Here is a 112,505-nt window from a genome sequence, read left to right as displayed (position 1 = left end):
GCAGTGAGAAAACAGAAAAGCTGAATTTCTGCAGGCTCAGGGGAGCAGAGAGGCAGAGTCGGTTATTAAATCTCTTTTGATACGAAACTTTAATCTGGCGATGATGAACAGACATTGTGACGACTGTTTATAGGGAAAATGGAGTTTAGAAGAACTAACCCTAAATTAACTATAAAGTTTACTTTCAATGTTCCTGGGTTAGGAAAGCAGGAGGAAATTATTGACTCGAAACATTTCCTATGTTAATTAAAAAAAAATAAATAAATAAACTGTTAGCTTCATCCAAGACTGCCCCCTTTTGACTGACCTGTGATATGGCAGCATGTTTCTGTCTTAAAAGCTGTGGAAACTCCAAAATAGAATGTTTATTTCGTATATTGAGAAAAATAAACTCTCTCAAAATAGCAGGACTATATGGAGCTAAATTGGGCCCAAAAAGTTTCTTCAAGAGAGTTTGAAGCTGTACAAAACAAAAAGATTTGAAACTGAAGAAAAACTGAAAGAAAAATCTCTTCAGACTTGAGGATTATTTTTTCTTCTTTTGAACAAACTTTATGGCTCCAATTTAGCTCCATAGATGTAAAGTATACATGAAGAAAATGTTTTTTTTCTTCCCTATTCCATCAGTTGACAAGTGAATCTTATGTAGAATTGTTGGATTTTCATTTCTTTGTTTTTTTAGAGTTCCTTGATATTTTTAGGGATCCAAGGTCTTATTTTAAATATATTACTAAAAAGTTTAGTCGAGAAGAGTAGGGAGATATTTCTAGTATTGTCCGGCTTTAAAAAAATATAAGGTCTGCAAATATTTGGAAGGACACATCAAGAAAAAGAATTGGTACATAATGAAAAGAAAACTGCTGGATGAATTAATGGGATGGATGTATAACGAACAAATTGATAAAAGAATAAATGGATAAATGAGAGAAAAAGGCAATCGACACGTGTAAATTAACATAAAAGTGGACGAGTAAAAAAAACAGACAAATTGATGACTCAAACCCATATTTGTAATATGTTGCACCACTCAAGTTTTGCCAGTTTGTTTTGTTGTAACACGTTTTATTCAAAGTTTTATCAAAATGGGAAGGAATGGCTGGAACGTAACTGGACACAGAAAGATCCAGAGAAAACAACGTTTCAAAACAACGTGAACCAGAGTTAAGTTGTACAATACCAGACAAGTGGAAGCAGCACCGTTCGGAAAGATGGCGAACTGATCTCGAAGCAGGTGTTTCTACCGAAACCGTTGCATGCTGCTGTGCGGGTCTACAAAGCTAAACTGACTAGAAAGAGAGGTAGAAAAACGACATCAGGTATATTCTATCGCAGACAGACGCTGGGTAAAACCGGAACTAGCAAAGCTAATCACATGTATGCAAATTAGCATAGACAAAAACATCAAAGTACCAAAAAAAACCCCAACTAAACACACGACCCCGGATAGATATATTGTTTAGCTCCAGTGGATATTCATGGCTTTTGATAACGTAAGAACTAAGGTAGTTATGGAAACCATTTCTACCCTCGTGGAATCAAGCTAGCAGTCCCGCTAACGTAAAGTTTTGAACGTCAGTGTTCTTTGTTTGGCAAAAAAAAAAAGAAAAGAAGAAATTTTTGGTCTCTCTATTCGGCTTCAGATCAGTTCACCGCTTCAATAATTCGTACCCATATTTTACCACCACTAACAAACTACAGTAGAATCCTAAACGAGAACAGAAAAGGAGCAAGTATCATTTAAGACGTATAGTTCTGTGACTGAATGTAGATTTACACAGCAGAATTTCTTTCTTGGTTGAAGTAGGAATCTTCTTTCTGCCAGCTGACCCTGCAGTGCGCAGCAACAACTTGGAAATGAGCAGCGCTGTGTTATTCTACCCACCTTATCTTTAATATGACTGGATATTGGCTACCAAACTATGTGGTGGAACACACAAAGGACTTCAGTTCATCTGCTGCGTAAAGGAGTACAAAAGGGTTTCAGTCAGGGATCCGACAAATGGTTGCTAAGAAACATCACATGGCTTCATTTTGTGCCTGAAAACACCTAAAAACAAAACAAAAAAAGGACGATATGGTGAATGTGAGAAATAACCAGCAGTTATCAAATTTACAGCTCAAGTTAGCAGAGTTTCCTTCGACAGTATTCCTATTTGTTTTCTACTTCAAAACTCCAAACTTCTCAAGTCTCAAATGAATATTGGAGTACAAAATATTTCCCAATATTTGAGTTGTATTTTCGGTACCATTGTGACACTATACAACGCTGAAGTTGGTGTCTGATTTGGCAGGGATATTTCATGCTTTTGCTGACATCTGGATACATTTAGATTAGCTATATCTCAGAATCTTATCAAATTTGGACTGGATTATCGTATTCTAAATACAGATTGTCTAAGGCGTTGTTTTTGATCTATGATACATTCACTGCTTTTTAAGATTCTGAAATCTTAAATACTGTTTAGGAAACTTGCTTAATGGGCTTCACTTCTGCCACTTACAGTAAAGGAAAGAAGGGAATGCACAAATTTCACTATAAAAAAGCAGCCAGAAAAAGCTTCTCTAGATGGAACATATTCTCCCAGACTACAGCAACAATATTTTCACGATAGTCTCTGTTGACGTCAGTCAGCTTTTCTTGAAATGAGGCTCAGAAATGTGGCCGTACAATTTTTGATCGAACTGATTGATTTTTATTGAGTTTCTAATGCCCGATACTGGTAACCATTTGCTGGTTTTTCTGGTTCCAGATGCCTCCTCACCACATGAACCTCTGCGTGGCCAGGCTCAGCGGCCAGGAGAAGCTCTTGGCGATGAACAGGTAAATGGTGGCGACGTTCACGACCGTGTACAGCAGGAACTCGCCGACGAGCCGTGAAAAAGTTGGGAGTGGCATGTGGAGACGGTACATCAGGTACGGGACGATGAAGTACCTGAACTCCAGGAGCTCCTGGGGAATCGTGGCTAAGACGAGACACGTCAGGTAGGCCAGGCTCATAAAGAAAGAGCGGGACTTTAAGGTCTCTAGGAAGTTCCACCCGGTGAAAATGTAAGCCGGGACGAGCAGGAAGCGGATCAGCTTGTGCCTCTGGTAGATGTTTTTCCAGATGTAGAAGGGGAAATGGCGGTTATCAGCCAGGAGGTACTTGTGGACGTAAGTGAACTTCCAAACCAGAAGCAAGGAGACGATGGTGATGACAGAGAAGAACAAAGGATGCCTCTTCAGGGAGTTGCTGAAGCGGAGGGTTCGGTGGAGGCACAGCGACACCGGGAGGGAGAAGAAGTAGGTGAAGGAGAAAAAGTAGAAGACCTGAGGGAAGTTGAAGCAGACTTGGTGGCTCATCCTGTCACCCACCACTATCCCCTCGTTCAACAACACGAACAGCAGGAAACCTGCTGCCACCACGGCATAAGGCCAGGTCACCTGCATCACCGCCTTCACGGTTTCAGGCGAGGTGAAGAAGTCCAAGGAGAACGTAATCACTTTCTTCACTCCTTGAGACGACAGAGGCACCCGGACGGCGGGGGGCTTCTCGTCCCTCTTCTTCGTGTACTCCATCCTCCAGACGTCGTCCATCTTGGCGGCCACCACTGTGCCGGCGCAAAACGCCACCCAGACGATGTTGGTCTGGCGGAAGAGCACGGCGCAGACGCCGAGCAGCGCCGAGGCCTTGTGGCAGCCGTACAGCGTCATGAGGTACGCGAAGAGGATGAAGAAGGTGGATCCGGCGTCCGTGTAGTAGAGGAAGGTGAAGAAGTAAAGCACGGGGAAGGTGGACAGACACACCGCGGAGAGGATTCGCCGTAACATCAGCCGTGTCTGAAGAAGAGGTAAAATGGCATTAGAGAAAAAATGGCAACCTTTCCTCCCTCTTCCCCTCCCTCGTGGTGAGGCAGCCTTACCTTGTCCCTATGATGCAGCTTGCTTATGAGCAGGTACAGCACGTAGAAGTTCCCGCAGTTAAAGAGCAGGTTGGTGAAGCGCAGCATGGCGGTGGAACACACCACGCTACCCGTCAGTTTGGCGAGCCACGTCATCGGCTTAATGATGCCCACCGAGACGAGGTAGAGGCCAGGGAGGGTGGTGATCATGGGGTCCCACTGACGACACCGGAGACGAACATCATCAGCATCATAGATCTCTCACTTCAAGGAGCTTTCTTTTAAATCATCATCTGGATCTGGTTGTCCTAAACTTATGTCGCCTCCTTGAGGGAGCCCCATGCAGTTAACGGCAAAATTATTTAACCAACCGCTTTGAAGCAGTTGGCTATGACTTATGAGTTTTAGGGCCGGAATAAGACAAAAAAAAAATTTATATCACGAGACAAAGTCTTACGAGATTTAAGTCATAATATTACTCGAATAAAGTTGTACGAGAGTAAGTTAAAAATAATATTACAAAGTAGAAACAATACTAGAATAAACTCTACCAGAATAAAGTCATAATAATGCGGGAATAGCGGTATGACAGTCACTATAAATCGTGATAATACAAGAATAAGCTCATATTACCAGAACAGTCAAAATAATATTATGAGAATAAAGTTGCAATAACACAAGAAAAACATCATATGACAATAAGGTGGAAATAATACAAGAATAAACTGATATTACCAGAATAGTGTCACAAAATTCGAAGCCTGAAGTCATTTTATGACGGCTCCTAAACAAAAAATGAATTGTTCTTGTGTAGTTTTACTTTAGTATTGGTTTTAAATGCTGTTAATCTTTTAATAAATCAGCATCAATTTAGTATCAGTAGTAATACTTTGAAACAATTGTACAACGACTGAGTCTACTTGAAGATAAAGAAACAAATCACAGACTAGACGAGCTGGTCACGGCAGAAATGGATAACTATTGACGCTTTACCCAAAACAACTTTTTTCTACAAGATTTCTGACTTTTCTTCTGGTAAAATAGTGTCTTTATTATGTTAATATTATGACTTTTTTGGAATTACTTTATATAGGAAAAAAAGTCTTAGTTTGGCCCTACTGCTCCATTGTAGTTGCCAGTCCTATCTGCTCTTCCATATTAGAATTCATTTTATTAGTAATATTTGCTGCTTTCATCGATTTTAAGCTTTGATACTTTCTACAATTATTAGAATGCATTAAAATAAAAATATCGTAACTAAAATTTGCTCGATTTTATGTCATTTTTATCGCTATGTTGTGCTTTTGTACACATTACCAGTATTTTCACCGGAAATACTAATATAAGCCATCAAAAGATCTCATATGTTCAGATCTCATATATAATTAAACTATATATTCTAACTTTATGCTACTCCCAATACGTGGTTCTCATCCATCCATCCATCCATCCACCCACCCACCCACTAACACCCTTGTCCCTAGTGGGGTCGGGACTGTTTGGACCAGCTGACTCTGAAGTATGAGAACATTTCAGAAAAAAAAAAAAAGTACATGAAACACAATCTGAGCTGCTTTGGTGCTTCAAGACCTGGATAGTTGGCAGTAATTGACCCAACCGTGAATTCCAGTATTTAGCGGGACAATTATCTAAAGCAAGGACATCAGCAGGTCCACTTCTGAATGGTCTAGAAGTAATAATAGACATTTTGGAACATCTTCGTTGAAGGCTGGACTCGAATCCAATTTGAATGCTGTAGTGTGACCTTTAACAGGCTGGCAATGCCTAAAAACACTACAGTGTGGTTGAATGAAAACAATTCTGCAAATAAGAAAGGTCAAACCCTGATTGCCAGATACTGGAAGTGCTTCAAGGCAGTTTTTGCGACCAACCAGTTATTATGCGTAAGGGGCAATGACTTGATGATGATGATTTAAAGATGAAAAAATTTACTTGTGTGTGTGTGAAGGGGTGGGGGGAGGGGGGTTTGCAGCACAGATGCAAACGATGTTAAAAGCTATATAGCTAAGCAAACACCACAACACACCGTGTAGCTTAGAAGCCCTTAACTGTCACGATGACACGGTGTTCTCATGGACTTCCTGAAGTGTTCAGGGGGCGACGGTTTTAAGCCGTTAAAGCGCATTTCACGCTGCTCCATCCCGCCCCCTGGTGGTCATCTTAGGAAACAAAGTCTTGCATCCTGCTCTGCCCTGGGAAATCCTCCTTTAAAATATCCAGTGGGGGGCGTGGCAGCCAGATGTTTATTAAAACACGTTTTTCTTTTCGCATGCATCGCGAAAAATCTGAACTTACTCGAGAGCTCATGATATGAGGTTTTAAAAAGATTTAGCACATGTGAGCTCAGCTCACAGCCTCTGCTAATGCATTTATATGTGACTGCTATTGAGATTAAAGCCTCCACAAGCTGTCATGTCATTCTGGTCAAATACCAAAAACCCTGCTGTTGGTTCTAACCCTAATCCGTTACACAGTGATGGACCCATCCACAAACGGACGGTTACCTCTTTGAATTTCCCCTTGCAGTATCTCTGAGCCTGCGGGACGTGGAAGATCTCGTCCATGTAGGGATCCCGCTGCTCCCGCGTCACTTTGGAGAACAGCAGGCAGGACACCAAGAAGTTGATGCTGCACAGAGCTGAGAATAGGTAGCCTTCGACTTTCTCCATGTTTTAATTCGCTGTTTTACAACGACACGCGACGAAACAGTCAATTTGGCCAAACTCTAACTGTTAGACTTGTGTATACCGCGCATAGCGACCACAACCCGTGGATTAAAGCTGGTACGTTCCCCAAATTCAGAGAGAAAATGGCTGAAAATGACAAAAAAACAAAGAAAAACCGAGGAGTTTGGATTTCCAACAGCTGGATATCCGCCCTAGAATCGAGCTCGGATGGAAACACTTTTACAACCAGTGGTTCCGACTGCTTTGCTCTTCGCTCAACGTCGACGCCACATTGTGAGTGGATGCAGCGTGACTTTACGTAAAATAAGAGTAGCATTGCTTCAGTATAAACTGACGTAAAAAGTAATTATTCAAAGACTGACTAAAGTAAAAGTAAGATATCACTTGGCAAAAAGGCTATATCATCTGGATAATTTGTTAAAAAAAAAAAAAAACAAAAAAAAAACAACTACTATCGCACAGATACAAAAATAAATCTGAAAATTCTGCTATTTAAAAAAATAAAATGTATAACATAAAAACAAAATCACACGTTGAGACAAAGAAAAACGTTTCAAATCAAATTTTTGTTCTCATATAATAAAACTTTGTAAACCACTGCAGTATCTCTATTTGAACAATGTAAAGTAATAGTGATATTTATATCCAGTATGGTGGATTTGGATAAAAAAATATATTTTTCTTGTAAACATTTTAGATACAATTAGGTAACATGCTGTTTAAATACTATAAGTAGCAAAATGGAATGCAGTGGCAATGGTTTGGGATGCATTTTAAGCACACTGAATTTGTGTTGCTGTGATATTCATTTGAAAACTGCAAATTTTTATCAAAATGATTAAAAATAATCTGTACTAAAGTAATCGAATTTTCCTTTTCTTTTTTTTCTTTTTTTTTTTATTCCGGCGAATACTTAAGCCGAAATAAAGAAACCCGTTGTGTTTCTTTTATTCATGTCGCCACTCACAATATGGCGGACGAGCTCACGAGTCGTTACTACATGGCATTAAGCAAGTGCGGCCTCTACTACACGTTTGTGGCACCAAACACTTAAATTACCCAGCTATATAAAAATATTAATACGTACTTTATGTTGTATAATTTATTGTATGAGTTTACTAAATATGTATCTGTAGTATATGTAATACGCGTCTTCTGCTCACGACATTTTGTTCCGAGCTGTGTTACTGTATTATGGTTCCCCCTTCATGTGTCTAACGTGAAGAAGCGCAGTGCCTATTCGGTAGCAGATAAAAATTGTTCAGTTCGTGCATACATATGAATTTTCAGCATGAAACTTACGCAAACGCTGGAGCTTTACCCCGACACCAGGGTGACGCAAGTGCTTTTTAAAAGCGTGGAAAACGCAGCAGAACTGAGACAGAAAGCGGTGGAGGGAAAAATAAACGGTGCCCTCATCAACCCGACAATGGTGAGCCACTTTTATATTATTGCTGCTTTCAGTTCTGTCGACATATTCAACTTATGCCATTTGAAAAATGATAACTGTCTCGTCTTTGTTCATATTTATGGGTTTGATAGTGTCTGGGATGTAAAATCCAACTTTGTGTGCATTTACAGCTGGTGGATCCTTTCCAAGTGCTGGTGGCTGCAAATAGAGCTTTTCATTTGCACTCCATTGGAAAGATGAAGACCAGAAGTCTCAACTCGGAAATCATTTTCAGCTTGTCGCCGACTAACAATGTGCGTACGTTTGAACTAAAATGTCCAACCACGGTACTTGAACTTGTTCAAATTTTGTCACGTCTCAACCCCATATATCAGCACAGTTCAATGGAAGTTTATGGACCAACACGTGTTGCACGTTGTTGTAAAAGTGGCCTGTAAACCATTGGTCAACTACACTGTTTACTTGTAATGCAACAAAAATCGGTTAGAAGGCAAAGCGGCTGCGTTTTCCCAGCCTTTGTTTAACGTCTTCATCGATGCAGATCTCAGAGGCCTTCAAAAGATTTGGGCTCTCCGACAGAGACGTCTCGGTCCTGGTGGTGGTGGTCCACGGCAAAGACGAGCTGCAGGCCGTGGCGGATGTCACGGCCATGGTGGACGGACAGCAGCTTCCAGTGGACCAGGTTTCCTCACTGTCAGACTTGGAGAAGATCAGAAAGGTAATGATCTAAAATGTATGGAATCTCTGCGTATTTTAGCAACCAGAGGCTCACCAACTGGATTCAAAGCACAAGGTGGAACATCTCTGTCATATTAAACAAGCTTACAGCTATCAATGCTTTACATATACACTCTAAAGGTGCGTAAGTAATATTTTGGGTCTTTTAATGATGCATTAGAAACCACAAATTGGACGCACAAGCTTGGATCTTATCCAGTCGAGATTTTCAGAGCAGCTCTTGCTTATTATTTCAGCCGGAAAATGCTGCCGTGTGTCCTGAACGCATTTGCTCCTTTGTGTCTCCGTTACAGCTGTACAAAGTCACGCCTCAGGAGGAGACATGCGGCAGTCTGCTAGACGCCGTCGTGTGTAGAATGGCCATAAAAGACGTCATGTAAGCACCTACAGACACAACAGTGCCACGGGAATGAAAATCTGCTCTTTTCATCACAGAAATGTCTTTAGGATTATTTTTTATATTTTCGATACTGTTTATGACTGCGTACTCTCCCGGGTCCAGTAGATTATGTCACAGTTCACTCGTTTTTATTCAGTTCTGTTTTCTGGAACCAGTTTGTGGGGGGGAATTTAAATATGAAATCATTAAAAATGATCCTGTTTCCAGTCTTTCTTTGCTTCTTTTTGAACTGTTTTGAGATTCGAGTCCTGTGTTAAATTCGGTTGAAACCTTCTGACGTCGCTTAAGGATGTTTTTTTGTCCTTTCATGTTTATGTGAAAAGATGAAAAGTACATTTTGATGTTCGTCACCATGTCTGGCTCAACGCGACTTGCATTAGATATACGAAAAGAAAAATGAATCTATCTTTAATTACTTCCGTCTGTCTATTTTAATTTTTTTTCCCACGGGTTCCATATTTAAAGGTTATAGCTGCTGAATCACGTACGCCAATGGAGCCGGCTCTCTTACATTTCCCAAAGCCAAACAAAGTAAAGAATATGTAACGGTTTTTGGTTTTTTTCAGAAATCGTAGATTTATTTTGAATCTTGCGTTTATTGGCTTTGAAATCAGAAAAAGAATTACTCCACAAAAGCTAAAAACTACTCTGCGAATTTTGAACTGGCTTGAAGCCCAAATGTCTAGAAAAATCTCTTAATATTTTCCAGATTCAGTGTCTTTGTCTTTGACTAGTGATTTGTGCTGGTACTCAGTAAAAAAAAGTCACTTCATAAACAATGTAATCAATTTAACCAAGCTAATTTTGTCAACAACTACATCTGCTCTAAATTTATGGTGCTGGTTTTCAGTGTTAGTTCCAAGATTTGTGTTAAAAGACTAAAAACAAATAAAAAAAGAAAAGAAAAACATTTCCCTTTTGAATTGAGGAAAAAATGTGAAGGAACGGCTTTCAGATTTATCCAAAAATCAAGTCGGAGCGTCTTAGTCCGGAAAGTTGGCCAGCTCGTCTTTTCCGACGTTCCCTCCGCTGAGGACGCACACGGCGGTCTTCCCCTCCAGGTCGGGTATCTTGTCGCTGACGAGCGCAGCGAAGGCGGCGGAACCCGACGGCTCGACCACCAGCCCGGCTCGGTAGAGGGCGGAAACGGCCGCCCTGATCTCGTCGTCGCTCACCAGGACGATCTGCTCCACGTAGAGCCGACACAGCTCAAAGGGCAGCCGGCCTGCGGAGCAGAGCAGAGCAGCGCCGCGGTTACGACGCCATATCGAACGCATTCGCCTGGCGACTGGCTCGAGGTTTCTACCTAGTCTGGAGTCGGTTTTTAGTATTTTCCTGGTCTGGTTAGACATGGAAGGAGAAAATAGGAAGATGGAAAAATGTTTGCATTTCCAGCTTTGATCTTTGTCCAGTCGTCTAAATGTTGTCTTTCTTTCTGCCCTTCCTGATTTGTTTTTCCTTTCCTCCTTTTGCCCTTTTCTACTTCGCTCTGTCCGTCCATCTGTCCACCATTGTATCACTTTTCATTCATTCTTCAGTTTTTCTTTCTTTCTTAACTTCCTTTTATCTCTTTATTCCTTCCTTCTGTCTTTTTTTACTTCCTCATGTGCCAGTTCATTCTTTGTTTTTCTTTTTTAATTTTCACGCTTGTGTCCTTCCTTTTCTCCTCTAGTTCTATTTGGGTACTTCCTCATTTGCTTCCAGTCTTTCCTCCCTTTTTATTTATCCACACAGAAGATAATGAGGCTAAACAATTAAAAAATCTGGAACAGTCTAGAGTTTTACATGAGAAATATGTACAACTCTACTGGTTGGACCAAATTTTATTTAGACGCAATGAACTAAAGTGGGACTGAATATATAAATGCGTGCTCCGCTGATAAGTGGATTAAAAAAAACATGGATTTTATTTCAAGGTATCAAGTTAAATGGGGTTCAGTAAGAAAGCAAGCACTACTTTAGGTTGACTAGAAAATTAAAATCTCTTTAAAATGCCAGAAGGTTTTGGGTGTAAAATGACTAAACTTGATGAGTCCATGTGATGTGAATACCTTTGGAAAGGGAAACGTTTTCACAATCAGTTCCTACATGCTAGCATAGAGGAGGACTAACCTGCAGAAGGAGGTGCAAGGCCAGAGGCGATGCTGTGTGTATCCATCCACACCGGCTTCTTCTCAATAAAGCTTTGGTACATCGTACAGGCTGGTGGAAAACACACACACAGACACGCGGTATAAACAAGCTCTACGCCGATGATCTGTTTCCGCACTTAGGCGGCCGTTTTTAAGTTTCACTTCACCTCCGTCTGGTTCCACGCCGTAGATCCTGGTCGTGTCGCACCCGGAGAGCTTGACGGCAGCAGCAACCCCGGCGAGCAGGCCGCCCCCACCGCAGCAGACCACCACCACGTCCGGGTCCGGCACCGCCTCCAGCACCTCCAGGCCCAGGCTGCGCACGCACAGATTCTCGTTTTAGAAATGAGAGCCAGTTGAAAACCACGTGTCCCGTTTCCTTCCACCTCGCCTGTTTTTGCTACTCGGTGAAATTTTCTTGCTAAATTGAAATAAATGTAGAGGGTAAGGGGGAAAAGAAAAAAAGTCAAGGTTTTGTTTAAGTTGGGAGAACCTGGCGTGTCCGGCTATTAGATCCAGGTCGTCGTAGGAGTGCAGGAAGGTCATGTTGTCCTCCTGAACGCACCGGTTCACCGCACTCATCAGAGAGGCCCCGGGAACTTGCTCTACTTCCACCCCAAAAGTCTGAGGAATAAATTCAGAAATAGATCCCTTTACAACCTTTATATCAGGTATGATGGAACGTTTCATTTATGGTTTTCCAGTCCGACCTGGATAAGGGTGGCCCTGGACTCCGGGGCCGTTTCTGGCATGACCACCTTCCCCTTGGAGCCGTAGTGTTTCGAGGCGTAGGCGAAGGACTTCCCATAGTTCCCCGCTGACATGGTCACAAAATGGCCACCACTTGGTCTTCTGGAGAATTGATTGGCCACTCCTCTGATTTTAAAGGACCCTGTCAATCAGAAACGAGGAATATCAAGTGGGGGGGGAGGAAGGGTCAGACGTGGGATCGAGAGAGTGCAGCTCCCCCACTGACCGGTTTTCTGCATGTTTTCCAGCTTGATGTGGATGTTGCAGCTGACGCTCAATGGCAGCGTGGTCTGGCACCAGGGGATCATGGGGGTGTTGAGGACACCCAGGGGGCTGTTCCTCACCGTCTCCCTGGCTTCTCTCAGCAGTTCCAGGGTGACGGCGTCCGTAGACACGTCACTCATCTGCAGAACCAACAAAAACATGTGCAACGTACTTTAAAAAATTCGACCCGGTATTATTTAACCTTTCCCATTTATTTTTCCTTTAACAGACAAAGTAGAAATAATTTGAATGAATGGAAAATATATGAAATCTACTGAATGTGTCTTGGAAAAAGCATTCAATGTATTAATTGCATTGCTGCTCTCCCATAAAGGCTTTCAGCAAATCGTATGTTTTTATCTGTGTCATTGTGCTGCATTTTAAATTATCTTACATTTTATGGCAGATATTTTGATGTTTTCAGTATTTTCATTTCTGTGTTAGTAATTTGTTACGTATTATATTTTGTTTTTCCATTTATTTTTTTATTTCCTCACTAATTTATCCTCAGTGAATTATTTTATTTGTTTATTTTCATTTTATTTACTTTGACCATTTCCAGCGTGGGACGTACTTAGTGTCATGCTTGTTTGCATGGCAAGTGCAAATAAACCCTGGTTGACTGATATATTATAAACTTATGGCTTGTTATTAGTTGCAAAAAAAATGTTGCAAATATATAAAAAAAACTTCTTGTTCTGGATACTTTCAAACGATGAATCCAAGACACAAATTGATTTACAGATCTCACTTTGAAAAACACCTAAAATAAGCAAACACTTAGCGCAGTAAGTTCGGCATACTTTACACTTACCTTATTGCTAATATTAGTGGCTATTTCGTTCTGCAAACGATATGTCTCGATGTACGGACGTTGGACCGTGTTTTTTTCTTCTTTTTATTTTTCTCCCCCGGCCCATGTTGTCCCTGTTCTGACCGGAACTAAGACGTCGGACGTCATTTCGCGACGGACCTGAACATGTTGAAAGGCGTTAGCTCACGTTTTTGTAGTTACGCAAGTTTTAAATGAATAAAGTTGTATATATTTGTTGGAAACAATATGGGGCTTGTAAGACACGTCGTGTGCGCCATGTCGGGTGGAGTTGACAGCTCTGTGGCAGCTCTGCTATTAAAGAGAAGAGGTGAGACATTCTTGGGGAAACTAAACAGTTTAAAACACCACTTCAGTTACCCCAAAGTAGCCGTGTGTTTGTTTCCTTGCTGCAAACTCAGCAGACGTTTGTCTGTTGTTCCTAAATGTGCTTCTTAAAGTGCTGACAGTTGTTGTGGGTGTCTGCCACTCGAAGGCTACAACGTGACAGGGGTGTTCATGAAGAACTGGGACTCTCTGGACGAGAGTGGAGTCTGCAGCACAGAGAGGGATTGTGACGACGCCTACAGAGTGTGCCAGACTCTGGACATCCCTTTCCACCAGGTGTCCTATGTCAAAGAATACTGGCACGACGTATTTAGGTACCCTACTTGTCCTTAAAAGAAGCCATTTGCAGCTAATGTCACCTATGTTCCTGAGTTACAGTTGTCCCCAATGTATTTGCAGCAACCTGCTGAAGGAATACGAAAAGGGCAGGACGCCAAACCCCGATATACTCTGCAACAAACACATCAAATTCAACCATTTCCACAAGTACGCCATCCACACTTTAGGTACGTATGCTTTTAGAATAGCATATTTTGAATCTTTATGGCTTCTAACATGTGCCTGCTGTCAAATAAGTGAGCAACATATCAAAACCGGCATTAAAAACCTGCTAATTACTAGAATATAGGCATGCAGTTACAAAATGCCTATATTCTATTAAAAATGTCCAGTTTTTTTATATGAATAATCAACTGGGGAGCTAATAACGTGTATTATTTCTAAACCACTGCCTTCACTTGCTCGTACTTACACAATAACAAACAAAATTAAGATGTTAGCCCAGTTTTTTATTATTTGAAAGCCCAGTTTATTATTTATTTGTTGGTTTGAGGTTTCTTTTGTTCTATTTAATTTATATTTTCAGTGCAGTGGCAGTGTAAATGCTTAATAATAACTAAAAGGATAGGTGTTATTTTGTTTGTATTAAGTCAATGCAATTTTTGGCAATGTTGGATCACTTTTATGCCATTTATGGAGTTCTAATATCCTGCTGAAATACCCAATGAGGATCGATTTTCTCCTTCCTGCTAGATGATCCAGTAGGTTTTCACAAAGACCTTGTTCTGATTGGCTGACAACCTGCATTACTTGTTTTGCGCGTAAACTGGTGCGCTTTGCTTCTGCTTCAGGTGCCGACGCCATGGCAACCGGTCATTACGCTAGGACATCCCAGGAAGATGAGGAAGTTTTTCAGCAGTCGCACACGACCCGACCCACCACACTGTTCAGGGATCGATTCGAGATCAGAAACCGTAAGCGTTTGGCTCCGTTTTCAGTCAAACCTATCTCTCTTTCCAGCACATTTGTTCTAGTCCAACGCGCTGTAACTCTCCTGTGCTTTTTTGGGGGGGTTTTCTTCTTTCGGATTTCTTCCCTTCAGCCGCGAAGCTGTGCAAAGGAGCCGACCTGGCCAAAGACCAGACTTTCTTCCTCAGCCAGATCTCGCAGGACGCTTTACGGCAAACCCTCTTCCCACTCGCCGGACTCACCAAGGAGTTTGTGAAAAAGATGGCTGCTGAAGCAGGGTTTCACCACGTGTTAAAAAAGAAAGAGGTATAAGGAAAAAAAGACGTGTCCAATTAGTCATTGATCTCTACTTGTTCTACTCAGTCTGAACCTTAAGACCTCTATTCTTACAGAGCATGGGCATTTGCTTCATTGGAGAGAGACATTTTGAAAACTTCATTTTAGAGGTGAGATGCAAGCCTTTTTTTTCCCCTTTGTTTTGTTCTATGTCTAGGATTTCTAACATCTGTTTGGTGAAAAAGTCATAATCTGCCACAGTTTTGTTTTACCTGTCAGTATCTGGAGCCTAAACCTGGGAACTTTGTGTCTATTGAGGACGGGACGGTGAAAGGAACGCATAAAGGTCTGATTATCATAGTTATTATGCAAAGCCTTTTCGTTAAAAATGTCTTAGTGTCCTTGTCTCCTGCTTGTGGTTCTTCTACAGGTTGGTTTACGCTGACCCTGGGCCAGCGGGCGAGGATAGGTGGCCAGAAGGATGCCTGGTTTGTGGTCGATAAAGATATTGTCACGGGCGATGTGTTTGTGGTGAGAACATTTTTTTTTTTTTTTTTTTCACCTCAGTTTTATGGAATTGTACTCAGATTTTATGTGACAACCCTACAGCTGGATGATATGGCTGAAAAAATGTATCACAATACAAGTGTTTTGTTGCTAGGTGACCCAAATGGTGAATAAGTTAGTTGACGCCACCGGCGTTTCTTCGCTAGACGTGAGAGGTTGAGAAGATAAAATCTTTCCTCTGACTACATCCCCCAGAATGCTGTGCGTTTCTGTATCAGAATTCAGTGAAATCATTGAATATTCTATTAGAATTGTATTACCTATGATTCTGATCAATCGCGATGTAGATAGTTATTGATCTATTATCCAGCCCTAGTTAGACCAAAACAAAACATTGCAAAATCATTGTAAACTTTTATACATCTAGAGATATGGTATGTAGTTTGGCATACATACTATTGCAACAAGATATTAGTTTCACTAATGAAAGCAGTTGATTAGTGTCTCCAAAGCTCAAATAATGCTTAAACTACGACCCCAAATCGACCCCAAATCCCAGATTAGTTTGTTTTCTAACCATACAGCCATTCAGAGATTTAAAGAGGAATGGCAAAAGCAAATGAGGTGGATTAGCAGTCCTTGCTAACAACTGTTGGTGACATCCAGGACATGTTACTGTGGAATATTGTCTCTATTGCCTGGATATCGAGCAGTTAGTGTGTCATGAGACAGTCATACACCAGCAGTCTTCAGTCAGAGGCGTCTCGATATTTGTCGCAAGACTGACTGCTATCATAGAGCCTTATGAGTTACGACAACATCTACTTTCCTTTGGAATAAATAAATAATTTTTTAATTTAATATAAATATGTATGAACACCTTTGGGAGCCTCTGTATGCTACATTACCCCGCCCAGCATACCAAAAATGTAGGGCTTCACAATATATTATCACTAGCATCGGTATAGGCCAATATTAGTCATTTTTTAACATGTCGGTATCTGTACAGACAGATATCGGTATTTATCAGACAGATAAATACTGATAATCTATCTGTCTGATGAATACCAGTATTGGAGCTCTACAACTCTTGTTGTATTTTCTTGAAATACAACAGGAAATACAACAATTTCCATACTGTTGTCATTTGTTTCTGGTGGGGAACGCGAAGAGGTTGGTCATGTGTTTTGGGGGGGTTTTTTGGTCATGTGACCATGATAGTGACGCAGCCAAGAATTATGGGGAGTTTAACTAAAGCAGTGGTGGTCGAAATAAATATAACATCTGTAAATATTGGTTATCGGTCACAACGGCAATGTTAATATCTGCCAAAATGTTCATATTGGTGCAACGCCACAAAAACGTATATTAAACGCCTCCTGTTTCAGGCTCCAACCACCAATCACCCAGCTCTCTTCCGTGACACGGCGCGGACCGACCGCTTCCACTGGATCGCCTCGGACCCGCCCGCGGAGCTGGTCAGGACCCAGATGATGGAGTGCCACTTCCGTTTCATCCACCAGATGGTGCTCAGTGAGTCTGGCCGCCTCAGAGCCACTTAAGGTGATGGCAAAGCGACGCAGACTCACTCTGAACGTTCTCCCCCTGCAGTTCCCTGCACCGTGACTCTGAACATGGATGGTTCGTTGTGGATTTCTCTCTCTCAGCCGGTCAGAGCGCTGACGCCCGGACAGGTATCGAGTCAAGCACCGCTCCAAGACTTTCCCTCCCATGTTGATTTCATGAGGGTAGGTTTTTAACTCCAGTCGCTGGCTCTGTCCCTGCCTCAGTTTGCAGTTCTCTACAAAGGCGACGAATGCCTGGGCAGCGGCAAGATCATCCAGCTGGGGCCCAGCGAATTCACGCTGCAGAAGGGACGCGAAAGGCTAGTGGCGAACCGGCAGCAGAACAACGAGCCAATCCCCGATCCAGCTGGCTGAGATCAGAGATCAGTGCTCCGAGTGCGACCGTCTTGGATCTGCCTGTCTGGTACATTAGGTAGCACGAGGAGATGTTTATAGTGATTTTACTCAATCTTTCGGTCTCAGTGGTGTTTATTATACAAGGATAAAACAGTAGGAGGAAAGAGTTATGTTTTGCTGCTAGGTGCTTCGATAAATCATCTGTATCCTTACATCAAAATGGAGACTTTATAGTAATAAGATGGTTTACTGAGAAAAAATAATACATTTCTAGACCATACACTACTACTGACTTCTAAAAGGACACAGACGAAATATAAAGTGAACAGACGGTCCACTTTATATTTATTCTAAAACTGTATAATCTTGTGTAAGTGTATTAAAAATGTGTAAAGTTATTTTTTATAAAATAATCATGAAGGAACTACGACTCGAAACAGTGAAGTTCTGCAAATTATTTGCCGATGGAAAAAGTCCAGCATTTTCGCATGGAGACCAGCCGTGTCGAAGGGTACACCGTGCCTGCAGCAAAGCACGGCGGTGGCTTAGTGATGCTGGTGGGCTGAGGCGCCTCCTCCGGATCTGGAGACCTGCAGCGCGCGGAGGGCACGACGGATCCCATCCTGGGAGGAAACGTCACGTCGTCCGAGTTAGAGATGGTAGGTTGCAGTCGTTTTGTTTGATGGAAGCACTGCACCACTAATAAAGCACGGTGATGGTGGATTGGCGATATACATATAGATATGCTTTTAATTCACAGGACTTTGGTGCCTTTCGGTCACTGAATTGCTTATGAACTCCTCTATATGCTGTTGTATAATGTGAAGTTATGTGTCTTGAAATAGGTCGTAAAGCAAAGCAACTATCTGAAACCAATCCAGAACAAATATCCATAAACCTAAAAAAAAAAAACTTAAACCAAGATGTAATGAGAAAGGGAGGATTGGACATAAAATTATCGCTGCAACGTATTATCTGTGAAAGTGTTTTAAAGCAATCAAACCTTGGGGTGTACTTAGTTTTTCCACCACTAGATTCTCCTTTTTTGTCCTCATCTCTCTTTGGTACCAAGTGAAACGGTTTCATTTTAATTGTAGATTTAAAGTGAGATACAGATCAGGATGTTTGTATGAAATGTTCTGATAAATCTGAACTGTAAATTTCTGTGCTTTCTGGCTCTAAAATAACTTTTTGGCGTTTTAGAAAAACGTCCAGTCAATTGGCATATAATCTGCTCACTTTCATGGTAGTGTTTCTTTCTGCGATGTCACAGATGTAACAAACGGAGCTCATAAAAATGACTCAATAAAACTGAATGTTTACGGGGTAACCCGGTTCCTGTTCCGAAGACGCAAGTTATCCTGCTTGGAAACAAACTGTCTTTTTTTTTTTCTGTCTTTTTTTCCCTTTCTACTTTTTGTATGCATTAGTCTATCAAACCACAAGGGGGGGCTGTGACACAAGATTCCCAACTGAAACTTTAGTTTGGCAAGAGCGCGTTCTATTTTTAATGCAGTTTTAGAGATTTTTTTTTCTATTATTAATCCGTCACTAAAAAAAACACAAAGACTCTTTGCAAAACTGCAGAAATCGAATAAAGCAAAGTATAATTAAGTTACCCTAAGTCTTCATTATTTTACAAATCTTTGAGCCAAATATGTGATCCTGGTTTTATTTCAGAGCAGAGCCAGGAGGGAGTTGTGTAAAAGTATAAACATTAATGATTAAACCAGCGGTGCTAGTCCTTTTCCCTTTTAATATAATATACATTTTTATCAGTGGATAAAAATGTATATTATGCATATAATCCAGTCTAGCCTGGGGCGTCGTTGACCTCTTCCACCCCATGGTGGCGCCACTGATCCTCTGTTCTTGTCACGGAAAGTTGTCAAGTTTTATTCTAGGATTTATTTGTAACACCAGTGTGGATGAAATGTGTCCCCAACGCAGCAACAGACAATACATTCAAATAAAAATGTTAAATTGTGAGTTTCAACATAATGTGCGTACCTTGGTCATCTCTTTCGTGTTCGAAATGATTATCAAACCTATATTTGTTCTAACATGAGAATCAGTTATTTTGAAGTAATTAAAATTTACGGAAATGTTCATGTTTTGATACATTTCTAAGTGTGATTACAAGAATATTGTAAATTTTAAGACAAAGCGGAACTTTTTAGAAATAAAATTTTCCGTAATTTAAACTTCCATCTAAAGTGTCAGAGCAAATTAAACAGCATTCCAATTATTGACAAACTTAGCATAATCACAACTATGTAGGTCAGTGATATAGCTACCACTGTAGGTTTATGTTGTATAAAATCTTTAATAAGAATTCTGAAGTGTGTCAAACTTATACATTTAGAAACTAGCACAGCAAATTAAAGAAATAGTCAAGTTTCTTTAAAAACTTGACTATTATTACTACTATTATATTTCTCAGTTCTTATGAACACCTAAAAGTTTAAAGTATATTAAATTAAATGAAACTAGCCACACGTGATGTCGAAGCAGAATCATTCTTAATGAACCTCATTAGCAGTATGATTACAAATATTGTATTTATCAATTCCCTGAAATCTTTAACGATGTAAAAATAATTTTCAAATTTGAAATCTAGAGACTGAGTTGATTTAAAGTTACTGACCAGCTGATCTGCTCCAATCTTGCGCCTGTTGTAATGTGATTTATCCGATTATTCAGGAAGCAGACATTTGTGTTTCTTCAGTTTGGTTTGCAAATGTTGGATTGTAAACTCCCGCAGCCTCCACACTACATTCTATGTTTATTGTCAATGAACATTTGTTAGTGAAGACTATCTACACCACCGGCAAGACTCTTTAAGCCTAAACTGACTCTTGATAAACTTCTGAGAAATACATTCAGTGAGAATTTAAGTGCTGCTTGGTTCGCTTGTGTCTCGGGCCGGCTCTGTGGCTCAGAAGACAGATACAGTCCTGAAGCGCACTCTGAAAACTTCTCAGTAATGATACTTTTTCACTTTTATAGCTGCATAAAACTTCTGCAAAAGACGCGGCGCACAGGATTTTATTTTATTTATTTTTTTAAACAATGCTCTTGTGCTCATTGGTCATCCTGCCAGCGGCAAATCTCCATCAGAAAAAGAAATGCCCCCACCCGGGGGAACGCAGCAGGTTTATGGAAATAAGTTGAGGAGGAAGAGGGGAGGAGGTAGTGGAGGAGGAGATCCACGGAGCCATTTTGTACTCATTTTAAACTCAGTTGGCTTCACGCAGCCGCCGCGCGCTCTGGATACGCTGACACCATGGATACCGAGCGCCTTTTCCTGCGTTAAAACTCCACAATGAGGGATAAAAGCAAATTGCGGTGTTGGGAGAGGGAGAGTTAATCCATTACTGGAGCCCTTTCGGTGAACCTGACTGGGATCCGGCAGGTATCCGGGCATGGAGCCGGCGATGTGTCGGATTTGGATCTGTGTCCTGCTCGCGGTGCCGCTTGCGGGATGTTTGGAGATGCACCTTTCGGAGACTTTACAGCCCGGGAGCATTTTGGCAAACCTGTCTCTGGGACCTGGTTGGACGTATAACATCGACAGAACTTTATCTCCCAACTTCATCCAGACGCTTTTCCAAGTTGGGAAGCGCAGCGGGGTGATCCGCCTGTCCCGCAGGATTCAGTGCGCGCACACGCCGAGGAACCCAGCGCCTGTTTATTTCAGAGCAGGTTCCTCAACGTCCGGGGACGCGACCCTGACGCATTTTAACGTGTTTGTCCACGGACAGAACTGTTTTATTAAGTACAAGAGAAAGACTGAGCCGGACATTCACATTGAACACGTTTTGAAAGTGAGGTCAGCTTCCTGTTTACTCGCAGGTAAATTGTTATTGAATGTAAAGAAACTTTTGCCAGCATCCACGCAAAGTATAACCCTTTTAAATTCTAAATGTGTTGGAAATGACTTTGTTGCGGCGTTCGTGCATGGAGATTTGTTCCTGGTCAACGACTTGTGCCTTGAACACAAAGAAAAGGTGGATTTGCACTGCACCCTGCATGGCTCTCCAGGCAGCAGGCTGTCTGTGCAGCTGAGTTTGACTCTGTCACAACATGAAAGTACCCACAGAAAGTCTGGCAAACTGATCCACAGGGGGAAGCGTCAGGTTAACTCAGGTCCGCGGTTCCAGATCTCCACCTATCAGGTGTCTGTCCCTGAGAATGAGCCCCCATACACACATGTCATCAACCTAAAAGCAGTTGATCCGGATGATGGCGAGGCAGGGAGGCTGGAGTACAGCATGAAGTCTCCTCAAGACAAGAGGTCTGATAATTACTTTCGAATAGATGCAAAGACGGGGAGCGTATCGACCATTCAGCAGCTTGATAGAGAACTAATGGACACACATGTTTTCTTAGTTTTTGCAACTGACAATGGCACCCCAAAAAGATCGACCAGTTCTATCCTGACCATCACAGTTAGTGACAAAAATGACCACAGGCCCGTGTTTGAGCAAAAGAATTACAAAATAAACATCAGGGAGAATGTGGAGGTTGGCTTTGAGGTGATGACCATACGTGCCACTGATGGTGATGCCCCCTCCAACGCCAATATGGTTTATAAAATTGTCAATGAAGACGGTATCAACTCTGTGTTTGAGATCGACTCCCGGAACGGCTTGGTGAGGATCAGGGAGCGGCCTGACAGGGAGACCCGAGCCCAGTACAAGCTGATTGTTGAGGCTGATGACCAGGGCAAAGACCCTCATCCTCTGACTGCCACTGCCACAGTTCAGATCACTGTGGAGGATGAAAATGACAACTATCCCCAGTTTAGCGAGAAGCGGTACGAGGTACAGGTCCCAGAGAACGTTGCTGTCAACACTAAAGTTATACAAGTGGAAGCGACTGACAAAGACGAGGGGAATAACGCCAAAGTTCAGTACAGCATCATCAGCGGCAACATTAAAGGCCAATTCTACATAAACTCCGAAAAGGGTGAGATTAATGTCATCAACCCTCTGGACTATGAGATGATTCGGGAGTATAATCTAAGGATCAAAGCTTACGATGGTGGCAGGCCCCCATTGATGAATAACACTGGAATGGTAGTGGTGCGTGTGGTGGACATCAACGACAATGCTCCTATGTTTGTCAGCACTCCTTTCCAGGCCACTGTGTTGGAAAATGTTCCCCTCGGTTATTCTGTTATTCACATTCAAGCAATAGATGGCGATTCAGGAGAAAACGCTCGTCTGGAATACCGGCTCACTGACACAACACCTGGTTTCCCGTTCACCATCAACAACAGCACCGGCTGGATTACAGTTGGTGAAGAACTGGACAGGGAGACTACTGACTTCTACACCTTTGGCGTTGTGGCAAGAGATCATGGGAGGCCTGCTATGTCTTCATCAGCCATCGTAAGCATCATGGTGCTGGACGTGAATGACAACGTCCCGGCATTTACTGAAAAGACATACTCTTTAAAGATCAATGAAGATGCCGTTGTGGGGACCAGTGTGCTGACCGTGACAGCTGTGGACAGGGACATTAACAGTGTGGTGACTTATCAGATCTTCAGTGGAAACACCAGAAACCGCTTTTCCATCACCAGCCAGAGTGGTGGGGGCCTCATCACCCTGGCCCTTCCCCTGGACTACAAGCAAGAGCGGCAGTACGTCCTGACGGTCATGGCGAGCGATGGGACACTCTACGACACGGCTCAGATTTTCATCAATGTGTCGGACGCAAATACACACCGGCCTGTTTTTCAGACCAGTGGCAACCTGCAGGTGCTTCTTGGTGAGGAAAAGCCTATAGGCTCTTTTGTGACTATGATCACTGCAACGGATGATGACACGGGGGAGAACGCTCGCATCACGTATGTCATGGAAGATAATGTTCCACAATTTAAGATAGACCCCGATACTGGTGTAATCACAACACAGATGGAGATCGACTATGAACACCAAGCATCCTACACTTTAGCCATCATTGCCAGAGACAATGGCATCCCTCAGAAATCTGATACCACTTATGTGGAGATTAGAATTGAGGATGCTAATGACAATGCTCCCATCTTTAACAAAGATATATACAAGGGGAGTGTACTTGAAGATGCACCTATCCAAACCAGTGTTCTCCAGATTGTTGCGTCAGACAGAGATTCTGACTCCAATGGAAGGGTGAGTTACACCTTTCAGGGTGGAGAAGACGGAGAGGGCGATTTCACCATTGAAACATATTCTGGAATAATTCGAACTGCTCGCAAACTGGACCGCGAGAACGTTGCTTTTTACAACCTGAAGGCGTTAGCTGTGGATAGAGGGCTTCCTCCTCTGAAGGCAGTTGTTTCTGTTAATATTTCAGTCCTAGACATAAACGACAATGCTCCGGTGTTTGAGAAGGATGAGCTTTTTATTTATGTGGAGGAAAACAGCCAAGTGGGGTCCGTTGTTGCCCAAATCACTGCCACCGACCCAGACGAGGGCACCAATGCTCAGATTATGTACCAGATTGTAGAAGGAAATATTCCAGAAGTTTTTCAGCTTGACATTTTTAACGGCGACCTCATCGCGCTCACAGACCTGGACTACGAGACCAAAACAGAATACATCATTGTGGTCCAGGCCACCTCAGCCCCATTGGTGAGCCGGGCTACTGTACACATCCGGCTAGTGGACATGAATGACAACGTACCTGTACTGCAGAACTTTGAGATCATCTTCAACAACTATGTCACCAACAAGTCCAACAGTTTTCCAACTGGAATTATTGGAAAAGTACCAGCCCATGATCCAGATGTGTCGGATAAGCTGCGTTACAAGTTTGAATCTGGAAATGACCTCAATTTGCTACTGTTGAATGAAGACACTGGGGATCTGAGACTGAGCAGGGATCTGGATAATGACAGGGCTCTGGAAGCCCCCATGACCATTTCTGTCTCAGGTGAGTAAATGCCTTATTGTTTCAGTTCTACTTCTTGCTAAGATCACTGCTTATAAAGTTGGGTTTATGTTGGGTCAGTATTTCCAAACAATAATGGAAATGTTGCGTGAAAAACTCTGCAGGGCTCAAACATCATTTTCTGTTGAACAGGAGAAGTGGCAAGTTTCAGGTGTAGCATTGAGTGCAGGATCAGTTAAAGTGTTGGCTGCAGGCTCTGTGCTGGATCCGGTTGTGCTGCTTTCTGGGTGATGAATCCATTGTGTGCAAGTGGTTGGTTTGGGTAATAAAAAAAGGTGCTATTATCTGGGGCTACTCTTGTAGCTGAGCTGCTTTGTTGTTGCACTCATGTGGTTTGGTGTCGAAAGAAGGAGCTCAAGTATGCCAAGGATTTATTTCCCTCATTTTTTGGTCTCCTGCAGAAGCACTGCAGGGGGGGAGTTTAATGGACATCTTGTGGCAAGTTGTTCGCAGATGCAACAAAGGACTTGCTTTGCATACTTTGTTGCACTGGATTTTTGAGCTAAAGTTGAAAGAAGTGTCTGGAACATGGGTTTTGATCTTTGGGCATTCTTCCTGCAAGGTCATGTAGAAAGAATTTACTCTAAGTATTTTTTTTCTAAGACAGAAGCAGACTTTGTTCTTTAAAGTTAAAGATTAGTGAGATGCAGGTACTTGGACATTCTCACTTTAACCAGCTGCACTCACTATGACAGAAAATCTCTAACATTAATAAGGCAGATACATAGAGTAGCTAACCTGTCACCCACTGGCAGCTGATTGCTTTAACATCCCCCTTTTTTCTTTTCTTCTATTTTCTCACTCTCCTTCTTTCACCTTGACTTGCTCTCACACAGCACAGAAATAGGCAAACAATTCAACACAACTAAAGCTGTTCATTCATCTTTCTCTCACTGTGTCACCCTGTCATGTTTCTAAGGACAGGAATGCCAGTATATTAAATGCGCGTAATAAACTGAGAAACTGTTCCAGTCCAGGGTGCGTTAGGGAAACCTACATTTCCAGTTGCATTTTCTAAAGCTAGAAATGTGCTGGCGGATATTTTCTCCTGGTTTTCCATGTCTAGGTTTGGGACAAAACCATTGGCATAATAATGAACTGACCCCGTAGACCTTTTTGTGACTTTCACTCGAGGTCCACTCTTTTTGTCTAACAGTAATTTTTTCTGATTGACCCACACTTTGTTTTTGTCTTAGGAAAAAAGGTAGATTGGCTCTCTTTCTGAGTGCTTTATGGCAGTTGACCCTCAGAGCATCCTAGGCAAGCTACTCACCAGGTTATAAGCCTTATAGCCCTCATTCGGGGCCTCCTGATTCATGCTTGTCAATAACCAGCCGACGAGCTTTGGTGTATCCTTGACAACAGGGGCCTCTTGATTGTCCCGGGGGGGGGGCTTGAACCCCTTTGCTGTATCACCTCTTTAGAAGTAAGCATGTGTTTCTGCACAATTTAACAGATGTGCATGAGACACTAAGGAGACATCCTAAGTTAACTTTTTTAGGGTTCACTCTGATGTCAAGTGCTTAGTAATTATTACTTGATGCTTTGACCTCTTGACCCAGGTGTCCAGGGAGAGGAAAGCCCAAGGGGACTTTTATGCAATCAGGATTTTAACAAGCTCTAAGAGACTAGACACCAAATGTGTTCTGAAATCTTTTGAATTGAGTTCCCTCTAGCTGCCTTGGTCAAGAATTACGTTTTTGTTTCCTCCTGGTTATTGTTTTGATCTTTTCTTGGTCACTGCTTTAGAGACCTTTAGTCATCCTCCATGCTTAAAGTCTGCCTAAATACAGTGAAATGTTTTGGTTTTTACGCCTGCAATTGGGAGAAGGGAGCATTGATTTTTTTTTTTTTCTGTTTCAAGAAGACTATCAGTAATTTAGCAGGGCTACCCTTAAATGCATGCAAAAAATACTTTGCAGAGACTTTTATCATTGTGAGTACTAGGCCTGAGAACATTTTTCTAGCCTTTCCCTGAAACACAAGACAGCCCTGATAACTCTAAGATTCACTTGTTTAACACACTTTGATAGCCACAACACTGCTCCATCTGTCCCCTTTCTTCATCAACGTGATGTGTGTGTGTGTGTGTATGGAAGATGGTAGCTCAGCGGTTTAGTGGATAAAGGCTGTGTGTAGGAACACACCCTGCTTACCCTGCTTGTCATATTTCACTTAAAACCTCTGGTGTTTTCTCTGTTCACTGATAGATGGGTGTGAGACATTTTCAGAGCATTTTCTGCTTGCTTTGCCGATGCACTAACTGAAACTGTGATTTTAAGTTTAAGTGTCAAAAAAATTTTAGTCATCAAAATGACCTCTTGACCTCACCTACACTAGTAATTTGCTCCCAAGGTGGGCCTTACTTTAGTTAAACAAAAGACAGTATGTAGAAGTTAAGGGCAGATTTTGATCTCCCTCTGTTTATTTAATCCCTCTTTCACTCAGTAATCAGGTCTGATGAGGTATTGATCTCGTATTGGAACCCTTCATACTAACGTGCTTCTCTTTAGGAAGCATCCTGGATTGACAGGAATGATGAGGGCTACTATGCAAGCATGTGCAAACAGGCTTTAGGTGGAGTTTTATAAGAAATGCTGCATCGGGAGATTGTTACTTAAACGATTAAGAATGACTGATGCTATGTAGTCTTTTTCCACCCGCTCTGATCTCTCCTTTTGCCTCACCTTCAGTAGACGACACGGCATGATGCTACACGCACTCATACACCCCACCGCTCCGCTCCCCAGGCCTCCCCTCTCTTTTCCCTATAGGGCTTTTTTTATTGAAAAAAAAGCCCTATAGGGATTTGAGTTTGCTTCTTAATCCCATTGGAGGAGCTGCATAGCTCAGCTTTTTTGAACTTCTTTTCACCACCCGAACCCAAGCAGCACTTTCTCTGCTGCCTCCCAATCCCTCTTTTCTCAAAATGCATAATTAGATTTTCACAGAGACAAGGAACTTTAAGCTTATGTCAAATTCAAGCCAAGAAAAACACTGTTTTCCGTGAGCACACCCAGTTTTCACAAACTCCGGGAAGGATCAGAGCTTTTTACACCAACAGACGAGTCTCTCTTTGCTCTTTGGTCTCGACTATGTTTTGTACCTTGAGTTAATTTTGTGTTTTTATTCAAACTTTAGACCTGCTAAATCAACTCACTCACTGTTTACAGTGACTCGAAAAAATATTGATACCCCTTAAATCTTTTCACACTTTGTCACATTTCACCCAGAAGGGGAAATATGTGTTTCAAAGGGTTCAGGAAAAAGAAAATCTAAAAGTTATGTAAATTTGCATTCGACCTCCTTACACACTGCTTTGTAGAACCGCCTTTTATGTCAATTAAGGCTATTAGTGACTTTACGCACATATCAATTTCCACGTAGATTTTAACCTGTCTCACCAGAATACTTTCTTTGACATGCTTGCTGAGTCCCCAGCACCTTTTTCTTCCTCTTGTTGGTGTGTCTGACACACACCATGCCCCCTGATTTGTGACCCTTCATGTTGAGGTAGCAACGGGGTGAGCGTGCATCAGTGAACTGTCAGAAGGCTTCTCTTAATTAATTTACTGTAAGTTGAACTGCAGATTTATGGCTACGATCAGGGAGTTATGAAACAGTTGAGTTATTGGCCTTCGCAGGAAAAGACAAGTTAATCCCCGCATGAGTCAAAGAACAGAGATTAGCTTCCAGGGCTTCCCTTTTACTGATGGGTGAAAGGGGTTCACAGACAGCGGGAACCTCTTACTTTTGATGGCTTAACATGTGTAGTAACAGGTATTACTGTAGGTGATCACGTTCATCCCGTAGCTATTCCCGTCTCCTCCCCTTACTCTTTCTGGCTTTAGTTTTTTTTAAAATTTTTCCTACAGTACCTCTCACGTCATTCTCAACATTTTTCTGTCTTTGTCCATGGAAACTTCCCACTCGGTCATCATGCATCACCTGGAGCTTGTTGTTCCCCTCCCATGTGTGGCTGCCAAGGCCGAACATGTGCTTAAGGTGATACGAGCTAATTTGATTACAGCTCACATTAGTTTATTATAAGGCCGCCTGATGTTGGCGCTTTGTCTGTGAGTCCCTTCAATCCTTCATTTTCTGAAGCAGCTTTATCCTGTTATGGATCACGAGGGGCTGGAGCCTCTCCCAGCTGTCGCTGGGCGAGAAGTGGGGTCGACCCTGGACAGGTCGCCAACTGATTACTGAGCCCGGCTGGGTGAATTGTTTTAAAAACTCTACTTCTGCCTCAGAATGTATCCTGATCTTTTTTGGGGGGGGCGAATGATGCTTTCAGGTCAAAGATTCAGTGGGGTGATTGCCTTCTGGTTGGCTCTACTAAGAGTCAGACACGTTCAACTGATGTTTTTTTGTTGGCCACCAACGTGACCAGTAAGAACAAACTCCTCTAAAAGAACAGTGTTTGTTGTCCTGCAGTATGTAGTTGTGTCTCTGTGCCAAGATGACTGATTTAAGTAGTCAAATTACTTCCTCAGGTTTTCATTGAGGTATTTAGAAGTCTGGCGGCAAACAATAAGATCAGTTGTGTTGAATCAAACACTTATCTAAAATCATGCTGGAACAAATAGGCCTTACTGATATTTGTCTACATTTTTCTCTGCAAAATAGCTTAATTTTACTGTGGTTGGATGGAAAGTGTCTGTGAACATCAATTTCGATGTTTTATGACAGATTCTTTGCTGGATTAAGGTTTGGGCTTTGATTAAGCCTTTTTTTTTTAGCCTTGGCTTTATCATTTAGGTTGTTCTGCTGGTGAAAGCTGAACCTTCGCCCCAGCTTGAAGTCTTTTGAAGTTTCTAACATGTTGGCCAATATTTAGCTTTATCCTCCTTCTGTTCTGCTTGCTGAGTTTTGGGCAAAATTGGTTGTTTAAGAAGAAAAGGAACAGAGAATGTCAATTGAAAAAATAGTCTGAAAGTATATTAAACAAATTTTTAAGTGACCATTGGTATCATTTGACATTGTTTCCTTCCAAAAGATATTCAAATCATTTACACCAAAAGCCTCTCGTAAAACATCCTCTAAATTCTTCAAAGACGAGTCACTTTGAATACAACTATCAGTTAAATTTGTGTAATTTAATAGACAGTCACACCTAAAAGCTGTGTCACATGTAGCCTCAGCTTCTCACAGCAGCTGATCCCATTAAAGCTGAAAAGACGCTGTCTGGAGAGGTAAACGAAACAGGAAAGAGACACAATAGCTCATTCTATCTCGGCTTAAAAAATGTGCTAATTCCCTTTTTTTTCCTCTTAAGGATCTTTGCTATTTGAAAGATAAAGCAAGCCAGATTTTTTACTGTTCTTTGTCGCTTATCTCTGTTTCCTTGTTCAATAAGATAAATTCACTCATAACTAGTGCTTTATTTACATTTACTGCTCATGTCTGTCCGTGGGAAGAGTTTATGTTTTGCTTTGGGGGCTTTGGAGTTTCCTGGTTGTAGATTGGAGTTGGAAGTGTTAATACTAGAGGATCGGTAGTGGTCACTGCTTCCCTCCATAGTTGTTTGAATTCTTGATTACCGGTCAGAGAGTCCTGAGGTGTTTAAGGATCTAAGGATATTTGCTCCTTGGGCTTTGAGAAGTATTGTGGACACACTGAGCAGTATGTGGTATCTTTTTTGTGTTCAATATAAAGACAAGACTATGCCTCATGACTTCTGTGCTGAAATGTGAAAATCTGACCACTTTTGTTGTTGTTGCTTGAGCCATTTTTCTGCCACCGTTTCGCTCTTAATCCGCGAGCTCCTTTCTCAATATCAGTGTTTTGTTTGGAGCCCGGATGTCCGCTTCTTGTTCTGGCTGGAAAGTGAGCCGCAAAGCGCACCGTCTTCCCTTCATCTGCCGTGTTTGCTGCCGGGATTTCAGAGTCGGCTTGTTTGTCTGCCAACACCTCCACCTGCGGCTCGGGTTAAACGGAGTTAAAGATGGGGAAACACGTGACGGGCTTTGTTTTTCTGAGATTCATTTTATGATACAGTTTTCTTGTTAGCTGAATATTTGAGCTTCTTTTTTCCCCAAGTGGAATGATAACTTCAATTTGATTTTAAAAACAAAACTTGAGAGCATAAAGTTGGATTTAGTAGGGTTTTTTTTCTCCAACTAAGAACATAAAATACACTTTCAGACTATAAATATGCATACATCTACAGTAATAATCTTATTAATTCATATAATCTTTTTAACACAATCCATATTAACACAATAAATATTTAGTATAGCTGAGGTCAAGAGTTTCTACAAGCATAACTAGCCAAATTTTGTAATCTCAAAACAAATTTGAAACGAGTTTGAGGTTGGAGCGCATCTACTCTTGATCTGATTTAAAGTTTAAAAATGCAAAGGCATACCTAGATTTTAGTGACACTGGTAAAAAAAACCAGACTCACAACACAATGCTGCCACAGTCTTTGACAAGCGGTGCAATGTTTTTAAGTTTGAAAGCCTCTCCAGACATACACCTTTACCACTTTCGTTGCGTAGATCAATTTTTGTCTTGTCTGGACATAAAGCTATTCTCCAAAAGTTGGTTTGTACATGTGGGCGGCCGCAAGTTTCAGCCGAGTTTGAAGTTTTGGGGGACGAGTTTCTGAGTTTATGACAAAGTATAACCGCCTTTGCATCAGACATTAGAATTGGTAGCTCCTTTACTAGTCCTAATTATGCTAATTAATTTCCTTCAATGGGTCACATTTTGGGTCAGATGGTTGAAACGCCAGCTTCGTGGATGTGCCAGCTGTCATAAACACACATTTAGCGATCAGTAATGTATGCCAACGCTACACTTTGGGAAAGCCTTGACCTCAACAGTGATGAAAACTTGTGGGCGATGTCCAGGTCAACAAACCAATCAGTTTAAATGATCTCTACCAATTCTACAGATAAAATCTCTCCAATATCTAGCAAGAATCTTGAATAGTCGTCTCTACTTGGTTTGTATGCATTAGTTCCAAACTTGATATACATATTTTTGATTCCCACGATGAGTGTTTTAACCTCGGCATGCTGTGAGACTCTGATTTAACCAACTCCAGGAAGTTTTGGGGTGACGTTGGTGGGTTGGGGGAGGTCGTCTGTGATTGTAACCAGACACACCTCTTTCTCTCCTCCTCTGTCATTCTCCCACTCAGACAGCACAGTACTCATTATTGTCCCTCTCAGCGGGGGGTCAAGAGGAGCTTTGCAGCCCGCCAACGGCTCACGAGTGTGACATTACATGCGTCACGAAGTGCAGTGACCAGCTGCTGGAATGTTAAGTGGCGGCGATGTACACGTTTCGGATCCTACTATTAGTGCAATCAAGAGATAATGAGTGGCGAGTTTCTTCTTGTGAGCTTTGGAGTGCTTCTAAAAGAAAATCAAGGAACAGAAACTGAGTTCTACTTCTGTCTCAAAAGGAAGATGCTATTGTTTAATGTCCAGAATTTAAGTATATCCCAGAATTGCTTGGAGTTTTCAAAGCAGCTTAGCTTGCAACAGTCGGCGTTATTCCTCTTAAGACACACAACTTCGGCTTCTTGATGCTGCAAGTTTTAGTTTGTAGATCTGGAAATAGCATACACCTTTTCTGTTTGGAATGAGAAGAAAAGTCTGCAGTCCACTGCCTAACACATTATGCTTGAGACTTGGAAAGTGTAGTTTTAACGCCATCGTCTCCCTACTAGTACGGAGACTAGTAGGGAGACTAGTCTCCCTACTAGACTAGACTAGTAATACAGGTACTGATAATACAGTATCTGTATTATCAGTGCATTAGCACGTATTCTGCACGGATAATACAGGTACTAGGATGAAATGTCAAACGGCTTACAGACAGACCATTATCTGTTCCATGCTTAATCCAGAGCTTAAACTACAACATGACTCTTGACCAAAATTCAATCCAGAGGGATATTACAGGACTGATAGAAGCAATTATTATTTAAGGCATTCCAACATCATGGAACTTTACTGAAAATCCTTTGTGTTGTAGTTGGCTGAGAACACTCCTTTCATCCGCACCTCACCGTAATTGTGTACGTGTGAAAGCAAATCCTTAATTGGTGCTTCAACACTGATCCCTTAAGAGTTGATATTGGAGTCCACAGCTGGACTTGGTGCCAGATTGTGCTTTGAGACGTCTCAGTTTTAGTCCTTTCCGCCTGGTGACAAGTGTGATCTTGACAGTTAATAGCGTGTGTGTGAGGGTGTGTGTGTGTGAACTTGTTAATGAAAGCTTCGTACCTAAACTGTTGACACTTTTTATGTAGCGAACAGGGTAAAGGCTGGGAATTTTGTTTTATTTTTTATTTTTATTTGTATTTTTTTGTGTGGTCGTCCATACTCTTGATAAAATTGGACTGCAGTCAGACTTGAGTGTGAATGGATTAACATGCCTAATGCATCTTAAAAATGTTAGCATTTTTAGCATGTTCATAAAATGGCCTGTTTATTTGCATGAGAATTGATATCAATACTCTTTTTGACCTAAAAATTAACTTTTGACTTTTTTGATAAGGCAGGTAGTTAGTGAAGTGAAGTGAGTGCAACTTTATTGTATTCGCGTTCCCAAAACTCACTGTCAGTTTTACTGAATTTTTGCGTTTTTAAATTTTTTAATTTTAGAATTAAACATTAAACCCTCTTTTCACCGCATATGTTTCTGATCCCTGAAAATCTCAAATTTACGGAGTCTGGAGTAGGACCTTTGATCAAATCAGAATAACTCAGAGAGTAGATCATATTTAGTTAGATAAAAAAGAAAAAATCAGTTCCTCGTAGAAGAAATAAACAATTTCAGAAAATTATTTGAAATGATCAACGACTAAATCAGGTATGAAATGTCCCCCTGTTGGATAATAATTGCTGCTTGGTGAAACGAAATCTTCATGAGCTGGGATACATGGTGATCCCGGGTCCAAACACGATCTTTAGGTTTTTAACTAGCTTTTAACATTGACATAAAACGTGCAGTGGCAACTCAAATTGCCACTGCTCTTGCTCAGGGGCACATCTCCGGCCTGTATGTTGGCTGTCACAGAAGGATTTGAACCCCGACGTAAGCCTTGCTCCGCTGCTGTCAGCGTGGGTATCGCCTTTCAGGCCCCCCGACAACCTTTGACCTCCCAACTTTACAAGTTGAAGTGCAGCGATACAGGCGCACACTTGCACACACGTACACTGCGCATATGCGAGCAGATCCAAGAACTGACTCTGGCCAATGGACCAATTAGTCCAGCACTAGAACTTCACACCGCACACTCAGAGTATCGCAGTGGTTAGAAGGCAACGCAGCTTACTCCACACCCTGGGTCACACTTGGCTCCTACAGGCGGATTGGCTTAGGCCTTTAAGCATTTCAAAGGAACAGACTAAGACGTGCGGATTGAAGCTTTGTGTGTTTCCTCCAGCAGCCCCGGGTCATGTCTTTTGACAGAGAGCGAGTGAGGGAGAGATGAAGACAGAGGGAGCTCCGAGGTGTACCGAGTTTGGCTAGGCCTTTTGATGACATGTCAAGATTCTCCCTTGAACCAAGACGTCATCTTGTTACATTTTGGATAGGGTGACTAACTCGCGTACTCAATACCACCCAGCAGACTGCTCAGACGCATTTGCACTTACACAATACACTGGTACCTGTCTTCATGCACCTCTAGATCCAGATCACAAAGCTGCTAGCTGTGGGCCTTACAGCCGTCGACCTTTTCCCCTGGAGTGTTAAGGGCAAGTTTCACACAAAGATCGCTTCCACCTTTTATTTGGGGCACAGAAACTGCCTTGCCCTTCCAAACTGTCTCTAGTTACTAGTATAAGGTGCTTCATCCTTCAGGAGCTTTTATTTTTTATTTTTTTACAAAGCAAATGGCAGCGCCTCAAAAACAAACAAAAAAAGCCAAAGGTTTCAGAGATTTTCTTGTTGGGATCAAATCAAATTGTTTCTTTTTTGCTCTATAAGAGCAAGTTTTTAGTATTTTATTCTTCCTTACAACTGTGTTAACACTGCTGACTAGATTGGTTCTCAGGCATGGGGACTTTGGGTAAGAAAATTATCCCACCAAAAGCATGTAACCTGTTCTCCTATTCTTAGCATAAAAGCAACAGAAAACTTTTTAAGATAAGATAGATAAGATAAGATAAGATTTATTTGTCATTGTCATCAGCAGATTACAACGAGATTGAGATTTGCTCGACTCGAGTTAAGATGCAGGTTATGTGTATATACATAACATACAAAGATAAAGAAATAAATAATACAAAATGAGAAATAAATAGACATCAGAAGATGGTTGCAGCGCCTGGAGGTGTCGCAACAGAATTTACAGTGCATAGCTGGTTGTTTTTGGCTGACTTTGTGTAGCTCCATTTAGAAACACAGTTCATTTAATGTTCCCAGGTGGTGCTTATAAATAATGTTGGAGATTAGACGCATGGCTGCCGTTTAAATGACTATTTGATCATTCAGATGAGGGGTTGGAGGTGTTGTGAAGAGCATGCACAATCACAGGCTGATGCCATCATATGGAAAGATAAACTGAATCCCCGCTGTATGACTTTAGACTGAAAAAGAAGCAAGACCAAAAACCTACTGAGATATTTTTAGCTCTTTGGGAAACCCAACCAGTTCTTTACTGTAAGTTTGTAGACTCTCTTAACAGAAACAACCCTAGCATCAGCCTTGCTCTTATCAGCCAGTCGTGTTGGAAAAACCCTGTCAGAAATGTGTATTAGATTTGCAGTAGCATTCCTGACGCCCCTTTGACAATGTAGAACAAGGAGCCACAAAGCACGCCTCTGTCTTTGTCTCATGTGATGTTTGAAAATAAGGTACTTGCTGCCGTCTACCTTTGACAGCGCCGTTATCAAATTACATCTTGGATAACAGAGAGGAGTTGGCTTTTTGAACAGAGTTTTTCTTTGCTTTAATTTGATGCGCAGGATCTGTTCATGTTGCTGGCAACATCTAAATAACAGGCGAGAGACTTTCTCTTTTTATTCAATCACTGATTATTCTGCTCTAAGTCCTGACACAATCAGGATTCTGTTTTCGAGGTCGAAAAATATAGACTAAAACTGAGTTCAATGATATTTATGTGTTGCTTCTAAAGTGCATGTATCCATCATGTTTTGTCTCTTTTCTTTGTCTGCGTTTTGTCAGACTGCACATCCCAGGTTCTTGACCTCAGGTTATGATCATTTAACATGTAAAGCAGAGGTTATCATTGCTACAGCTCCATGTCTCCAAATAGAGGTCTTCTCTGAGTACTTCATCTTTCTGCAATGTCATCCGAACTGTCTGCGCCTTGCACACAATGAAGATTGAACATGTCCCTACTTTGCAATGCCTTGCTGAGGTCTTTATATTTCTTGAACCTGTTTACAGCTTGTCACAACCACAAAATTTCAATGTGTCTTTCGTGGGTTTTTATGTGATGACAAACAGGAATTACTGTCATTTGTATTCAGTAACCTATAATCTTATAACCCTATAAAACCAAATAAAGCTAATTAGTTTCAGTAGACACTTGATTGAAGTGTAGTTTGATCTCAGTATAAATTCAGCTGTTCTGTGAAGGTCTGAGGTTCTTTTTTTAAGAGAACATTAGTAGACAAACAGCATTGTGAAGACCAAGGAACATGTCGGAGGAAGTTATCGATGTGTTTGAAGCGGCGATCCAACATTTGAATGTTGGTCTCAGTTGCTTCCATAACAAATTAACTCAGGGGGTGGGCTGAATACAAATCCACATACTCCCTTTTCAGATTTTTATCTGTTAAATTGTTGCAGTCATGACTTTATTAATTTCCAACTCTTTCAAATGTTTTTTTTAAATGTTTCTTCATCTTCTGACTATTGGTTATGACATATTTTCTTAATGGGTGAGACATTTAAATCAGAGCCTCAGCAAACTGGTTAACGGTTAGCCCAAAATCATTTGCACATAGCAGTAATCATTTACATCCTTGCGTCTCTTGTATGAGGAAACGCAGACTGCGTTGTGTGTGCCGGGTACAGAGAGAGGTGTTGAAGCCAAGACTGGTAGAGAATTCACACTCAAGTCTCATGGACCACACCCAGAGCTTCATAGGAAACAAAAGAGCCCGGTTCTCACATCCAGGAGCCTGAGCTTCATTTGCGTTATATGCCCCCCCTTTGCGATCAGTCACTGTATGCGGGAAGACCGCTGCTTGATGTGGCAACATGAGTGTGTTTGCCTTTTACTGCTGATTGACCATATTCTGAGCCCCTACAGAGCACTCTATAGCGCTTTATAGTCGTACAGAGGATGTTGGTATGTGCTAAGAGTCACACTGGTTAGCATGGAAGCATGAAAAACATTTAATTCTAGATTTCTCAGTGGAAATGAGAAACCTCTTTATGGTTTTGATTGTTTTGTACCCTATTTTTGGGAGCAAGAAATGGAGCCTTGTGCCACAAGACGTATCATACCAATAACGTTGTACGTTTGGTTTGGTTCCTGTTTTTAACTTTTAAAGTAATTTTCTTGATCATACAGTTAAGAAAATGTGGCTCGGTGATTTCAGTGATTAGTATCCGTCGACCAGTAGAAGGTTGCTTGGACTCCAGAGTCAATCATCCCAAACAGGAATTAGAAACAAAATAAACAGAAGCCGTAATGCAAAGTTCTTAGGAAAGACTCTACAATTACCTAAATGATTCTGATGATGTGGGCATTTTAAGCAAGAAAATACTCAACTATAATTCAAAACGAAGAGCTATCCCATAGTTTCTGTGTATGTATGCAAAATAGTTTGTCTACTGGTGTAAAAAGGACAAAGTCGCAGCATGAGGTATGGGGGAATGGGGAATATTCAAACTGCTTCAGAGCCAAATTAAACACATCAGTGGTGTGTGATTCCCTCTTGGTTTAATTCTGTTTTAAGCATCGCTGCTACTGAATAACTAATCATAGCTGAAATCCAGTGATGTGTTTTGTCTTGATGGACTTCATTTAAGGTTGTCCAGTATGTGTCAAGATGGTGGTGTGTTCTTGCTTGAGATCTGTGGACCGGTTGGTCACATGGACAGTTTGTCATCACTACATTACATCTTTGAGTTACCAAGGTGGCTAACCTTAAAAGGGAACACACATCAGGAGCTCTAAGGTGCATCTTATCAAGTGCCAAGACAGTTTTATTTGAAGCAGCCATGCTATTGAATAGAACAGGTTCAAATACTATTATTGGGTCTTACAATTTGGAGCAATGACTGCCCAGATTCCACTAGTGTGTGTCATGGCTTCTTGTTTACTACTGCCAGGCATAATAAATGTCAATATCTGATGAAATTACACATAACCTGGTTGATTTGCTCTAAGATTCATACACACGTAATTGGCATTTTCTTATTTTCTTCCTTTTTTGCGACATTTTAAAGATTTGTTCAAAATTCACATAACAAATCGGTGGAAACATAGCTAAAGCACCTAGGCTGGTAGTTGGTATTAGTACTTTCTCTTTTAAACTTTCTAGGTACTCTCTTACATAATTCAATGTGTTGTCAATTGATTTCAGAAGATATTTATTTCTTCTTAGCTCTTCTTTTGTTGTAGAATTATCATAGCTCCTGATTTAAGCAGCTAAGGTAACATTGTGATTTAAGCTCTTGCTGTTATTGGTTTGCAGCCCCTTTTGCTCCGTTTTTGAAGGTTGGTGTTTCAGTGATCTTGGTTCTCAACAGTACATCTGATTTTGAATGTGTGTTATGGACTACACTTATGTACAGCTGAGATACCCAGAGGCTCAGGCAGAATACTTTCTAAGCTCAGTCATGAGAAAGATGTTAGGAATGAGTCGGTTCAGCTCCACATTTCAGTGCTTAGAGATTTGCTGCTGATCCCGGGTGGACAGCTGCCGCTCATATCTGACATACTCCCAGCTGCCCTGAAACACAACCACCACCAAGCCTTTATGCTCATATTTAAGTAGAGAGTTAGCAGTCCAGGGCTTCCACTTGTTACGGAAGCTAGGAGGACAAATTCTGCAATATGTAAAATGTTCTCCAGAAACACAGTGGTTCTTCTGTTAGTTTTTCATTAATGCAAATACTGAAAGGAAGACACGTGGACACACGTCTCTCGCAAGTCAGGACTGTGCCAATGATGCCATTGGTTGTTTCAACCCATTTTATGCATTCATATAACAATTTACTAACACGGGTTGCACTCTTTAGTGAAAAACACATATCAAGGACTGCAACTAAGCAGTTAATTGCTAAAAGCTAATACTGCATTTTGAACTGGTTGGGAGCCATATTGGATTGAAGGTCAGAGTTGTCAGCCTCCATGTACAAATGAAAGTTGGAGATCTGCTTGTTTAAAGGGTACTTCTTGGCTAGAAAAGTCCAAAAATTAGTGATTTAAGGTCTTAATGTGACAAATGTTTTATTGTGGAGACATTATAAATGTTTTAGCTGTGGGATCAAGATCTTAGATTTTTGTATCTAGGTATTAAAGGAAAGTGAATAATTTGGTAATGTGAAATTATTTTTTCCTTTTTCTTTTCATTTTTAAATGATAGAGATTGTAGAACAAAAGTCATGTCTCATCTTATCTCTGGGGAAATATTGGCTGAAGGGAGACTGTTTAGGGTTAATGGTTAAACATACTATTTTGGTGATGGAAGTAGCTTTAAGTATCATACAAAACAATACATGATTGGTCAAGCTGCCACATTCCCTACACGCTGCGTATTCTGAGAACATGCTACCATGAATCAAGCCCTCCGAGACAGACTTTATAAGACGAGAGCGGAGCGATGTGGTTAGTGGTTGCGGTTTTGCTCCAGGGGCGCCGCTGGTTTGCACCTGCGCTGATCGTCATTTGCCACACACATCCACGTGTAACACGCTGACTGGAGCTGCCACCCATCCATACATGCTTCTTAGTGAGGAGAGGACGGAACGCTTCGGGGCTGATAACGTGGAAATGCCCTGTTATTACGAAAGCGATGACAGCCGCTTTGGGCTTGTATCACACACCGACATACCTCCGGATGTGCGTAAGCCGAGGTGTCTCGTGTTGTACTGTATTACAGCGAGCTTTCAAAATGTTCGACACTTTTTAATTTGCACATTGTGAACCACATAATCTATGCTTTGTCATGCACCAGCCTGCAAAACTTGCTGGAAATTGAGGAAACATTTCCATTAAAAAAAAAAAAAAACTTCAAACTATTCCATAGGAAGGCATGTAAAAGTGATGTGCCACGTATTTCGCCTGCCTTATTGAATTTCAAAAACTACCTTTATTGGTACTGTCATTTTTTGTTCCTCAGTAAAATGTTGTAATTGTTTGTTGCTTTCATAAAATTTACCAGATGCTAGATGCTAACCAGTTCCTTGGGAGGTGTACCAAAAACAAACAAAAAAAAAAAACAACAAAATGTCTTTTCTCATTTAAATATGATGGCATTGAACTGATATTTACATGTGTGAATTTTAACTTTTTGTCTTGTACAGTACCTTGATATAACATTTCTTGTGAATTACTATATAAATAAAGTGAACAGATTAAGCTGGAGAACTATACCGAACCATTTACAGTACAAATGTTGGATTAGACCCTTCTTCCTCTTTGGAAAAGATGTAACAGACCACCTAGATGTAGAAGCCAATTTGAGTGTGTGGCTGCTGAAAAATGGTCCACAACAACAGATTGATGACCCTTGTTTGTGCCTCATTTTGAGTTCACATTTTCTACAAACCAGGTATCAAATGTCGGTATTCCAGTCGGGACCGCAGGAATGATTTCACCTCCGAGCGGGATCGAGAAACATTCTCATAATTAGTACGTATTTCGCTGCTTGTCAGAATGCGTGCATGTGCAGTCTTGCACACAAACATGCTTATCTAAGTGTGTGTTTTGCTTTGGATGACACAGCTTAACTTGCATACTCACACTTACGCAGTCATTCTCAAAATAGGGCAAAGATTACTTTCCAATTCTTTTATATTGTTATATCAGTGGCTTTTAGATCCACGTCCAACAACCAGGAGAGCCTTGGGTCGACTGTTCTCCGCAATCCACTCATTCTTCTCTGCTGCTGAGATCCTCAAAACATGTCGCAGCACAACCAAAAAAAAAAAACCCTCAATGACCCTAATTTCTTCAAAGGTGTCGACGTTCTGCACTGACTGAGGGAGGGGTTCTGAAACCATAATTCATGAAACTATTAGAATTAGTCTATTTGAGGCTAGACAAAATATCTGTGTGATGCTGGGAGACGTCCCCCCGAGGTGAAGCCGAAGCGGAAATTTACTGCTTTCCAGCCTTAATAAATCCCCCTTAGTTATTAGAGAGAGGAGAGAGGATGGGGAGAAAGAAAAAAAACATTTTGAGGTGACAGGAATCATATTAGGTCCAACAAGTAGAGAGTCGTTATTTGAAGCGTTTGGTACCACGTTGTCGTGGTGCGATGACTGGTCTTCCAGCAGTGTGTGAGTCTTATAGGACAGATGAAAGAAGTTAATCTTTTTTCTTTTTTTTTGGTAGTTCAATCTTTTATGGTTTACTTTCATGTTACTTTTTAGTAGGATCAGCAATTAAAAAAAAAAAGGAATCAACTAAAAACATACCATACAGCTATAAGTATAAGTCATTTTCACATATGAACTGGAGTTTTACAAACATTTTATTTGATAATTCAATAAAATGTTTTCAGAATTAGATTGGGTTCTCTGTTTTGGCATCACAAAAAAAAAAAAAAAAAGCGAAAATGCCCGTTCCCGCAGGAGGTGTCAGTAGCATCGACTTAAACAGCACGTAAAAATTTGAAGGAAGACCATTTTGAGTAATAAAGAAGAACATCAGGGCTAAAAATTTACCAATTGTTCAAAATTTACAAACACAATATCATTTTTTATTTTTTAGGGGGGCATTTTTCCCATTGAAACAATTCAAATGCAGCATGTAAGAAGTTTCACTTACGAGTTTTCTTAAAGAAACAGGTAAACCGACAGAAACCGATATGTCTCCGTGCCCTCCCTCTCTTTTCTTTCTGGAGGCCAGCTCATTGTCACGCACCATTCTTGTCATCCATGTCATCCAGCACACAATGCAGTGACATTTACCTGACCCTGTGAAGGAGACGAGGAGGGTCAGGAAGAAATGAACATAAAAGAGTGAGCAGAGAGAGGAAGATACGGCAACGGGAGCTATACCTTTGGAAAGGTCCCAAGTAGAGGAAAAGAATATTGTTAATAAAACATATCAAAGGAGAAATGGTGAAATAGCAGACCAAGAATAGGAAAAAAGTAGGGCTAGAGGCTATCTTTTCTTTTTTAGCCTCTTTGTGACTTCAAAGAAACTGGCAGTGAGAAGAAAGTATTCCTCTCCACTCAACCGTATGGCTTTGTTACAACCCTGTTTTCACCCTGACAGGCTTCCTCCCCTGCCAGCCCCATTCGGACCACATTTACCCATTGCTCCCACTGACAATAGGGATGTAAATGGCGTCTAGTGAATAGATTTTATTGGGGCTTTGTTTTCTGCATATCTGCTTGTTCTGTTCTGGTCTTGAAGACAGAGATTCCTGTTGTACTTTCCACTTTTGTTGGTGGTTTTCTAATCTTCTGCTGTCCTGGAAACGCTCGTGCGTTTCCAGGCGCTTTAAGGATCTCTAGAGATGGGCAGGATGAAGGCCAGCTGAGTGGCTTTCAGTGAGCTCATAAAATTCTTGGAGAACAAAAAGCCTCTATGAAACTGTCATCAGTTAAAGTGCTGTGTAAAAAATATTTGCCCTCTTCTTTTCTTTTTTTTTTTTGCTTTTGTCACCCTCCAGTGTTTCAAGGCAACAAATACGGACGCACAAAGCGGTGTTTCAATTATGATTTCACACATTAAGAGGAAAATACATCCAATACAACATGTCTCTATGTTGAATTAATGATAATGGATATAACTGTTGAAAATTAATTGTGATTAACCACATTTTTGGACCAATTTCCTTAGCCACAGCAAAGATCTCCAAGACCCCCCTACGCCCTATCTCAAATTTCTTGTATAAGGAATTTTGAGAAAAAAAGAGAAGCAATGATATTGATATCTATAAATCTTCAAAGGGTTATAAAGCCATTTCTAAGGCTACGGTATCCTGGATCACAGATATAGCTAGTAGCCACAAGTGGAGAAAACATGTAACATTGATGGACCTGTTAAGGAGTGGGCAACCTGCCAAAAATAACTCCAAGAGAACATCAGGATGTCATTAAATAACCCAGGACAACATCGAAAGTAATGCAGACCTCACCAACCTGAGGTGAGGTCAGTGTTTGTGATTCGGCTATAAAAAAAAAAAAGAAAAGAGACTCGGCAAATACGCCGTCTATGTGAGAATTCCAAATTATGTTTCCTAACCAAAAAGAATGCTAACACCCATCTCACATTTCCTAAATGACGTTTTAATGATTCCAGAGGCCTTTGGGGAAAATAGTCTGTGGACTGGCGAGACACACGTGGAAGACTATGGAATTCGTGCACACAATTACATCGGACGTAAAACTTAACACAGAATTTTGGAAAAAGACTGTCAAACACGGTGATCGTTGAGTGAAAGGTTACGAGTTGCTTGGCTCCCCAAGGATCCAAGCTACCTGCCATAACTGATAGAACCACAAATGTTGATCCATTTCAGATATGTCCAACTTGTGACTTCAAGTTTAAGCACACTTTGGAAATGCTAAAGGACAGTGATGCAAGGCACATAAGCACATCAGCAAATCCACTTCTGCCTTTCAAGTCATGTTTTCCAAAATTAGCACCGTAGAGACACGGCTTTACTAGGCCGTGTCATTATTATAATCTGCCTTTATAATAACATTTGGAAAGAAACATGATGATATCTCACCTGTTTTCTCACTGGTCAATTATCAGATTAAATCCTTGAATGAATCAGTGTATGTTGGCGTTTTACCGCTTGCTAACATATTGAGTGGATTCTCATTGTTTGAGCAAATGTTGAACTCGGAGACCAACTGGCCAGCAGCCTTGGAACAGCTGATATGCTACATATGTCAATCTCGTTTGTTATCCGGGGCAATTAGCCAAACATTTGGGAGTGTATACACATAACAAATCAATCATGCACACAAGGATGCTTGTGTAGTAAGATTTTCAACTTGCTTTTGTTTTGTGTAGCAGTTTTTCCAAGGCACTTTTAGCTTAATCCATAACTGAGCAGGCTGCTGTTGTTGATGTGCCACTCTTTCTGTGGAAGTTGGTGGATTAAGCCACTCTAGTTGAAAACCACAATGCATATTGCATTTATACAAATACTACAAAACCAGACGTAGCATCAAAGCGTCAAATATATTTGATGTCCAACTCGTGCTATTAAGTAAATGCAGCATGACGGCTCACAATTTGCAATGCTGCCTTCATATAATTGCTAGCTTTCACTCTTCCTTCGACACCCGAACAGATGCAACCAATGCATTAACAATTTATACTGTTTCTGTTAACTTCCTGCAGTTGACAGTGGGACTGAAAGCAAGCCTTCAGGCTCCAAATACTCGACAGGATCAGAGAAGGTGAAGCAGGCGAAGGAGCTTTGCTGTGGGTAATTGGGAATGAAAACCAACAATTTACAGCAGTTGGCTTTGGGGGAAAAAAAAAAAGTCACTTCATACGTTTGTGTTTGATTTGCTTTTGCTTGTCTTCATTGGTTGTCAGTGGTGGAAAGGGAGTTATTCTTTCAGCACTTGTTAAAAGCACACGTGCCAATTGCAGGGGATGTGGTTAACCAGAAAAAGAGAGGGCATGACTGATTCCCCCTGGAATGGAGAAAACAGGACTGTCCAAATGAAAAGACAAAAGAAGAAATATGTTGTTATTGATTGGTACTGCTTTTAGCAGTGAGTACGAAAGCAGTTAGCCGCTTCTACATGCTGAACTTAGGTTTTGCCTAATTCACATGAAACCTCGTGCTCTATAAGAATGTGAATATGAACCAGTTGAATTAACAGTGCCAAAGAACACAGTTTGGGATTTAGGGAACTTTGATTCTACTTTTCCTAAAAATGCCATGTGGTCTCAAAAAACCAAAAGCATGTTTCGTCTCATCTCATAAACCGGATGTATCTCTACGCCCTCCCGATAAATGATTCATTCATCATACAAAGACTCCACAAATTTTTGGAAAAGGTTGGAGCTTTTTCTTTTTTTTTTTACATAACTTTGACAAGATATACCTGAAAACTTAAACAACTCCCTTACATTGTAGTGAGGATTATGTTAAGACATCTTTGCAAACGGAAAACAAGACCTTGTCCCTGGCGTGGAATCAGCTCCAAGAATGTGACCCGCTATTAAGAAGATGGTTCTGTGCGCAGATTTCTATTAGAGGAGGCCGTTCTAGTGGCAGACTTGTTGGTGACATCATCTGGTTGGACAAGCTGTGTCTTTGGGAGTGGGCGGACCCTGGCAGAGGGCCACTGAAAAGCTCAGCAGGGGTGGTAGCAGGTTGGGGCAACACAGCAGGCGCTGAGCAGATGTCGATGGGTGCCCCATCTCATACCACGTCTGGGTGTGTGTGACGGGATCCAGTCTCCCGAGCTTTGTCCTTTGGAGCCCTGCTAAAATGTGCTAACACACACAGAGATGCAAACACCAATTCCTGAAAGATTTGCCCTAAATTGACACAAGCCTCATGGTTTCCCTGGGCGACCTCCTCCCCCCAACCTAGTTACCCCCCCGATTCTCCCTTCCTCGCTTTTATTTCGTCTCTGCTTTGTCAAAAGGAGCCAATCGTGTGTCAGATGGTAACTAGGCACCCTATTTATCAGTAACCACCAACAATAAGTGTAACCCGACACCTCCTTTGAGGGGAACAGGCTGAGGAAAGCAGAGTTGGTATGAAGCAGCAACAGAAGAATAGGAAAGTGAGGTGTTTACAAAGTGAAACTTCTACAGAGAAATATATATTTCTTTACATTTTCCTAATTCTGAGTGAAGAATTAAACTTTCTTTCTTCGTTTGATTTTGTTTGGGTGAGGCTTAACGTGCTATAGCCGCTGGAATGAAGCCTACCCGAATTACGTTGTAAGCACTAGAATGCAGAAACAGAGCGGAGGCGCACGAGAAGTCGGCGACCAGCGACGGAGGCCTGGAGAAAGATCTGGTATCGGTGTAATGGATACTTGGGCCCGATTAGGCCATTCATGGCTGGGTAGCTCTTAAGAGAGCGGTGTGGACCAACCTGTGAGGATTCTTTTGATCGCTGTGCATTCCCCCCTCCTCTAAAGCTACTATTTGTCCAGTTAGCTTATCAAATGGGATCGATGGTTTGATAGCAAAGGGAAAAAGAGAAGCATTGTGCACATACCGGCATGTAAGAAGGGGTCGGTGTTTTAAGTGCAAATTAGTGTTAGAAGTGGGTTCGTTTGTGTGGTTGCAGTAATATGTTAGTGCTTGTGTCCTGTTAGGGATATCCAGAGTGGAGAGCACGGCCGGCTGTCAGCGGAAGAATGCGGGTGTGTGTGTGTGTGTGCATTCTTGGTTAAAGTTGAGTGATTCCTCTGTACAAAATGGAGAAAGGCCTTTTTGACTCTTCACCTCTGCAATTGGTTAAATAAGGACTTAAGAGCGAGCTAATTCTGCTACCTGTCTGCCGCACCACACGAAGAAGCCGATTCAGTGCCTTGCAAAAGTATTCACTCCTCGAGTTTTTTTCATGCTTAGTTGGTTTGTAACCAAAAAATAATAATACATGATTGCATTTCATTTCAGTGTTATGCAATCAACCGATGCAAAGTTAAAGGAAAATGTCTGACAGTTTTTTTAATATAGAACATTTTTGATTAACGTAGCAATCTTGAGCTGTATTACGCAGCATTTTTAAGATCAGTCAGATTGGGTGGAACATTTCTGTGAATTTTAATTTTCAGGTCTTGCCGTTGATTTTCGACTTAATTAAGGTGTGGACTTTGAATGGATCGCTCAAACGCATTCAAGTGTTTTGCTCTAAACTATTCCAGTTGCTTTTTTAGGATGGGACAATATTTATTGCCTAACCCCCTGTCGAAAAGTCATTTTCCTTCCATTCTTCTATCCTGTATCTTTCCTCATTTCTTCTTTGTGCCCTTACTTCTTTATCTCCTTGGTCTCTTCCATCCATGTGTTCTAAAATTCATTTCTCTGTCCTCCTGCCTTTTCCCTCCTTGTGTCCTTCTTACTTGGGGTCCTAACTCCCACCCCTGCTTTTAAGCCTAACTCGTCATAAAACTTTCTGCTATAGATGTCTAGCAACCTTTGGTATTTCATACTTTAAAAAGAAGAAATAGGCTCTAAATCTTCTGGAAAGTTCAGTCTGGTAAAGTTTTGAACCTTTAAATAGTAGGAATCTTTTCTTTTGCTCCATTTATTTTCCCTCAAGACTTCCTTGTTCATTCTGACGAAAAGTATCCTCCCTACATGATTCTACCACCATGATTCACCAGACACCAGCAGCTGCTTTTGGCTTCGGTTTTTCCTCTAAAAATTGCTGAATTAACTGTACCTGTTGTGCTATTACTTTTATAGGCGTGATTCCGTGACTTGGATTGCATTTATGCCGGTTGTTTTTTTAGGATGTGGCAAAAAAAAAAAAAAAAAAGCGTATTGAAGATATTCACAGAGGGCAAAATTTGTAACAACACGAACTTTTGACCACAGCACACAGTTTTCTTCTTATCTTCCAGCTCTTGACAAGCCATAATGATGATCATTATAGTTTTTACATGATGTCGAGAACTGGTGGTAATTTGCTGTTTGCAGGTCGGGACTTGTGGGTGAAATGCGACGCGGTGGTCTCTCACTCAGCTTTTTTGGTCATTTTAATTCATCTGTACAAAAAAAAAACTACTTCAATTTACCTCTTGGACTCTGAAATACACAAAATTATTTTGCAAAAATAGTGACTCGTGTTGCGAAATGCAAGACCAGAGAAGCAATTCACTGATACTTTGAGTAGCTCTTCTATCGTCTGCCTGTACGGCAGAGAGCCCTTTCCCCCCACCCCCCTCTTCTGGCGCGGTATTATTTTGTGAAAACAGAGCCAGATGATACCTGGAAGCTGTGAACTTTGAACCGTTAATAAGGGTATGCGGAGGCTTTAATTTTATTAGTTGGCTTACGGGAAAGGCAGACAGACGTGAGAAAGGGACGCTTCAAGACACGGTTCAAACTGAGATCGCTGGGTTCTGCACTAAAAGAGCTTAATGTGTCTCTCTATCTCTTATGCTGCTGTCTAACTCTGTTGTTGCTGCTACACTCTGAAATGTTATAATTTAGTTTGCATGATGCAGGCAATTCAAACATCGCATGATGCCTGATTACTTTAGAAGACAGAGTGTTTCCATGAGTGTTTTAAACAGACTTAATTTGTTTTTCTCACACTCCCTCTCTCTTGCGCTTCCTTTTTCCCCCATTCTCCACATTTTCTTCTTAAACTCCTTCAGCACCACAGCGTGTTGCCTCTAGGTTTTCATCACAACCCTAATCTAGTTTACGCCCATTCAGCTGATGCCATCCAAGTGTCAATGTTAGCAGCAGAATTGATCAAAGTCTCCCTTGCGTTTCCAAAATTCAGCTCTTCTTTTTGGCTGTAGCTTTACCAGTCAACCTTCAGGCACTAAAATAAGCCAGGCGTTGACTGCTGCCATTTCTCGCTGTCTGGTCTGGTCTCCTCGTTCAGGGTTTGGTTTAGTATTGTCTGATCACAAACAGTGCTCCTATTCTTCTCACCACTCTCTCCCAGGGATCCTAAATGGGACATAGATATTCAAGCTGGGCCGGTTCCTGGCTTGGCACCCGATGCCCCTCAGAGCTCTGCTTAAGTACGTCCACTAAGGGCGGAGGTAGAAGACTGTTTGAAAGCCTGTTGCTAAGGGCTGGGGAGGGAAGAAGTTGATGCAGCGATGATACAGGCATCAGAACTCCTTGAGTCATGTCAAAATGCAACTCATTTGTTTAGCTGACCAATAAAGAAGCTAGTCGACATAATGCGGGACCATGGTATACAGTTGTTGTTTTTTTGAATATGTTGTTTTTTTGAATACAACTGAGACTCACTCACTGGTACAACTATAACCATGAGGGCCACTGTGTAAGCTTGGAGGCCATGTTTGAAGAAGTTGACAAGCTATTGACTCGTTCTTGTAATGAGCCAATGTTGTTTGTCAGGGTAAGAAATGTTATCAGAGTTTCCCCCAATGTATTATAAGCCTGACTGGCCACCAGGCTAAGTGTTGTTTATTTATTTTAATTAGGGATTTTTAAAATACATCAGTAATAGTGATATTAAAGACCCATTAAGCGAGGTTTACAGTTGACACCTTGAACTGGGCACTAGGGCCCTCCCTCCACCTGCCCATTGGTCTCACTCGCTATTATTTCCAAATTATGATGCTTACTTGTGCACCTACAAATGTTTGTAACTGGCATCAGTTTTGCAAATGAATGCAACCCACCTACTCTTCATCTTGTAAGAAGAAGTCTTTCATAGTACTAAGGTTCGAAAGCCTACCCACGTTTCTCATCATTGTGCCCAAAATGCTCATGATCATCTGAATATAAAACTTTTTTCTTGTTCATGTAGGCTGCTGCACATTGCAGTCAAACTTAGGGATGTTGACCTTGAAGTAGGCCCTTATTCCTTGGTGGTAACCTTTTAGTTTGCCTTAACTGGCCTCGTTGGGGACAGTGACACTAGTTATTCCAGTTTGTTGTAGTCTAGTGGTTGCTGGGATGTTCCTGAACATCTTCACAAAGGTTCTTGCTTTTTTCTGACATGGACTTTTTTTTTTTTGTCAAGTGATTGAAAGTTGTACACAGTTTGGTTCTCAACCAGACAGTGATTCCTAGCAGATGTCAAACTGATTCTTTCTGTAACGCTTGTTTGCACATTTCTGGCACACTCTATGCTTTGCTACAAAGAGTGTAAGGAAGTTGTACACAGAGACGACAACGCAGCCCTGTATCAGCAAATTGGAGAACAATTGAAACAGATCCAAAACCAGTTGTGGATAGGAGATGGTAGCCTAGAGCTTATTCTGGACAACGCTACTTGTATCGTGATAACCTTTGAAAACCTAGAGAAAAAAAAAGTGCTGTCACCTTTAAGAAATCAGCTGATTAGATTAGATTAGGTCAAATGAGGGTTGCTTGTTTAAAAAAACAACAACTATAGGCTGCTGAATTTTGACTCAAAGCTGTTCTACAGCATGACATGTATGAGCTGGAGATTTTCTGCTTTTTAAACCCGGAGTCTTAGTCCTTTGCTCCTGCTTGACTCATCATCCGTAAGCCTGTCAGTCCACCTGTTTTCTCTCCTCTGAACTGATTGAGCGACTGATTCTGGTTCAGGCAGTTTGTCTCGGTGTGTTACCACCTGTTCTCCGGCTGTGGTTCGGATGTTATCCTCCTGACAGCCGGCCTGCTATCCTCTAACCCAACTCCTGGGCCTTACCCGCTCCCCGGCTGAGTCCAGAAGAGAAAGGGGTCCATTGTGCAGCCTGTTTTGAGTTTTTAATTTATGAAAGCTTATAAGGAACGTGGAAAAGAAAGGGCTAATCCTACTGCTGCGATTACTGCAGACAGTGGAGGAAGAAATAGGGGTTGGCAGGGGGGAAAGACCCATTAGGCTCATTCTGACAGCCTGCAGGTGTTGTGGAGAAATCACCCAGTAACAATTGCAATTATCAAAGTCTTCCATTATTGCCTTTTTCAACCATTTCGAGTATTTCTATCCTGTTTCCTTAGACTGTTGCTATATTTTGGAACGTCTGACGGTTTGCCTTTTTGTCTCACACCAAGTTTAAAGAAATCTCGGCAAGTTTCTGACTCTTATTCATTGCCATTTGCCTACTCCGTATACTTTGCTGCCTACCTCTGTCCGTCTGTCTGGGGCTTTGGTCCCATTTCTAAGATTTTACCACCATCTGACTTCCCGCTGGTCAGCGTGTCTTTTAGGTTTCTTTCCAAGTGTCTGAATGAGCGTTCAAAGCTTGCTCTCTTTCCTAAACACTTTGATCCGTCAGAGAGAGAGGCATACCTGCGAAAATATATGACCGACAGCTTGTGGAGAGAGATGAGAGGGAGCTTTCACTAAATGCTTCCAGATACACATTCACACACACACACGCATATATATATATATATATATATATCTGTTCTCTTGTCTTGCCTGTTGAGGGTTTGCTTGGTGCTGAAGAACAGAGCAGCCTTCAGATGTGACTGTACTTGTGCAGGTGTGGACAGATTGATGAGATTTTGGTCTTTTGATGTCAAAAAGTTGTTTTTAATGCATTGGAGTGAAGTACAGTAGGAGCCTGGTCTCGTAGCTTCCTGTCTTTGAAGTAATACATTGTCCGTTTCTGCGTCTGTTCACCTGCTGCCTCCAACATTCCTGTGGTTTAATCATCTACACTCGGTTAGCTCATGTTTGTGTTGGGAGTCTCTGAGGAGTAATGATTACAGCCTAACAAGTGACTCATATTAATGACAAATATGAAGCAGTCATTTTGAGAGGGAATTTTCTTTCCTGGAACTTATCTGATTCAGAGGGATTATTAGCCCAAGGTCAGTTTCAGTAGTTTTGTTGTCAAGTGCTTGTTGAGCGGAACGTTGTCATTTTGCTAACGAACAGCCAAAGATGTTCCGACACGACATCAAGGTGACTGAAGATATGATTAAAATGTAGCAGTTTTTCATGTAATTAGCTTAATTATCTGATAATTAATTGTGGCGCAAGGGTTGCTAGGGAACTGGTGATGGTTAATAAAACCTAATATAGCTTTAATTTGATTAAAGGTGTGGTCTACGAGACACAACAGACTGGAATCTAGTTTAACTGGCTTCTTCTTGCTATGTTCTCATAGTGGCAGTTGGAAATGAGCACAGTTTTCACTTTTTATTTGTTGTTTTTAATTATGTGAAATTTATTGATTTTGAATTGGTCAACTTTCACTTGTGTATAAAACTGGAAAGTGGGATTTGATTAGAAAAGGGGCACTGATTGAAACGCATGCAAACATACTTTTTATACATTTCTTTTCCATTACGTAACATTATGTTTATGTAACGAGAGGAAAATAATTAGCAAACCCTGTTAGCTTTAGGCTAAAACCAGGAGAATTTTTTTACTTTTATTATTTCCTGTCGGCATTAGTAACATATTGGCAGGAAATAATAGACAGTATCTATTTCCTGGAACTTATCTGATTCAGAGGTATCATTGTACATAATTTAGTCTACGTACTGGTGTCAATACGTAAACTAAATTGATTGAGTGGTTTTAGTCTACGTATCTAACTTACAGAGACATTAAAAAGTACTCTGAAAAAGTGGAAGCTGTTACCTTAAAAGTATAACACCGTAGGAAGGGAGATAATGCTTTTTCTTACCTATAGCACTTGCTTTTTATTCCTATTTAAAAAAAAGAAAATCACAACATTTTGTGAATTTCTAGATGCCACCTCTCAACTACCTAAAGTTTTATTTTCCTGTGCATTTTGTTATCGTTTCCATTTTAACCCTCAAGTTTTACAGAGACAGATCTCCCTCCCGTTCCATTTCCTGCCTTTTAGTATTTTCCAAAACTGGCCGTACGTCTTTTGATTAATGATACTTTGATTGAGTTGCTGTCTCTCTTTCTCTCTTTTTGTCTTTTCCTGTCGATTTCCCTCTGCATTCGGCCAAACAGGATGTCTGTCGGTGCGTCTGCAGCCTGCTGATACACGATCTGATGATGGCGCTGGTTGGCATTCACAGGAGAAGAAAAAATGAGATACGAGTGGACATTTTGTCAGAGCCAAACAATAGAAAAAATGCTACCTACTGAAACAATTTTCTTTGCTAAAAATGAAAATGTTGAAACAGCACATGGTTACAAAGAAATAAAAAGATGAGAGGAGTAGCAAAAAGAGATGTATGGCATCTGGTGGAGACAGTTGAAAGTTAGTATCCACCATAGAGTAGCGATGGTACAAAGTAGCAAAATGTAGAAACAAGGTTTTATTTCCTCCTGGAAAACAAAAGTTAAATATGAATGAAATTCTTTTTACGTTTTATATCTGTTTGGCTTGTTTTTAATTTAATCAGTGATGGATGACTTCCTGTTTTCCAGATATATAAACCTGAAATGTTTATGTATCAGGTAGACAGTGGCATCTTGGGGTTTCACAATTTATTTTAAACCTAAATCTATGTCAATCTTTATCAACAGTGCTAATAATTGCAGAGGGTGTTGTGTTTTTTTTATTTTTTTTGGCAATTATTAAACAGCAAAAGGAAATTCTCCCATCTTACAGAGTCTAAAGAGTTGAATCCCTGGTGTTTCTTTGTCCTGAACATGTCCAGGTCTGTCCAGAGCTTTCAGATTAAATTCTGCTCTGCCACTGGCTGAAAGGAACTCAGGTTTCAGACTTTGTCTTGTGTCACATATTTAAAAGCTATTTTTTCTAAAGAGGAAGGATGAGGGGGCGTTGAATAGAGGGAGGGTTTCCTGGAGCGCTCGCTGGGAATTTTAAAGCACCTGAGCTCACTTTGTATTGGATGCTTTACTGTAAAATATTTAACAATGCTTTAAAAGTGTTGCCGGGCAGAAAAAAATAAATAAATAAAAATAGCCATCCCTCCTGCTGCTTTCTATTAGGCCGCCACGGTTAATGCCACTCTTTAAGGTATCGGTACTCTTAGTGCTGATTGGGGAATTTGTGGTGGTCTTGTTGCTTCTCTGCAGCAACTGTCAGGATTACAAATGTGGTGTTTGTCCTTTGTTGTTTTATTAACCCTGCCACTAACTAGCTGACTAAACACCCCTGTTAGCTTTTACACCAAGGAGTTGGGGAAGGGAGGGGCTCAGCCACCAGAGTAGAAAATGGCTGCACCCCTATGGTTATCTGCACAGCCTCCTCAAAATGTCCTGTAACATAAACCCAACTCTAACCATCGCTTTCTGTTGGACTGATTGTGGCGTTCGTGTGACTATTTGACAATTCTATCCACCCTCCTTCAATGAGCACGCACTCTCATTGTGGGTTTTTTTTTTTTTTTTTTACATACTTGTGGGTTTCTGAAATCCCTGTGTGCTTGTCAGGGACGGTGACAGCTGGCAACAGCGTGTGTCAACACCCTGTTGGACATGACGAGCTGGAGCCATGTGCAGAACCCGTGTGTGGTTTTGCGGTAAAGCCAGATCTATGTGTTTAGAGAGTCACACTGACACTTGATAGACACATTTAGCAGCTTTTTTCTTTCTGTGTGTGTGTCTGCATGTGTGTTCCTCAGTGCCTGGTCATTTGTCCTTACACATAGACACAAATGTGTCACTGGTGTGATTTGTCTTACATTGCTCTGATCACTTCTGTTTTCCTCACCAGTTACAGTGGAGACTCCTAAATGGCCTAAGCCAAGGCTAGTTCATAACAAATACAGCAAAGACCTGACTTTGTTTTCTACACTTGTAAAACCAGTTTGAAGCCACATCAGTACACCACTAAAACAGTAAATGTTTTCTGAATTTCTGTGTCCCACCACATTTCAGAGAGATTAGTTCAGGTTTTTCCAAAACGTTTTCTCACAATTTTGTACGATTTTGTTTGAAGCTTTGACTTCTTTCTTTACTTTACATATCTTTACTTTGATATGTAAAAAAAGTGTTCAAAGCACATTTACTTTTCCCCTTGATGACATTATGAGAGTCATAAGCTATTTTATATCAAGTGTAGTAGAGGCATCGTCATGCTAACTGTGTAGCTTCCTTTGACTTGAACACCTCACTAATTCTGACAAAATATACATTTGAGTTTTCTTCATACAGTAAAGGCATCCACACTGAAGAGTGTTGTTGTCGAGATGATCTGGGAATGCTTAGTTTGGTGCGCTACCTGAGCATATAAAGCCCAACTGGTGTTTGGTAGCTAGTGACCGGTCAGGTCACCATCCAAGATCTTGGTGTGTCTCTGCAATAGTAAATAAAAGTTCAGGTAGATGGTCTGATGGTCAAAATAAACATTTAGTGCCAAGTTAAAACCAAATTCTTCGTACTAGACTGTGCACCAAGATCTGGCTGAAGTTGTTCACAAAGCAGCTCTGTCCAACACCTTCTCAATGCCGCCCGACTCCGCTATGCACGGTTATACCATTGTTCACCAGTATCAGTTAAGTGATGCCAGTCCCTTTTGGGTTTTTTAGAACCACTTCACTAGGGTTTCAAAGTTGGGCTGAAAACGTCAGAAGACTGTTGACTGGCTAGGAAGTGGAGTCACTGGTTACTTCACAAGAACGGCTCTCTTACAATCTGACCTGCCAATTTTAAAAACTAACAGCGGCGACAGAGACTGACAAGAAACCAAAGATGGAGCAAAATGTTCGACATAGCTTCCATGTTGTCCATTGTTTCGTTATGTCATGTCTGTGTCGCATACAGATTATGTTGTGCTACTTTTCGGACTCTGGGGCCACCCAACTATATGATGACTTCACCCTCTAGGGCTGTTACGCAATTCTAATAGAAAACCACCCAAAGTGTGTTGAGTTGAACAGAGATGATCCACTTTGTGGTAGCACTGCACAAGGATTTTGTGTAAACATGTTAAGTTTTGCCATTGTAAATTGTTGCTATGTTTGGTACTGAAACTGGTTTGGTGGAAAATACCGACTGCCAATAATTGCAAGGGAAGAGCAATCCAAGTTTTGGTCAGCTAAGATAAGAAGATGTGCGTATTAAATGAACTCAAGCTAGAGTTTGCTCTCAGAATTTTCTTCCTACCATCCTGTTCCCGCAATTTTTGCTGCACGGCAGTGGTGTGTATGTAATGACGGCATTTTAAAGCGCACAGGACTCTGTTTATCCTGGCATATGTCCCCAGTCGCACCCTTTCCAGTGTCCAACCCATCCTCGCCATACATGTGTGATGCTAGCAGCTGGTGGGCTTCTATAAATAGTCTTGGTCGGCATGCTTTGGAAAGACGAAATGTTGCCTCGTGAATTCCTTCTTTACAGCATCTTTATCATGTATCTTCCATTTACTGGCGTTCCCACAGTTCCTCTGTGGCTTACATTACTGCTCCCAGGGCTATAATCACTGCACCTCAATGGTGCCGATCTCCCTCCCACTTTGGAAGGAAATTTGTAGCATAATTTGAAGGACACAGATAGTTTTCAGTGTTTCGCTGCGGAAGGAGAGGGTATAAATATGAATTAAAAAGTAAATGGCAGTTGTACAGAGCTCTGTGGTTGCGCGTATTTCTGCACGCTGGTAACAGATTGTGTCAGGACCTACTTTGTTACACAGCAGTGTGACGATGCTGGGCTAATGTTTGACTTGGCACTGAGCAGGTATGCGCCCCTATGTGTGTGTGGAAGATCAAGCCATCGGGGCGGACTGTTATTTCCTAAATCACGACTGTGTACACAGCGTAATGGACTCAACGCAGGAAGTGTGTCTTAAAGAGGTACAGGTGATGGATCTCTGGCGGCAAGTGGGATAATGGAGCAGTCCCAGACGCTTTGGGAAGAGACAGGTGTAGAGTAGTCTGTCTGTTAGCACGTTGTGTTAAATGAGCACCTAGACTCCACCACATTACAGCGGCTCAATCCATCACGACTGCTGGATAATTTTGTGGTCTTGGTGAGTGATCGGGTAGTATGTGTCACAAAGGTTCTACTTATTTGTAGTAGCTAGTTCTCCTGGCATTTACTGATGTGAGTTATTCGATTAGAGTTGACCTTGCGGGTGAATTAGCTGTTAGCCGGAGCTGATTGACTGACCTGTCCACACTCGGCTTCTGCAAACCGAGCGTCTGGCCGCGAGCGAGTTTTTAGTAGTTTAGAGGAATGATGTCATTTGTAATAGTGACAGGGCAGCTGTGGTTGAGCATCAGCACGAAGCTTTTACCCTTAAAGCTCAGCCACGACCACATACACACATTCACACACACACTTCAGATCTATATGACTGCAAAGCCGTGCAATCGGACCCTTTTAACAGTGTAGCTTCAACAGTATTATCCCCCCTCTGTGGGGTTTCATCTGGCCTCACCAGCTGTCCTCAGCTGTATGTCACCCAAACTGAGATCTCTCCAATGTATAACCCTCTCGTTCTCTCCAAAGGCACCAGAACTTGGAAAATGTGTTGCAATATTAGTATGCAAAAACTAATATATTAGTTGGGCAATATTAAAGTTTTCCCCACAAATTATTAGCTGGATGTAGGTGTAGTTTCAGATTGATGAGTGTAGGTGAAAGTTACATTTTTGTTTCTCTTGACTAGGAAAAGGTTTTTCTCACATCTGCTGGGTCCCCTCATGTTGCTGGTGGCAAACTGTTAGACTGATTCTGACTTTAACATTTTCCATTTTTGTGAGCCACAAATGTGGATTGCCTGACTAATAATGTCCTGCTAACAGATTTTTCCCAATCCTTCTTTACGCTAATTCTCAGCTGTGTTAATTGATCTTCATCGTTCTTTTCTACACATGTTAAACATGTATTGTGTGGGGAAAAAATACATGGAAGAGTAAAATTAAGGTCTCGTCAGTTTTAAACTCACTTGGTCTTGTCAATAATTGATTTGTTTTTCTTGGACAAGTGAAATCCATGAGACAAGTCTTGTTTCGCCCCATAAAATGACCCACCTATTTACAAACAGCAATTTTCCTAAATATTTCCAAAATATTATAATATAGAGTTGTATGTTTAGGAAAATGACAAAATACAGCCTCCACATCATATGGAGTCAGAAAGAGAACAAATTTCAAAATACATTTTTGATTTTGAAGGACCTGACTGACACACTTATGTATTTTCCTGATAAAGCAGCATTTGCATATTAATCCTCCGCTGAGCTGTCAGGGGCCAATAAAAATATTTATTCCCTCTGTTTATTATTCCTGGCTCATAAGTTGGCCAACAGAGCTCATCGGATTTCAAAACAAGCAGCACATAATTGTTTTTATCTATTAAACCGGGGGGGATTTTAACCCATAAACCAAACTTGTCATCCGTGGAACCGGACAGAACCAATCAACAATTGAGCATGATGGCAGCAAAAACATAGAAACCCACAATTTAACAGCTGCAATCACTTTAACCGAGGACACAAATGCAACTATTCAAAACTGCCTTTTATGATATTTCTGCCAGAACAAATTATTTATAATATAGCTGGATTTTGCCACGTTTTGATGTCAATAACTCGTCTAAACACAAGAAGCGCTTCACAAGAACGCACACACTAAAGCTTTTGTTGTTGTAGCTACAGGAGCAGATTTGTTTATGATCTCTGTTTTTAGAATGCCTGCTGGTGGTGACTCATGCTTCATCACACTTAAAAAGTGACTCTAGAGACTGTTGTTTCTCCCCACGGGGGATGAATCTTTTAGGCTAACGTGAAAACAAAACAAACACTAGAAAAAGTATCACCTTAGAATTAAAATGAATCATTTGATCTAACTGCGATGGATTGGCGACCTGTCCAGGTTATACCCCACCTCTCGACCAATGACCCCGCGACCCTGTCAGGATAAACAGGTATAGACAGTGGATGGATGGAACTTGATTTGAATCTGTTTATCTGTGACATAAAAGCAAAAGTTGTTCCTATTGCAGGTAAAATATTGGAGTGTGGTAACAGTTGACGGAGGGCCAACTCTGTTTCACAGCATCCTCCATATACACACAAAATACTTCACAGAATGATGGAAAATTCTTGCTTTGACTCTGGAAACTAGGCCAAGCTTACTCACAAGTATTGTCGTATTTTCCTGACTATAGAGCGCACCTCACTATAAACCGCACACACAACGTTTTTTTTTTTAAAACTGGAAAACTTACATATATAAGCTGCACCGGGCTACAAGCCACTGGTATATCTGCCGCTCTCGGTTTTTCATATAAATCTGCTATTAAAGACGCAGCCCTCCGTCTCCAACGCTCAACCATAAATTTGTTCACACCGAGCTTACCTAGCTGCATCATATGAACTTCTTCGTGTGGTTTCCATGATGAGGGGGTATGAGTTTGGGGGTATGAGCTGTGGTGTGTTTGGGCGCCACCCTCTGATTAAGAATATTATGGTTTTTCCCAATGCTTACTAACAACTTGGTCACGAAAATCTTTCCTGTAGGTGGAAGTAAAAATATACTAGGAAGTATGAATTAAACTTAAACAACCGGGTGCTAGGAATTCACGTATCAGCAGTGAGAACTACGCAGATGAGGTTATGTGATAGTTAGATATGCTCCTCCGATCCAATCATTTGTGTTTAAGAGCTGGCGTCGTATGGAAAAACCTCTCAGCTGACCTGTACAGCAACAGATTTATCTGAAAAATTAAAGTATTGTCTCTAACTTGCCCAATGTCTGTTTCTTCCAGATGGCCTCCATACAGTCAGAGCCATGTGCACGCTGCGCGTCACCATCATCACCGACGACATGCTTACCAACAGCATCACGGTGCGCCTGGAGAACATGTCGCAGGAGCGCTTCCTGTCTCCCCTCCTCAGCCTCTTCCTGGAAGGAGTGGCAGCCGTTCTGTCCACCAAGCGGGAGGCCGTGTTCGTGTTCAACATCCAGAACGACACCGACGTGCAGGGCTCTATCCTGAACGTCACCTTCTCGGCGCTGCAGCCGGGAGGCACGCCCGGTAAAGGGACGTTCTTCCCCTCCGAGGACCTCCAGGAGCAGATCTACCTGAACAGGACGCTGCTGAGGCTGATTTCTTCTCAGGAGGTAGCCCGCAAGTGAAAGCTGGGTGCACGATGTCGAAAAGAGGTGCACGATGTTGACGTAACTCCGGTGTTGTCCTCCCTCCAGGTGTTGCCGTTCGATGACAACATCTGTCTGCGGGAGCCCTGCGAGAACTACATGAAGTGCGTCTCGGTGCTGAAGTTTGACAGCTCGCCGCCGTTCATCGCCTCCAACACGGTTCTTTTCCGACCCATCCATCCCATCAACGGGCTCCGGTGCCGCTGCCCAGTGGGCTTCACCGGGGACTACTGCGAAACCGAGGTCGACCTTTGCTACTCGGGGCCGTGCAAGAACAACGGAAGGTGCCGCAGCCGAGAGGGCGGGTACACCTGCGAGTGCCTGGAAGACTTCACAGGTAAGCGACGATTCAGATTTGCCAACTTGGTGTAATCGTTCGCTAATCCAGTTAATTTCTCTCCTGACATTGGTTTACATGTGTTCAGCAGAGCAGCCAAACTGCTCTGACTAGTTTTTGAGGCTAATGTTGAAACGTGTTTGACCCCACTGCAGAAAAGAAAAACAATGTTTTGTAATCCTGAATGTATAGCCACCTGCACACATCCAATACAGAAGATTTATTTTATTATTATTATTAAATCTTTATTCATTTCATTCAATACAAATAAAAAAAAATTTAATACAAAGAAAAAAAATAAAATAATTTGAAAATGAAATGAAAGGTAGCAGAAAGAAGAAAATAATCTTATAATATCTGCCCCTTTTTCTCAACTATGGATCAAAACAACAAAAAACAAACAAAACAAAACAAAAAAAAAAAAAAAACCAAAATTTTTTTGATTTGTCTTATGTGACAAAAAAAAGAAAACAAAGGAAGAACAAAGAAACAAGGTCAATCATCAATCTCAACTGAACAATACTATACTTTGACTTTATACTATTTCATACTTCTTCAAAAAAACAATCTTTAACATTCTTTTAAACATGTGTAATGATTTAACATTTTTAACATCGTTTTGCAGGTCGTTCCACAGTTTGACTCCTTGTATCGAAGTACATCGTTCTTTCAAACAAGTTCTGAATTTAGGTTTCTTAAAAATCTGTGTCCCCTTAAGGTTATAACCACTCTCTCTCTTTTCAAAATTTTTTTGGATGTTTAAGGGTAATGTTTTTAGGTGTGCCTTATACATAACCAACAAAATATTATAATCAACTAAATCATTGAATTTCAAAAACCTCAAATTACAAAATAATGTATTTGTTGGATATTTACCATGTTTTCGAGCAATAACTCTTATTGCCCTTTTTTGCAAAACAAAAACAGATTTTGTACTAGTATAACATGCCTTTCCCCATACCTCAACACAATAAACCAAGTGTGGAACAATTAGTGCATTATACAACATAAATAGTGCATGATCATTCAGAAAATCCCGTACTTTATAAAGCACTGCAATTGATTTTGCTAATTTTGTTCTTAAATAATTCAAATGGGATTTCCATGATAATTTCTCGTCAATTATCACACCCAAAAATTTCACCTCACTAACTACAAATCTCTACACCATCAACTTTAAATGGAGTGTTTACAGTTCTTTGTCTCCTTGTAAATAACATATAATTTGTTTTGTCCAAATTTAAAGATAATTTATTAAGTTTGAACCATTTATGTATTTGCATAAATTCTATTTTCATTTCTTTTAACATCCCTTTTATATCATTGCCCTGACAAAAAAAAGTGGTATCATCCGCAAATAGAATACATTTGAAAAACCCTGAAAAACATTTGAAAAATTTATCACTGTCAAAAGGTGTGTGGAATGCTAAGATCTTGTATCAAATAACGTTTAGCCAAAGGACCAAAACCACTTTAACCCTGACATACAAGTTTGGTAGTGAAGGATTTTTAAGCAGTTTTTTTTTTCTTATTTGACACTAATGGCAAGTCAAAGCAGTCAGTAGGTTAGAATTTCATTGACTGTTAAAAGTGTTAAAATTAAAAGAAAGGAAATATTTTCTGATAAATTCCCATAAAGGTTTAAAACATTAATTTTGACTCATAATTTGAGATGTCCACAGATAAAATTGTCTGGTTTTAGTCAAAAGAGAGGGTGTGGGGGGGGGGCAAATAATTATTAGTTTAATTAATCAGAAAGTAGATCAGGCTGCCATCAGTTGGAGTCACTCTAACATTCGGCATAATGAGGTGGATGAATCTTTTGTGGCACAGATGGAGCATCTGCATAGCTTAACATGAGATTAAAAATTGTTAGTTTGTGTTTATTGTTATGTCTAATTTTTCTACATGTAGACAAAAACAGTGTATAAAGCACGGTTGGATTTTAGGATAGCTTTTTTAGAAGAAATTGTGAAACTGCACTTGGTTAAAACTTGCTGTTTGCGTTTAATGATCACACAAAGAGAACTTTAATGTTTGTTATATTTAAGCTAAAGGCTGGTGTGATAAAAAAGAATCCCAACCGGAATTCATTTGGTTGCTGGGATTGATTCTGACTCAACCCAGAGTTCATGTGGCAGAAGTTGTGGAAGGCTTGGACGGGTCCATTCTTCCCACTAGAAACACTTAGTGAAATATTTCCTGGTGTCAGTGATCTTCCTGCTGTACTTCCCTCTCGTACATTCGATACCTGGTCCTCTCTGCGCCGCTGTCTCCCCCTAATAGAGCTGTGGCGGCCTCCGATAGTCCTCATGCCTCATCTTCGTCCATCTCTTTCCAACGCTCTGCCTCCTCCTCTTCTTTCTCTTCCTCATATCTGATGCAATTATCTGATTATACCTGCCTTTGTCACTCACAGGGCTTTTTCGCCTGCCTCTCCCATGCCATCTTGTCCACTCATCCTCCATATTTCCCTTTTCTACATCTCCCCTCTTTGAAGGTCACAGTTCAACTCTGGATAGTCGGGGCCATCAGGGCCCATTATGGGCCTGATGACAGCAGCGGCGGGAGTTGATCTGTTCTCCTTGGGTTTCCTACATTACGGGGAAACGGATCCTTATAATTCCCCCCTTTCGGAAAAAAGGATTATGTTGAGGATAGAAGGGCCATTAGCTGGTTCCAAGCTGTGATGTGATGGGGGTCTATATGGGGTGGGGAGATCATGTCTGGATGATGGCAGGTGGACGCACCGCACAGGAGACATATACCAGAGGATTTTTCTGTCAGGAATTTACATTAATAGGTCCAGGAAGCTGGGCTCAGTTTGCCGATTTTGAGTTAAGCTACCTTAGTGTGTTCATTAAAGAGGAATTTCCAATGGGAGGACTGAAAATGAGAAAATCTCTTATAACAGATTTGATCATTCCCACACTTTTATCTGCACCGACTGAATCAATCTGTTTAGCTGGGAAGTGAGTCATGCCAGGCTGGTCACAACATTTTTACAGACGAGTTAAAAAGAAGCGCTCCAAAAACACAAAATGTTACCAAGTATTTTATTTGTACAGTTTCTACTGCAAATATCTTAGTACACTTGAAATAAGACAAAACAAACTTACAAATAACTTTTCAACAGAATGTAGGAAGTTGTTTTAGGTCAATAATTCCTTAATATTGATTTAAAAAAGGAAGTTCTAGTTCCACTGGCAGATTATTTCACTTAACATTTTGTGTTTTTGCAGTGATGTTGTTTTATAACTCAACTTTGCTTTGAATTGCCCCATAACTTTTCCCCTGACCTGTCTGACTGTATTATTTTTTTTAGCAAACTTTGCAGAACATCTGGATTTATGTTGAGATTAAATTATACACAAGTTGGCCCCAAAAGGGGATGGAATACACTTACTACCACACTTTTTTGATTGCCATTAATTGCTAAAAGCGAAAGTAAAAAATAATTAAAGGTCTGCATCATTTTCCTTCAGCTACTCAACGACACACTCCTTTGTGTTGGTCCAGGGGTCAGCAACCCAAAATGTTAAAAGAGCCATTTTGGACCAAAAACACAAAAAACAAATCTGTCTAGAGCCGCAAAATTTTTTTAAAGCCTTATATAAGGCTTATAATGAAGGCAACACAGGCTTTAAGTGTCTATATTAGCTATATTAGCCTACCATCAAAATGACTAAAAATGACTTTTCAGCAGTTGAAACGGTTTAATCCCTTGTTAACACGTCGTAACCTGTTTTTCCGAGCCACATTTAAAGGCAACATGAACGTGCTGGGTTTACACCTGTGCAGGTGACCTGCTGCCGAACAAATCTGTGCAGAGCTGCACTGATTCAAATTATTAGAATTATGGCAGCAAACTAGCAAAAGGCAAAGAACTTTGCACTGTTTCCCCCCCAAAGTAACCGATTGAGTTGCGTAATGCTGTTGGATGCAGGTAATGTTAGCTAAATGATGTCTAGCTAATGCCAATACAGCACGTTGAGCTTGTTGACAGGTACAGGCTATTGATGTTGCTGTCTATGTCCAAAAGTGGGTAGTACAAACTCATATTTTTGCAAGGCGCTGCAGCAGCTACATAAGCTTCTCTCAATAAGACTTTTCTTTTTTTAGAATTGAATTCCAGACCGATTACACTAGTCTGGATTTAAGTCTAGGGTGCACAGAATGCTTCAAAGAAAGTCTAAACTAACGATAATCTAATAAGACAACATGGCCATTAATCATCTGCCATTACACTGCACGTTATCTCAAAAGAGCTCACAGAAGCGATATATAAACGCCGCCTAACTGAAGTCTGCTTTTTCCTTTTAGGCGAGCATTGTGAGGTGAATGCGTCGTCAGGCCGCTGTGTTCCCGGTGTTTGTAAGAACGGTGGGAAATGCGTCAACCGGCTTGCTGGAGGTTTCATGTGCGAGTGTCCACCCGGGGAGTTTGAGAGGCCTTACTGTGAAATGACCACCCGCAGCTTCCCCGGCCAGTCGTTCGTGACGTTCAGGGGTCTCCGGCAAAGGTTCCACTTCACCGTTTCCTTCATGTATGTACCTTTTTTTCACTATGTTGTTACATGATTATATTAAGTAATTTTTTCTTTGTTTGACAAGCAGTTTTTCAGGTTAAGTTTCTAAGCAATAATCATTTTCCTATGTGCAACTTAATTGGAAAATACGCAAAATTGCGAGACACATTAAAAAGGGCAACTAAAGTTTATTTCTAAAACTCAAGTTCAGTGGTATTAAAAATATTTTTAAAATAAAAATAAACAAAAATATTTTTTTAGTGTATTTATTTATTTATTATTTTTACATCCTCAACAACAAAGTAAACATGGAATATTTTTTATGAAAGAAACAAAGAAGTCTGTCTTCTGTTGAAAATGGATCTGTAATTCATGTTTGGTTAGAAAAGCATGGCCTGCCATAACTCCACCTTTGCTGGTCGGTTAAATTTAGTCATTTTTGAGTTGAATTCTGACGGCAACAAATAATCCAATGGCAGTTCTAGTTCAACAGTTTAACGGTGTCTACATACCTAAATGCAGATTTTTTTTAAAGATTGTGTTATCAAATGTATTCTTTCTGGATCCAGAAACAGCTAATGAGTGTTGCTTGGGCTGCTAACTGTAGTTAAATAAGCTAACATTAGCTTGGTAGCCACAAACGGCCTAGCTAGTTTGTTTCTTTCAATTAATTACAACTGAAATATGTAAAACTCCATATAAAGATAGAGAGATGCTACAAAAAGCAGTCTTTATCTGGAATCTTCAACATGTAAAGTCGATTAAGAGCCTTTTGTTTGCTAAATAGCTTGATATGCTAGTTAGCATAGCTACGATTGGGTGAAATATAATTGTTATAAAACTTCCTCTTTCTTAACCAATGAAATTCTAATTCTATTTTCAACAGAATGCAGACCTGTCTAAGCAGTTGTGTAGTAAATACTCATATAAAGAGTTCAATGAGCTCAAGTATAGCTTGGGCAGGCCCGGACGTGTACACGCTTATCCATTGTAGCGAGACACACCACATCTGAATTTGCAACTTAATGAGGTTTGTTTCTCACACTCTCCACAAACCTGAAACTGCTGGAGGACAAACAGCAGCTGGTTGCGCAAGTTTTCTTATTCTCTCACAGTAAATATGAAGAGGTAAATTATAACCCCCTGCGTTTTGTTGCCACTGATAATAAAGGCGAGACCGATATTTTGAATTCATCGACAGGGTGAGGGCTAGGAAAGGTTTACCGTGTGGTGAAAACAGGAAAGGCTGTGTGATGTGTTTCCTTATCAGTGCTTGGCTACAGCCATCCTGACTTCCTGCCCTCCTGGACTCGCTGGCATCTGTTGTCTGACTCCGCTGCCCTCACCTTCCACTCCACACCTCAGCTTCGCCTCTGAACTCTGTACCAGCCTAAAACACACGAGTGCCCGGATGGTACAACTCGTGAATCTTTTAAGGCGCGGAAATGGTTTCATCAATGAGCAACAAATCCTTTGTATACTTTCCTTGGCAAGAGGACCTTTTCTCAGGAGCTCTTTTTTATCATAAAGCCATCTTTAAGGTCTTAAGTCTCACAGTCCCAGTCTGTTTGACTTGGAAATGGTACCGATAGTTATACAGGAAGCTTAAGTTTGGAGATAAAGCAAAAATTCAGACAGGTCACAAGTACAGACATACCAATCAAAAGTCTCTCAGTTTTGCATCAATACTGGTTCTGATTTCAGATTTGTTTCTGTGGCGTTGAAAAGTTTCCAATTTAATATATATATATTTCCAAAATTTCTTTGCTGAACGCTCAAATTAAAGTTGATGATGATGTATTGGAAATGGTTCACCCCTTTGCAGTCCTAGACATAAACCCATCTGTCAGCCTGAGCAGTCGTTTTTTGTTACTTTATAAAAATATAAAATAGACATTTGACATCGTCCTTTTAACTTTACGGTGGAAATTAGCATATTTTTAATATTATCAACAGCACCTTTTATTCCCTAAGATAAAATAATTTTCCAAAAGTTTGCAGACATTTCCAAAGTCAACTTGTTCAATGACAATTTGACAAATTGTCCCCCTTGCCAGGTTCAAGCAGATGGCACAATTTTATACCCGAATTTGCAAAAATGCAAAATGGCAAATAAAGAAATGACCAAGATGCCTCAACAGAAAATGTAAGGTCCTTTGAAACTGCCCCTCACAACTTTTGTGCTTCCTCTGACAACGTATATAAAACACCCAGCTGATACTGAAAGTGGTTAACTTTGAAACTTCTTCCCACAGCAGCAACTTCCACCCCAAAAACCGTTGTTGTAAGCATGCCCTAGTTCAGCTCTTATGCAGAGTGCATTCACTAATCTGTTGAGTTTACAACCAACCAATCAAGCGGAACATTATCCGATGACTTGTTAGTGCATCTCTGAAACTTTTAGTTGTGACATTTGCCAGATATCTAAGACTCGCTCTTTTTGCAGGTTTGCTACCAGAGAAAGAAATGCTCTGCTTCTCTACAACGGCAGGTTCAATGAAAAACACGACTTCATCGCCCTGGAGATCATCGACGAACAGATTCATCTTACCTTCTCCGGAGGTCAGGCTTTCATTTTACTGTGTATCTTCCGAACTGTTTATGTGTTTTTCTGCCACATTAACTCATGTATGAATGCTCATAATCTAAACGGACTCTCATAAATAAATACTAGCATTGTGTGCTTTCTTTTGATTAACGTTTACAGCTTTGACAGAGTGAATGGGTGAAGCCAAGCTCTCATTGAAGTGCAGTCAAACATACGCCCAGAGTCATTGTTAATGTCGGTAACTGTTGAACTGCAGATCAAACACGCTGGCTTTGTACCGGCAACTGTTGTTTTCCAATTCGGGCCGCTTTCCCATGGCACCGTACGGAGGAGGAATCCAGTCTAATATGATTATCTTGGGTTGCAGCCGGTTTGGGAGACGGGCCAAGTCCTTGTGCCCTACTTCAAAACCATGAAACGACTGAACGCTAGGCGCATGAATCATCAGATGTGGAACTAATAATTATGTGTCACCTTTTAGACAGAGAAATATGAAGGTAGATTGTCGATTTCTTTAGATAACGAGATCATTCCTGTTTAGTCATACATACAAAAACATGGAGATACATTGTGTTTCCGTGGTGTTTGCTAATTTGTAGCTGGATTGATTGCCGTGTGCAAGTTGCTTCTGCCCTTGGCAAACAAAAGTACACCTTGCCTGGACTTTTGTCTTTCTTGTGTTGCATGATGAGTCTTGTGTGCAAATTAATTGTTAACGCTGGGAGAAAATAAGAACTAATTATGAGGTTAAGCTCTTTTAGTCTGAAACTTTCTCACCTCAACTGAAAGAACCAGGGTAAAGAAACAAGTACACCCAGCCCTACCTACCAAAGTTGGGTGTAAAGCGTCGCCTCCTGATTCTGGGGAGAAGAAAAGTACATAAAGGTTTATGAATCATCTTTTTATTTAGTTTTTCATTGATCACCCAGGTGAAACAAAAACCACGGTGTCTCCCTACATCCCCGGTGGAGTCAGCGACGGCCAATGGCACTCTGTCCAGCTCCATTACTACAACAAGGTAAAGAATGTTATCAGCTGCTCCTCCTCCGTTTCCTTCTCCTCTTCCCCTCCTTCCTCTTTAAGTTTGAATGGGTTGATTAAGATATCCTTTGAAGCGCTTCAATCACATCCTAACTAGGTGTTGTTAGCAACGCTAACATTCCACAAAATAAGGAATATAGAAGTAACAGAGTCGGATCTTTCCGAGGGGCTCAGCCCATACCGCTGAGAGGAACTGTGCTGTAAATTAGCGAGTGTGGGAGTGGAGGGTGTGAAAAGTGGGCTCTCTTTGAAGCTACCGAAGCAGCTGACCTTGACTGCAGAGATAATCTTAACGGTGCGGGTTTGATTTGTGACATCTCCGCCGCAAACTCCCGCTGTGGATGCCAGCGCAGGAGGCCCCGGCGCCCTCGGCTTCAAAGGTCAAATGCTCGGTAATTGTGCTCGAGTTGAGATCTGCTCGACTTCATGTAATACCAGTGGATCATTGTCACACATTTAATCACAGGACATCTGATTAGGTGTATTCACAGTTTGGAAGTTGGGTTTTAAGATGTTCCCACGATGGTATTCTTGCTTCTTGATCAGAAAATAGGCTGTGATCATTCTGCAAGCTGTCTCGTATGTCCTTTGGTATTATGTTCTTCGAGTTTAGACGGTATTCGTTTACAGCAAACTTCCACAACCCACAGGCATTAAACGTTAAACCGTAAAGGGCAATAAGATAAGTGTTGCCTTTGAAGAGGACACAACCTATTGTGTGGCGCCTGGCTGTTTGCTCTACAGTTGTTGGAACAAGATTTTTTCAATTATGACCATTTTAGACAACCCCAGTGCATTCTATCCCACGTAGCTCTAGAAATAGATGGGATTAGTTGTTTACAAGGCCTGGCTAATGTGTCGATACCTCTTGAACTTTTTCACATTTGACCCCAACTCCAAAGTTAGAAGCATTTCTACCAGGTCAATCAAATGACACATCAGCAGCCTGTGTCAAATCCTATGACATTTGCTAAAGCTCCTCAAACATTCATGGCTTAAAAATACTTTACGATTGTAATTTCTGTCGTTTAATTACGTTTCTGAAGAGGATCTACTGGCCTGACGAAGTGTGATGAGCATTTACTTTCAGCTCCCACTGATTCAGAACTTTGTGCATATTTCTTCAGTTAGAGATGCTAGGCCCTTGTGGTCTGCCTCTACCGGCTATTCACATCTAGACTCCTAAACTTGTGACAACATGACTTAAACTCCAACCATTCCTAGTAGCGCTGGCTAGATGTTTTTTTTGTCAACCTTCTTTTACCTTGCACAATATAAATTGGCCAAATTAAATTAAAAGGAAGCACAAAAGATAATAAGATTAAATCAGCTCCACAGGTCACTACGGAAAACCCAGATAGCATTAGCAGTTAGCATTAGCACCATAATAAAAACACAGGGATTGTTCACTGGATCTATGACGCATGTTTAGAAATGAAAGAAACGGCTCAAGTAAGATGAGTTCAGATATTTTCACATCAGTTTGGAGAAAAACTCAAAATCAAGTGGCGAGTGCCACAGCAACACTGTGCATAATGTCACTCTATACTTTGTAAGAACATAAATCAGGTGGAACCAAGCTTGATTCTGGAGCCTGAGAATAAAATTTTGTTTTGTTTTTCTTTGTGCAGAAACTAACTGGTTTCTTCCGAGGTGCTGCTGGATATAAACGCATCCCACAGTTTGTATTCATAAAATACGTTTTAAACAATTTCTCCCACCTTCACCTTGATTTTGTTGACCTGCAACTCAAGATCCCTGCTTATATTAGCTTTTGCATAACGTTTCATTGGCGTCCCTGCACTTCTCGAACTTGTTGGGAAACCCCTATCAGGTACACCATTGTGTTTCAGTGACACCCATGGTTCCAACCTATTAAAGGGACGACTCGTGTTCTTGTCGTAGCACTATCACGTTTCACAGGCTGTTCACCTCTTTCTCTTGTCCAGTCCGTACTATGCTGTCCTGACAGAGAAGAATTCATCAAAGCTGATGAATCGGGTTGCTGTTTGTCACGACGTTAGCTGCAGGGTCACCACTGTAGCTCATGTTTGAGGTGCGTTTGTCTTTCTAGTGAGCTTCTGCAGAGTGTACAGATGCCACAGAGCAGGTGGAGTCTGTTGTCTAAACTTGCAGTAGTGCTCCTGCAAAGATGATTTGCAGGATACAGTCAGTTGGCTCTGAAATCTTCTGTTTTGTTTGCCCACTGCGGCGTTGAGAGTTTGCTAGCGCGTCACCCTTGGAAACGAGAGATTGATTGCTGCTTCAATCCAGTTCTGTTTACTTTGCTTTTCTTATTTATTTAGCTCCGCTGATCCTGTAGGCTACCGTGTTTCTTTGTTGTTGTTTTTTTGCCACACTGACGTGCAGACGCAGGACGCGCACACACGGAAACACACATTTGTTTTACGCCGGCGTTGCGGTGTCTTGAGCCGGTGAAGCAGTGGGTGGGTGTGTACCACCAGTGATTTGTAGACCCGGTGCCAAATTCCGTTAAACCAGCCCAAGGCTGGATGTGGCGCTGACACGGGGGGTCAGATTTTCTTTGTCAGCTGAACGATCAGAAGTCAGAATTGACTCATGGTAATTTAATCCAGTCGCCGGGGGGGAGATTAGTGAAAATGTATCTGGCAGAAAGCAGCGACATTCTCACAATAGATTAGGCCTGTTGACATGTGAATGTTGGACATGAATGAATTCCATGTTTCTTACTCACTCATACAGACATTTATCTGAAGGTAGCATTGCTTACATAGCCCAGAGTGACAAAACTAAAGATGATATGATGTCATCCTGCTTCATGCTAAATTCTTACAGCAGGGGCGTCGGAGCCATTTTTATTTTGGACCGGAGCAACATCATGAATGTTCTTGAGGGCTGGTTGTGCCAGAATGTATTGATAAAATCCGTTAACAAATTGTAGAAATGTTAATAAATAGCTGTCTCTGAATTCAATAAGTACTTCTTAAAATTAAATAATATTGAAAGTTTTTTCACGTTGATCAGTCCCTACAGGATTTCATGATTGTTTTGGGGGATTTTTGGCAATCAACATGACAGATTTTTCAGTATTTGCGACTTTTTGCTACTCGCTGTATCAGCCACGGTCTATAACTTGACACCAGTTAAGGCTGAGGCAGCAGTGTTGTCGAAGTGAAAAATAATGCAGGTGGGTGTTAGTCACTTAAACCTAATGTTTTCAACTATTTTAATTAGCAATAAGCTCACAATTAGCATTTTAAAGTGCAGGAATCTGTTGACTTTGTGTGAATTTCCATGATCGCCGAGTCGCGCAAAACTGGACGGACTGATTGTTGTAAATTGGCAGTATGTGGATAAAAACTGCTTTGATTTGATTGATAAAATCAACGTACTGTTTTAAAAGCCCATCTAGGGACAAGTGCTGCGAATTAGCTTGTGTTACAGGCACTTTCACGCAAACAAGGGGCTGCTGTACTGGTCAGTTTGTCTATGACGATGTGTGTCTGTCACTATCAAATAAACTTTAATGAAATTAAATGAATGAAAATCATATTGAAGCACACAACGCTTATCTTGAAGGTTTTATTTAAACTCCCTCTGGAGTCCAGAGGGCCACGTGAAAAAATACGGCGGGGCGGTTTTGGCCCCCCAGCCTTCGAGGCCTTTATTTTCAAAAGGTGCTTTGAATTGGACAAACTAGACTCTGGGATTTACATTCTAATTTATTAAATATGATAAATCAATTCAACCTCTAAAATTCATCTGAGGTCAACCCAAGTGAAAATGTATTAACTTGTTTGACACTGAGGAGCATAGGAAGAGTTTTCAAATGCATAAGTTCAAAAATAATTTGATGCAGATGTTAACTTCTGCAATAATTCCACTATTCTCAGTTTATTCGTGTTTAGTTTTAGTGAAACCTTTACATTCTTAAATACCTGCAGCAGCTTTACTCACTTTACTTTACCAAACATGAACCCTTGGTTGTTACTAGTCGTAAAAACACACCACACATGCACACACACTCAGTGATTTACTGCGTCAGATGATTAGGTCTGGGCAGAATTTCAGTTTTATACGGTGTCTTTTTCAAAGGCGCAGTTGCTCATTTTATCCGTATGAGGCTCCTCTAGTAAAAAAACGCAGTTCAATGTTAACACTGAGGTTACCATAGTGACCGTGCTGCCCTTCTCATTGTTCTTTTGATCTTCTTGGTCGGTTGGAAAGCTATATATGTGTGTTTGTGTGGCAGTGAATAATATTAGAGGAGCACAATAGAAAACGGAAGGAGGGAGACATTTTTCAAATTCCACAAAATAACATATCATGGATAGTTGAGTGTGTCAGCAGAGCAAATCTGAACAGGAAACAGAGACGCACAAAGCGCAGGTGAAGAGCGCCGAAGGGGTTTCCTTGAAGCCGCAGGAGGAGAGGTTGCTCTCCGCAGGAAGTGGCCGTTCTCAATGCAGGAAATGATGTCATTCAGAAGCCCACTGGGCAGGATATGTCAGATGTGTCGTAATTGTGCGCTTCATGTCCACCTTGCTTGGATGTTTCCACTGACCTCAAGACAAAACAAATTCATTTGGTCAGATGTTCACTACTCCATTTTCCAGGTAAAAACTCCAAATTCTTTGCAACTTTTAGGTAGCAAGTTGTGTTTTTCACATAAAGGCTGCAGGACGCAAGTAAAGCCTCGTTATAAAATTACAGTGACCTGACATCCGTCTCAGCAGCGTGGGAACTGATTGCTCAAGGAGTTCATATTTCATAAATCCCCTGGCAGAATATGACTGGCAAACATTTGGTTTTTTGGGTGCAAACGCATTTTCTCGCAGCGTTGCTCCGAGGTGAGCCTGCCAAACCTTGAGAAAAATAATTTTTAAAAACTTTTTTTTTAAAAACCCCTAAGGAGTCACTGTGAGAGACTTCGGTTTTTGTTTTGTTTTGACTGAGATGGCGCTGGTGGGAAAGCTAAAAAATAAAAATAAAAAACTCTCGCCACATTTGCACTCACTTCTAAATGACCAGAAGGAAGAACCACTTTTTTAAAGATTTTTTTTTTACATAGATTTTACTAATTAGACCCCTGACTTGTTTTGTATTTGTTGTGTTCCTATTTCAACATGTAGTCCTGCAAAAATAAGCATAACTTCTATGTTTCTGTCTTTAAACACAATACAGTATAAAAAACCTATAAAAGCGACACCTGGATAACTTCATATTACCTTTTGTGTGATCTTTCTACTCTTTTCTAAACACAGCTGAAGGTACAACGTGGGTTCCGCCTGCAGCGTTTTCTGTTTGTTTCTTTTCAGGGCTGCATTTTTAAAAAATGTTAATCATTTCTCATTAGAAAAACATTGCCGGTGATGTTTCCACCTGAGACGTGCTGTGAACGGCATTCCCAGACAGGCCGAGCTGGCTTTTATCACCGCCAACTTCTGCTCCGCCAGGTCTTCTATCTCTCTTTTTCTCCCTCTCTTCCTCTCCCTCTGAGTGCGGTTTACATGGCAGGAGTTTCCTCATCAGGACATACGTGTAAATTGTTTCTCAGCGTAGTGCGACGCGCTATTTTTTGCATACGGCTCCTGCCTGTGGAGACCGTAACTGAAGCCGCTCAGCTGTCTTTTTAAGGCCGTCATTCACCGAAGGTCTTCTGGTGCGATTAAATCAGAGCCACTCAGAGCTAGTGCTGTTGATCTCAACAGTGAGACGTATTATAAATAGAGTGGGGCTCTTTGTAAAATAAACTTCTGCTGTTTTGCTGATGTGTCGAGGTTTACTGGGTAGCTCTAAATCAAACCTGTGCTTTTAAACCTTAAAACAAACCTTATAGGCCTTGGACCACCTATTGAATGCTGAGGTTTCCAAGTGCTGGCAAGACATAAAAAAAAGGTTTTATCCATCGTCACTGTGTGTGGCTTTTTACCTCAAAATGGATAAACAAGACGAACAGTTCACATAGGTTAGCCTCAGAAATCCAACATGGCTGACCTGTGCCTAAAATATGGTGATTTCTTCAGTAAATCTGCTTACTCAACTGCAAAAACATAATATCTTACAAAGTAGTTTTGGTCTAGTTATAGCCCAAATATTAGTACAGTTGAAATAAGACAAAACTAACTTAAAAGTAACTTTTCAGCAAGATGTAGGCGCTTATTATTTTATTTACAAGGAGACATTCCCCCGCATGTTAGAAGTGAAATAATCTGCCAGTGGATCTAGTACTTTTTTATCAATTTTGAGGAAATATTGACATAAAACAAGTTCCTATATCTTGCTTTAGATTTACTTGTAAATCAGTTTTGTCTTATTTAAAGTGTACAAAGATATTTACACTAGTAATTAGACCAACAATGCTTGAGATTTTGTGTTTTTTTGCAGTGTTGCATTTCTAGCAGTATTCTATGTAGCAACATGATTGTTTATTGGGAGAATAAAGATGGAAAATATAATAGTTTACTTATGACCATAGAGAACAAATCTAGTTTAATACAAACAACTTAAAGTGACAAGTTTGAGATTGAAGCCTAACCCAATCGGTGTATGCAGTTTGCTGTTAGTCAAATCGCTCGGCCCGGTTTGTGCCACCAACTATGTGGCAAAACTGAGAGAAACCGCTCAGGATTTGCTAATGGAAACAAATCTGGCTGGGCCGGACTGCGGCAGAACTGGCTAAAGCCACACCCATTCAGAAGGGGATAAACTAGTAACAAAATAAAGCAAACAATATAGAAATGATCAAAAACTGGAAACACACCCAAAAACTCAACCCAAGATCATGATTTTAAAATGATTTTTTTTTTTACTTTTATAGGTGTGAGATCCAAGATATTTCACATTTCATTGGAAAACATTTTCACATTTGAGCCCTTTATCGCTCACCAACCACAAGGGCAACAAACTGCATCGAAACGCTGCAGAGAAATCTCTGCTTTCTATTCTAAATTATTCTCTTCTTCTCTGAGTAGACGGCACACAAACTCGCGTATTATCGCCCCCTATGAGGCTGAAGCTAGTACTGCATTTCTGTAAATTGACTATGTTTCCTGATAATTTGGGTTGTAAGATTTAGCTTTTAAAGTTTTCATCCCTCTGTTTAAAGGTTCATTACCAGTACCTTGCTGGGTGATCGTTATTTGCTAAAGAAGCAGATGCAGTCCTCACTCTTAAACTGTGGGGGGGTGTGTGTGTGTGTGTGTGTGTGTGTGTGTGTGTGTGTGTGTGTGTGTGTGTGTGTGTGTGTGTGTGTGTGAACAGGGGCTGCCACATTTTGCACAGACACGAGCGATGGTTGATGTGTTTTCTCTGCAAAGTGCCCCTCATTAAAGGTTAAGTGCTCATTTTTTTCTGAGGTGAAACCCCAAACTCTAAATTCCCAAGCAGGGCGTGTTTTCAAAGGAAGAGGCCATGTTGTTTTTTTTATTTTTTTGTGTGTGTGTTCTTCTTGACGAATGTTTCCACACACCTCAGACAGCTGAGGTTATCGCTACCTAAACAGAAACTACTTGTGACCGGACTCCAGCTTTCCAGCACATGAAACACTCTTTCTGTCTGTTTAAACAGAGTAAAACCTCTAACAAAAGAAGCGATGCTTGGTTGTTTTGTTCAGCCATCAGAATGTCAGCTAGCTAAAAAAACAACAACTCAGGTTTTGTTTTGTGTCATGTACCTGATGTTGGGGCTGTGACATGCTTTTAACACCTGAAACGTTCCTCCCGTTTTTCCTGCTGTACGTTTTACCTCCTTGTTGCACACAGCTCAGTGCTTCACAGTGTGATATGGATCTGCTAGGGACACATTTGTCTGAAGTTGGCAGTGCATGAGGTGCAGCCTATTGTACGAGGCGGTGGGAGACTTGTTTTTCAAGTGGCAAAGAAAGAGGAAAACGATGTTGTGCCTCAGTTTGGTGGTATTCTTAGCTAACTGCGGACACCTGGGGTAGTTTACAATTCCTGTTGACACGGATAAGCACAAAACACCGCAACACCCAAGGTTATGAATACCTTTTTGAAATTTTCTTGTATGTTTAGCAGACTTTTTTTTTTCTGTACATGAGGTCACCTTACCCTGAGTTTGACGTAGTCCCATTACTTAGTGACTTGCAAGAGCATTCCTATCACTTGTTTTCTTACAACCACAAACATCAATGTTGGTATTTTGAATTTTATGATTGGCCAAAAAAGGTAATGAATGCTGCGGAAGCAAAAGGAATACATGGTTTTCAGAACTAATTAAAAATATAAAACTGTAATGTGCAACGTTTCACTGACACCCCTAACAAAATCAAGTAAAAATTGACTTCAGTTCTCACTTTATTGGTTACCAACTACATGGAGTGTTCACCAAATTTATTTCCTTGTACATTCTGCATCAACAATTACAGATAAAGTCAGTCTTTTGTGAAGGGATCAAAAATGTCACCTGCTAGCAGCCGCGAGAAAGTTCAATGCATGTAGCAAATGTTTCCCCTAGAGGTGTTTGAGGACGGGGCATCGAGAATGTGCTGTTGTGAAATGCCAGTTCCGTTTTGCAGCACACACACTTAGCTGAGTTATATATTCTATTTAGTTTAAAATGTCCCTTGGACATTTTTTGTCTCTTTTTGACGGCACTTCTTTCTGTCCCTCGCCTTCTCCCACCATAGCCGTGAATAGCATTTAGCATTCGTCAACGTCTCATTGGAGTGAGAGTGTTGTGCAACAGAAATAATCATCTGGCCGGAACAGAGCACGCTAAATGGTAAAACATCATTTGACAAAGCCTCAAGGCAAATAATTTACCTTGAGGAATTTTTAAAACCAAGGTCCTTGAATCCTTTGATGAGTTGTTACAGCACTACAGTGTATCAAGTAGTCTCTCGGGAGGGATGGAAACGAATGCGCTACCTTCCATTTTATATTTGTGGTGCTAGTTTGTGTTGGCCTTTCACAGAAAATACACTGCCGCTTGTGGCTGTTATGGAGGATACTCTTGCATCTTGCAAGGCTCTGTATGTTGCTCGATTCTGGGCTGCAGGTCTAATACGGTGTCTCTCTCTCTTATGATGTCTCTCTCCCAGGAAGGGTGGGGTCTGGCGGACTCCAGAGGGGGTCTGCGTATCCCGCTTTATACTGCCTGGCTGGAGCTCATTCAGAAAGAGGTAACCTCTGACCTCTAGCCTAGTTACTGGTGCTTCTTTCCCGCCTGCGGTCTGATTTAGTGGTCTGATTTCTGCCTCTAGTTGAGTCTTTGTGACCAACTCTGCTGTCACTGATTAACTCATATACACAAAGGGAATATGAGTTTTAAAGGTTGGGTGTTCGTGTTTGGATAGTCCAGTTTTTTTCTAGTCCAGACTGTAGAGAGATGCTAGTGTAGAATCGGCATGAGGGTTTGGATGTAGAGGCTGTTGGTCTTGTGGGACTGGGTTTCCTTCTGTCTCTCCTGTTATGATGTTTTTATTAAGTAAGTTTCTGTCAAATTAGGTCTGTGTTCAAAAAGGCACAAGGATTTCCTATCAAATTCCTTCTAAATGTATGAGAGACACAAATTATGTTCACATGTACGGTATGTAAAGCGTTGGATTCGAGTGGCACTTGTAGATATCTTCACCTTCTCCTCAGCTTTGCTTTAAACACAATTCACGTTACGTTTTATAAGGTTTTTATCGAAAAAATGTCCTCACTGTGACTTTGAGTTAAAAAACAAAATCACAAATATGCAAAATAAAATCTACCTTCCTCTGTTAAAAGAAGAGAGCAGCACTGGTTTCCCTTTAGTTACTAAAATAAGTGGTGCTTTTTCAATTTGTAATCTGGATTTTCCAACTTCACAATCCAACACGATTGCCACGCACGTAAACCTCAGTGAACTTTTCAGTTATAAACCTTTTGTAAGCACCATGCAGGACTGTACAGCCTCTATTTGTGAACATATATTTTAGTTTTTAATTTCATGAAAAGAAGAGAAATCCATTGTGATTGGCTTGTATTGCAACTTATAGTTAGCATCATGGCTGATGCTATTTTCCACTGGTTTCCCAACTGGAAAGTAGGACGTGGTTAACTCGTGTGTGTGAAGTTAGTTCACACATCTGAACTCTCTGACTACCGAGACAAATTAAACACAGTATAATAACATCGAATCTTTTTTTCATTTTTATTTTAAAACACAGACGTGAACACAGAATTCAAATGAATTGGTGAATTTAGAGAAACTTTCCAAGTATTTGTTGTGTAGACCTTTTGCCGTTCTGCTCTCTAACAGGCAAACATTAGCTGGCAAATTAGTCAGGCTGTCTTCTCTGGTAATCAGCCTTCAGTAAACTGCTTAAACATTTCATTTCACAAGTCGCTTCCTAATGGTGTTTTTTAAACTCTTACCTTGAAGGGATTGCTTTGTGTTTGAGAAATGTTGTTTCGTACGGTATTTTCTGTAGCAGTTGTCACAGACACAGTGGAAAGATGTTGAACCGAGTTTTTCAATAAGCGAACAAGTCTTCTGAAAGGTGGGAAATGGGGATGAACATTTCCCATGTTAGCTGACTTAAGCAACTCAAACGGATGGTAAATGCAAACTATGGGTATGATTTTTGATGTCCTTATTAACGCACTGAAGGTAAAATGGCTTATTTTTTTTGTTTAACAAAGTTATTTTTGAATAAAGGTGCCTCGAGAACCCGACATGAATTCCCGTACTTCTAAAGCAACTAAAAAGGACACGGTAGCTTTCTCTTTCTTCATTAGTCAGCTTTCGTTGACTTCTTAAGCAACTGCTCAGGTGAAGTGAGCGTTGTCGAGACTCAGCAGGCAGACGAGTAGTTTCTGTCAAAGTGGATTATCCTCACCAATTGACACGTCTCTCGTAATAACTATGGACGGCCAATGTGAGCTAGCTCTTGTGCTCTCGCTTTGACTGACAGCTCGTGTGTAAAGGACTTGTTTCCTTAATCCGCTTGTCACCTCAAATGATAATTAGAGAATGAAACTTTTACCAGCGCTGCTAGTTTCAGGCGTTTGCAGCTACTTTTTCCTCTGCAAAGGTAAATGTAGCACCAGAGGGCATGCCAAGTTCTGGAGGTTACAATTATAGCAGCAAAGGAATAGAATAGAACAAAGAATTTCTTGTAGGTTTATTTGTAGGAAATAGATGACATGACAGTATTTCAATAGAATATTTTTGCCCTAACTGCATGTTACAAACACAGATGATCTTTGACAATTAGGTGCCTCTTTACAAATAAAAATTTGTGAAGATATTTTTTAAAAAATAAGTAATTAATACTAAATAAATAATTATATGTAGGCAAATTGCAACAGTATAGAGAGATTATTTGCTTTGTTATGCATTTTAAGGCAATTTTACAATGTAAAAATTGTTCTCTATGAGCAACACAGGAATCTTATACTGACTTTTCACGACTTTTCTCCAGTCGCTCTTACTGGGATTCAGTTTCTCCTGTCTTACTTTGCGTGTCATCTGCTCGTCTGTTTTACGCCGCACTGTCAGACGCAGCTGTTCACGAGCCACGCTGAAAGACAGGACCGTGATGAGACGCTGAAGACAGCAGTAACATATATGCTTGAAGACAGGACATTATAACATTTTGTTGGGCCTCTAAAAAATCCCGTGTGTGTCTTGTTGTGTAATTCACACTTCTAGGTTTACACAGCCTGAAGGCGATGAAGTAATGCGGACCCGACAGCTTGTTGCTGCTACTGACGTACCCTGAGCTTCAGACCTAAGAAAAAAAGTATCCGTACTTGTACAGAAAACGTTAATTTGCTTTATGCGGTGGCGCTAAAACCTTTCTTTAATTGTGACTCGCAAAGTTCAGTGTACACCAGTCTCCATTAGGTCACTTTTTCATACAGGAGCGAAAACAACAATGGCACTTCCTGAAGCCAACACAGATTGGGTGAAAGACGGTGCGCTCCCTCTTCCTTTATGATTGAACTGGACTGCATGGCCGTCTGCAGCTCTGCTAACTGCTTCCTGATGGCTACAAACACACACTCACGCCCACACACGCACACATGCTTAAACACAGTCTGCAGACATGCTTCCCAATCACACAATAAAAACTTCTACCTTATCGCGCAAACATTCCCTGTCATTTAGTTCAATTTCTGCCTTAATTTTGTAATTCAGTCTGTTTCTCTCTGCTGTGGGTCTGGGTAAGTTATCATGCTGGCTTTGACTGGCCTTTCCTCAGTAGGCGTGTGTGTGTGGGTCTGGAGTGGTAGAAGGAAGAGGGTGTTTATTCTTGAACGTGTCCCTCCGTCCTGGTATTTGCCGTGACCTGCGCGTCTCTTTTTGTGGCAACGTGTGACATTTTCTGCGTTTTGACAAATGCGGCGACTTTGTCGTCAGCCGTGTCTTTTGCCGCCCTCTTTGTCTGTGTGGCGATCTCCGGGGATCAAACTCGTCGTCATGGCCGCGGCACGCCTATCACCCCTGGAGACGACTCCAGAGAGAGAGGGAATCCTCTTCAGACTCCAGAAAAAGACGCTCTTCTGGGGCCCCTCCTGAAAGTGGGGGGCCAAGTGTTGTTTAAAACAACAGGGTCAAAAAGAGGAATGAAGCCAACCAGCTATGATGATGTAAACCATAAGCTCAGTTAACTGGTTTCAGCTAAAATAAATGTCCAATAGAATACACAAAAATGTTTATATTTTAGAGGATTTTAGAGGGATGTGTATATTTTGAAAGAATAGTGACAAAATGTGTGTCAAGAATCTCTACTGTATGTGCCTTTTTATACCTCTTTGAGGGTAATACATAAAAAATAATCTTCTTTTTCTATTCTAAATACAGTAGATGGTAGAAAAACCTAGTTGTTTTCACTCCTGTTGTGTCTGAATGAATCTAAGGCAAAAATGTGTTTCTACTCAACGAAAAATAGTCAGTACAGTCGAGGGTCAAGTGGGATTTATTTGAGGGCATCAGAAGAATGAAGTTGTCCAATTACCACCATCCTCCGGCATATGTTAAAAACTAGCACAAAAGAAGTTGTGCTTTGGAGTTTGCTGTGTTAGTTCAGGAAAATAAGGGTTTGTTAAGGGTTACTATACTATACAACCATGCCCTCCATTTTTATTAGGAAACTCAAAAGCTTAAGTTAGGAAAAAATGAACAGAGAGGTCCCTAGAAGTCAGGAAAGGCGGTTTCTCACCATCCTTGTCTTCAGTATCCAATATGGCTGCCTTGTACACAAAACATAGTGGTAGATGTGAAAACCTGCCGATACTTCTGTTCTGCTTTTATTAGTTATTACGTGATGCGAAAATGTTTGAAACCACAAAATGTATGGAAAAACATTGTAGATGGCTAGAACGGAAAAACATCATAGTTAGCCTGAATGGAAAAAAGTTGCAGATAGCTTGTTTTGTGAACAGTCATTAGCTGATGACTCAATGTTCAAATTTAAAAGTGGATCACAACTGTCGTTCGCTTCCGTTTACACTGAGAATTGTAGTCACTGTTTCTGCTGAAGCAAGCCTTACAACATCTTGCTTTGAATTTCTGTGTGTTTATATATATCATTAAAGATTATGTTGTTGATGTAGAAGTTATAACCACCTACTGGTGGAGTACAGGTATTACAGCGATTGGTAACGGTTACGGAAATATATTGACTTACATCTTTGTTAGTGAATAGTTCTAACGTTGACTGGGAGACTGGAGTAAATAAATGGTTTTAAATGTTAGTTTCTGGTTCTCCCCTTTAAATAAAAAAAGACAAAATGAGGTTGTTTGTGTCCGTTCATTGTCAGCTGCAGTAGCAGCTGCTTTGAGAATTTCTGAGTCTCTTTATCTGGGAATCTCTGTCTCCCTCTTGTCTGTTTCGCTTCTGGTTCTTATCGCTCTGCGTGACTGAGCTCAAAAGAGATGATAAGACAGAAATCCGTGTTACTACCTACTGTCGTCCCTGAAGGCAGTTTACACAGCCTTATCGCTCTGTCGCAGTTTGGTTTTCGAACCACGTCCCAATCGAAATTATAATTGTCTAAACAATGAGCTCCCATAGATTTTCTTTTTCTGTCACCATAGCACAAGTGAAAATAGCTCATGACCGCGTTCCAGATGCTTTCACAGTCAGGTTTCACCAAGAAAAAAATTCAGCCATTAGAAATTTGAAGCAGTACCCCGTTTTTTTTTAACTCGCTAATCTGATTTAGCAGGAACTTGATCCGTCTCATGAGGAATTCTGATTCACTACATGCCACAGTAATGCATTTACACTGTCCAATCAAACTGCGCCACTTGAAGCTTGTGTTGCTGTATTAAATACTGTATTTTTTGGACTATAAGGCGCACCAGATTGTAAGACGCAGTATCAGTGAACGAATCTATTTTCATATATAAGACGCATCGGATTATAAGACGCATAAAGCGAAACAAAATGCGGTAGTCGGATAGGTCAGACTTTATTCAAATCATTAACAACAACTGTCAATATTACACAAAAAGTACACTCACTTTTTCAATCGTTTATCTTCTACGAATCCATCAAATTCCTGGTCTTCTTTAACAGTTGGGCGATAGCGGCATCAAGCAAGCCCGGATCCCTCTCGTCATCATCCGATTCAGTCTCGTTGCTGTTGCTTGGCTGTTCATTGACGATTGAAGCACCATACGTATCAGGAAAAGTGGTTCCCCACCCCAAAACAAGTCTGTCTAGACAGCATAGGAAGCTGACTCCACGAGGTTTCTGACCAGCAGCGATTATGTTTCTACAATCAAGGGGATTGTCTCTTACCAAAGTCGTAATAAAACGTACGGTGCACTGTTCATACATAAAGCGCATTGCCGGATTTTTTTTGCAAATATTGGGATTTTATGTGCGCCTTATAGTCCGTAAAATACGGTAGTCAAAAACAGTCGGCGTCTTTCTATCCCATGGATGTATTCAGTCTGTTTCATATTTGTTCCTTAACCACTTGTTTTCAACGTTTTCTGCAACCTCAAGGTCTTCTCTTTGATACTTTGGGAGGAAAAAAAGTTTTTAAAGTTGTCTCCCTGTAGCGTTCCATCATGTTTCCCAGAATAGAATCCAGGTCAGCGACGTTTTAATCCTGACATTTGGGCATGAATAAAATCCCTTTGTACCAATGGATGCTAAAATACCCGAACGGCTGGTTGCCAAGGACAGCGATGCGGTTACAAGCATATGAAGTAATTAAAGATTAATTCTCCATAACAGCATATTTTAATAATTAGGTTAGACGCGCTGTTTCAGTAACATTGTTAATTAAGTTTGTGGGCCAGCAACTTCCAAATTTGATAATTTGATTCCACAATTTATTAGAATTTGATTTAATCCTATTGAGATTTTTGGTTTGGCAATAAACCACAATGTTTCTTTTTTAAAAAGAAATTAACAATCTGATGTGAATCTGCAATCCTTTCCCTGGGTTTTGAAGCACAAATTAAGAAAATATATACAGTTCCTCTGCTGGAAAGTAAGAATTTTTACTTTTGTTCTTTTTTTTTTGTTGCTGTTGTTTCTGGCTCAGGTTCCAAACGGTCGTGAAAATTACATTTGATTCCTTCAACTATAGTTTGTGTTTTTATCACGTTACTCTAGTAATCAGCTACCCTGAACTTTCAATCTTGTCATTTTTAGTTTCTGTTTTGTGCACCGGCCCTGGATCCGCTAACCGAGAGAGTTGTCCTCTAAAGTAGCCCACGGCATGCCTGAGCAAAATGAATAAAAATAAAACATTAACTCGTGATTCTTTCACAGTGGCTTCATTCTGCAATTATTAAAAAGTTACTTCCAATCCAATGGATTCATGAAATAGTAGGAAAACTTCTAAGACATAAACTTTCCCTTTATTCCACAACAGGGGTCAAGAGTGACCCATGAGGGTCAGTAATCTTTGCAGTAAATTGAAATGAATTTCGACCTTATGCTTTACATTGCATATTTTAATATTTCTAATTAGATAAATCTATAAAAAATAACAAACAAGCTTTAAATCACAGTTATTTCTGATGGATGTGTGTGAAAGCTGCAATAAAACTCCCAGTGGGTTTAAACTGACCGGAGCCGAGCTGAGAGGGGAAAAAAGAAAATCGATGGCAGCGTGCTTCTCTGTTGCATATTTTCCCCTCTTTTTTCTTTTCTGTTTGTTGCGCGTATCCTTTTGACTGCTCAGTCCTCTTCCCCTGTTTTGTTTGTCGCTTTTTCTTTTCTTATTTTTCACCCTCCTTTTTTACTTTGGTTTTGTTTTTGCTTCTTTTCTCCGCTGAGCTCCAGCCCCACCAGTATCTTGTTGCGCTAATCCCATTTATTTTGTGATGTACTCAGATTAGTTTTCAATCCGTGCCTCTTCCAGCTCTTCTGTTACGAACTTCTTCTCAAATTTGTATGAATCTGCAAGAATTTGTCCACTTTAGTTTGTACTTTTTGGGATTTTACAAGATGGAACAATACATGTGTAAAGTGGTAAAAATAAAAAAAAGTGGCTTTTTACTCCCTTCATTCAGATACTCATAAAAATAAATACATTCATAGTTTACATGTAGCCAAACTGGTTTTAAAGAAGAAACCTTCTAAAAGTCATTCTCAGGTTCAATTTCAGAGCAACTAAAAAAGTATTGGTGGCCTGATTTTTTTTTATTTTCCCTCCTCCTAAGCTGATCCACATTTTCTCAGATCAACATTTGTCGGCCAAGGTCCTTGATGGAAGAATTAGCCTACTTTGAAAGGTGCGAGCCGAACACACAAAGGCATTTTTTGTCACATTAAGCCAAGAGAGGCCTGAGAGCTTGTGGCTGAAGTCAGCCAAACATTGTTCGAGGATCGCTGACCTGCACTGATGGAGCTGCCGTCTCTGCCAACTTTCTCAGGAATCCCCATAAGAAACAGAGAAATCAAGCGTTAAGCCTCTTTTTTTCTTTTTTTTTTTTTTGAACACATGAAGCCACTTGAGGAAATTAAAAGTAAAATACAGTCTATTTCAAACACCTACACACACAGGCAAAGGAGGAAAAACTGAAAAGTGATTTTTGTTTTGTTGGAAAAAGGAACAAAAAAACCCCAAAAAACGTATCTTTGTTGTGTTTTCGCAGCCTAACATCGGGCGCCTCGGCATCCCTCACGGACCCTCTGCAGAAAAGGTGGCGGTGGTTGCTGTGGACGACTGCGACATCTCCATGGCGATCCGCTTCGGGAAGCAGATCAGTAACTACTCGTGTGCCGCCCAGGGCACCCAGACCGGACAGAAGAAGTGAGAAACTCCCGACACACACTTTTCATTTTTGCCGTCCTTAAAGCCACAGTGAATCAAGCCAGACTAAAAATGTCGCCAAGGCCTTTAAGAAAAGTCTCAATAATGTTTATAATGTTTTTTTATTATTATTTCACATAATTTCTCTTAAATGCATAAATTATTTTTGTATCTTTTTAATGTGAATTTTATTTTGTATGCCTGCTATTTTGAACGTCATTTTAAAGACGCAGCTCGAACAAAAATGCCTCATAATTTGTTGTTGCAATCAAATTACAACAACTCACTCAACTCTGCTCTGTTTATTTTTGAATCAGTCCCCCCCAAAGCTCATCTGAGCTGCAGCATCTCCAGCCAACCGTCAGAGGACTTATCCGTCGGTTTCTTCTTCGAGACGTTTTTCAATGAGTCACTCGCAGAGCGTGCATGCTGAGACGCATCTGAAATGCAGAGGGTGGGGACAGAGAGGAGCTTCAAAGGGCAGGCCACGACGTTGCATTCCTTCAGAAACACGTCACGCAGGTCGCAGACGCTCAGTGGACGCAGACAGGGCTCGCTGCAGTGAAAAGCTGCACAGGCAGCAAAAGGTTTTGCTTTCAAATTTGATCAATGAATGGCGATTTAGTTACAACCGCAAACTTCAATCTGTTTTTTTGAGGGCTTTTTCATACTACATCCAATTCCCATTTTTTTGTTTTTATTTTTTTTATGAATTTTGAGTAGTAGTTTGACATATCAGGCTTAACAGACACTAATGGGTCTTTTTTTTCAATAAAAAAAAATTAATCAAGCCATCAGTTTGAAGAAGCATCAGCTTATAACCGATCCCTATCCCACATAGAAATAACACAAAACAAACAATAAAACAAAACAAAAAACTTATGACAGCAAATATTTTCAAAAAGTTCCTTTTATTCCTCAGTTCTAGATCTTGTCACAGGTTTCAGATTGGATTTATGTCGGGACTTTGACTGGGCCATTCTAACTCATTAATATGTTTTAATTGATGCCCTGCGTTTAACTCCATCTTTCCATTAGGGCTGTATTTAATGAATATTTTAGTAATCTATTTCACACACAAGCTTCCGATTTTTCATTTAACCACTTAAGCCAGGTACAATATCATAAAAGCATTAAAAGATGCAAATAAAACAGGCTTAATAAATGTTTTTTTTAATGGGAAAAACAGTATTGCCAAGAATGCATATATGCATGTTTGCATTTTTGAACAGGTTTGGTTAACTACTGCTCTGACTGTGTTGCTGCCACTGCTCCGTCTCACCCCGAAGGCCAAAAAACCCCCTAAACTTTGGTCTAAACCTGACCAGAACTCCTTTTTCTACATTTGTTGTCAACGTATCTTATGGCAAAATTTATGGGACTTTTTCAGGCCCTGCGGCATAAATGCCAGAAATGTGGTCGTTTTGGCAGCTTCTCTGATTAATGCTCGACCTGTTCTGTCAGTTTTTTAATCGAACGGTCAGTTTCAAACCTCAGTGGTTAGAGTTAGGGTTACCATCAGGGGGTGTGAACACCTTTGCAAGGTGCTGTATCTCAGTTAACTGTTTTCATTGTAGACTATAGTAAACGGGCTGCACAGTGGCGCAGTTGGTAGCCCAGGTCCTGGGTTCGATTCCCGGCCCGGGCTCTTTCTGCATGGAGTTTGCATGTTCTCCCTGTGCATGGTGGGTTCTCTCTGGGTACTGTGGCTTCCTCCCACAGTCTAAAAACATGACTGTCAGGTTAATTGGTCTATAAATTCTCCCTAGGTGTGAGTGTGTGTGTGTGTGTGTATGGTTGCTTATTCTTGTTTATCCTCCGTGTTGCCCTGCGACAGACTGGCGACCTGTCCAGGGTGACCCCGCCTCTCGCCCGGAACGTTAGCTGGAGATAGACACCAGCACCTCTCCTGACCCCACTAGGGACAAGGGTCTTTGTATTTTTTTTCCTCCATGCTTCCAGCTAACAGTGGAGTTTGTACTTTATGCATTCAACTCCTACGTTCAAATGCTTAATGCAGCATTGCACCACTTTTAGTACGCTGAAGCCGTCCACTGATTGATGTTAAGAGTTTCAGAAGCTTTAGGTTTAAGCAGCTTCCTACGTGGTCCAGCGGGTTAAATCGGACCTGGTTGTAAAGAATGCGTGTTTTTCCTGTGGCCTTCTTAAACATGTAACGACAACAGTGTGTTTTTAGAAATGGCTTTTAAAGTGAGGCTGTCCTCGGTCAACTTCAGGTCAAGTTATGTTAAATAGCTTGTAGACACTCTGATGTCAATGTTTTTTGGTTTTACTCCAATCAGTTTCTTCTATCGTCTCCAGATCATTGGACTTGACGGGTCCGCTGTTACTAGGCGGAGTTCCCAATTTGCCCGAGGCATTCCCAGTCAGGAACCGAAACTTCGTGGGCTGCATGAGAAACCTAACAATCGACAGCAAACCCATTGACATGGCCAGCTACATCGCCAACAACGGCACCGCTGCAGGTCAGAATCGACGTTAACTCAACCGAGTTTCACTCCAGATCCTGATAATTTCCTAAAGCAACACCTGCAGAATCTAAAAGATACCAACATTTCAGATGTTGCTTGTTTAGGCATGTCTGCAGAATTTATTTATTCATCCTGGTTTTGATGCCCCAGGTTGTCCAGCGAAGAAGAACTTCTGTACAAACGACGTGTGTCTGAACGGGGGCGTGTGTGTCAGCAAGTGGAACACCTACAGCTGCAACTGCCCTACTGGCTACGGGGGCAAAAACTGTGAACAAGGTCAGAAATGTTTTTTATCTGTTCTCTCTTCTTCTGAAAAAAAAAGCAACAACAATGGATAATATCCAAGAATAACTCTAAGAAAAACAAACTGCAAATTCATAATCTCTTGCATTTGGAGCATGAGAATAATTCGTGTGTCCACTTGCTCATCTGTTAGCTTCCGTACAGACATGTTTATTTACTTTTGCGGCGAGCTTCTAGATGTGAGATCAGATGTGATGAGGAACACCTTTGGCTCAGCGTGACTCATGCAGCAGTCACAATAGAGTCACAGTGAAGCCTCTGCTCACTATTGTAGAGCCACTAAGCATTGCCTCAGGTTTGGACTTTCATGACAAAGATACCTGTGACTCATAACAAAACCCAGACAAGAGGTCTAAAACTAAAGATATTCCCACATTTGCAGAACTCTTTACTGTCTGTGTGCTTCTTCAGATAATGTCTATTTACAGCACTTATAGTCCAAAAATCTCCTTTTTGCCTATGATAACTGATTCCTTGTAATGTTGTTTATACTCCATACCACTTTTAGTTTTCTTCTCTAGGAAGGGGAGAACTCTAACGTCTTCCTTCAAGGCATGTTTCCAAAAGAAAGGTGTGAATACCTCACCTTTCACGCTCTTCGACGAGATAGTCGGCCAACTATAGTGCCAGGCCTCGGTATCCGGTATCAGAACTGGGCCGGGATCACAGCAAGGTGGATGTTGTTTTTTTGGCTGCTCTGTCACTTGTTGACACGTCGGGTCTGATTCTTCACGCTCTCCGCTGCCACATTGGAAATAAGAGACGTTCCAGTCGGGCTTTCACGCTGGAATGACGTGAAGACCCGCTGGGAGTCGCCCACCAGGCTCTTTTGTTGTCAGCGTCTGTTAAATCATATTTCAGGTAACTGATCAGTGTAGGAGAATGTGACCTACTAAATACGTGCTAAATATGGACGTAAGATACAACGAAAATGCTTCAAATGATGCTTGATTCCAGTCTAGTCGTTTTTTTTTACTTTTTATAACATGTACTGGCTTCCGTGTGGCTTTGGCACAAAGGTTGGGATTCTACAAAGGTTTTGTGAAACCCTGCAAATGTTTAGAAAACTCCCAAATTAGGTTTTAGAGATCTGGCAAAAAGGTTTGCAAGATCGAATGTTACTTTTGGTAGATCCAGTGAAAGCGTTTTGAGATCTTACAGACCATGCTGTAAAATATAAACTGGAAACATTTGACCTCTCCATTTACGAAATAAAAAACATAGTCTGTCCCGACAAAAGCTTTTGTAGTTCTTGTAGTTTCTTTGTTTTTTGGGGGGTTTTTTCAGCAATGGCAATTATTTCTGACTTGAAGTCAGCTTCTGATAGATCAGGTTTATTAGAGTCATACAACTACCCGAAAGTGTACTATGGGTAAAATGCCGAACACAGAAATTCACTTAACGGTCTGTTGCCAAGGCAAGTACAAACTTCAGGTACAAATTGTTGCAAGGTCACTATTGAAATACAATGTAAAAATACAACTCGATCAAAATGTCAAAAGTACAACATGGCAAAAAGGAGAAATAAACCACCACATCTTTTTGCCAGGTATCTCTACACCTGTAAAGCTGTCAATCTTTCAGTGTAGGATTATACTACTGTGGCATTGATTGTGGAGGGTTATTTATGAACCTTTTGATGAAGTATGAGTTGATGTAATTTGTGTTTTTGTACAGTTGTTAACAACCTTACTGAGCTATGAAGCTTACCTTATCAAATATTTGCTCCTGATACAGCTTTCCCATTACTAAGTAAGGTTTTTCTTTCTGATTTATGGTGAAGATAAGCTTTAGCAAAATGGAGGTAAAATCCATTAGTTGGTTCCAGGAACATCCAAAGAGTTTTTATTTTGTTTTTTTTGTTAGGGCTTCTATCTGATTAAACTTGTTTGGCTGAAGCGTGTGTAGAGAATATTCTATGCTTTGGATTACACTAAAGAAAATTGCTTGTTGCAGTGAAGAATTAGCCATTGCATTGTGTGGTGAGAATAATGAAGTTCCACATACATGTTGGATTCTTTGAGGTCTTCTAAACTGTGAGACATGTTTCACCTGTGTTATAACAGTGTATATAACAGTCTGATTCTGCCTTGTTTCTGTTGCAGAGATGCCTTCGCCTCAGTTCTTTGACGGCCAGGCGTTGGTGTCCTGGAGCGAGACGGACATCACCGTCGCTGTACCCTGGTACGTGGGTCTCATGTTCCGGACCAGGCAGCCAGCTGGGACTCTGATGCAGGTCAACGCCGGATCATCCTCAACTATAAATCTCATGGTGAGAACACGGGCTCCAGCAAAACAAAATATGGTCTTAACAAAAAATAAATCAATCACTTTCTCCATCTTGTCCCCCTCCAGTTGAGGGAGCAGCAGGTCCGTATGGAAGTGTTTCTAAGGGAGCAGTTGTTGGCGTCGCTGGGCTTCCCGCAGGTCCGCATCAGTGATGGGGAGTGGCACCACTTGCTGGTTGAACTGAAAAGCATTAAAGATGGCAAAGAGATTAAATACATGGCGGCTGTTTCCTTGGATTACGGCATGTACCAGGTACAAGGTTTGCTTTTAGTGCCGTATGGAGAGTTGAGATTTCTTTGGAGGAAGAAGTTCTCATCTTTCTTTTTGCGTTTCTAAGCAGAAGTCTGTGGAGATCGGTAATGACCTCCCAGGTCTGAAGGTGCGGACTCTTCATGTCGGAGGCCTGCCCGGAGAGGGAAACGTTGTTAACAAAGGATTCGTTGGCTGCATACAGGTGGGGGTGCGCCTGCGGAATGCTACAGCAGATCTTAAGATCTACAGAAGGTCTTGTTTTTCTCCTGAGCGCCTTCTCCAACTGGACTTTTCTCCATCAGGGTGTCCGGGTGGGGGAGACGGCCACCAATGTGGCCAACGTGAACATGGCTCAGGGCCTGAAAATCCACGTGGAGGATGGCTGCGATCTGGCGGACCCTTGCGAATCCAACATCTGCCCTGAGAACAGCCACTGCAGCGACGACTGGAGCACACACACCTGCGTCTGTGACCCAGGTAGTCCACAAATGTAAATTCTGAGCCCAACGATGGACTTTGAAGAAAGGCAAATGGGGTGCACTCCTGCCAGATCTTGAAAAGATTGTCAGATCTGGAGTAGCTTTTATAAAATTCCTCCACAGCTCTGTCAGATCTCGAGTTACCTTCAATGTCCCTTGTGGGGCCAGGTATGTAAAAGCACATATACTCAGATTAATCTCCTATTTCTTTATGATGGTCTGCCTTCTAGGTTACTTTGGTAAGGAATGTGTGGACGCTTGTCAGCTCAATCCCTGTGAGCACATCTCCAGTTGTGTCCGCAAGCCCAGTTCGTCCCACGGATACACCTGCGAATGTGGACAGAACTACTACGGCCAGTACTGTGAAAACAAGTAAGCTTTTATCCTCATGTCCCTCAAAAAAGTCTGGAAATATTTCAAAGTTCAATCTCTGAATCCGGACTCCCATGAAGCTCCCTTATCTTCTTTTGCTTTTATGCTCTTGGTCTACTTGTAATGTTTTGATGAAAGACTTGACGTGAAGTAGCCGGCTCAGATCAGACGGCACTCATTTCCTTCTAAAACCTTGGCCCAGCCGACACGCATCACTTCCTGTCTAAAGCAGGATGTGAGATTCCCGCCCCCGCCCGTTTGCTTCACTGATCCTCTGCAGGTGTTTAGTCTCTGCTGCCCTCATACTGCCACTTGTCCCCCATCAGATCATATAACAGCGATAACACTTGTTAAGTGGGGAGGAAGTTTACTCTGAAATAACATATTTTGAGATAAATTGAGTAGATAATCAGCCGATTGATGTTTTCCCTTTGACCTTGACGGACGGCTTTTAAAAAGAAGAACTGGTTTGGTGTCTTAATTGATTTTGCACACTTGTCTAACTCTTTCACAACAGAGTGGAGAAGCCGTGTCCTCAGGGTTGGTGGGGCAGCCCAGTGTGTGGGCCCTGTAACTGTGATACAAGCAAAGGATTTTATAAAGACTGCAACAAAACCACTGGAGAGTGTCGCTGCAAGGTATGCACACACACACCCCCCTACAAGTTGTGCATGATGTGTGTCTGCTTTTTTTTTAATGGGCGTTTTGGTTTCATTTAAAGATCACAGTACCAGTAGAATCTATATTGCAAGATGAAAGAAGAGAAAAGTAGAAAAACTGGTTCAGCTGATAAAGTTGTGCCTGAACACCAAAAGGCAACAGCTATCACTTTAGAGAAGCAACTGATGAGTTAGAGGAGATTTTATATTTGTTCATTTCAATTTATTTTTTATTTTATTCACTCAATAACTACGCAGCAACTATAGGAAATCATGAATGAAAGGAGCGGAAAGAAGTATAACCTTATATCTGAACTCAACTCAGAAAACTATTACAGACATATTTCAAATGTATAAAAAGACATAAGAAAAATACCCAACAAAACATCCATGTCATCCGTATCTGTCATATCTTTGTTTGTGTATTATTTTTTGCCAGTCACCGCCGTTCAGTCTTCCTTTAGCTCAGGGGTGTCAAACTCCAGTCCTCAAGGGCCGGTGTCCTGCAACTTTTAGATGTGCCTCTGCTGCACCACACCTGAATACAATAATTAGGTCATTAAGGCTCTGGAGAACTGATCTACACAAGAAGGAGGTAATTAAGCCATTTCATTCCAGCGTTTTGTACCTGTGGCACATCTAAAAACTGCAGGACAGCGGCCCTTGAGGACTGGAGTTTGACACCTGTGCTTTAGCTGGTGTCAGCTGCTAGTTTTAGATGCTACTTATATATGCTGGGCTCCTCCACCTGTGGCGTCATCAGCACCATCGGATGTGACAGGATGCAACACCATCAACCCAGTATGACTTGGTGCAATGTTTAGAGTATTACAAAACACCAAAACCTCCAACCCAGATTTTACAGGCCTTGGTTAGCATTTTAAATGGAAACATTCATGATTAGAAAGCCTAAAAATTAGGAGAAAACCACTTAACCCTGGGAAAAAATGGCTGCTAGCGTGTCGTAGACTTCTGGAATAATGTCATTCGAGCAGAGTTCAAGAGTAGAGACGTTTGGCCACAAAAAACATCAGATTAATAGTATTATTTTACAAATATCTACTTGTCCTCAGGTGTCATTATCAGTTCCGTTTGACCATTTCTCTTTCCTCCAGGACAACTACTATCGTCCTGAGGGCGAGGACACCTGCTATCCCTGTGACTGTTTCCCCATCGGCTCCGAGTCTCGAACCTGTGACCCGGTCACCGGCCAGTGCCCCTGCAAGGGAGGCGTCATTGGCCGTCAGTGCAACCGCTGCGATAACCCCTTTGCTGAAGTGACACCCACTGGATGTGAAGGTAGGCGAATGTTTTTTGGGTTTTTTTTTTAACCTAATAGTAAACAGAAAACATCAGGTCTGGCTCTTCAAATCTAATCCGTGAGCAGCACGAGATGTTCGTGGTTCACAAAGTTGGCCTGGATGAATCACTGAAGTGTCCCGAAGGAAACAAACGCTGCCACTCACATCCGCCGGTGCTGCAGTTGAGCTAACTTTGTGTCTTTGTCACCAAGCAGTGAAGCAGAAGAGGCAAGTCTGGCCATTGGGCTGACTTGGCAGCAGCACTGCACATACACAATACAGTACACATGAATAGAAAACAAAAAACAAATGTCACAGTCTGACCTAACATGAAGCTTTTCAGAGCTGGTGGAACATGCTCAAACTTTTAACACAGGCTGTGGTTCTCTTTTTAACAGTTATCTCTTACTGAAACAAGATTCTGATCTACTGATGATATTAAAGAACAAATAAAGCCTAATGTTTGTTTTTCTTCTGTTCTGGCTGTGTGTCTGAGATGTGTCCTCCCTTGACTTGCCGTACGCCGATCTGTTATCTGTACTTGTAACGCAGCCTCATGGCCTCGCAGAGAGGAATTTTGCCGTCAGGATTACTGCAGCGTTCTCTCGTAACAAACTGTTTCTTAGCTGACAGGAAGCAGAGATTAAAATCTGAGCATCCCTCACTGTATGCGGTACGGAAAGTGCTCAAACTCCTTTAAATTTTGTATTATAACCACAAATCCTAAAGTCAGTGTGGCCAACAAACTTCCACATTCCGAACATTTTTTGTCCTTAACCCAGATTTGATTCAACATGTAATCATGTATCAGAGCTTACCTAAAAGTCTGTAAGGATTAGTTTAGTTTGCCTGTCCATTTGGTACAAGTGGAAAGGACTCACCATCTCTTGAAATGACTTTGAAAAATATATGTGGCACAACATTGTAAATATTGGTCGCGCTTTAAATAACTCGTGTTTTCTTTACAGTTGTGTATGAAGGCTGCCCAAAGGCTTTTGACGCTGGCATTTGGTGGCCAAAGACCAAATTTGGACGCCCTGCTGCCATGGAGTGCCCCAAAGGATCCAGTGGTGTGTAACTTAATAACCCGTTTTGAACGTGTTCTCAAGGGACATTAACTCAGAATGCTACAAAAGCAAGATGTCAAACAATGTAATAATATTTTAATCATTAGTTATAGTGTTTTCTGTAGCAGTCTCGATAAGACTTGATATTGCTAACTGAGCTTATGCCTTTACAGTATGGTGCAAATGTTTGACGTAGACTGGAAACATTGGAATATGCAGAGAAGGAACAATTGATATTGATAAATGCCACTTATCAAGCTGTAGCAATAATTCTGCCTCGGTGTAAGCAAAGCACAAAGACTTGAGAAATGACTCAAGACTCCATAGCCTTGACACAGGCTATTTAAATATAAATGAATCATAGCTACCTCAAAGTCAAGATTTCAGTTTATCTTGTGTCAGTTAAACCGTGTGTGCAGCTGTTCTTTTGTTAGTCTTTTTAAGACATGTAAGCACACCTACACGATATACAAAACACAGTAATAAGGATCTTTTATTAATCCATTAATCCAGCAGAGCTTTCACACCAGGCAGTCATGTACAGGTTTGCTCCTTAAGACTTCTGGAAAAACACCAGGTACTCCAGAACTAGTGGTTCACTGTTGTTCACTGTTAGAGAGAGACTTAGTTATGTTGAACTATGTTGTGTTATGTCTGTCACATTTGAACAACTCCTATATATTTCAACTCAATATAAATGAAAGTTGAGCTTGTTGAGGTTTTTTATCTGTTTTTTTGGGGGGTTTTTTAAGGTACTGCAATTCGCCACTGCAGCGATGAGAAGGGCTGGTTGTCTCCTGAACTTTTCAACTGCACCACAGCAACTTTCTCGAATTTGAAGAAAATGGTGAGTGCTACTCCGCGATGAAACAAAAGTTTGAAACGCACATTTTTGAATGTCTTTCACACGCCTGTTTTTTCCCAGAATGAGGAGCTGCGCCGCAACAGCTCCCGGATGAACAGCGAACACTCCAAGACCATCGTGCGCTTGCTTCACAGCGCCACAAACAGGAAGTCGCGCTTCTACGGCAACGACGTCAAGATGGCTTCCCAGCTGCTGAACCACGTGCTGAAGTACGAGAGCCAGCAGTCTGGCTTCGATCTGACCGCCATGAAGGACGCAGATTTCAACGAGGTGCAAAAGAAAAGAGTCTTCTTGTTTTGTTGTCGTCTATGTAGCCTTTTGTTAAACATTTTTGAGAATGTATTCAAATGAAAAACCTGAAGCTAATGAAGATCTAGGAATGATCCTCCATTTTAAATTTACCTGCCACCATAGGTTAATTTAATATGTCTCGGTGTTGGGAAGTATTCATAAAACACACATTTCCCAATCTTCCAGGACTTTTGGAAGAAACTGATCCTTCACTGTACTTAACAGCTGACATGGTGTGTTTTTTTTTACACCTTTCTTTCACACCAAATCCTTTTTTTTGTTTTGGTTGCTAGAAGGCTCAAACTTAAGGTAATCTGACAACATATGGGAGTAATATTCAATTAAAACAGTGGCTGTTTTTGCATTAATGACTCTCTGGGCGAAGCCTTTCAACCAGTCAAAACGCAAGAAAATCTTATGTGGTTCTGGTACAGCATATACAGTATGTACCAGAACCACATATATGCACATATGTGATTTTGGCATATATGAACCAGAGCCACAAGAGTTATGGCTCGAGAGCCATAACTCTTTATAAGGCAAAACTAAACTCAAGACACATAAACAGAACCTTGAAGACAACAGTAGTATGCTTGCATCAATGTGAAAAGATGTTCTTCTGTATTAGGTTTAAAAAGTACTCATCGAATGCAGAGACACCTATTTATTCAGATTTTAGGAGTTTAGAACAGATTCCTCATTGACTGTATGTGTATGTAAGTGCTAGAAAAGTTCTCCAATGCTCCTCTGTCAGATTGTGTTTCCCCCTTTCTATTGTCACCCTGGGAAACTGCCCATTTGGCCAGCCTCCAACTCCAATTTTTAGGCAAGTTGCTGTTTCCTTGCAGCCTTTTCCCGAGTTATGAAGCTACACACACATCAACCTCACTTGAATGTCCAGCTCCATCTTATTTTTTTCTCTTTTGTTTTTGGTTTTGTTCAGAACTTGGTGCGAGCTGGCAGTGCCATTCTGGACCCCGGCACCAAAGACCACTGGGAGCAAATCCAGAGAACTGAAGGCGGCACCGCACAGCTGCTTCGCAACTTTGAGGACTATGCTAACACGTTGGCCCAAAACGTCAGAAAAACCTACCTCAAACCCTTCACCATTGTCACTGAAAACATGAGTGAGTGCTGGAACTGTGTTCAGATTGCATACGTGTACACACACGTGCCATATTTTCCTGTCCGTTCTCTTTTTTTCTGCTCCACAGTCCTAACTGTGGACTACTTGGATGTGTCAGACCCAGAGAAGGCGACATTACCTCGCTTTAAGGACATCCAAGAGTCCTACCCCAGAGAACTCGGCTCTTCTGTCCACTTTCCACTTTTTAACTTGCGAGATCATCTCCACAAAGGTAATTGCATTGTCTAAATTAGAACTGTTCCTCCGCTTTTATTTTAATTCTGATCTTTCAGCCCTCTTCTTTCGCACGCAGAGGATCCAACTCCAGAACCTCCAACCCAGACCGATCATCCCGAGGAAGAGGAGCGCACAGTGTCTGACAGGAAACGGCGCCACCTTGAGCCGCCTGCCCCTAAGCCGGTTGCCGTGGTCATAGTGTACAAGTCGCTGGGCCAGCTCCTCCCGGAAAGATACGACTCTGACAGGAGGATTCTGAGGTACAGTTTGTAAAACCTAGGGAAAAAAAATCATTATTTCACCTGAGTCCTACTCAAGCTAAATGTTTGTGAGGGTTATCTAGAACACAGTGTCAAAGGACAGATTAGACTCTGTGTGAAAAGAGGATTCATGGTAAACCAAAGTTCTCAAATTATCTTCAGATAGAAAACAATTGCGTAGATGACATTTTAAACGTCGCATGGTGATTAGCATAGCTAGCAGTACTAAAACATCCTTCTCCTTGTGTATTAGTTAAGAATTGGCTCAACTCTGAAGTTACCAAAATTGTTGCCAACAATTTTTAATACGAAGAGGTTAAAAAAGCAACTTTCTGCATTAAGCCTTTCTGTTGTCTACATCTAATTTTACAAACATTTCCAGAATACCTACAAATGACAGACAATCCCGCTTTTTCACAACAACCATTACTGAAATATCTTCATAACTCAGTAACAACATCCACACCAAAGAATGTTGTTAGCATGACCTGGTGCTGCTTAGGTACGGTTCATTTACTGATAGGAAAGACTGGGGAATTGAGCTTTGATCACCAGTTAAAGAATTGAGTTATTCTTTAACTCAATTCTTTTGTTAGTCTTTTAACTCTACGCTGCAGTAGAGTTATCAACTACAACAGTAGTAGTATTTGTCTAAAGAAGAAAAAAACTGCAAAAACACCCACTACTTCAATAATGCTTGTAACTATGCCGTTCCTTTCAGGCTCCCCAACCGTCCAGTAATCAACACAGCAATAGTGAGCGCCACCGTCCACAGCGAGGGTCCACCCCTTCCTCCCATCCTGGACCCTCCTATCACCTTGGAGTACACCCTACTGGAGACAGAGGAGCGGACAAAACCCGTCTGCGTTTTCTGGGACCACTCCTCCTCGTGGGTTACACGCGCATCACTGTTGAGTGGCTGAAGTGTTCCGAAGAGTTTTCACATAAAATCTGTTCTTCAATACCCTTAGGAACGGAAACAAAGGCGGTTGGTCCTCCAGAGGCTGCGAAGTGCTCAACAGGAACAACAGCCACATCAGCTGCCAGTGCAACCACATGACCAGCTTTGCCGTCCTGATGGACATTTCGAAGAGAGAGGTAGAGTCACGAAGTACCACTGCAACCATGCAGCTCGACCCATTTCCACAACTTGACCTGACGTCTTTGAATTCTCCTCCAATGCAGCACGGGGTTGTCCTCCCGCTGAAGATCGTCACTTACGCCACGGTGTCCGTCTCTCTGTTCCTCCTCCTCCTCACCTTCATCCTGCTGTGCCTCCTGCACCGGCTGCGCTCCAACCTGCACGCCATCCACAGGAACCTGGTGGCGACGCTCTTTTTCTGCGAGCTGGTCTTCCTGCTCGGTATCAATCAGACGGACAACATGGTCAGTAAAGTTTCGTTCTACACATCCTACATCCTTTGAAGGTTTTCGGTCTTTGTTGCCTTATAACCACCAATGTCAATGGATTTATTGGGATATGACATGAAATTTTGCGTGTTTGTGAATGCGAATTTTACTATGTAGGCAACCTCTGACGGTCATTCCAGATATTGATTTAAGGGCATCATTTATTATCTATTCACACACACATTTTTGCACAGCAGCGCATTGATTAGGTGCCTTTCAAGTCAAGCACATACATACACACCAGTGGCTGTGGGCATGCTGGTACCTGTCTGCAAAGGCCTTAGGGTGGTAGGTCCTGGCAAAGATTTCCCAAAAAATCTTTTTGGTTTTAACTGAATACATCTTTTGCATGTCTCCAGTGCAGAAATACAAGTACTGAGTCATTCTGGTGTTAAATGCAAGCAGTTGTGTGGTTAGAAAAACTGGGTTTGCATCAAACATCAAAGGACAGGTTTAAAGAAATAATGTGCATTGCTCCCCACACTTGTGTGGGAGATTCTAGGCAACTTCATTTGAGTACATTCATCATCAGACATAGTGTTTGAACTATCTTCTTAACTCCTTTCTTCGGGATTTCTGTAGTCTGTTGAACCATTTCTGTGTTGATTTGACCAAATGTTTCAAAGTGTTATCCTGCATACAGATCTCATGATAAATCATTTTCAGTTTTCTGGTAGAACCTGCCAGGTTTTCATTAAATCTTATATTTCAAAGAGTTCACAAGGCCACACATCTAACAAGGTTCCTAGTCCCACATTGTCACATATCCTCCACAATACTTAACAGTAGGTATGAGGTGATTTTCCATATAATTATTCTTCATGCTCGAGGCCAAGCTGGCGTGGTTGTTGTTGAAACTCACATTCAAAGCGTACATGCAAAACTTAGGACATTTATGTGTTTGATTGCAGGACAACTGAGTCGTTTCTTGGCCGTTAGTTGGCAAATATGGAAGAATTTTTCTGCCATAATCCAAGAGCACACATTTTCAGTCTGAAAGCAGGACAGCATGTCTTTTGTTCTCAAAACTTTTAATACTTTTTCTTACATTTTTATTTTGAAAGCAGGACTTCATGTCTTTCTTCCCAAAACTTGTAATGGTTGTACTCAAAACACAGAGATAGATATCATGTCGTGACAATGTTGTCTTTGGTTGGGTGAACAAACTCCTGCCTAAGACCAGTAGCTGTTAGCGATCAGTAGCACACTGCTGGCGGATGTTTAGCGTGCTACGGAGCAGAAAGCTGATGTTGTTTCTCCCTACATCCAGTGGGTGACGCAGATAGCTACAATTGATAGTAGCCACACAGGCACACCCACTAGAACAGGGGTCTGAAACTCCAGTCCTCGAGGGCCGCAGTCCTGCAACTTTTAGATGTGCCTCTGCTGCACCACACCTGAAAAGAATAATTAGGTCATTAGCAAGGCTGGGAGAACTGATCTACACAAGCAGGAGGTAATTAAGCCATTTCATTCCAGTGTTTTGTACCTGTGGCACATCTATAAACTGCAGGACTGCGGCCCTCGAGGACTGGAGTTTGAGACCCCTGCACTAGAAGGAAAGAAATGCACCCAGTACACTTTCACTGTATTGGCTGAGAGGTTGCCAGGCGACTGTGCCAAAAGGCACTTTCAAAAGCGAGCAGAGACTAAATGTGAGCGCGAGGAGAAGTTTTGAGTACAAGCATTACCAATTTGAGAAATATCATTCTGAATAGTAAAATATGCTGTTCTCATATGATGATTATTCTGACTGATTTTTTTATTCCTTGCCTAGCACTTTCAGTTCTAGAAGCCATAAAGCTTATCCACCTCTGCAGACTAATGCACCAGGATCAACAATTACACATATAGTTAAAGCCACCGAATTAACTAAACACATAATTCTTTTCTAAAATTGCACCACTTTTTTTTTGTTTTGTTTTGACAGGTTTTTGAGTTTACATGTTATCTCCACCATTTTGGAATTCAGCTAAAAACTTAGAAACTTTAATCTCTTCATTTTTCACATTTAGTGGAAGTTATGCATTTTGTGCGTGAGCACACAGATCTGACCATTGGAATGCTATCAGTTTGTGCCCGAGGCTGTGTGCTGCAAAATTTATAAATCTGTCAGAGCAGCTTTTTTCTCTCTTTCCCTCTGATCTCTGCACACTCTTCTAGCTAAACTACCGCTTGGATATTGACTGACATACCGCATTACTGTAACGTGGCAACAGATGATTAAGTGAGAGATAACCTTGTTGTAGAGGAGCAAATTAAAAATCATTTTAGGGATATTTTGAATCATCCTGGATCCAATTTGGTGAGATGTCAAAGGCTGGAATTAGGATTTGGAAGTCATTAAGATGGAATATTACAAAGTTGTTGCAAAGATTGAAGAATGTCTTTACTAACTCTCCCTTTCTGTTTTTTTTATTTTCTGCCTGTCCCCTTCTCCTGCCAGTTTGTGTGTACGGTGATAGCCATCCTCCTCCACTATTTCTACATGTGCACGTTCGCCTGGATGTTTGTGGAGGGACTGCACATCTACCGCATGCTGACCGAGCTGCGGAACATCAACCACGGCCACATGAGGTTCTACTACGCCATCGGCTGGGGCATACCGGCGATCATCACCGGTGAGAAACGCAATCTGAAACGAGGCCGATGGTAGCATTTGGAGACGACGCCCTCGATAATTACTAGCTTCAATCATGAAGATGTGTAAAAAGCCTTGTAATCATTTCTTTGCTTATTCCAGTAGCACACTAAATCTTTCCTCTAAAATCTTCCTTCTTCTGTTGTTAGTTAAAACCCTGCACACTTTATTTTAACTGCATGTTCTCCTCATATGACAAAGCGTATAACAAAATAATCTTAGTACTAGCACTTAGTACTTAGCTGGTTAGCATAGATTTTGTTGATTCATCGTTAGCATAGCGATATCTGCAATGCTACAATATGTGAGAACTCACTGTAATTCTAAATCTCAGAACAATTCACTGAGAGCAATACCTGAAGGACAACTTTACAAACATTTTGATGTTTGAAACATGATTCATTTGTCTGTGTGTAGGTTTGGCGGTTGGCCTCGATCCTCAGGGTTATGGAAATCCAGATTTCTGCTGGCTCTCTGTACACGACACGCTCATCTGGAGCTTCGCAGGACCCATCTTTGTGGTTGTTCTCGTATGTCCGCGTCATCTCGCAGTTTTACCATAATAGCCTATTTTATCACACAATGTATAAATGCACTGAAGTGAGTGCAATAACACCCAGCAGATTTTCCTGTTCTTAAGCTAAACCAAGAGATCAGCATCACCAGAGAATGTTTTTCATTTCTCTTCCCTTGTTAAGGTTATTGAAGATGTCTCAAAATGCACCCAGAATATACATCAACACAGTAAATTAAAAGAAAAATATTAACTGTTCTTTTTTCTCTCTCTCGCTATTATTAAAGGTGAACATAGTGATCTTCATTTTAGCAGCGAAGGCTTCCTGTGGTCGCAGGCAGAAGGTTGTGGAGAAGTCAGGAGCTATGTAAGTGTCTCAGTCACATTACCCACATATCATAACTTTCAGTCCTTCTTGTAACTCTACTATTTACTGATTTCAATTCAGTCCTGCGCTGCGGATGGCCTTCCTCCTCCTGCTGCTCATCGGCGCCACCTGGCTGCTCGGTCTCATGGCGGTCAACAGCGACGTAATGATTTTCCATTACCTGTTTGCCATCTTCAGCTGCTTGCAGGTAAAACCCCTGTGGCGCCTTAATCCGAAATGAATTCATAAACATATTCTTATTTAAAATTCATCTTCATGATTAGTGATGCCCTTTTATCATAGCAATATTTTTGCTTTTTCAACAGGGAGTCTTCATCTTCTTCTTCCACGTGATCTTCAACAAAGAAGCGAGGAAAAACCTCAAGAACGTCTTCACAGGTAAAAAGACGGTACAGGACGACTCCAGCACTACAAGGGCCTCTTTACTCACCGTAAGTGGATTTATTATTGTTAAGAAACCTTGTAAAAACAGCAACAACAACAAAAATAAATTGTAAAAATTCATTTACCTTTGTTGTCTCTTCCCAGCGGTCTCTAAACTGCAACACATACGCAGAAGACGGGCCGCTGTATCGCACAGCCATCGGCGAGTCCAACGTCTCCCTGGACAGTACACTCAGGTCAGGCAAGAGCCGCAGCAGCAGCTACCTGGCTTACGCACTCAGGTACACGGCCACTGACTGCATGGCTGCTTTCACTAGAGTCCTGCATGAGCACTGCTGTTTTTTTTGGTCTCTATTCCAGTTTTTGACAAAGCGTTCAATGTCTCACACTTACTAACGCACACTTCGCAGTATGCCTGCTACGCAGGCAGTTTGTCATTTATTCATTATTATCTGCTTTTTCCATACCTCTATGTAGTCACATTGTCCTTATTGTTGAAGGTTTCTCTCTTTTTTTCTTGTTTCTCTCACATGTAAGATGTTCTATGATGACACCTGTGTTGAATGACCATGCTGAGATTTGCTATTGCATGGCTTATTTCATTTCCACACACAAAGGACAGAATTTCCACTCTTAATAAAACATATCTGGCAAAAACAAATACACACACACAACTGCGTCTAGTTACTATTTTTGTAAATTATTGCCATTTGTGGTGTTGTCTTATCCCAAAAAATTTTACTTTAACTTGCCGCAAATGTTAGCATTCTTTATTACTGTTTTTGTTAGAGGTTGACAGTTTTGTGGAACTTACTGTTAAAGTAATGGTATAATTTTCCAAATGTAGTTGCTGCTTTGTGTGATTTAATACATTTGCATGTACAGAGTTGTGGTATCTCACAATATTTAAGAACTAAAATCTTTATGTGGGTTTACCGTTAACATAGCCTTTTCTGATTCATGCTAGCTGTGTTGGTTTTACAACACAGCTAGCATGAATCAGCTGCTTTAATTTCTGACTAGCCAGCTGTTTTTGTTCTTGTTTTTAAAACTATTTTATTGGAATTATAAAATAACATGAATATCAGCTATAAGTTTGACCAAAAAATCTGTTTAGCATGTACAGCATAGCTTTCGCTCATGCTACCTTTTATTAGGCAGTAAAACTTTCAATGTTTTGTTGACAGGCCACATTACACGAAAATCCAGTGCTTCCCTTTTTTGTGATGTCAACTCAAGCATTTGTTTTATCTACTTTTTTTTTTTTACTGAAATATTCTAAAAAATAACATTAGCTCCAAGTCACGTTAGCAAATAAAGTGACATTGTTTCTCACATTACAGACATGGGCTAAACGGACGCTGAGAAGAAGCCATTACAGCAAAAGCAACATTTAAAAAAACAGATTAAAGGAACACAGCAAGAAAGATCTTACATTTTGTAGACATGTTAAGTGGTTGGTAGTAATGAACGTATATTAGCAAAAGATTGCAAACCAAAGAACAGCAGCCTAACTGCGGAGTTCAAAATACTTGATCAATCTCAATTAGATCAATAAATGTGTAAGAAAAAATAAACAGATTTAATAATTCTCAAATTGCCTTACAACCACTACTGAGGAAAGATTGCTGCATAATACGTATTCTTGAATAACTGCATATGATGAGTTTGTAATCCACTATGCCTGTTTTTGTATTGGGAAATGCACAAAAATACAAAAACCTACTTATTTCCAAGAGATACAATTATGTTTATATAAGAAATGATTGGCTGCAAATTTTCACTTTCAAACGGTGAGTTTTATTGCTGCTCCAATTAAGAATTAACTTACATTTTTGACTTTAAAACGTTTTGGAATGGGACGTGAAGCAGGGAGAGTAGAATTGAAAAAGCAACGGAGAGAAGAAATGGACTGTGCCTGTGTAGGTGGGAAGGTAACGCAGACATTTCCATTTCCTCCCTGGAGCTGTTTGCAAGTCCTCAGCTGCTTCCAGAAGCTTCTCTCAGATCAGCCCCTCAGACAGCTCAGAGTCTCCGGTAGCAGATTTTCCCTCCAGCAAATTTCTCAAACCTGGAACAAACGGCTGCTGCTAGCGAGAACAAAAGAAAATAATTACATTCTCTGACCCGTCGGCTTGTAATTTACGATCAGCAGGTGATGGAATCTAACCCTAATTTATGTTTTTGGCCGATAAAGCTCAAACTGGTTCCTTAGCATAAAAATAGCGGCAGTAGTGGTGGTTTAGGAGTTGCCCATAAATCCTCCGTCGGTGGCAGTATTTTATTTCTACGAATGCTTAAGGTGGCAGCATATTTACTTTCACCTGACCCGGGGACTCTTTAACGACTTCTTCATTTTAGTTCTGTCAAAGCAAACAACAGGGGGAGATGTTTTGTAATGAGAGACGTCTGATGTCTCAGCCATTGAACGCTAGTTGACGACAACTACAAGTTGAGGCTCGAATGAACTTCCAATAACGCTGTACTTCCCCTCTCTCCATCTCCTGCAAATACTTCTGTACCTCCACTTTCCACCCCTGCTGTTACCTCCTGCCTCGTCTGCCTTCCTTATCCATCTGGATCCTCATAGGGAAGAGTCGGGTCAGAAGCCCAGCTCCTCAGGAACAGCTAAAGGACACACAGATCTGGATGGTCCTCTTTTCCACCAAAATGGCACCAAAGGAGACGGTGAGGGGGATTTTTTTTGGTTCTTTTTTTTAAAATGCTCGTAGATGATGTTTTGGCATCTTTATCTCAAGATTTTAGTGAAAGAAGTTTGTCATATCCCTTCCCACCAGACTCCGACTCAGACAGTGAGTTGTCTGTGGATGAGCACAGCTCCTCCTACGCCTCGTCCCCCTCCTCTGACAGCGAAGACGACGATTTGGATGTCAAGCCTAAATGGAACAACGAGAGGCCCCTTCACAGCACTCCAAAAGGTACTCATCAGGCCGGTTCCACTGAAAGTTATCAAAATATCACATGGGACCAAGGAAAAAATAAGTTTTTTAAAACAGAAATGTGTTATTACGGACATATTAACAGGGAAGGTAAGTGGACGGACAAAGTGTGGTTGGGAAAAAAAAAGGGGAACAACTAAACAGGATAGTTCGAATCTTTTGAGGAACTGAATGTTGGCGTTGCAGTATTTGTAAACCATATCCATTAAAAATGAAAACAACCTTTAAATATATCTATTTGTAGTTATTATTCAGAAAAAAGTTTTCTGAATAATAATCTTTCCTTATAGGTCTTGTCTACACATAAATGATTATGACATCAAACTACAGCATCAAAAACTACCAAAATCTCAATACAGAGAGAAAACATGCTAACGTAGCATTTTAGCTAACAGATTTTATTTGCTTGTTAAACTTCAGCTTTTTTAGAGTTACTTTAACTTGGCTTCTTTTCTGTGTGTCTCTCTTCGTTCTTCTTAGGTGATTCTGTGTCCAACCACGTGAGGCCTTACTGGCCAACAGATGGCACCACAGCCAGTGACAGCGAGGACCTGAGTGTGACAGACCGGCTCAGGGTGGAGACCAGGGTCAACGTGGAACTGCATCCGGAAAATAAACTCAACCACGTCGGTGAGAGAGAGAGGGAAGCTCCCCCAGAGAAAGACAAGCCGGCGCCCGGTATCGCCAAAGACACGCCACCTCCCAGCCAACCCATCAGCAACAGCAACCACCAGCCAGAGCAGAGGAAAGGTAAGGGAAGAAACTGGCCTGTAAAAACCAGAAATGGTTCAACCTGAAACCACTCTAACCCGATCACTCCTCCTGGTCAGGCATCTTAAAGAACAAAATCAGTTACCCTCCTCCGCTGACGGACAAGAATATGAAGAATCGTCTAAGGGAGAAGCTGAGCGACTACAACTCCCTGACCATCACCTCCACTCCGCCAATCAATAACAACCACACATCCGCCCCGCCTCCGTTGTCCGTCAACATCATAACCCCTACTTCCATGCCGTCGTCGCAGGCCTCCACCGACGGAGGGGGTCGCCTCGGCAACCACGACCACGGCTCTCTGGTGAAGCCGCCCGTCGCGCCCCGTCCTCAGATTACCGTCGCGCCGCCACTGGGAGGCATCTACCGGGAGGCCAACGGCGGAGTGGCAATGCACTTAAAGTCGGGGACGGTGAACGGAGGAAACGACTCCGACTCAGAGTAAGAAAAGATGTCGGCATGTAGCAACATTGTTGGACATTGGCATCTTTGCACGAGTTACAAAGCATAAGTAGTAGTAGTAATTATGAAGTAGACTCATTCATTAAACTTAGGGAATGAATGATGCTGTAAAAGGCTTCTAATGGAAGTGCTTGCCATTTGCCTTAGCGTAAAACGTTAATGGCAGCACCTTGTTTACATAACCCTGACATTTTCACGTGATGCTATTACAACCACAAGCTTTATTTTCTTAGGATTATATGAGATGGACCAACAGAAGGTTGGTCATTATCATGATAAAAAAGTAGTGGACACAGCAAACAAGAGTGCATTCACAGCAGCCGTGTTTAGTCCACTTTAATTGCATCGAACTCTCTAGGCCCTAGAGAGTTCGATGCGGTTGGGGATTTGGACCAAAAAAGCGAACTCTGGTCCGCCTAAAAACCAAGGTATTGGTTCAGCTGAAGTGAACTCTGGTGTGGTTTGAATGCAAATATGAATGCAAGCGGACCAGAGACCGCCCCTTAACCAAGAAGCGGACTACAGTGCAGGGCATTCTGGGTAAATTCAACCAAAATAAATGCGCAAGTGAGAAATGGCTCGTGGTCTTTTACAAAAGACAAATCGTACATCTGCTCAAATCCGACGCCACTCCATTTTTGTTCACTTTTCATGAAGAAGGAAGTTGCACTCATGACTTCTTCTGAGGTTTTCATGTCGTTTCCTTCAGTGTTTCTTGGTGCAGCGCCACCACAAGCGAGAGGGTGAACAGGTTTTTGAGAGGGTTTGAATGTTTTGACACAGAGCAGTGTGAAAGCGACCCGCACCTGCGGAAAATGTAACAAATGTTGCAACTTTGTCCCACAATCGAACCAAGTCTGCCAGACTGCGAGCAAGAAAACAAACACCGGCCATACTGTAAAACCATGACGACGCTAGCATAGTCATGTTCCTTCTACTTCACAGTCATGCATTACTTCATCTATCACACAAAATCCCAGAAAAACTTGTGGTTGTAATCTAACAAAATGGCACCGTTTAGCATGAAATGACTCACCCATCCTGCTCAGCCACCGCAACTCCTGCATCCCTGCATCCATTTTCACCTCGCATGTTCTCCTCTCCTCTCTCCCTGCACACTTCCTCCCTGCATCCCTTCCCTCTTCTCCCACCAACCTTTTCCCTCCTTCACCAGTGGCAGTAACGAGACTTCAATCTGACCCGTCAGGCAATTCCAGACCAGCCCGCCCTTGTGAGAGGAGGAGGAGCCAGTCAGTGGGGAAGAGAAGAGAAAATGAACGTGATGAACACGGAGGGGGTAGAACTTTGGGTAAAGGTCCATACACCCCCTGTCACGTTTTAGCGAGCAGTATTAACGGCAGACTTTAGGACTACCTGGGACGGCAGAGACAAGGATGCGAGAAAGAATAAAGGGAATGCTCCACCGGAGACACGTGTGCCAAAATCGACTAAAGAGAGAAGGCCTTACGACGAGCAGAAGACTCTCCAGGACAGCTTCCATCTGCCTGAGAGCATCTGATAAAGGATCTCAAGCTGGTACATGTGTAGTCCAAAAAGGATTTCAAAGACTACAGCCTCTTCAAGCGTCACAAACAGACCGCTAAGTCCAAGGGCGGAGGATGTGCACACCGAGAACTGTTTTTATTTCAGCTCAGAGGTTTCTACAGAAACCTCTCGGTGCGGTGTATTTAGAGTGTAATTATTGTGTAGATATTGTTTTTTAAGTGAAGAAGAAATAATGTATTTTCTATTTCAGCTGAAGCAGAGAACAAGTTTGTAAACTAAAACAGAAAAAAAATGCCTTGAAAAATATTGGGAAGACTGTTTGATTGTGCCTTTATTTAGGACAGAGGCCTTATTCACTCACACCTTATATGCTTTTATGGTGTAGTAAGAAGTAGCCTGGCTGAGAAAGCAGTGGAGAAATATATATATATATATATATATATATATATATATATATATTTTTTTATTTTTTTTTTACAACGAAGCAGAAATCTGCCATTTGTTGGGACCGTCCCCGTTTGATTGATCGACAATACATGCTCCTCCTTACCAAAGTTACGAGTCGCAGTAACAAAATATCATTAAGGATGCCGTCGCTTCAGGTTTTTCTCCATTTCATTCCAAAAAGAAAACAAATCTTTTATATGCATCATCTTTTAAAAAAAAAAAAGTTTTCCGAGAACTAGTGGCCTTTATTTACAGCAGATCCGACATGCAGCAACCATCCCAGATATGGGATTCGAACCCCCAGCAAGGACTAGTAGCCTCCGTATATGTGGTGGCTGCTCTACCTCTACACCACGCACCGCCTCATATTAATCAACTTTTAACCAATTGATATACTTTTTTTTTTTTTCAAAATAAAGTGACCCAAATCTCAACGTATTTTGCAGCGTCCAGCCAGTTCACCGCTCCCACTGTTTTACACTGCTGTTGTCCTTTTGCTTTTGTACGATCTTTAACACTGGAGATTGTTTTGTAAAATGATGTATATTTATTTTTTTCATGTTTTTAAACACTGGAGGAAAAAAGAAACAACAGATGATTGTGATTGTAAAATTAAAAACGTCCTTACCGATTTTTAACTTTCTTGTTCCTGCTTTCGTCTGTCAGGTGCAATGAAACATGGCCGCCATGAAGAGTAAAAGAGGTAAGCATGAGCAAATTTTGGCGAGAAAGACCTTGACCTCTCAACCGTTGGGATAAATCAGAAGACAAACTCTGAATACGTCTTCTCATCCAACATCAGTGCCTAACCTCAACAATATACAGTTGGAAGAAACACTCCTAAATCTTATGGAAAGCCTTCCCATAAGGTTATAATTGAATGTATTTAAATTGTAGTTGCTTTAGAGGCAATACATAGACTACTGTAGAATATTTCCCCAAAGATCTTGGGGATTATCTATTTTTTTTACTTCAGATTTATTTGTGCCTACGTGTAGTACATAAACAAGCAATATCTTCTATGGTTTAGTTCAGCTCTATTGTCATACAGTCATGCATTTTACAGTTCCCGTGAAAAGGTCTCGTCAAAGTTGGCTACATAAACTCTTGGACGGCTCACTCGTGGGTACTGCTCGCTAAATAATTGTGAGAGCAAGCTGAGTGAAACGTTAGACGGCAGAATCAAATTTCACCAGGAGGTTCGTTGTGATGCCACCTGTAGTCGGGCCTCATTTGTAGTGTCAAACACAGTAAGACGTCTGAACAGAGCCACTTTGTCAAAAATATGTGGCTCGATTAGCTGTGACGTCCTTAAAACTTGTTAGCAGTTTGCGCATAGTTAGGCAAGGATGAAATTCTGTAACCGTAATAAATTTCATGAACATTCATAAACTTTCTTGACACCTGAGGGAACGGTGTAGCTGCTCTCAGAGGGCTATCAAACGGACACTCTGTGGTTTTTCTTTATCTCTGTCCTATCAAACCAGCTAAATTATTCACGTGCGCCAGAGGTACTGACGTCAACCTGGAGTGGGGTCCAGCGCGAGACCGCGCGAGGACGGTGGTTTACTGGTGCAATTCTGCCATCTACTGGTAGAAAAAAGCCCACTCCCAACTGCAATGGCGAAAGCATTGATACAGGATTTGTTGTAGTATTTCGAGGGTTTTTCTTCTTCTTCTTTTGCACTTATGGGGTTTATTTGACAATTGCCGTACAGAAAAACGGGGAGAACAGAAATATAAAGACATGAAAATAATTCCTACTAAGAAGTGAACCCCTGACTGACATCCACACTGTTAGGTTCACCTCTTGTACCAACGTCAGCTGTAAAAGTTCTTGTTTGATAAGAGACATTTATAGGCTAAGACAATTGTAGACTTGTTTACGTTTACACTTAAGGTAATTAATTTTAAAAAAACCAGAGAAGGTAAGTTTTGGGCCAGAAAATCAATTCTGAAATGCGGTGGTGATTAATGCATGGCTGAGACCCCACCGCATCCCCTTCCAGGTTAATTCCTCCTTCTGCCACTCATGAAACAGTATAAGTGCCGTGTAATCACGCTTAAAGCTAGGATATGCAACTTTTATTTAAAAATCTGTTATTTATATATATATTTATATATATTTGTTAAATCTGTCACTATGTCATGACTGTATAGTACGAGACAGATACTCTGTGAAATGCTCTCAGTGCTACAGAAACACACCAACTGGTCAGAAGCAATCAATTATAACCATTTTTTTTAAAATCTCATTCTCCACTGACTGATTTTCCACCTTGTGCTTGTGTTAACCTCCTTTCCAATCCCACCCTGGGCAGCTGCCACATCAAATACTGTCGCTGTTTAAAAGATGTGTTTCAGCAAATTTCATCCACCATCATGCAAACTTTTACCCTCCTTATCTAAATCTGGAAAGTCAGTAGTGAAGAAAACTCAGAAGTCCGCCTCTGAGTGTTGGGCTACGAAACTGTGTTGGCACCCGTGCGGAACTTGCTCATTATTGGCAGTAGGTGGGCGTTCCGCTGGCGGTTCAACAGCCTTGTGGCAAGTACCAGCTTCCGTCTCAGAAAAGCATCAAGAATATTCTTTAATTAACCACCCTTCTGTTTATTAAATATGGGAAATCATCGGTTTGGATTCTGGCCTATTTTGGTGATGGTGTCACAAAGCAACAATAATTCAAAGATTGTTACAGTTTTTGAATTAGGTGCGAAGAAAATCCCGTCAAGTTATTGTTCAATAAAGGTCACACATCCATCATTTGACATAAATGTTTTAATTAAACCATTTTTACCTTGTTACAAGCCAAGATTGACTTCATCCAGACATTTTATTGGAGCGTCTCGCAGGTCTGCAATTCAGGAATGGTTGTACATCAACAAGTTGGCAAGACAAGACGTGACTAATTTTGTTCATAGAGTCGACGTAGATGTGGAAATCAGTTTTTTTGACACTTCTGCTTTATAATGAACCCAAATTTTGTTTCATCTTCAGCCAGTTGGGTGTCTCCTCTTACCTTTAAAGTAACACTTCCCAATTCTGTCTGTCCAGACTTGTGCAACATGCATAGTGTTGCCGGGAAAGTAAGCAGAAGTAGCTTTCAAATTATATCAAAGCCCCAAAACTGGCATAAAAAAAGAAATCCACCCCTACAGTGTTGGTTCGGCAGTCCTCGACCTATCGTGGATTTCTCTTCTTGTTATTTATACTTTTTAATCAAAAGCACATTTCAACATGTTAGCATTTTATCAACCATCTTATCAAAGTGGGATTTTCGTCAGCACCCTCGTCATCCATCCACATTTTCCTCTTCCTCCCAACTGTTCTATAATTGACTCTGGAGGCTCTGGCAGTTGCGTAAGACCTGCATGGTTGTGCAGCCTGCCAGAAAATGTGCTGGTTTTGGGTTAAGAGCTTTATTACAGAGTTTGTAAATGAGCACATTTATCTGGAAAAACCTCGGCAGCAGCAGTAGTAGTTTCTCTCCCTCTGTGTGTGTGTTTGAACAAATAGTGGAAATCCAATCTAGATGCATTAGTCCCCCCGTTTGGTGTATTTACTGGTCATAGCTAGGACTGTAACTGCTAATGAGCTCCTGAAAAGCACAAAATAAAGCGACAGACTGTCGGATTTAGTCCGATTTTTAAAAAGTAACATGTTCAGACAAAGATAGATTGGGTGATTACTTTGGGTTTTAACAAGGGTACATAACAAGAATACATAACTGATTCCATGGGGACTGAAATACTTAAGGGATGTCGGATGGGTTATCTACGAGAAATAAATCCAAGATAATCTCAACTGAGTATTGGGAATTATTTTAGTGTTTACTGTCCAGATCATCTAATCTGGCATTCTACATTCATTTCCAAACAAACTGAATAGATTGTTTTAGTAAAATGAAACAAATATTTAGAAAATAATTAAACAAATGCTTCACGTTTTGGCCAGCTGTTCTTTAAAATATTGCTAGTGTTGACTTGTGTAAGCAAACCTCTCTTCCAGTTCCATCCTAGCATTTTGAGTCAAGGTCAGATATGAACTTTGTTTGGGCCTTTACAACACGTAGATTCTTTTCTTGTTCAGACATTTTGTTATACATTTGCTGCTTTATTTGGGAACATCAACGCTGGTTGAACATTTGACTGTCGAACACCTTGGTGCATCCACGTTCAATTCAATGGCTGGAAGGTGTCTGCGTTCTATGGCTACAAAAGAAAACTTTGGTTTAGTTTGGTTTAAGACCATAGGAACATGGAACCATGCA

At 41.2% G+C, this 112,505-nt stretch overlaps 5 protein-coding genes across 12 annotated transcripts; 3 read left to right on the top strand and 2 right to left on the bottom strand.

The window, feature by feature from the left end:
* Positions 1-1,037: 1,037 nt before the first annotated feature.
* Positions 1,038-6,837, bottom strand: alg10 (ALG10 alpha-1,2-mannosyltransferase). Its single transcript, XM_028021516.1, has 3 exons — positions 6,408-6,837; positions 3,904-4,101; positions 1,038-3,820 (listed from the first exon to the last, which is right to left on the bottom strand). The coding sequence occupies exons 1-3, from the start codon at positions 6,570-6,572 to the stop codon at positions 2,759-2,761; spliced, it is 1,425 nt and encodes a 474-aa protein (XP_027877317.1). The 5' UTR covers positions 6,573-6,837; the 3' UTR covers positions 1,038-2,758.
* Positions 6,838-7,768: 931 nt separating this feature from the next.
* On the top strand, positions 7,769-9,348 carry tprkb (Tp53rk binding protein). Its single transcript, XM_028019674.1, has 4 exons — positions 7,769-8,022; positions 8,172-8,294; positions 8,543-8,719; positions 9,033-9,348. Exons 1-4 carry the CDS (start codon positions 7,882-7,884, stop codon positions 9,117-9,119), a joined length of 528 nt encoding a protein of 175 aa, XP_027875475.1. The 5' UTR covers positions 7,769-7,881; the 3' UTR covers positions 9,120-9,348.
* Positions 9,349-9,583: 235 nt separating this feature from the next.
* On the bottom strand, positions 9,584-13,207 carry LOC114145965 (L-threonine ammonia-lyase-like). Of its 2 annotated transcripts, XM_028019673.1 has the most exons (7): positions 13,100-13,207; positions 12,248-12,425; positions 11,982-12,163; positions 11,765-11,895; positions 11,439-11,587; positions 11,252-11,341; positions 9,584-10,364 (listed from the first exon to the last, which is right to left on the bottom strand). In XM_028019673.1, the coding sequence occupies exons 2-7, from the start codon at positions 12,423-12,425 to the stop codon at positions 10,123-10,125; spliced, it is 972 nt and encodes a 323-aa protein (XP_027875474.1). In that variant the 5' UTR covers positions 13,100-13,207; the 3' UTR covers positions 9,584-10,122. The 2 variants fall into 2 exon arrangements, with proteins under 2 accessions (XP_027875474.1, XP_027875473.1); XM_028019672.1 differs by lacking the exon at positions 13,100-13,207 and having other exon boundaries at positions 12,248-12,446.
* A 24-nt stretch (positions 13,208-13,231) lies between these two features.
* trmu (tRNA 5-methylaminomethyl-2-thiouridylate methyltransferase) lies at positions 13,232-19,398 on the top strand. Of its 2 annotated transcripts, none has more exons than XM_028019671.1 (11): positions 13,232-13,427; positions 13,593-13,758; positions 13,844-13,950; positions 14,575-14,697; positions 14,826-14,998; positions 15,085-15,138; positions 15,287-15,314; positions 15,399-15,499; positions 16,864-17,008; positions 17,087-17,169; positions 17,266-19,398. In XM_028019671.1, the coding sequence occupies exons 1-11, from the start codon at positions 13,346-13,348 to the stop codon at positions 17,413-17,415; spliced, it is 1,212 nt and encodes a 403-aa protein (XP_027875472.1). In that variant the 5' UTR covers positions 13,232-13,345; the 3' UTR covers positions 17,416-19,398. The 2 variants fall into 2 exon arrangements, with proteins under 2 accessions (XP_027875472.1, XP_027875471.1); XM_028019670.1 differs by having other exon boundaries at positions 15,248-15,314.
* Positions 19,399-20,538: 1,140 nt separating this feature from the next.
* On the top strand, positions 20,539-108,487 carry celsr1a (cadherin EGF LAG seven-pass G-type receptor 1a). 6 transcript variants are annotated; one of them, XM_028019667.1, is made up of 37 exons: positions 20,539-24,321; positions 58,710-59,065; positions 59,150-59,438; positions 63,762-63,984; positions 66,413-66,528; positions 67,444-67,532; positions 76,602-76,682; positions 84,602-84,759; positions 87,082-87,245; positions 87,402-87,527; positions 89,660-89,826; positions 89,910-90,095; positions 90,181-90,297; positions 90,398-90,572; positions 90,805-90,946; positions 91,464-91,584; positions 92,721-92,904; positions 93,875-93,976; positions 94,726-94,820; positions 94,899-95,108; positions 96,073-96,256; positions 96,344-96,487; positions 96,569-96,752; positions 97,474-97,641; positions 97,724-97,850; positions 97,938-98,138; positions 100,609-100,783; positions 101,221-101,333; positions 101,605-101,684; positions 101,766-101,892; positions 102,011-102,136; positions 102,234-102,325; positions 104,680-104,777; positions 104,888-105,028; positions 105,530-105,799; positions 105,880-106,261; positions 107,490-108,487. In XM_028019667.1, exons 1-37 carry the CDS (start codon positions 20,823-20,825, stop codon positions 107,515-107,517), a joined length of 9,240 nt encoding a protein of 3,079 aa, XP_027875468.1. In that variant the 5' UTR covers positions 20,539-20,822; the 3' UTR covers positions 107,518-108,487. The 6 variants fall into 6 exon arrangements, with proteins under 6 accessions (XP_027875468.1, XP_027875465.1, XP_027875467.1 ...); XM_028019664.1 differs by having other exon boundaries at positions 20,541-24,321; positions 102,234-102,370; XM_028019666.1 differs by having other exon boundaries at positions 20,543-24,321; positions 90,184-90,297; positions 102,234-102,370.
* The last annotated feature ends 4,018 nt before the right edge of the window (positions 108,488-112,505 follow it).

The sequence above is a fragment of the Xiphophorus couchianus genome, chromosome 6 (assembly GCF_001444195.1).
Source record: "Xiphophorus couchianus chromosome 6, X_couchianus-1.0, whole genome shotgun sequence".
In the NCBI taxonomy this organism is placed as follows: Eukaryota; Metazoa; Chordata; class Actinopteri; order Cyprinodontiformes; family Poeciliidae; genus Xiphophorus; species Xiphophorus couchianus.
Note: the sequence above shows the minus strand (reverse complement) of the source record. Positions and strands in the feature narration are given on the sequence as shown.

What these genes read in the sequence shown, in the direction of transcription:
- alg10 (XM_028021516.1), bottom strand. Translation starts at nt 6,572, where the DNA reads ATGGAGAAAGTCGAAGGCTACCTATTCTCAGCTCTGTGCAGCATCAAC. An exon ending in GCAAGGGGAAATTCAAAGAG is followed by an intron (nt 4,102 to 6,407) that starts GTAACCGTCCGT and finishes CGGTGTCGTCAG; the next exon opens with TGGGACCCCATGATCACCAC. An exon ending in AGCTGCATCATAGGGACAAG is followed by an intron (nt 3,821 to 3,903) that starts GTAAGGCTGCCT and finishes CCTCTTCTTCAG; the next exon opens with ACACGGCTGATGTTACGGCG.
- celsr1a (XM_028019664.1), top strand. Translation starts at nt 20,823, where the DNA reads ATGGAGCCGGCGATGTGTCGGATTTGGATCTGTGTCCTGCTCGCGGTG. An exon ending in CATACCGGCGATCATCACCG is followed by an intron (nt 100,784 to 101,220) that starts GTGAGAAACGCA and finishes GTCTGTGTGTAG; the next exon opens with GTTTGGCGGTTGGCCTCGAT. An exon ending in CAAGGGCCTCTTTACTCACC is followed by an intron (nt 102,137 to 102,233) that starts GTAAGTGGATTT and finishes GTCTCTTCCCAG; the next exon opens with CGGTCTCTAAACTGCAACAC.
- LOC114145965 (XM_028019672.1), bottom strand. Translation starts at nt 12,446, where the DNA reads ATGTTTTTGTTGGTTCTGCAGATGAGTGACGTGTCTACGGACGCCGTC. An exon ending in CCAGGGCCACCCTTATCCAG is followed by an intron (nt 11,896 to 11,981) that starts GTCGGACTGGAA and finishes TTTATTCCTCAG; the next exon opens with ACTTTTGGGGTGGAAGTAGA. An exon ending in CCTTGCACCTCCTTCTGCAG is followed by an intron (nt 10,365 to 11,251) that starts GTTAGTCCTCCT and finishes TCTGCTCCGCAG; the next exon opens with GCCGGCTGCCCTTTGAGCTG.
- trmu (XM_028019670.1), top strand. Translation starts at nt 13,346, where the DNA reads ATGGGGCTTGTAAGACACGTCGTGTGCGCCATGTCGGGTGGAGTTGAC. An exon ending in TACTGGCACGACGTATTTAG is followed by an intron (nt 13,759 to 13,843) that starts GTACCCTACTTG and finishes ATGTATTTGCAG; the next exon opens with CAACCTGCTGAAGGAATACG. An exon ending in TCACGGGCGATGTGTTTGTG is followed by an intron (nt 15,500 to 16,863) that starts GTGAGAACATTT and finishes CTCCTGTTTCAG; the next exon opens with GCTCCAACCACCAATCACCC.
- tprkb (XM_028019674.1), top strand. Translation starts at nt 7,882, where the DNA reads ATGAAACTTACGCAAACGCTGGAGCTTTACCCCGACACCAGGGTGACG. An exon ending in CCCTCATCAACCCGACAATG is followed by an intron (nt 8,023 to 8,171) that starts GTGAGCCACTTT and finishes GTGCATTTACAG; the next exon opens with CTGGTGGATCCTTTCCAAGT. An exon ending in ACTTGGAGAAGATCAGAAAG is followed by an intron (nt 8,720 to 9,032) that starts GTAATGATCTAA and finishes TCTCCGTTACAG; the next exon opens with CTGTACAAAGTCACGCCTCA.